A 121,896-nucleotide genomic window follows, 5' to 3' on the forward strand; every position below is an offset into this window, starting at 1 on the left:
AATGAAAAATTATAAAACATTACAAATGTTTTGTAATGCTAAGAAACAACACAAATATTTCTAAATCTAGAAATATTATATTTTAATTAAATGCTGGTCGTAGTCCACTGAGATTGCCCTGTAACAAAATAATACAGGCTGGGTAGCTTATTCGCAACACCAATTTATTTCTCATGGTTCTAGAAGCTGAGAAGTTCAAGATCAAGATACCAGCATGCTCACGTCGTGCTGGGACTCTTGCTGGTTCATAGCCAGTACCTTCTGGCTGTGTCCTCACATGGTAGAAGGGACTGGGGAACTCTGTGGGGTCTCTTTTAGAAGAACACTGATCCATTCATGACAGCTCCACCTTCATAACCTAACCACCTCCCAAAGGCCCTTCTTCTCAATACCATCAATCAGACATTATGATTTCAACATATGAATTTAAGGAGACACAGATATTCAGACCATATCAGAGCTGATATATCTCTTTTTTTTTCTTTCATTTTTCCAACCTGAATACCATTTGATAGTGTCTTTGTATAATGATAATTTCAATATGCTATTATTATGGAAAGAACAGGAATATGATTCAGGATTTCCCCAATGTGATTGATCAATTTTAAAAATTACTATTGACATTTAGATGCATAAAACACATGACCTTACTCACAGGCACAAATGCTGTTTGGAATACTGCTACAGATGCGTGACTGACAAAATTCTAGTTTTTGTGATTTTGATCAGAAAGAGGGATAAAAACTGCAATGACGTCTGCTGCGTTTTCAATTATATTTCTACTTTGACCAGGTGCTTTTGAAAACCAAATCCTTTTCCATAGCCTAGCTTTTGTCTCCATTAATTTCAAGCTTTGTTTCTTTTCTACTATCTGCAGGCTTCTGGTGCTAATGCTGTTACAGGATACGTTCATATCATCATTCTACTTCCTGCCCTGCACCTTTGTGCCAAGATTCCAGGTGAACTGCCTTAATTGTATACATGTTCCTCATACTCTGAGGTGGCTAATTATTACTTACCTGTGGGGAAGGGATCGTCAACCACATAAATAACCCACTAAACACACACCAAACTTGTGTCCACCTTGACTTGCTTTTAGCTGATTCCCCAAAAGTGACCACAACCACTCCAAAAATACCCCACACAATGGGAATTGTGAGAGGAGGAAAGTCTGAATGGAAAGAGACAGCCATATTTACCAATTATAATTAAAATAATTTCTCAAAATGTATATAATCAGATTGTTTTGAACACTTGTTTTTAATGCCAACTTATTTCAGTGATTCATCCCCAGAGACAAACTGATGGTGGAAGCAGAATGGAAATATGAGCTTAAGTTTTATAAGGAACAATGTAAAATTTCTAACTACTGAAGAAAATCTTTTTCATGTATTTTAAATGGATAATGATGGTATTAAATCTATGTGGTATTTTAGTTGTCTTTTAAACTTTTTTCTTAAAGATCATATTTATTTTTTTAAAGATTTTTTAAAAAATATTTTTTATTTATTTATTTGACAGACAGAGATCACAAGTAGGCAGAGAGGCAGGCAGAGAGAAGGGGAGAAGGAAGCAGGCTCCCTGCTGAGCAGAGAGCCCATGCAGGTCCTGGAACCATGACCTGAGCTGAAAGCAGAGGCTTTAACCCACTGAGCCACCCGGGCGCCCCCTTTTTAAAGATTTTATTTATATATTTGTCAGAGAGAGAGAAAAAGCACGAGCAGGGGGAGCAGCAGGCAGAGAGAGAAGCAGACTCCCTGCTGAGCATGGAGCCAGCTGCAGGACTCAATCCCAGGACCCTGGGATCATGACCTGAGCGAAGGCAGAAGCTTAACCACCGAGGCACCCAGGTATCCCAGTCTTTTAAAGTTTTAAAAATATGCTGTATAAGTTTGATTTTAAAATGCCATGGTTAAAGCATATGAAAAGTTTCATCATGGAAACTTTTAGATATAAATTTTAAAACGTTCAAGAAGACATGTGACTTTTTTTTTTTAAAGATAATAGTAGCTTTTCTTTTTTTTAAGATTTTGTTTATTTATTTGACAGATAGAGATCACAAGTAGGCAAAGAGGCAGGCTGAGAGAGGAAGAAGCAGGCTCCCCGCTGAGCAGAGATTCCAGATGCAGGGCTCCATCCCAGGACCCTGAGATCATGACCTGAGTGGAAGGCAGAGACTTTAACCCACTGAGCCACCCAGGCGCCCCGACATGTGACTTTTTGAAATTATTTTAGGATGTATATGAACAAAAATGTCTAAAGATCAATGCACTAAATTGTCTAAGCTCTTTGCCTGTACAAGGCAATTCATCCGTAATCTGTCAGCATGGATGATGGTAGTTGCCCATAGAAATTTCACAGAACCGTGAGTTAAAATTTTATGTTCTTCATTAGTGGTGTTGAAATTTTAGACGGATAAAATTATTCGTCACTTTAAAACTCCTGAATATCGGGGCGCCTGGGTGGCTCAGTGGGTTAAGCCGCTGCCTTCGGCTCAGGTCATGATCTCAGAGTCCTGGGATCGAGTCCCACATCGGGTTCTCTGCTCAGCGGAGATCCTGCTTCCCTCTCTCTCTCTCTGCCTGCCTCTCCATCTACTTGTGATCTCTCTCTGTCAAATAAATAAATAAAATCTTAAAAAAAATAAATAAATAAAAAAATAAAAAACTCCTGCATACCTTTTATTATGCCAATCAGGATCCCTATAGGATATATACTTCCTGAAGTACAAAGTAGGGAAGTTTGTTCGTCTTGATACACAGGTATGGAGAATCTATAACACGTCACAATTTCACTCGCAATTGGCTGTCCCCAAAATGCAGTCAAGTTTAGCTGAATTTAAATAGATTCCCTTAGGCTAGGTTCCCTAGCACCTAATTAATTATACCCTGGCCACCTCATTTGTTACTTGCATTGGACCTACTTTACTTATCTTAATGATTTTATGGTTTTACTGTTTCTATGAGTGAGTGGATTGCTTTCTTTCTTTGACCTTTAACTCACCCACATGTTAAATAATACACAAACTAGCTTGGATAAATTCAGTTGAATTAAGCAAATCATGAACCTGAGAGAAAGAATAAAAATATTCAAGTTAGATGATGGTATTATTGATTAGATACAATTATAAAAGCTCTAAATTAGCCACGTATTTATTAAATAGTCAGAAAGTAAGGGGTGCCTGGGTGACTCAGTCAGTTAAGTGTCGACTCTTGAATTCAGCTTAGGATCTCATGGGTCTTGAGATTGAGCCCTCCACTGGGCTCCGCACTCTGCTGCCCCTTTGCACGGGTGTGCTCGCTCTCTCTCAACCTTTCTCTAAAAAAAAAATAAATAAATCTTTTAGAAATAAATAGAAACTTAAATAACAGAAATTATTACATTTTCTTTTTCTGACTGATAATCCAAAATTATTATTATTTTTTGACCAAAATTTAGGAATTAGAACTAGGGCTCATTGGAACATGCTAGACGTAATCAAAAAGGAAACAGTAGCCCTAGTATGGATCTTAAAAAAATTGTAATAATAATGAGTATTATTATAAGCCAAAATTATAGTTAGCAGCCCAGTGTTAGTAAATGCAAAAAAGAAATCACCAGGAAGTTAAGTATATTATAAAACACTAAATGGGATTAAATTCTAAAATATTTTGCAGGCTACTTAAAATAATTAAATACAGTCAATTTTATAGTTATAAAACATTACAGAGACTTTCAGTTTAAGAAATGAATGCATTTGTGATAACGCTTCTGTAAGGTAATATTATAATGAACCGATTCCCTTTATTTAAGTTGTTCATTTAAATATGTATTTGTAAGAGAAAAAGAATCCACTCATGGACTCTATTGGAAAGTTTGATAAAGGAAGGACATCCGTTGAGGGGCTAGGCCTGTGTCTCTCCAGTGATGATTCCACTTAGAAAGTACAGCCCTCACTTTTAGTTTACTTGAAAACTTCATAAAGTCTTTCTGGTTCTTTAAAACCACAACAATAACAAAAATGACAACAAAACACCACTTTAGCCGCTCTTGTGTACCATCAGTGTACGCTCTTGTGTACACTCGTCAAGTGTAGGTTGAAAATCTTAAATTTTCTTCTAGAAGATTCCATTTTATCTTACATAATTCCCCGTACAGTATATAAGCTATTTTAGGCAGCTCAAAGCATCTGTGACTGCTGTAGTGAATGTCTCTCCCCAGGAATCACACAATGCTCTTGAGGTGGTTCCTCTTCAAGGGTGTAGGTATTTTATTCGCTCTTTTGACCCTGACAAATAATCCGTCATGAAAATTTTCATGCTATCCTTATTCCTTTGCAAAGATAATTTAAAATGTAAATTAAAAGTACCAGGTGCCTGGGTGCCTCAGTCATTAAGCATCAGCCTTCCTCAGGTTCCCAGGATGGAGTCCCTTATCAGGCTTCCTGCTCAGCAGGGAGTCTGCTTCTCCCTCTGACCTTCTCCCCTCTTATGCTCTCTCTCCCTCTCTCTCTTTCAAATAAATAAATAAAATCTTTCAAAAAAAATGTAAATTAAAAGGAGGTTCCCGCGACTTATTTTGGAGTTGTAATTCTTTTAAGTCTTTCTCCTATAATCTAAACATATAATCCATGTCTCTACTGTAGCAAAGATGTGCCTTACTTTATTCATCTTTTGCTGGTGTAGTGTTTTTTTTTGTTTTGTTTTGTTTTTTAAGATTTTATTTATTTATTTGACAGAGAGAGATCACAAGTAGACGGAGAGGCAGGCAGAGAGAGAGAGAGAGGGAAGCAGGCTTCTTGCCGAGCAGAGAGCCCGATGCGGGACTCGATCCCAGGATCCCGAGATCATGACCCGAGCCGAAGGCAGCGGCTTAACCCACCGAGCCACCCAGGCGCCCTGGTGTAGTGTTTTTATACTAAAACTTTATACTCCAAAATTCCCTTCTTCTCTTTGTCCTTTCTCCACCCCCAAACTACTAGAACTCATTAAGCTATTCAGTAATGTGGCAGGATACAAAATCAATGCACAGAAATCAGTTGCTTTCTTATACACTAACAAGGAAAATACAGAAAGGGAAATTAGAGAATCGATTCCATTTACTATAGCACCAAGAACCTTAAGATACCTGGGAATAAACCTAACCAAAGAGGTAAAGGATATGTACTCGAGGAACTACAGAACACTCATGAAAGTAGTTGAAGAAGACACAAAAAGATGGCAGACCATTCCATGCTCATGGATCAGAAGAATAAACATTGTTAAAATGTCTATACTGCCTAGAGCAATCTATACTTTCAGTGCCATTCCGATCAAAATTCCACTGGCATTTTTCACAGAGCTGGAACAAACAATCCTAAAATTTGTATGGAACCAGAAGAGACCCCGAATTACTAAAGAAACATCTTAGGTAGTTTAATGGAAGCTTATTTCAAAATATTCTGCCACTCCTGATGAACTAGACCAGGATATAATTATAGATATTAGGGCTAAAAAATGAACAAAACTTATTTGATATTTTGTAGTTTTGCTCTTCCTGGTATAAATTCTTATTAATGATTGAGAAGTTTAAGGTGTTGGTCTGTTTCCTATTCTTACATTTTTGTGTTCTTTTTTTTTTTTTAAAGATTTTATTTATTTATTTGACAGAGATCACAAGTAGACAGAGAGGCAGGCAGAGAGAGAGAGAGAGAGAGAGGGAAGCAGGCTCCCTGCCGAGCAGAGAGGGACTCCATCCCAGGACCCTGAGATCATGACCTGAGCCGAAGGCAGCGGCTTAACCCACTGAGCCACCCAGGCACCCCACATTTTTGTGTTCTTAAGAAACAAAAACTCGTTACTGGAAAAAAAAAAAAAAGGCCTGATAACGTGTTAAAAGATAAATTGAGGTGTGTTAAATATCTAAGAGTTTAGTTGAGCAAAAACTAATTTGAATTGGGCAGGGCCAGATCGGAAACTGCTAAGAGCACTCTACCAGCCGGGAGCCAGAGGAAAGAATTTTATAAAGAAAAGGCAGAAACAAAACATGGAAACTTTAGTTTAATTGGCTATAGCTTAAGAATTTGCCTTATTTAGGAAAGCTTAGTTGGCTGTTTGTGATTGGTTGTCCTTAGTTTTTTATTTCTTAATCTTGAGGCATTTGCTGGCTTAAGTTTTGATTTGACCATCTCAGTCTAATGGCCTCCTTGTTTAATTACTTTAATGCAGGCATATGATTGAATTTTTAAGGTTCAAATAACCTTTCCTCAATTGAGTTAACCAGTTCCTCCTCCAGCAAGTAGCTATAAGCCCATCACTGCTGAGTTTCAGCAGTCATACCCTACACCCACTAGATCAAGGTAATTGAATAGCAGAAGCTCCATGGAGGCAGGAACCAGGGCAGAGTTTTTCTACAGATTGATGAGGACTGCTGGGTGGATGGCATGTGATAGAGTAATGGCAGCCTCACCACATGGGGAGCATGAGAAGTACTCTGCTCCGTCTGCGGCTGGCTGTGAGACTAAGTTCAGGTCAGGACAGGGTATCATGAGAGGACCTGTAAATCAAAATGGGAAGTATTCATTCATACAACAAAACAGCTTAAGGCCTGGGCGCCTGGGTGGCTCAGTTGGTTGGGCAGCTGCCTTTGGCTCAGGTCATGATCCTGGTGTCCTGGGATTGAGTCCCACGTCGTCGAGGTCCCAGCTCCATGGGGAGTCTGCTTCTCCCTCTGACTTTCTCCCCACTCACACTCTCTTGCTCTCTCTCACTCTCAAATAAATAAATAAAATCTTTAAAAAAAAAACAGCTTAAGGCCTAAATTTTCTACAAACAGTTGCCTTGATTTTTTCTTTATGTACGAAATATATAAAATTGGTAGTTCATGAAAGCAGTTGAAAAGCCAAATTCAAAGGAAGATGTCATCATCAGTTTTCAATGAACCATCCGTAGCTGCCATTTGGTTGTTGCAAGTATTTCAAGTAGCTTAACTCTGATTTCTTCAGAATAAAGTTGAGCATCTTGCTATTAGGAAGATAAATATAAATATTCCAATGACACTTCTTTGAGTAGTATGAATTATGTCAGTTAAAAAATGGTATGTAAATTTGGTAGCTTTGTAGAGATAAACAGTGTTTTCAAATTATGAGAAATTCCGTATTACAAACACCATTTGGGATTATTAATTTTCAATTGTGTATTAGGCAAATCATACTAATATTTATCCTAACAGTTGTAACAATAAATTGGTGACCCTCTTGACATCTTTTGCTTCTTCTTCATGACTTTTGCCACTATGGTCAAAAAATTAAATTTCTTTTTTTTTTTTAATAAAGACGTTTTATTTATTTGAGAAGAGAGAGAGAGAGAGAGAGAGAGCCCACGTGACCATGAAAGTGGGTGAGGGACAGAAGGAGAAGCAGGCTCTCCACTAAGCAGGGAGCCGGATGTGGGGCTCAATCACGGGACTCAGGACTCAGGATCATGACCTGAGCTGAAGGCAGATGCTTAAAAATGACTTGAGTCAACTAGGTGCCCCACAACTTAGATTTCTTTAAAAATTTTTAGTAATAGTAGAAACTAAGTAAGGCTCAAAATATGGTTGTCAGTATTTCATTTGAAGACTGTGAATGTAAACTGATTGTATTATACGTACGTAATTCAATCTTTTCTCATGAAAAATTATCTTTGATTAGGAGCTGTGATATTGTGATCTTTAATAAGAAATATATATTTGATCTACCCTCCCCATTCCTGGCACCAACCTCTTAAAACCTTTAGGGTTTCTTCAATGATTAGAGCAAACAGGGAGCATCTTTTGTTTTGGTCTTTCCTCTTCAAATAGCTCCAGTGATAAGGGTGAAAGTGTCTTTTGTTATTCATAACAAGACCCTTTCAACTACACCTGAGTTTATGTTAATGAGATGATTTTTGGAAATTCCCTAAAGATGAGATCTGGTTGCCAGGGAAACCAACTGGTGATTATAGGATTGCAACTTTCAGCCCCACCCTCTAACCTCTGGGTAGGAGGAAGGGATTGAAATTTGAATTAATCATCAATGAATTAATCGTCAAGATTTAATCAGTTATGCCTCTGTAATGAAGCCTCCATAAGAATGCAAAAGAATGGGATTCAGAGAACTTCTGGATTGTTGATAACAGAGGTGCTGAGAGGGTAGGGTGCTTGGAGAGGCCATGAGAGTTCTCTGTCCTGAGCTGAGAATAGAAGTTAAGTGGTAGAGATAAATTTTATTAAAAAGAAAGAAAGAAAGAAAGAAAGAAAGAAAGAAAGAAAGAAAGAAAGAAAGAAATTGCGATCAAGGAAGAGACATTCCTCAGAACAGAACTCAGCTCTATTCTAAATACAACCAGAACAAGTGGAGAATTATAACCAAGAAATTAGTTGAGGGGAGGAGCCTTGGTGGATGGAAATTACTAAGGGCAGACATTAATTCTGGGGCATTCTGACTGAACTGACCTAATGGGATTCTTGCTGAAGGCAGGCCAGAGTGACCAGATAATGTGTGTGTGTGTGTGTGTGTGTGTGTGTGTATGTTGGCTGGGGGGTTCTAGGGGGATTCAGAATAGTGGGGGATATCAAGAGTGGGGAATTTTCACTAAAATGATTTAACAGGATTCTTGCTGAAACTGGATTCTACAAGGAACTACAGCAAGGGATGGGACTTGTGGAAGAGTAGGTTCAGGCGAGCCTAAAATTTGGTCAAGAAAAGAATCTTTTTTATGCCCTTCGTCCATACTGTGCCCTACACATCTCTTCCATTGGGATATTTATTGGTATCCTTTCAAATATCCTTTATGTTAAAAAACAAAAATTCAACTGTGTAAATTTGATGATTTAATTGACCATTCAATTATTCATAAATCATGCATCGTCCCATGTGGGAAGTGGAAAGTTGCTCCTAGGAACCATACAAAAGGGGGCAGAAACAGGGTGGGACAAGGAAGTTTTTAGTAAAAGAAGGGAAAGGATCAGTTCAGGCAAGGTCACCTTCCTTTGGAGGAAGAGCAGATGACCTCACTAGTGCTGATCAGGAAATTCCACATTGACTGGTTCAAGGTCACATTCATTCAATTAAGTCTTAGTTTACTGTCTTGGAGCAAGTGATGCCACTGGGGGCCTGATCTTTCTTTCTTTTTTTCTTTTCTTTTCTTTTCTTTTCTTTTCTTTTCTTTTCTTTTCTTTTCTTTTCCTTTCTTTTCTTTTCTCTTTTCTTTTCTTTCTCTCTCTCTTTTTAACATCTGTAGTAAATCATTTATAGTAAGTTACATGTTCCACTGAGTTCTGTGAGCCATTCTAGTAAATAAATTAACCCGAGGAGGGGGTCATGTTCATAGGCAGTTGATAGGTCAGAAGCCCAGATGACAATCTGGACTTGTGTTTGGCATCTGAAGGGAGGTAAGGAGCAGTCTTGTGGGACTGAACTCATAATGTGTGGTATGTGATGCTAACTCAGGGTAGCATAGTGTAGTGTCAGAATTGAGTTAAATTGTAGGACACTGAGCTGGTGTTTGGAGAATCAGAGACTTGCTTGGTGTGGGGAAATATCCCCACACATTTGGTGACTAGAAGGGTCAGAGATGAAGTATTCTGTGAGTAGAGTGTAGTATCAAGACTAGAGGAGAAACACAGGAGTTTTTTCCCCCCTCTACGGTAATTAATTTCAGGATCTATGTAGTCAGGAATTCTTAACAATGACAGAAACCCAGCTTAACTAGCTTACTTAAAATAGAAATATATTGGCTCAAGTAATCCATAACGACAAGGGTATTTCTGTTCCCAGAAATGATTTCTGTTTCCAGGCATGACTTAATCCAGGTTCAAATAATATCATCAAGTTCTCTTGGGTCTGGCCACCTCCATGGTACACAGATAATGGTTAATGAAGGCCCCAGAGTTATACCTTTCCACATTAGGAGTCCGTAAGACAAACTTGCCCCGCTAATTTTTACTTGGGGTGGTTGTACTCCAACTCCAAACATGTCCAAGGAAATTGCCCAAGTATTCGTTATATACCAACCTCTGTGGGCAGAAAAAAACAGAACGCCTAGTGAAGAAGAGGAAAGGAATAAAAACTTGTTAGCCAAAAAATGTAATATGAGTGGCATCAGGAAGCAAATTATAATCATAAAACCCACTGAAAATGGCTGTAAATTTAGGAATGTATATAACACACCTGTAATATCACAAGGGGATAATTTCACAGGGGTAGGAAGCTAAAAGCCAGCTGTAGGATCTCCTCTGCAATGGAGAACAAGTCAAAACAAATTCAACTGGACCAAGCACATTATTAGTGAGGCTGAAGACTAACTCTGTGGTCTGGACTCAGGTGTCAGCAGATTCTCCAAGGCCTGATGCTTTTCTAGAAATTTAAAATGTGCTATTCCTCAAATTTTAAAAATGTTCCTAACTTAATCTAGAAGTCCCAAAGAATTTATGAGATGTCTGGGGTTCCATGGATCCTCTCGGGAGCTCTAATAGATTGGTTGGTGTCAAGAAGACCAATGGAATTCTATGGATACTGGCCAAATTAGAAATGTAGTAGACCAGATATTCCTAATGTGTGTCAACTATGTGCTAGGGTAGTGGTTTCCAAAGTCTGGGCTCTGATAAGCAGGGATCAGGAACATCTGGGACTTGTTAGAAATGCAGATTCTCAGACCCTTACCTGGGATTATTGAAGCAAAAACTCTGGGGAGGAGGCCTGGCCTTTGTGTTTTAACAGAATTTCAATTAAAAAAAAAAAAAGATTTACTTACTCATTTTAGAGAGAGAGACCACAAGCAGGGGAGGGGCAAAGGAAGAGGGACAGAATCCTGAAGCAGACTCCATGTTGAGTGGGGAGCCTGACTTGGGGCTCTATCCCAGGACCCTGAGATCCTGACCTGAACAGAAATCACCAGTTGGACACTTAACCAACTGAGCTGCACAGGTGCCCGTCATCCAGCTGATTCTAATGCAACTGAAGTTTGAGAACCACTGATCCAGACCAGATTGGAAATGAACTTTATTAGCTGGGCATTTTTTTTTTTAAAGATTTTATTTATTTATTTATTTGACAGACAGAGATCACAAGCAGGCAGAGAGGCAGGCAGAGAGAGAGGAGGAAGCAGCCTCCCTGCTGAGCAGAGAGCCCGATGCGGGGCTCGATCCCAGGACCCCGAGATCATGACCTGAGCCGAAGGCAGCGGCTCAACCCACTGAGCCACCCAGGCGCCCCAATTAGCTGGGCATTTTTAAGATTTTTTTTTTCTTTTGATTCCAGAGAGAGAGAGCACACAAGACTGGGGGTGGAGGGGAAGAGAGGTACAAGTAGACTCCACACTGAATGAAGAGTACAATGTGGGGATCCCAGGACCCTAACATCATGACCTGGGCCAAAAACAAGAGTTATACGCTTAACTGACTGAGCCACCTAGGCACCTCCTTTATTTATTACTGGCTGGACTCTTAAAACACACTTTGTTATGGTTCACATTATTGATCTGTCAGAAGAAAATGGAGTTGTAACTCTGAATAACTCCCCACCAAGTTCATGAAGAATTATCATGTCTTCAGTGTAGATTATACTGTTAGCTGGTCATTTATTCCATAAGTAAGTGTACTGTATAATTATGTGGAAACCAAATGTTTTGGTGGATTTTTTCTTTTTCATTCTGTATAAATAGGCTGTTGTTATTATCCAAATTAATAGCTGTATTACATTCAGATTTATATAATACAATATAAAATTGCCATAATTACATTTCATGAAAAACACAGCTTGTATGGCAATGCTAAAATGATCAATATAATGTGACATCCTGCATAACACAAACACAGGAATGCACCCAAAAGTTAGATCTTGGAAAGTATTAATCATAGTTTTAGATAATAGAATGCACATTAAACAGTATGACTGTGATTATATAGTCTTAGCAATAAATAACTTGAAAGCCGATTGCAGACTGGTTCTGATATGAAAGTGAAAGGAAAACAGAGACGTTTATGAGGCAGGTGAGCAAATACTGAGAAGCTACAGTTGGTGGTCATTAACGGCTGACACAGAGCACTTACATGCACCAGACACTGTGTTAGGAGCTCTAACAAATACAGACTTGGTGGAGCCTGAAAACTTTCCCAGGAAGTACATCGCTTGCCTTCATTCACTCTGCTTCAGAGAAGAGGTTTGAAACAAGGCTTAGAAAAGTTCAGTATGCTTTGCCTTAGGTGAAAGAGCTGATAAAGGGGGAGGCACAGCTCAAACCCAGTCTTTCCTTCCTTTGAAGTAGGTGCTCCTAACTACCAAAATATTAGAGTAAAACAACACATCACAGAACAAAAGATTAATCTTTAGGACCTTGAATTAGGTAATGATGTCTTAAATATGACACCAAAAGTATAAGCAACAAAAGAAATAAAATAAATGGGACTTCATAAAAATTAAGAACTTTTGGGCTTCAAGGAACATCAAGAAAGTGAAAAAAAACAACCCAATATTAAAAATGGCATCTGATGGGGGCACCTGGGTGGCTCAGTCAGTTAAGTATCTGACTCTTGATCTCAGCTCAGGTCTTGATCTCAGGGTCATGAGTTTAAGCCCCACATTGGGGTCTGCAATGGGCAGGGAGCCTACTTAAAAAAAGAAAAAAAAATCTTATCTGATAAGGGCTGTATCTAGAATATATAAAGAACTCTTATAATTTATTATAAGCTGAAAGTTTCTGACCCTGCAAATTCCTGTATTGAAGGCCTAATGCCTGGTGTGGCTATATTTGGAGAAGGAACATTTAGGAATGTAAGTAAGGTTAAATGAGATCATAAGGGGTGTGGCCCTGGACCAATAGGATTAGCATCCTTATAAGAAGAGACAGCAGAAAACTCCCTCACTCTCTCTTTTTCCTCAGAGAAAAGGCCATGTGACTAGAAAGTATTCATTTGCAAGGCTGGAAGGGAGCTCTTACCAGAACCCAAAACCTGTCAGAACTTGATCTTGTATTTTTCAGGCTCCATAACTGTGAGAAAAGACATTTATGTTGTTTAAGCCACACATCCTATTGGTTCAATCTGTGGTATTTTGTTATGACATCCCAAGCAGATTAATACACAACTCAATAATAAAAAAAAAAATCCAATTAACAATGAGCAAAGGATCTGAATAAACGTTTCTCAGAGGAAGATATACAAATGGCCAATAAACATGAAAATTTGTTCAGTGTCTCTAGTGATGAGAGATATCAGACCCATAATAAGACACCACTTCACATGTGGCTTTAATGGCTTTAAGAAAAAAATGGCTTAATGGCCATTTAATGACTTTAAGAAAAGAAAAAGTTTGGGCTGGCCGAGATAGCTCAGTTGGGAGAGCGTTAGACTGAAGAAAAGAAAAAGTTTGGCAAAGATATAGAGAAATTGGGACCTTCATAGCACTACACTGTTGGTGGGAATTTAAGATGGGCAAGTCACTTTGGAAAATAGTCTGACAGTTGCTCAAATGATTAAACATAGAGTTACCATATAACCTAGCAGTTCCACTCTTAAGTATATACTCAGGAGAAATAAAACATGTGTCCACACAAAAATTTGCACACAAATGTTTATAGCAGCATTATTCACAATAGCCAAAGGTAGAAACCCCCAAATACCTGTGGACTGATGAATGGATAAAGAAAATGTAGTATATTCACACATTGGAATCTTATTCAGGTGTATGTGCTCCTAAAAAGGACTCATGTTTTGATTTATGCTACAACATGGATGAACCTTGAAAACATCATGCTAAGTGAAAGCATCCACTTACAAAAGGCCACATGATTCCATTTATATAAAATTTCCAGAACAGGCAAGTCTATGGAGACAGAAAATAGACTGACGGTTGCTTAGGGCTGGAGGGATGGAGGATAGGGTTTGTGAGGTGATTGCAAAAGGGTATGGGATTTCTTTTTGGAGTGAGAAAATGCTCTGATTCTGGTGATAGTCACACAGCTTTGTGAGTATACTTTTTAAAAGTTGAATTATACATTTTGAGTGCCTTCAGTGGTTATATCTCAACAAAGCTATTACTGAAAAAAAGAGTGAGAGTAGAGAATGATTAGTGTCCTTGGGATAGTGAGGGTTTAAGATAGCTGTTGGGGTAAGTGTAGTTAAGAATTAGCCAAAGATAAACTATTTCTGTCCATTGGTGAGAAACTGATTAAAACTAGATTGTGTGCCTGTCCAGGAATACCAAGCATGCGAAGTCAGAATTCTTTAACTCAGAGACTGGAGGACAGGAAGAGAGAACAGACTGAGAGATTTTGTTCAAAGGGGCCAAAGGTCAGGGTGCGGACCTTGGTTAGCATATGTCCTTCCTGGGGTTCTTTCTTTTTTTCTGAGCATGGTCTCCTTTCTCTTGCCATCCTTCAAATGTCTGTGTCCTTTGGGACACACACGGGCTGCCCTCCAGTCTTCTTGCTCTTTTGGTGAGCACAGACTCTCTCATGTTTCAACTGCTGTGTATGTTTTGCTGGGTCCAAAGTATATGTCCCTAGCTCAGACCCTCCCTGAGCATAACCCCTGTTATTCACCTGCCCACTAGACATTCCACCTGATTGTCCCACACATGTCCCAAAATCAAATGTCCCACATTGCTTCTTCTCTATCCAGCTTATCAGCCTCTACTCGGTATCTTGAAAAATGGGAAAGACTTTTTTTTTTTTTTTTAATTTTATTTGACAGAAAGAGGGAGGGAGAGAGTATAAGCAGGGGGAGCAGCAGGCAGAGGGAGGGAGAGGCAGTCTCTCACCGAGCAAGGACCCTGATGTGGGGCTCAATCCCAACGCTCTGGGATCGTGACCTGGGCCAAAGGGAGTTACTTAAACGATGAGCCACCCAAAATGGGAAAGACTTTGAGAGTCAGCTCAGTTTTGCACACAGTAGAGTACTGGTTTCATAGGGCCCCAAAAATGTGGTTTTTAGGTTTATAGACCCAAAGAGAACAGGGAAATGAAAAAGAGATTCAATAAATTATCCCTTTGATCAAGTCACACCTTTGGAGGACAATTCTCAATTATTCTTTAATGTGAAGAGATGAAAACCCAAATTCTATATGTTGTTACTCATAATTCAAGTTTCTCTGTAAATTTAATTCAAAAGAGCATGTATTCACTATATGAGAAATTGTGATATAGGTAGAGACCTTGACTTCAACTAGTTTATGGTCTAGCAAGGGAAGCCCACAGGTAAATAAGAAATTTCCATACAATGTGATGAATGTGAATAAAGACCAAGCATAAGATGCTATGGCAACACATAGGGCATCTTAGCCAGTAATTTGGGATAGGAGGTAGAGGGTAGAGGGTGTCTGAAAAGGCTTTTCTGAGGCTGGAATAGTTTCTGAAACCAACATCAAGAGTAAAAGTGTAGTAGAAGGAAGAATATTCCAGGCATGAGTCTCAGTCTCACCTGCCCCTGGGCCCCTTCAGTAAGACTGAGCACAGAGAGCTGAGGCTTGGAGAGAGAATCTGGTTAAAGTAGAAGGAGAAGTTCCAGTGAATAATGTCACTGTCAATGAGAACTGACAAGTGGACATGAAAGGGGATTTAGCATTTTTCCAATAAGCTTGGCTGTGAAAGGGAGAGAAAGATAAGTAAGGCAAGAGGCAAAAGAGGGTGTGTGTTCAGGGGAGTGTTTGGGGTCATTTCCTGCGTGTGTTTCTAAGATAAGAGAGATGTTAGCAAGTTCCAATGCCGAAGGGAAGAAGAGAGAGTCAGGAGAGGCTGGGGGGAGGAGCTCTGGGGCAAGATGTCTACTGTGAGAGAGACTAGAAGATGAAGCCTTCAGACACATTCTGTGGGGTTTGAAGGAAGGGCAAAGAGGGATGTGGCGAATAGAACCACAGGGATTTGATAGATTTCGTTTGTAAAGTCAGTGATGGGGGCAAATGAGGTAGATGGTTTGTGGAGTGTGGAGAATGTTTGAAGTAGTTATAATGACTGCAGAAGGACTGAGTAGGAATGACTGAGTGAATAGCAAACAAACTGGTGTTTTCCATGAAGTTGGAGACCAGCTAACCTAGGAGTAAATAAGTAAGAAAACTGCAAAGATGAGAGATTGGCATTTGAGAGTGGAATGTGCTGTTTTATACCTTCAGGAGCAGATCAAACCCGGGTGATGCTAAAATCTTGACCTAGCCGTGGGACTGAGTGGCTAATAGGGATAACCATGTGAACGTAATTGGAATCAAGGAAGTCGATGAACCGAGAAGCCAGTGAGTCGAATGAAGCATCCAAGTGTGTGGTAAATTCCCCTGGTTGATGGCAAGTCTTAGAAGAAGACTGGGAAAGAAAGGCTAAAGGCCTCAGGAATGATGGGGAGGAAGAAGAGTTATGAAGGTAATGCTCCAGTGAAGAGGATTCTACCAGTGGATCACATGACCCCTAAAGATGCAGAATTTCTACAAAAGGATGGAAGAATGATTCAGGAACTATCTCCCTGCTTTGGTCTATTCCTCACACAGCAGTTGGGTTGAATTTTTTTGATGCACTTCTGATCATGTTGGTCTTCTACTCATGACTTCCCACCTCCCTCTGAGTATCCAGTATCTCCACCTTGGCCCTCACTAGCTAGCCTGTCTCTCTTTCCTCTCTGACTTCATCTCGTACCACTTTTCTACTTGCCCATCCTGCTCCAGCCCCACCAGCTTCTTTGCTGTCTCCAAACATGACAAAACTTGTCCCCACCTCAGAGTCTTTGCCCTTGCTCATGGTATTGTCTGGAAAGTTCTTCCCCAGAGGCCTGCTCATCCCCTCTCTGCTTGACTGTCATTTGCTCAACAAGGCCTTCCAGCTCTCCTCCTGTGCCCACTCTGACAGGAAGGGCCCATTCTACACCTCTACTTCATTTTCCTCCAGAGCGCTCATCACTATCTGATGATAAATACTTTTACTTTTTTTTTTCCCCCTAGCAACACTCTCCCAAGAATAGAAGCTACTTGAAGGCAGGATTTGGGATCGTTCTTTTCACTGCTATATGCTGTAGGAGGTATAAATTAATATTTTTTTGAATGAAGGCAGTGGCAGAGGGTGGTGAGAAGAAAGTATGTGAGAGAATTGCAGGAAAAGGTGCAGAGGGAAGCATGAGAGCATGTCAGGGGTAAGCGATTGTTGCCATGCAATGGCTTTCCAGTGGGAACTCTGGAAAGTGTTGGGGGGGGGCGGGGGTCGTAGGCACAGGTCATTGAGAGGAAGCTTGGAGCAGTTTGTAAACACAAAGACAGCAAGGGTAGATGATTGGAGGGACGTGCCTTCTGGGAAGTCTCCAAAGACAATGACAGGAATGGGTGGTGTGGTGACGTTTGCTGGCTTTAGAGTTCCTGAAAGACTTAGAACCAGCAGCCCTTGGATTATACATCTGGATTGATTTGTACTTCTGAAGAAATCCATGAAAAAGACAACAGCAGTCACTGGGGTGTGGGAGGGAGATTTGTTGGAAGAAGTTGCCCTTCCTGTCCACGGATGTGTTACCAAGGGCTCCCTGGCAGGCAGAGAGCAGGTGAATTGGTTAGTTCCGGGCACTCTACCAAGAGTTCTCCACAGAAGCAGCCCTGAGGTGGGAGGAGTTGGCAGTGAAACCATGTCGAGTACTGTCAGGCTCTGTGTTTCCGGTCCTCACCTCAGAGGTGCACCTCCAGCATTTTCTTGCCTCCACAATTATGGTCACACTGCCCTCTCTGTCTAGAATGTCCTTCTCCTCCCCTAGAACTACTCACATTTTTGGCATCCTTTAAGACCTAACTCAAACCCTATCTCCAGGACTGTTTTCCTTTATAACCCAAGCCTGGAAAATTGCTCCTTGCTTTGAACTCCTGTAGTGCTTATTGACAGACTTCATCGAACATTTAATTACCTACCGCCCTGTGACATCTCTTCAATGATTGCATTGAACTCTTATTTATACCTTCTGGGTTGCCTTTTTTTTTTTTTTTAATTTTTGGTTTTGGGGCGCCTGGGTGGCTCAGTGGGTTAAAGCCTCTGCCTTTGGCTCGGGTCATGATCCCAGGACAGTAGGGTGAAGGTTCTGGTGTCTACCTCAGGAGCCCAGGCCATGGTCTAAACTCTGCCATTTAGTTTGTGTATTATTTTAAGCACTCAACCTCTTTGGGGTATCATAAAGATCGAGGAGTAAACATCTGTGAAAGCCCTTTTTAAGCAGCTTGCTTTACCCAAAGCAAGGAACCGTGGTTGAGAACAGGAAACAAATTTAATTGGTTCTATTTTGAAAATCTTACCCTTAGAAAATTTGCTTCAGGAAAAGAGTAACTCTTTGTCTCACTTTGATTGGATTATCCTGATTATCGGATGTGGCCTTCATTTTTTTTTTTTTTAAACTACTAGTGCTATGGAAGGTTTTTTTGTGCTGGTGATACCCTTCCTTTTCCCTTTTGCAAATCTGGTTGGAACTAAACAAACAATTGCAGTCATACATATCTTTGTGGTTTAAAATCTGTTGGAGGACTTTGACAAAGGAGCTCTGTAGGGAATGGTAATGCAATTAGAACAGTAACTGGCTGGGGCAGTAAGAACACCCAAACCAGGCAGCCCTCCCTCCAGGGTTTCTAAGAAGTGTGTGTCAGAGGCAGGTTAAGAGCAAGGTGTCTGGCTTGTGTTGCCTGGATTTGAATCCCAGCTCTACTATTTTCTGAGTGACCTTGCAAATGGCTTAACCTCTGAGAACCTGATTTCACATCCATAAAATGGAAACTATAGTACATACCTTATAGGGTTACTGTGGGTAAATATATGTAAAATGCTTATATATAATACAAGTGAGTGCTAAATAAATATCAACTATTTTTTAAGGTTTTATTTGTTTATTTGAGAGAAAGCATGAGTGGGGAAGAAAAGAGGGGGAGGGAGAAAGAACCTAAAGCAGACTCTGCACTGAGAGCGGAGCCTGGAGCCCCAAGTGGGATTCTATCCCATGGAGCTGGAGACCATTACTGGGAGACCATGACCTGAGCCGAAACCAGGAGCTGGGAACTTAACCCCCTGAGCCACCCAGATGCCCCAGTATTTACTGGTAATACATGCACACAGTCATTGCCAGCAAAGGCATGTCCTTTGGTACTAGATAAGCCTCCCCAGATAGCAGTGTACCCTTGGGACAGATGGAGGACTCATTTTGTCTAGGCCAGAGGTTTATAAGTAATATAGGCCTAATTGGTTACTCCTCTCTTTCCCCTTTTCTCTAAGGCCATAGCCAAGGCTAAGAAAGGTAGACCCAGAACTTGCCAACTTGATAAAGATACAGACAGTGAGTCTGAGTGCTGCTTGGGTCTGCCACTTGGATCTTCCCAGGGCTGGTGGAGTCATTCCCAAAGAATTTGTTCCCTGGCTTATTTTGCCCAGCTGGTAGAGGAGAGGTGGGGAGTAGATGGTAGGAAGGAGAAGGATGAGAAGGGAGAGGGGGAGAAGTGGTTTAGAGACTCTCTGGTATAGGAGCCAACCCCTTGTCCCATCCTTTCTGTTACACTTCTCAGAAAGAAATGCCGTAGCCAGAGAGAAATGGCTGGGCCTTCTGTCAAGAATAATTTACCATTTCAAGTTTGAACTATTTTGATCTCATAATTTACAGGAAAGGAAGAGAATCCAAAGAATAAAAGGTCAACGAGAAATAGGTGGAGTGGGCTGTCTCCCTAGGAGACTCTTCTCTCTCTCTGCTCTTTCTCACCTCTCTGACCTCAAAAGAGGAGATGTATTCGAGAGCCCAAAGGAGAGGACCTCAACCTTACAGCACTGGGGGAAAGCCAGTTGCCTTGGAGTCTGGATGAGCACTTCTCAAATTTGCTGTGCGTCAGATGACCTGGGGATCTTGGGTAGGCCTGAGATTCTTCATTTCTATCAAGCTCCCAGGTGATGCTATTGCTACTGGTTGAGGACCTCTCTTTGAGTAGCAAGAGTCTTCTGGACAAATGGTGACTTAGAGTTGTGTGATGCATAGAAACTCCTGCTAAGTTACTACCCTCTAGATAATGTGGCCCATCTGTGTACAATTGAACTTGGCCAACCTGCTTCTTGGGGATGGAGTGATAAGAAATGTCCCAGTCCTGGGGCGCCTGGGTGGCTCGATGGGTTAAAGCCTCTTCCTTCAGCTCAGGTCATGATCCCAGGGTCCTGGGATCGAGCCCCACATCGGGCTCTCTGCTTAGCAGGAAGCCTGCTTCCTCCTCCCTCTCTGCCTGCTTGTGATCTCTGTCTATCAAATAAATAAATAAAATCTTTAAAAAAAAAATTCTCTCTCTCCCTTTCCCCTGCTTTCTCTTTAAAAAAAAAAAAAAGAAAAAAAGAAAAAGAAATGTCCCAGTCCTTCACTTTGATCCCAAATTTTGAAAGAGTGAAGAGGAGGTAAGGAGGACAAAGATGTTTATCATGGCCTATCAGTCCTTGATTGGGATCAAGACCCAATCCCATGTGTCTCCTACACTGAGTGAGCACATCACACTCCACTGATAGGCCCTTTCGGAGGGAAGCCAAACAGTGTATTCCCTGCAGGGTTTCAGCTCTGGCACTCTTGTTGCCCTTTCCCCTATTTTCTACCACATTTTTCGGTATCTACCAAAGATTCCTTCCTATCTCTCTCATGCCTTTTATTTTTGTCAAACTCCTCACTGTGTCTTTTAGGTAGAGAAGTTAGAAATTCAGAGGTCAGGGTCTTTTGGACACAAGTAGAGGTGTTTTTTTCCCTATTAAATTTTAATTAAATTGCTCTCTGTAAGTTTCATAGCAGATTGCTTTAAAAATTAAAATAAGGGGCGCCTGGGTGGCTCTGTCGGTTAAGCGGGAAAGCAGTTAAGTACCCAACTCTTGATTTCGGCTCAGGTCATGATCTCAGGATCAGGAGATCCAGCCCAGCTACATGGGCTCTGTGCTCAGCAGGGAGGCTGCTTGAGAGTCTCTCTCTCCCTCTTCCTCTGCCCCTCTCCCCTCACTTCTCTTTCTCCCTCTCTTTTTTGCTCCCTAGAATAAGTAAATCTTCTTAAAAAAATTAAATACATACAGATGCTGACACCTGAAAAGGCCACTGATGACCCTACAAGCTACTATTTGCTCATGGAAAACACTTTTTACTCATTTAGATTGCTTACTATATTTTATAACTAGAAGAATAGCAAAATAAAGAATTAATTTTTGTGGAAGATAATAAAAATACTGTGAACCAGAAAGGAATGAAATCTGAATTAATTATTAAGTGCCAGCCATGGAGATTACCTCATATAATCTTGTTAATAACCTGTATAGTAGGAATGATTATGAAGACTTTACATATAGATGAGGAAACCCAAAGCAGTTAAGTAACCAATGTGAGAGCCAAGATGGAAGCACTTCTCTCCAGGTTCCAAAGCGGGCAGTGCTTATCCTACCTGGCCTGCCTTACTCTGGAATGGCTATTAGCCAAGCTGCAGGAAGTCCATTATTAATGTTCTTAAGAAACCTGCATTTTCATAACTCCAAAAGAATCTGGGTAGTCAGGCAGAGTAGCCGCTTGACAAACTAGAAACCAATCTTGAGCAATTTTTTTAAAGATTTATTTATTTATTTATTTATTTGAGAGAGAAAGAGAGCGAGCATGTGTGCAAGCAGCAAGGGGAAGGAGAGAGAATCTTAAGCAGACACCCCACTGAATGAGGAGCCTGACCAGGGGCTTGATCTCACAACCGAGATCATGACCTGAGCTGAAATCAAGAGTCGGATGCGTCACTGACTTCACTGACTGAGCCACCCAGGGGCCCCAACCCTGAGCAATTTAAAACAAATGCAGGGTTTCACATTCCTCACCTCTTCCTTACACCATACCTTTAAACTTCAAATTCACTCTTAGGTTACCTGGCTATTTGTTCCCCTGAGCCCTATTTGGCTAATATGCTTAGACAAAGGATTTGGTGTTACCACAAAACAAAGTAGCCTCAGTAAGTAACTGCTCCTGATATTGTAGAAAGAAGAACTAAAACTAAAATCTAAAAATTAAAATCTTTGGCATTGACACAATTTCTTAGATATCTGGTTTTGAGCTGATTCGTTTAGTGATCTTAAAAAGTGTGAGTTTTGTTTTTTTTTTTTTGAATGTCCAAGGGAGCTTTTTGGATATCTTGGAACAATAAATTTATAGATTCTTGGGTTTCAAATTAACATTCAATTTATTAAAGTCACAATTTTTTTCTCAAGATTCAAGTCCAATTTTCAGAATTCTTGGTCAATTTTTAAATCTAGAAGTATTTGAATAAAATAAGAGTACTTTTACTTGATCTCTGATTAATGCTCTATTAATTTTAAGCACATAAAATTTGTCTAAATAATCTCATATAGGAAATTAAATTCATTAATATTTCAAACCATATTCTTAAATTTACTATCATTAATCCTCACACGGATTTTATTTTATTTTTCAGATTTTACTTATTTATTTGTTTTTTGTTTGTTTTTAAAGGCTTCGGGCCCAACAGGGAGCCCAACACAGGGCTTAAACTCAAGACTCTGATATCAAGCCCTGAGCGGAGATCAAGAGTTGGATACTTAACCAACTGAACTGTGCAGATACCCCAAGATTTTATTTTTAATTATCTCTACACACAACATGGGGCTTGAACCCAGAACCCCATGATCAAGAGTTATATGCTCCACCAACTGGGCAGCCAGGCACCCCCTTCCAAGCATTTTAAATACTCGAAATTGGCAAATTCACAGCCCTAATATGCAAGTGACATTTATAAAACAGCTATCAATCTTTGGAGCTAAGAAGGGCTTCACTTTCTCTGAGAACCTGGCATTTTTCTCTTTTCTTTTCTTTTTTTTTTTTTATTTTTATTTTTAAAGATTTTATTTATTTATTTGACACAGAGAGAGAAATCACAAGTAGGCAGAGCAGCAGGCAGAGGGGGGGGGGGAAGCAGGCTCCCTGCTGAGCAGAGAGTCCAACGCGGGGCTCGATCCCAGGACCCTGAGATCATGACCTGAGCCGAAGGCAGAGGCTTAACCCACTGAGCCACCCAGGCGCCCCTCTCTTTTCTGATGAGAATTATACAACTAATCATATTTCTCTACATGCTCGAGCTGCCAGGAAGCTCAACATTAAAATTAAAGCTCCGATAAGAGATACTTGTTGACACTGCTGGTTATCATATTTGTTTTCTCTTTTTTATTGACCCTGGTTTTTATTTCAACTTATATTTCACTATTTTATTACATATGACTCAGGTCTTTGTGAAAAGAAAAATGTTATCAATGAAAATAAATAAGGAAATAGAGCTGAATATTATTATTACTAGCTTTTCTTAGGATAGTTGAGAGAATCCATAACCATCATTAAAAATCAATGCTTGCAGCTACCAGGGAGAGTAAATGCTTATAATATTTGGGGTGCCCTCAGAGATGTACATATCTCTAACGCTACTCCTGGTGAATTTGATAGCCTGTTTTAATTCAAACCATTCCAGGTAGCTTCCAAATTTGGTATAAAACAATTGCAGTCATTTTGCTGTGACAGGGTTACTTTATTTTTACAAACCATGTACTGAAACTTTAAAGTTCACTGACTGAATAAATTTGTATTGAATACTTACGAAGATCCAGGCATTATTCTGCACATTTAGGCTTTGTGTGCTGGACAGGAAAGGGGTGGGTTGTGGAGATGTAGAGGGTGGGTGGGGAGATAATAATCCAGTCCTACTCTAGAGGAGAAAACAACTCTACCTAAATAGTACATAAGGTATCTTAACCATGTATAAAGAATATTTTAATGAACTAGGAAAAGCAATGACTTAGGTTAGTATTATCCTTTCTGAAATCGGTTATAAAATAGGTTATACAGACTATATGGCAAAGAACCAAAGACAAATATTAGCAATATAAATGATAAGCAAAGGCTTAAAATTATCATATATATTCAGTTCCTAAAAATTGATAACAGAAAAACAATACCGTAAGAAATTAAAGAGGCAAGGGTAGGAATAGAATATTTGCTGCAGTGGGAAATGCACATGGGCACTAAGCAAATGCAAAGAGGCTCAACCTTTCTAGCAGTCAGGTAAATCCACTCTTCACCCATTAGAGGTGTAGTAATTTACAAGGCCGGGAATAATCAGTGCTGACGAAATTATAGGGAAATGAGTACTCACACTTACCAGGGGCATTTGTGAAATGAAATAACTTTCTGTACAATAATCTTACTGTATGTGTTTTAAATATGCATGAACCTAGCAATAGCATTCCCACTGCTGGAAATCTTTCTGCTAAAATGAAAATACTAACCTAAAAGACAATCTTTGCAAGTACCAGTACAAGTAAGTTTATTGCAAATTGTTTTATGGTGGGGTGAAAATAGGAAACAACTTGAGAAGTTATCAGTAGGGATATTTTTATTGGATATAATATACTCCTACCATAGAGCAGTAAGTTCTTATGAAAATAGTGATTTTGATTTCTGTATTTTGAACTGAAGATATGATCATTATATATTAAGGTTAAAAACAAGTTTGCATTATATATATCTATATGTCACATCCATACATGAAATTTTACATTAAAAAACACACATTATATATATGTATAATATATGTGTTTAATATAGAAAACTCGTGTAAGCCAGATAAAAGTGAGGAAGCGTTTGCCAATTTGTTATTACTGCTTAGTGTTTGGAATGGAGGTAAATGGAAAGAGGGTTTTGCTCTGTGTTTGGCTTACTGCAAATAATATCTCTTAGGAATGATATTAATAATGATTATAAAAATATAGCAAACATTTAATGAGAGTTTAAGATGTGGCAGAGACTGTCCTAAGAGCTTTTAATCTCTTAAGATGGTAATATTACCATCTTCACCATTTTCTAGACAAAGGAATGAGGCTCTGAGGGTTTGGTCACTTGTCCAAGGCTGCACTTTTAGGAACAGGCAGACCAGAATTTAAATCCAAGTCGTTTTTTCCCAGTGCTTATCTCCTTAAGCCAAAATCCAATGAAAGATTTTTTTATTAATAAAAAATATAAGGAGCACCTGGCTGGCTCAGTTGGTGGACCATGTGACTCTTGATCTTGGGGTTGTGAGTTCAAGCCCTATGTTGGATGTGGAACCTACTTAAAGTAAGTAAATAAATAACAATAAAAATATAAGTTGAATATATGAAATTGGCATGCTTTGGAAAGTTACACTTGCAAACACACTGGGCATCTATGTTTCCATGATGTTTAATCACTAAGTTTATACACAGTCTGAGGAAAATTATCTATGTCTTAACTACCACACTTACCAAATATCTTTCATGTTGTGGCAACAATGAGCCTCATTATACTCCTTTACACATACAAATTAATATAAAAATTAGATACATGTTTATACTATATCCATTAACTACTAATAGCTATAAGAGAATTATGTTATAGCTATAGGGGAATTATACTATACCCATTAACTACTAATAGCTATAGGGGAATTAATTATGTTCTCATATAAATTAACAATAATTGTAACTGGGTTAAAATCACAAATATCACATGAGCAATCCATGAAACAGCTATAAGTGTATATGAGGAACAGCAATGCCATCAACTCTTGCTAGAGAAAACACAATCAGTCTGAAGATCTATCTTTATTCACTATTTGACAATGTTAGTTACAAACACTCTTCATGGCTTTAAAAGGCCTACACATGTATAGTCATCTCTTCTACCCATTCCCCTATAAATGTTCTATATCCAGGTCCCCAGTTACTGCTTCCTGAAAACAATTATTATTGGTACTTAAGATACCAATATAAAGGTTTTTTGGTACACTACCAGGGTTTTATCATGGTCTCCTAGATGTACTAATGAAGCTACTTGTTCTCTACAAAATATGCTCATTGCTTCTATGTCTGTTTCATAATTGGCTACACTCTCAGTTAATACACTTTGAAGCAGAGGTGCATGTTAAACTTTGACCTTTCTCTGATTTGGGGCCTCTCCCGACTTCTGCTTTCTGCTTCAAAAATGAAGAAGTTTAACAATTATTTCAGTAAGAAGCAGGACATTTGGAGTTGGTCTCTTTCATTCAAGTCACCTCTTATGTCTGGCCCTTGGTTTCTTTTCTGGTAAGTATCCTCTGGAGCTGCTTCTATCACATTCATCTATAAGTATATTTATTGAAATTTTACTAAATGTATCCTCTGCGTTGTAGGGGATTAAAGCCTTGGCCTTTGCCCTCAACGAGCTAAGGGCCACACTAGGGGCAGTGAGGGAGGGGGCACAGAGGAGGGTGGTGGTTTCATTGTGATGGTATGAGCATTCGAGGATTATTGATTGAATGGTCAGTTGAGAAGCTAGTCCTAGAAAGTGAGGACCAGGAGATATTTTGTATCTTCTTTGTATATTCTTCCATATATAGACCAAGAGTTGATTTAGGAATGCAGAGCGATGCACAGGATAGTTACCTAGATTCTAGACTTGTTCTGCAGTATAATTGGAAATATGAACTTTCTGCTCCACAAAGGTGATAGGGAGGGGGAAAAGAAAGTCCAAAGGACACTGTTCTTTCAAATTCTGAAATGTTACTAGAATTTTTTTTAAGGGGCCAGAGTAGGAAGAACTAAGTATTTTTTTTTCTTGAAGCTGTTTCAGTTAATGTAATTAATTGATATTCAACTAATACATATTAATATGGCTCTAAAAGCTGTTGCCCCTGGACAAATGAAAAGTGTCTAAGGTGTCTAAGTCACCTCCCCATGCCCAACCTTGTTTCTCCACTCTCTGGAGCACTCTACCCAGCAACTATAGGGGTAAGACCTGGCAGGGGGCCTTGAAGATACTAGTTAGATCATGGAGGCAGTGTTTTATCTCAGTAGTCAGTGCTCAGTGTTGTTAAACACTTTTAATAAAAATGTTCATTTTTCTCTGTGTATGTGTGTGTATGTGTGTGTGTGTACACATTGGGTCATGATAAAAAAAAAAAAGTGTGAAAGCCACTGTTCTATAGGCAATATGAATGTAGGAAGGAACCTTTTTAAACCAACTACTTCCTCCAAAGAAAAGACTACTCTGACCGGCCTGAGGTGGAGATTTTTGTTGAATTTATATTTATCTTACCTACATAGAGAATGATACTGGCTTTCCATCTACCACGTTGATATCAACTTCTTTAATTACATTAAGACTAAAAGTAAAATGATTTAAAAGAAAATTTAAGTATATCATCATATAGGTGTTTCATAGCTTAAAATAGAAAGGTGGTATAAGAATAAACTGTATATAAAAAAAAAGAATAAACTGTATATCTAGCTAAACCTTCAATTAGATAAAATGATGGTACCTGAGAAGTAATAAATTTCACTCCCTGCCCTAATGGCTCAGCATGGTCTTATGGCTCAGCCATGGATGAGAAGCTTTGGGTTAACTATTGAAGGGTAGCAGAATATGACATATTGATTATTTTGAGCTGTACGCACTTGAAAAACAGCAAAAGCAGAGAGAGGTTCTCTCAACCCACCTTATCTGCCTAAAGACAGATCTCCTAAAAGGAACTCAGTTATCATAAATCTCCCAGGGAATTTCATCAACCATGGAAGACTGACTCATAGGTGAGGAGACTACAAGTTAAAGCATACCCAGAAAACTTTTTCACAAATTATCATGCCTTCCAACTAACTGGCTACTGGCCAGTTTGTCTTCCCTAAAAGTTATTTGCCTTCCCCCAAAAGGCCTACATCCCCTTTCCCTAGTGAGATATTTAACACTGAAAAAAAAGATTTAACCTTGAATTTTAAGCCATTTTGGGGAGTTGATAATCATTTTTTCCTGGGTTTCTCCCATGCATACATGAGGTATACGTGTTAATAAAATTCTGGTTTTGTTTTTGTTGTTGTTGTTGCTGTCAGTTGTTACATAAGTCTCTACTAAGAAACCGGAGGGGTTTTCCTCCTCTATGGTGTGTTTCATGAATACCAGCAATACCACTAATCCATAGGGTACAGAATATTTAAAACACTTTGTAGATCTATACTAAATGGATAAGCATTCTTTTTAAAATTGGTGGTTCAGAGCCAGGGATACTGTCCCTCTGAAGCAGGTTTTGTAAGGTAAGAAAACTGCCAAGGAATGCCCCAATTCATAAGACTGCAAAATGTCTTCCTTCATTTATCATAGTGAATAGAAAAAAAAAAAAAAAAAGACTCAAGAATAGACGGTTTATCTGTAAACGCAAGAAGCACTTTTGAGCTTCTATATTGCACATACTGTTGGGGGGGCAGGTTATTTAAGGATCTTAGTCTCATTTTTTAAAGAAGGGGGTAGACAATACTATGTAATTCTTTATTTGAAATGCTTTGTCTTTCTGCACTGCTGGCTTTGTCATCAGCCAATGTTGAAATTACTTTAACAAGCAAAGGAAATGCCAGTCAAGTGCAGCACCTGGGACCTCCTCACCCTTGCAACATATTAAGCCTCACGCGGGAGACAGAAACCACTCAAGGCTGTGCGTGGAGGAGCCCAGGTGAAAAAGGGAGTGGGTGACTGTGAGCCTGGGTGTGTAAGAGCGCCTTGTCCCCAGGGCCAATGTTTATATTAGCAATTCACTTGCACCTTTGGTACACTTAATCAGGCGCTTATTGTATTCCATGGTGTTATCCTGACTTCAGGACTTTGAAGGACAGCTTTGAAGACTCCTCAAGTGCATTTGACATGAAAATGCTTTGTGCAGCCAGATGTCAATTCCACCTGTCCAGAAGCTTTTCCTGAACTGTGACCGGGGCGGGCGCAGACGGAGCTGGGTTTTACTTCGCCTCCAGAACCTTGTGAGACCGACCGGTAAGAGCCAGAGGTCCGCCAATCACAGGGGCTGTTGGGCAAAACACGGTGAACCTTAGAAGGTGGGTCATTGCTCTGTTCCAGCAGCGAGGCCAGAGACAACAAATAAAATGGAAGATTCTTCTCTGTGGCAAAGCAGGCCTCTTATTTGAAACGGAAGGCCTGAAGGAGGGAGGTGAGCAAAGAAAGGAAAGGCATAGGCACTGCTACTGGAAACCGGGTTCATTCAAACCCGGAGGACAGCAAACCCCGCCTCCCCACGCCGCCGCCCGCTCAATCGCCAAGCGCTCCGGGTGTGAGCTCGCCCCGCGGGGAGCGGCTTGGAGCCGAGGAGGCGGTGGCAGAGGTGGTTTGGGCAGCCCCGCGCGGCGGATAGGCCCAGACAAACAACACCCATTCCCCCTCCTCCTCGCTTAGTTCAACTCCCACTCGGCCCCGGCCACGCCCTGCCGCCACCGCCCCCTCGGGCAGCTTTCCGCTCCGCAGCCAGGCCTCGGTCGGGGGCGGGAGAGAAGGCGGTGCCTCGAAGGGGCCGCCGCGGCCGGCGGAAACTACAAGGGCCGAGAGGCTTTGCGGCAGCGAGCCGCCCCCTTTCTCCCACCACTCAGCGCGCGTCACCAGGGGCTCAGCCAATGGGGACCAAGCCAGGGAAAAAGGGCGCCCGGGTCCGGATGCGCCTCAGGAAAGCCATGCTCCCTGCGCAGGGGCAGCAGGCAGTTCACCCGGCGCGGCAAGTCGTCGGTGGTCCGCACGCCCCCTCATCCGACCCACTCGCTTCCCTTGAGCGACAGCCCTCCTTTTTTCTTTAGTCGCAATTCCGAGGGATGCTGGAGCAGGTTTTTGAGGGGAGGGCGCTGGGAAATGAGTAAGGGGCGGGATATCCTGAGACAACAAGTTTGGCTGTATGGAGGGCCTACCGGCAGCGAGCCGGAGCTAGAACGCCGAGAGAAGGAGCACCAGAGAATCCAAGGGAGGAAAAGAAAAGCGGCTGAAAGGATAACCCCGAGAAAGGGGGTGGAGAGAAGGCGGCCCCAGCGCCCCGGCCCCCGGCAGGTCGGCGGCCAATCCGCTGGGGGAAGGGGTGGAGAGTCGGCGGCTCCGGCGGAGAGAGGCCGAGGGGGGTGGGGAGTCGGCCGGGCTCGCACCGCCCTGGCCCCGCCCCCGGCCCGCGCCGCCGCCCGCGCCGCGCGCCGCCGCTGTCAATCAAGGGCGAGTCAGCCGGGCTCGGGCGGAGAGAGGAGCTGCTACGCCACAGCCCAGCGGCGGCCATTCGCGGAAAAAGAGGCAGAGCCTGTGCCAGCTACAGCCTCCTCCGAGCCACCGCGGGCGGGCGGGACCGGCCTCTCCTCCCGCCTCGCCCCCACCCCCACCCACCTCTATCCCTGTGTCTCCGTCTGAGGGTTTGTCCTGTTAATGCGGGATGAGCGGTACGTATTCTCCACCCCCCTCGGTCTCCTTCACCGCCTCCCTCCCTCCCTCCTTCCCCAGACCCTGCTCGGTTCTCCCCCCTCCCCCGGGGCCGCTGAGATGCTTTAAGGGGAGGAGGAGAGGAAGGGAGGGTATCAGGGGGTGGGAAGGAGGGTTGTGTTTTGTCTTAATGTCTGAGAGAGAACAACCTTCTGGGTGTTGCTCTGGAGCGGATGGGTCGGGTTTCAAACCACGTTTTGTGATATCCCCCTCCTCCCTTCCCTCCTTCTCCCCCACCCCCTGCCGGTGTGCGTGGATCGCGGGTTTATGGAGATTAATGTTTAGGGGGAGGGGGAGAGGAGGAGGGGGGGTAGACGAATAATAATAATCCTAATAACCTGTTGTCGTTGGCCGCGGGGGGGGGCGGTTTGTTGCAGATCAGAAGAAGGAGGAGGAGGAGGAGGCGGCGGCGGCAGCGGCAGCAGCAGCGGCGATGGCTACAGAAGGAGGGAAAACCTCTGAGCCAGAGAATAACAATAAAAAACCCAAAACCTCAGGCTCCCAGGTAAAAGCAAACATATAAAAAAAAATTCATCACGAAACGTTAGGGGAGAGAGGGAGTTATGTCCTTTAATTGCCCAGAACTGAAGAACAGAATACAAATGTTCATCCACTCAAAGCATCTTTCTGAGAGGGAGGAAGTTAAATTGTAAATTCATAAAGATTTCACATGTTTGAGGGATAGCGTTGATTAAAATTACATCAGGAACTCAGACTAGTAGAAAACGGTGTGTATTTTCCCAAGGGCATTTTGAATTTATGAGAATATACTTGAAGAAAGTTTGTTAGAAATTTCCTTTTATTTGAACTTTATATTACAGTATCTGCGTCCTTATTCTTGTCTTACTGCTTTTGTTACTATTTCTTTTTGATTCCTGTCACTTCCTAAGTTCTGAAACATAGAGCTGTCAAAATAAATAAATAAATAAATCCCCTTCCAACTACTAGTTCCACTAAATCCGCCCACTTTTTTTCCCCCCTCTCCTTTACCATCTCATTTTTGGGTAGGACTCTCAGCCCTCTCCTCTGGCTTTACTGGCAGCTACTTGCAGCAAAATAGGGACTCCTGGTGAAAATCAAGCAACTGGACAACAACAAATAATTATAGATCCAAGCCAAGGATTGGTGCAACTTCAAAATCAACCACAACAGCTAGAACTGGTAACAACACAACTTGCTGGAAACACTTGGCAACTTGTTGCCTCCACTCCTCCTGCTTCAAAGGAAAATAACGTTTCTCAACCAGCTTCTAGTTCATCTAGTTCTTCCAGCAGTAATAACGGGAGTGCATCTCCTACAAAAACTAAATCAGGTAATTCTTCCACCCCTGGTCAATTTCAAGTAATACAAGTACAAAATCCAAGTGGTAGTGTGCAGTACCAAGTGATTCCACAACTTCAGACTGTGGAAGGCCAGCAAATTCAAATCAATCCAACTAGTAGTTCATCTCTACAGGATTTGCAGGGTCAAATTCAGCTCATTTCTGCAGGTAATAATCAAGCTATACTCACAGCTGCTAACAGGACAGCTTCTGGGAATATTCTTGCTCAAAACCTGGCAAATCAGACCGTTCCAGTCCAAATTAGACCTGGTGTTTCAATACCACTGCAATTACAGACCCTTCCTGGTACTCAGGCTCAAGTTGTAACAACCCTACCAATTAACATTGGAGGCGTGACGTTAGCTTTGCCAGTGATAAACAACGTGACTGCTGGAGGAGGGACTGGACAGGTTGGCCAGCCTGCTACTACTACTGATAGTGGGACTTCCAATGGGAATCAGTTAGTTTCCACACCCACCACCACCACTGCTTCTGCCAGTACTATGCCGGAATCTCCCTCCTCCTCCACTACCTGCACAACCACTGCTTCAACATCTCTGACGAGCAGTGACACGTTAGTAAGCTCAGCAGACACGGGCCAGTATGCAAGCACATCAGCCAGTAGTTCTGAACGCACCATTGAAGAATCTCAAACACCTGCTGCTACTGAGTCTGAAGCACAGAGCTCCAGTCAGCTTCAGTCTAATGGAATACAGAATACACAGGATCAATCAAATTCTCTTCAGCAGGTGCAAATTGTAGGCCAGCCTATCTTACAGCAGATCCAGATCCAGCAGCCTCAGCAGCAGATCATTCAGACTATTCCACCGCAGTCATTTCAACTTCAGTCAGGGCAGACAATTCAGACCATCCAGCAGCAGCCTTTGCAGAATGTTCAACTTCAAGCAGTAAATCCGACTCAGGTGCTTATCAGGGCTCCAACTTTAACACCTTCAGGGCAAATCAGTTGGCAAACTGTACAGGTTCAGAATATTCAGAGTCTTTCAAATTTGCAAGTTCAGAATGCTGGGTTATCCCAACAATTAACCATCACCCCAGTGTCTTCAAGTGGTGGCACAACTCTTGCTCAGATTGCTCCTGTGGCTGTTGCTGGTGCCCCAATAACTTTGAATACTGCCCAGCTTGCATCAGTGCCTAACCTTCAGACAGTGAGTGTTGCCAACCTGGGTGCTGCAGGTGTTCAAGTGCAAGGAGTTCCAGTTACAATCACTAGTGTTGCAGGTAAGTTACTGCTGTCTTTTCTCTATAACATTCTTTCGTGCAGTTTTTAATAATAATTAGTTAAACTGGTTTTCTTTGCTAACTCTTAGGTTTGATATAGACCTCTGAAGTAAACATTGTAAGAAATCGAAAATCACTGAAATGTTAATTGCCATAACTTTTGCCATCAGTGTGACCCATTCACATCTGTACGTTTTAATACTAGGTTTTATGTGTGAAATTTGCTAGACACTTTTTTATAAATTTATTCCTCCATGGATCAAAACTTCCTAATTAGAGTCATAATTGTCTTGTATAATTTAGAGATCGTATTTGAATACACTTGAACTCTTCAGAAAGAACTCTAATAAAAATGACGTTTATATCTTCTTCAAAGGAAAGTAGGTTTAAAGCTGAATTAGTATACAGTTGTAAATCTGTTGAAGTTTTAATTCTACTTGGTAAAAAGGCTAACTTTTTCTTAAATTGGAAGTTCTGCTTCAGTATCTTGTTGCTCATGCTTTTGGGTTTTATTATACAGTGTTGTTTAAAAGTAGATGTTGATGCAGTTTTGAGATAAAATTGTTAAATTACAAATTGATTAATTTTTATGTCTGCTTTTCTGCTAAAACCAGGATTTTCCCAGGATTTTTTTAATAAATAATTATTCACTTATAAAATTATACTTAAATCTTATGGTTGTTTATATTATTTATCGGTATTTTTAGTGTGAAGCTGTTGAAAGCAATTAAAAATGAAAGTAGTAGAATGTGGCTAATTCGAATTAATTGTAGTAAGGTCATTTTAAAAACCAATTATAAAGGAGTTGTTATGCATATGAAGTCATTTCTGAAGGATTTGGAAAAGTAGTCTTACTAAGTATTTTAAATTTTCTTGATTTGTCTTATTTTACCTAATAATACCTTTTGTTTTCAGTAATTAAACATTTTTTTACTGATTTTGATTCGGTGAAAACCTAGCTGTGGTTTTAGCGCCTTTGATACTGTCAGATATGTTTAATCAAATATTTTTATTTTGATAATCTGAAATGAATAAGCATATCACTTTTAATGACCTTTCTTGAAACAAGTTTCAGAAAAATTATGCAAGGGCTTTTGGTTTGTAGTTAATACCTAAAGTAGATGTATATATTTATAATTGGATGTTGCCAGATAGAGTTCTCTGATAATGAAGAGCAGAGATTATGTGTTTTATTTAGATGCTCATTGCCTCTAAACTAGATCTATCCAGTAGACTTTTCTGTGATGTTGAAGTGTTGTATATCTTATCCAGTGTGTTAGCCACTAGCCACGTGCAGCTACTGAGCATTTAAAATGTGGCTCCTGGAACTAAGGAACTGACTTTTAAATTTATTTAATTTTAATTTAAATAGCTGCATGTGATTAGTGGCTTCTGTGTTGATAAAACAGTAACCTAATCAAAGTATTTTGTGTGTGGTACTTTTCCCCCTAAAGCTATTGCAGCACAATTTTATAAGTATTTCTCTGGATTACAATCCATAGCTTGTTTTGTTCATTCTCTTTTCCTAAAAATTGACAATATATTAATTATTAATGAAAAATGTCTGTTTTTGTTTGGTTGGATGACAGTTTGCATTACCAAAAGTTATTTCACTTATATTTTGATTTGCTCTTTAAGCATTTGTGAATTATGATTAAGAGAATTGAATAATTTGTAATTTAGGTTAGGAATAGTTAATATTTCTGTGCTGTAGTTGGTATCAGTTACAACCCAGAGTTTCCCCCTTAACTATTGTGAGGGTAAGTCATTGATAGGAATGTGGTTTTCTGACTACCTAACTCAGATTTACTTGAATGATGCATTGTTAGGAAGGCAGGATCCACTTTCTGGACCTGTAACTTTTGGGGGTGTGGTCAGGGAATTTGCTTTTCAGACAAACTTTCCAGGTCATTCTAAATCTCACTGAAATTTGAGAACCAAGGATCTGGACATCACTAGTGAACCATAAAGCAAAATATGGCAGCAGATGGGTGTTGGAGCTAGTTCATGTGTGCCTCATAGAATGGATTTTTTATGGCAAAACGAGCTTAAGAGTTATTATTTCACAAGCATATATTGACTAGCCACATGCTGTGCACTCCCAATAGGTATGTTTAGTCTTAATTTTCAGAGCTAATACATATATATTTTTTTAATTTAAGGAGGTTAAATTATTTGGGTGTTACTGAGGTATATCAGGAGATTTAAACTTTACCTAGTTGGTTTTTTTTTTCTCCTGAAACCAAAGATTTTAAATTTCGTTGATGTTAAAGAGTTTATGTTCTAATAGGTATGCTCAGTCATTTTAAGAAGATAGCCATGTTATAAAGACCAGAATTGTACTAACTTCTACAAGTCAGTGCAATTAATCTGGTCCTAGTTGCTCATAGATTTTTACCTTACTGTTTAGTATAGTAGGTGTTTGACAAATGTTTGCTGAATAAGTTGTAGAAGGTGATGGAGAAGATAGCAGTTTGGAATTGGGAGCAGTGCCCTTGGAATGGTTTTAATGAAGCTGATGAAATGGCTCTATTTTCATTAATTTCTTTTGGCTTCGAGTTTTTCAGACATTAAGAGTGGGATACCAGGTACTTTACTCTCTCTAGAAGAGGGAGAATGAGCAATAAATGTCCATATATCTCTTTTATAAATGAGCCCTGGAAGTTCTGATCTTTTACTTTATGTCCCCACCTTTTGGTACTTTTTGATTATTTTATGTGTCTATTCCTTTCCCGTAAATGATATTATTTAATTTTGTTTAATGGAAGATTTTTGCTTTAAATAGTTATGACAACCATTAACCAGACTTGAAAAAAAGTTATTAATAGCTGACTTTGAGAGAATGTAATGACTAGCTCAGTAACAGTGGGCTGTAAGTTATCATGCATCCTCATGTCACTCTTCAAGAGATATGGGAAGGGTCTGGATGATATGGACAGGAAAAAAAAATTTTATATGATAATCAAATGAAATCAGTTCCTGAAGCTAAGGAGCTTCATACTTGATTTTATGAAATGAGAATGTTAGTGACAACCTAGGGGGAGTCTCTTTCCTTGATAATGAATTCCACATAATGTGTTTCTGTGATTTGGTCTCCTCTCAGAATTCTGACTTCCAGGCTGAGTATCTAGCAGTTAATTAGTTGGAATTGTAGTAGGAACTAAATACATGTTCCCCCTACATACTTAGGGTTTATTCCTTACTGGGATTGAGTTTGACTATGACTGAAGGAAAAGCAGAATTTCCTTTTTAAGGACAAAGGTAACATCGTACTGCTGGTTTAAGAACATCCTTTGTAGGGGCGCCTGGGTGGCTCAGTGGGTTAAGCCGCTGCCTTCGGCTCAGGTCATGATCTCAGGGTCCTGGGATCGAGTCCCGCATCGGGCTCTCTGCTCCTCAGGGAGCCTGCTTCCCTCTCTCTCTCTGCCTGCCTCTCTGTCTACTTGTGATCTCTCTCTGTCAAATAAATAAATAAAATCTTAAAAAAAAAAAAAAAAAAAAAAAAAAAAAAAAAAAAAAGAACATCCTTTGTATTAATTGATGTTTAATTAAGAACATCCTTTGTTTTAATTGCTCTAAAAGAACTACCTGTTTGCACAGTGTACTCAGGTAGCTAATGAGCCCTAAATAAAATGAATTTAAGGAGTTATATCTCCTTAGTTAAAGAATTAGAACATGTAGGGACCATTGATACCTAAATCTGTAATTAACTTGCATTGACTGAGGATTTGATTTGGTTTTGGCTTTAATTGTCATCTGTCTTAACAGATCATGTTTTTGGTTGATGGCTGGATATTTCTTTCTTTTTTTTTCTTTTTTTTTCATTTCAGTGGCAATTCACATTTTTAGGCTAATTCCTACGCAGAGGAAGTTCAAACTCAGATATGTTGCTGGCCCTTCACGAACTTGACTAACCTTCATTTTGGGGGGATTTAAAGTATGAAACCTGGGGGGGGTGCCTGGGTGGCTCAGTGGGTTAAAGCCTCTGCCTTAGGCTCAGGTCATGATCCCAGAGTCCTGGGAACGAGCCCCGCATCGGGTTCTCTGCTCAGCAGGGAGCCTGCCTCACCCTCTCTGTGCCTGCCTCTCTGCCTACTTGTGATTTCTGTCTGTCAAATAAATAAATAAAATCTTAAAAAAAAAAAAAAGTATGAAACCTGGGGATGTAGCACAATCAGGAAAGGAAAGCCAATTCTTCATAATTAGGGAAAATGGGGGCCAAACAAAAGAAAATGGGGGCCAAAGAAAATAATTGACATTTGTTTTTAATTTAGAAACCTAACAATTTAGTAGAATCAACTTCTTACACCAGACTTTTTTACAGAGCTACTAAAAGTAGAAATTGGCCAGAATTTTAGTACTAATATGATTTTTCTTAGCTATATATGTTAATTTGGGTTTTCTTAGTAGGCATCTTAAAATAATATACATGTGTTGTACATATATACAGGTACATAACCATATACGTGTGTTTGTGTTTGTAACGATACAAATACCTCCTGTGTTTGGTTGTTATTTCTGTTTTAAAAAAAGTCAGGTGTGCTCTTGTAATTTTATTTCTTTAAAATCTTATAGTACTGTTTGTTATATATGGAATTTGTTATGGAGAACTTATATCTTATACCCTAAGTAGTTTAGATTCTGAATTAACAAGTTGGTTTTACCCATTAGATGATGTATGGCACGACCTTTAACATTTGTTGATGATGACATAACAATATCATTACCAATTTTTAAATTTTTCACAGAAGATGAAAACATATCCATTGTAAAGCCACATTAATTTTTAGAAGGGCATCTTTGAGAAGGATTTCAGGATAGAGAGAGGTGCAAAGGAAAATAAGAGTTTTATTTATGTTTTTTGAATCTGAATCAGGGAACAATATAATAAGTAATACTTAAGGATATTGGAGCGGACGTAAAAGCAGTTGAAGAGGAAAAAGAAGGAAGCTTGATTAAGAAGGAAGATGGGGGGGAAAAAAAGGAAGATGGGGGAAAGCGCTGTACATTCTTATGTACATTCTTAAATAACACAGATTTACAGGGTGATAGAATTTTAGTTTTTTTTTTTTTTTTTTTTTTTTTTTTTAAGAGAGAGAGAGAGAGAGAGATCACAAGTAGGCAGAGAGAGGAGGAAGCAGGCTCACTGCTGAGCAGAGAGCCCGATGCGGGGCTCGATCCCAGAACCCTGAGATCATGACCTGAGCCGAAGGCAGAGGCTTAACCCACTGAGCCACCCAGGTGCCCCAGAATTTTAGTTTGAAAGGATCTTTGGGGTTACTGCTCGCCAGTTGTAGCCTTTTGGTATCGCTGCTAAAGTCTCTTTATAAAGGAATTTTGTATTTTATTTTTCTCTTATTAAGTGAGAGCAGAAATACGGATCAGAGGTTCTACAGCACTACATGAAGTACTTGGGGATGACATAGTAATAATTGAGGGGGGATGGATGGGCTCTTCTCTACTCTTAGTTTTAAGATTGGCTGTTCATAATGCCTGTCAGTTTGCTACCTAATGAATGAGCAGATTGTGGCAAAGGGAAACCTGTTGAACCACAGATTGTTTATGTATGTATGTGGTGAGATAAGAACTTAATGAAATTGTAGTTAACTAATGTAATTTAAAGATAATTGAGTGTCTCTTCCCCTCCCTCATTCCTTAATGGTATTTTAGAAATGAAGAAACTGAAGCCCAGAAAAGTTCAATTTCTTGTACTTTTTGGCACAGTGAGGACTAGAATCTTGACTGCTGCTCCAGTTATCTTTCTGCTATATTGCTGGCTTTGTTAACCAGTCTTTTGCTAGTAAACGAGTAAATGTAGTTGAAGTTTAGGGACCAGAGAGTATCTTGACTTTGTCTTTTCCAGATGGACTGTGTCTATTGTCACTGGATATTCAGCTTTAGTAATTTGAATATAGTATTGGTAAAGGCACAATCCCCTAGGTCTACTTGTTACTGAGCTTAATGGTGGAATCTTAGTGGTATTATTTTGTCCTTTCTTTGAAAGAGCAAATTCAGAACTAATGAGATTAGTAAATTCTATATGTAGGTAAGCACATCCTCAGGCTCTCCAGATACTGAATCTTGTCCCAAACTATATTTGGAAATGGCTTTTTTTTTTTTAAACGAGACTTGTGGAGGAAGAAAACAAACATTTATTATTTACCCTAGAGTGTGTTAGGTGCTAAGATAGGTATTTTATATTATCTCATTAAAACCCACAATATCTTTGTAAGATGGTCTTACTGTGCCTATTTTACAGATAGCCTCATGAGCTTTAATTTCTTTGAGAAAATTTGCCCTCCAGTAAGTGGTAGAACCATGATTTAAGGTCATCTGTGATCCTGAGGTTTTTGTTCAGGAGACATAAGGTAGAAGGATGAGTTCACAGGTAAAGGCTATTTTTTATCCTTTTGTGTCTGATATGTCCTTATATCCCATAAAGGTTGGAAATAGAAATGTTGACTATGTAAAGTTTGTTCTAGTCCTAACATTCTGTGGCACTGACAGACAATTATGACTAAAAGTAGTTAAATGGTGAATAGAAACTGTTGTGGCTGCATGGAGAGCTCTGTGTTAGACTCACATTTTAAAATACTATACGTGGAAGGTAGAAGGAAGGACATAGGATTAAGAATGAAAACAAAGAGCAGCTTGACATTTTAAGAATAATGTCAGGAAAGCAGAAACTATAATAAAGTAGGTTTTTAAAATAAGTAAGGTTTCAGATCACAGCAAAAGACACTGCGTCAGCAAAATGGTGCAATATGAAGAAAAGACGGAGATGCTCCTCTGTGCTTCTGTTAACCAGTAAGGAAAATGCACTTCCAGCTGAAATGACTAGACTTGTAACTCACTGAGATTATTTGTCCAAGGTAAGTAAGGACATAAGGGACATTTAGTTGCTTTTTGGATGTCAGAATGATCCAGATAGATGACATCCTTGGGTCAGAAGGAACTTTCAAATTCAGTTTCAGGCTGGTATACATAACTTAAAAGTTATGCAGCATGGAAAAAATGAGCATGAATTAAATACCTCACTTTTTGAAAACAATCTGTATTGCAGGCAGATGAATTTGATAACATCTTTAACAAAGTCCCTGAGTGGATTATCCAGTAGTTGGCTTCTGAGCATTTAAAAAAGATTTCAGGGATCACTGGGAACCCTTATGGGTTCACTAAGAAAGTATGTTTATGTATTCTTCCTCTAGGGTGTCCAGAGGTGTATAGAAAAGAAAAAATGGCGCCACAATGTATTTTGATTCCAGCGTTGATAGTTATGATTTCCTTAAAGGCTCATTCATACCTGGTTGCTCAATTACGTGAAAAATGACTGTCTACTTTAGTAGAAGTCATTGGTATTGCATAAGGTTCTATCCTTGATACAGTCCTATTGAATATTTTTTTACAAATACTATAGTGAAAACGGCCTATTTAATGAATTTAAAGATGAGGCAAAGCTGGGAGACTTTGCTAATAATTATGATGGGGATAGACTTGAGATTTGAAGTGATCCTAATACTCTGGAATGCTGGGTCAGAATTAGCAAGATAAATATAATAGATCCTCTGTTTAAAGGGGTAGGGAAAATCGTATACCCACAAGATGAAAAACCTCGGTTGGCCGCAGGACATGTGAAGGTGATTTAGGATTTATTGGCTTAATATGAACTAAGTAGAGTAAAGCTCCTCCTTTACTTTGTGTTTGTGAGACCATTTCTGCAATATTGTGTTCATTGCTAGGTGTGGCACATTTTAAGTGAGACACTGACAAACTGGCAAACATATCAAGAGGGATTCCTGGAATGCAGAATGTGGAAAACATTTCATTAGCAATAACTTAAGAGTGAGGGGTTTAATTGTTAAAACAAGAGAAAGTGTGACCACTGTCTGCCTTTTTTTAAAAATCTGTTTTGCTTGGCCTGGGAAACCAATAGAATATATTACACACAGGGACTAGTGCTGTAAAATAATGAAAGGGTTTGTTTCAGAGAATAGTGCTTTCCCTCTTTTAGAGGCTGGATGCCCATCTATCAGAGACACTGCAGAATATAGAAGAATTTCTTGTATAGAAAGTTTGATTAGGTAAACTGTAAGTCTTCTAATCTGAAACTGAAGATTCTGTGAATATTTGATTATATGGTCCTATTCTGGGTATTTCCATCCAGCATATGGTGAGGTCTCTGTCTTAGTTAAACTTACATGACTGCCCAAATATTTAGGGATTGGGGATGGTGTTAAGGGGCACATTTACAATTTTTCTTACTATAGAGGGAGTATAATTAAGGTGAATCCTATTAAATAATAAGTATAATTTAATTCATAAGAGTAGATTTCTGTTCTTCACTGTTTGTTAGACTTAATTGCATTCTTAGATGCTATTTTTTTATGTTACTTGCACTTTTATTTGGTGATGCCAGAGTATTAGTATTTTTAAACATACTTTTCATTGTCCAACATTGATTTGTAATTAAGATATTTTATCTCAGTAGGTCTTGTAACCGTGTTATGTTTCTGATACTGTCAGTTTAGTATGAACGATGTGATTACTTTTTCTTTAGTGAAATTGGAGAGCATTTGGAAAATCTAGGATCCTTAACAGCGTTCAAACTCTGGAAGCACTCACAGCTTTGAATTTGTTAATTTACCCTATGAAGTGAACAGATCCAATATCTCTTACTTTTTCGCCCAGAATATCCAGGACGTAGGTGTTTCTTCCATCCAAGTACTAACCAGGCCCGACTCTGCTTAGCTTCCGAGATCAGACGAGATCGGGCGTGTTCAGGGTGGTATGGCCGTAGACTACATAGGTGTTTCTTAAAAAATTATTCAGATAAGGGGCACCTGGGTGGCTCAGTGGGTTAAGCCTCTGCCTTTGACTCAGGTCATGATCTCCGAGTCCTGGGATCGAGTCCCACATCGGGCTCTGCTTTGCGGAGAGCCTGTTTCCTCCTCTCTCTCTCTACCTGCCTCTCTGACTACTTGTGATCTCTCTGTCAACTAAATAAATAAATTCTTTAAAAAAAAAAAAAAAAAAAAAATTATTCAGATAATACTAAACCCATCAGGCAAGATCACTGTGTGTTGAATATTTTCATATCAAAATAAAATCACAGCATTCTACAATCCATTGCTAAAATAAAAAGGAGAAAGCTTAAAAACAGTCATTTGAGACTTGAGACCTGTTTAAATAGAAAACGTATCTAGCTGAGATGCATGGAGGTTCTCCTTTCCTTAGGTATGGTAATAAAGTTAGGAATAGGGATTATCTGTTTTATCGGAGAGGTGTGGTTCAAGTAGTAGGTTTATTCCTACTGCAGGCATCTGTACTGAGAGGCTTCCTAGAGGACCGGTATTTTGTGATAGTTAGGTGTGGCTGAAAGAGGAAACAGGAGAGGCAGAGGATAAAGAAAGTTTATTATACTCACATGTGCTAGAGAGACTGTCACTGTATACTGAGAGGGGATCGCATCAGAGGGAGTGCCAAGGGAGCTGGCTCAGCTAAGCAGGTGGGGAGCAGAGAGAGAGGACCCATGGGCATATGCTTTTTTGAGCGGGGGGGGGGGGGGGGGGGGGGGGGCGTCAGGATGGAGTACACAAGAAAAGGCATGAGGGGATTTCATTTAAATCTTACAAGGTCACAGTCAGGGGAAGGTAAGAAGGGAAACCATGCCGCAGGAGGCCCCCTTCCCATGCTGGTGCACGTGATTGCCTGGGCTGGGTGCTTGCAGCTTGCTTGAGAAGATGTAAATGCTGCAGTAAAACACTTTAAAATTTATAATACAACAGGACTAGGACTTAGAACGCCTACATTTTTGCTCAGGTGCTGCTCCCCGTAAGCTTATCCATCCTGGGCAAACATGTTAAAATTGGAGTTTTGCCCTTTTCTCATTTGTAAATTAGTGGTACTAATTCCCTTTTTACCTCATAGAGTTGCAAAGATCATTTGACATAGTATGTACAAAAAAGGTTTGAATATTCTAAAGAAAATTGTACAGTTGACCCTTGAGCAGCGTGGAGATTAAGGGTGATGACCATCACATAGTTGAAAATTAGCATGTAACTTTTGACTCCCCCCAAACTTAACTACTAATAGCCTATTGTTGCCTGGAAGCCTTAGCTATAACATACAGAGTCACTTAACACTGTTTTTTATGTTGTATGTATTATGTATACTGTATTCTTAAAGTAAATAGAAAAGTAAACAAAGAAAATTCTTAAAAAAGAAAAAATCATAAGGAAGAGAAAATACAATGGGAGAATGAGTAGTTTTAGATGTGGATATTAGCTTGAGTTAAATATCAGACACAAAAGAGAAGGTGGTATAAACGGACTATCAGAAACCTTTGAAGTTTAGCTAAGGATGGAGAGAAGTGTATCTACAGGTGAAAAAATGTGATTCATTGTAGAAGAGCTAAGTGCTGCATGCTCTGTGTTAGACTCTGAAAGTACTCACTTGTCTTAAAAAGGTGGTGGTGGGGAGGTGAGGGTTACATGTGTGAAACAATTACAGAGCAGCTACAATTGCATGTGAAAGTTTACACTTAAATACTGGGCTTTGAGATATGGAAAACAAGTTACGAGAATTCTGAGACAGCTGAGATCAGTGGATTGGAGTGTGTAACAAGGAAGGTTTTCTGTGGTGAAGACTTGAAACATGCCTTGAAAATTGTTGTGGAAAGTGGACATTTGAGACTGACTACTGAGAGGTGAAGAGAGAGGATGTCTTGAGCCAAGCACCTGAATTTGAAATAAAAAGCTTGAAGTCCTCAGGTGGAAGCAGGTAGCTAATACAGTAAGTGGCGTTCTCTCATCTGTGCTCCTAGTGTAGGTCTCACAGAGTAGCTCAGAGTACCCCAAGTGAGGAGCCTGCTACCTCTGCTTCAGAGAAGTTGTGTGTTTATTGGACTGCTTCCTAACGTTTTGTTTGAAGAAATAAAAATAAGTTTGAAAAATAGTCTAGTGGATGGAAGGGTTTGAATGGAAAGATTGGCAAAGCAAATGATACTATTAAAGTGTTTCTCTATAGATAAAAGTGTAGAACAGTTAAAATCAGGAGGTCAGTAAAAAAACCACATTTTTGGAGTAATTTAGTTGTTGAATTCACAATGGCCTTTAGAAACACTGGCAGTGAACTTGCTTAATACAGAAAACAGGTTGTCAAACTTCCCTTTAGTACCGAGAATGTTGATCTGAAAGAAGTGGTAAGGGATTAGGTAAAAACATCAGGTTTGCTGGTTCTCTTCCTCTACTCCGTACCAAGTATAGTAACAGGCATTCAGGAATTGAAGATGAAGTGAGACATGTTTGCTGCTCTCACAGAATATATTATCTGTTGCAGAGACATACTGTATTTTATTTCTCTGCTTCTTAGACGTACTTTTTTTTTTTTTTAACATTTTAACATCTTTGAAATTGAAATGCATCTTATAGTCAAAGACATGTCATAATTTAATTAGCAGAATTTTTTTGTCCTTACAGTCACTTGCATCTTGGACTCAGTGGGATGTGATGAATATATAGTTAATTACAACATGGCATTTGGTTTATAAAGGCTATGAGTGAGATGTTCTAGAAGCCCACAGGAAAAAAAAATGGTCCTGCTTCTAGGGTTCCAGAAATGTTTTCATGGAGAGGATTTTAACTGAGCAGGGCTTTAATGGGTTATTGAAGTTTTGCCAGGTCAGGATGAGGAAGGCCATTTTAAATGGTTATGTTGGATTTTACATGAAGTTTGGAGGTCTGTTTAAGAAGTTTTCTACAAATGTTACAAAATTCAGACTGGGATCAAGAAATATTAACGCACATTAAAGGTGAATTGTAAACCGATGGCAGGGGCTGTGTCTTTTAACAGTATTTTTCAACTCTCACATTGATGAATATTGCTTGGTACCTTATAATCCTGATAATTGAACTAGGGAAAAGGACACAGGTAGAGCACTTTGATTTCCTATGAGAATGAGATCAATAGGTCCTTGGAATAGATTCAAGATACATATTTAAAAAAGGAATGAGAGGGTTTATATTCGTAAAAGGAAAATTGATTAGTAAAATGAAATAGAAGGAACTTATATCTGACTGTTCCATATGTTGTGATAGATAGTTACAGGTGAGAATCTGAGCAGTGAAGGGAGTTTTGAGGAGAATCCAAAGGTATTTAAAATTTACAGGTTGTTTCTGTCCCTCTGAATTTATTATGTAGGTGCCTCAAAATGTAGCCAGAGAGGTTTTAGAATAGTTCTGTAAATAATGAGTCAAGTCACCATAGCTTTTTGTTCACAGAAGCGGAGCTGCTTTTGCACAGAAGTATAGGAACCAGATAGTGATCTGTGCTGTGGTAAGTGGGTACCTGTCACTGGTGCGGGGGTGGAGAGGGGGTTGAAACATCCTTGTTTGGTTGTAGTTGAGGGTGCCTAGGCCAGGGAGCTGAGAAAGAAGAGGGAAGAAGAAAAGAGTAGGTGCATATGGTGACAAGTACAAACTGAATTTCTATAGGAGAAATGATTATACTTAAAGTGGTTTGTAAGTCCTATACGATTTCCCATACATTTAAATCTATATGTGAACCTATTTGAGATGTTAACATTTGACGGATATTTTTCAGAAGTGCCACAAATTATGATAATATGCTTGTTGAAGCAGTAATTTGATTATTTTAATTTTATCACAGTTGTGATTTTATTAATACAGTTTTATAAAATTAAAACACATTGTATTTTTATTTCTAGAATTTCTCTCGTCCTTTGTTCTCATTGGCAGGATATCAGTACCTAAATTGATTCTTATGGTAGGGCAGATACATGGTTTTTGTAATACCTTGATAAACTTTTATCCATTTCATGAACTCTCAGCTAGGAGACTACATTCATAAATTCAGTAACTGGGTACTCAGCATCTGTATCGTGAGGCTTGATGTGTTCCTTATATGATCAAATAACGTGGGACTGAACTCCCTTTTCCATAATGTTCTAATGGGGAAAGAAATTAGTTCATTTTTCTTTTATGAATGAAACAAGTAAAAGGGTTCTTTAACTCTTACATTTGGCTCACATTTACTGCATATTTGTAGTGTGCCAGATACTCTATGCAGCACTTGATTTAATAACTCATTTACTCTTCAGAACACTGTATAAAGTTAAGCATTATGGTCATATCCAAAAACTAAGGCCTAGAATGGTAAATAACTAGGTCACATAATCTAAACACTTTTTGTCTCTTTATGCACAATGTACTTTGTCCATTACCGCTTAAATTGTCTCTCACTATACACTCCCCATGTTCCACAGTGTGTGTTTCCTGTGATCATTTGTGGAATTAATTCATTGTTTCTTATGTGTCAAACACTGTGCTTAAACATTTTATGTATATTAACCCGTTTAATTTTTGCAATTCTATGAAGAAGGTAATGATGGTGACTTCAGTTTATATAACAGGAAACCAAGGGTATCAGAGGTTAATACCTTGGCCAAGGTTATGCACCCCGTATGTTAGACGGCTACTAAGTGAAAGTACTTTTGATAAGGCTGGTCTGGGTGAACAGCACCATCACCTACCTTTACAGAGAAGCAATACTGTTTTAAGTAATTTACTGTAATTCGTGTAGTATTTTCAGTAAGGCATTGATTCCTGTATCTTTAGCTGAGCACTCTACTCTTTATCTCTCTTTAGGGGCACAGGGCATAAATGCCACACAGAGGATTAGGGGAAAAAAAAGATTTTATCACTCTGTGTATCCTATGTTGACTGGGAATTTGAGGTTAGCAAGAACATTTCCTTTATTAACTATATGTGTACCATAAATCAATTTTGAATGAGTTTTTTTTTAAGACATTCTAAGAATATAAACCATAGAGGAGTCTTATATTTTGTTTTCACTAATACTTATGATACAGTAATACTAATATTCACTGCAATGTATTAACAATATTTAATATGTAACATCACTATATTAAGCCTTACTAAATACAATTAATAAAGAGTAATTATATATATTAATTTTATGTTATTATACTGATAGAAAATTTAATAAAATTATCAGGTATGTAAAAAAGTGTATGCTTTATGAGGCCTAGATTTTATGACTTGCTTCCTGATCAGCATGTGACATGTAAGTAGATAGGAATTTAATTTCTGAAGGTAATATTAAGAAATGACATTAGGAGACCAAAAGACAATAAAAATTTTATGTGTTGAATTTATGTTCTTCACATAATTCTTTTGTCATTTTTTGTGTACCATTAGTTCAATTGACAGGTGCTTTAACTTTATTATTGTTGTCTAGTGGATAAATAATAATAAATAGTTGATTATCTGCCATTGTATACCAATTATGTACCAGACATGCTGGTAAAACAAAACAAAATGCTGTTTTGCTGGGGAAGCAAAACAGACATGTTCTGTAATCATGGGTCCTATTCTTAGGTGAATTTTGTTTTATCTCAGTGTTAGATTATTGCTGTTTTTTAATAGATGAGGAAATCACAGCTCAGAAAGGTTAAATGATTTGCCCAGTGTTAGAGAATTAGTGCATGGGCATATTGGGAAAAGAACCCAGATTCCATCTGGCTTCAAAACTCTTACTCCAGTTTAATCCTAAATCTTTGCAGCTAGGAAAATTAGTTTTTAGGAAAAGTTTAAAAAAAATTTTTTTTTTCTTTTTTTTGAAGTAACTACCTGGATGGCTTAGTTGGTTAAGCTTCTGCTTTCAGCTCAGGTCATGATCCCATGGTCCTGGGATCAAGCCCCACTCTGGGCCCCCTGCTCAGTGGGGAGTCTTGCTTGTCCCTTTCCATCTGTTCCCCCCACCTCCCACTCATGCTGCTCTCTCTGTCTCTCTTGCAAATAAATGAAATCTTTTTTAAAAACTAAAATGAAGGTGCACCTGGGTGGCTCAGTTGTTAAGTGTCTGCCTTCAGCTCAAGTCATGATCCCAGGGTCCTGGGATTGAGCCCCGCATCGGGCTCCCTGCTTGGCGGGAAGGCTGCTTCTTCCTCTCCTACTCCCCCTGCTTGTGTTCCCTCTCTCACTGTGTCGCTCTTAAATAAAATCTTAAAAAAAACAAAACTAAACTAAAAGTAACTGGCAGTGAAAATTGAAGACCAGTTTACGTTTTACAAGAGATGGATAGATTTGAGTGAACTTATAGTCAGTGAGAATGGAGTAAATTTAGTTTAGTCTCTTTATTTTGAAAAGATATGATTGAGTTCATTTTGCTTATCTCTAAGTTTGTGTGTGTCTACAATTTACATACATACATTTACTCGTAAATATTGAGTAAAAACTTCAGGAGATTATATTCTATATTTGTGGGCCTATTCATCACCTTCCTTGTTCTCCCAACACTGTCTTTTAATTAAAGATACCAACTCATTTTGGGGTAGCTCTAAAAAATTAATGTGTACTTCTTCACGCTCCCACCCCTACCCCAAATCACAAAGAAAACTTGATTGTTGAGATCAAATTATTCACAGCTTTCATGTGCTTTTAAAAAGATTCTCTGGTAGTTCTCTGAACACGTAGTGATAACTATGTATAATTTTCAAACTGGAAGACAAACATGTTTCATTCCATAAGCAGTTTGATGAGCAGAGGTAACCATGATATATTTAAGAAAAGAGTTCTGTTGCTGGGTAGCAGATTAACTCTGCCACTATATAGTTGTGTTACCTTTGGTAATGGAGGTCTTAGTTTTTTTGTTTTGTTACAATGAGATGTTTGTTTATCTATGTATTTTGTGAAATAAGATATTTGAGATATTTTTTAGTGTTAAAATTTAAAAATTTTAAGCACAAGCATGTGAAAACCAAATTGAACTTAGATTTTATTTTATTTCTGTGAGCCAAGAGGAAAACAGGAAAAATATCATTTTACTGTGTTTCTAGTTTTTAAGTCAAGTGATTAGTTTTGGGAGTAAAACTGTGAATGAGATAGGTCTATATTTCTAAATATGTAAGGTTTTGTTTTTGTTGTGGCAGATTTTTGAAGCCACATCTAATATTGAGTCCAATGTTGTTGTCCTTTAAAAAAAGGTCAGTCATTTAAGTTTGAGTCATTATTAAGGATTTGCAGAATTTTTAGAAAATGGTAAGTTACCATCCTTTTAAACTAAGCACATGCCTGGCCTTCAGCAACAGCAAAAATGAGGGCCAGGGCTCTATACCCTTGGGCATTCAGATTGCCATCTGGGAGCTCATCTGACTCCTCAAAATGCCCTTGCCAGTGGATATAGACATTAAAGATGCCTGGTAAGAGACCAGCTGCCCTTTAAGCCAAGGAGTATGCTTGCTTAGGACTGAGCTCTTCTGGCCAACAAGCAGCATAGATAGCCCTGTGAGAATAAATGTTGTAGCCACAGTTAACTTCACAGAGAGCTCCCTTGCCCAGTATTACCTCCTAACTTTTCCAAAAGCTAGATCCTTATCTTCAGACCAACGATTTTACTGCAGTCCTTGTCACCTCATGACTTAGACTTTTAGTCAGCCTGCCCCAGGGATAATAGAGTCCAATCTAGAAATATAGAAGTAGAATAGTTAGGTGGATCTTTATATCTTAGTTTCAAAGGAGAAAACTTTTTACTGCCTGTTCTGGAAGGTGGAGGATATGACAGCGGATTTCTAGTCCAAAGATGTCTCATAAGAGCAGAAGTATCTTCATCTGCTGGAACATTAGAATTTTAAGCTTAAAAGTATTAGAGTAGGAAGAACACCATTCTCAGCCTCATTTTCAGCGCAGTTGGCATTTAATAACAGATTCCAGTTGTTACCTTCTGAAGAAAGTACTTTAAATGCTGGATCATGCTAATGTCAAAACGTATTTGTAGGATGTCTCCTGTGGAGGTTTTTTTTTTTTTTTTAAGGGTGGAGGGGCAGAGGCAGAAGGAGAGAGAATCTCAAGCATACTCTCTGCTGAGCTCAGAGGCTGATGTGGGGCTCTATCTATTGACCCTGAGACCATGACCTGAGCTGAAATCACGAGTCAGACAGTTAACTGAGTGAGCTACCCAATGCTTTTTTTTTTTTAATTAAATAGTGACAAGATGGATTTTTCTTAAAATTAGTTTCAAAGGCACTTATAATATATGCTTGATTTCATTTGTTAAGTTCGTTTAAATTTTATGGAAACACTCAAAAGTATTTAGTTACTCCTGATTACCAAGAAATAAAAGGTACTTTGGAAATTATATCTTAGGTTACATGGGGTTGAGCACTCTACTATCGTACAGAAGTTTAAAACACACACATACACACTGTATCCTCAAATACTGTTAAAAGTACCCCAATAAGTTATTTATGTTTCTTTAGTTATTAAGAATCCTGCATGCTTTTCTGTGTGTTAGAGGCCATTGAGCAGTCAGTTCTCGGTGGTTAGGTTAGCATTTTTTTCTACATGATAATATGGCAGCTTTAACTTAAAGTTAAGGAGACGTTGTGAGTGCTGGTGAAAATAGCAGTGGACAAGAATCAAGTCCCGGCTCCAGTCCCCTGGTCTGCCAGTTATTGTCTGTGAGATGGTGATGTCCTTTAGCTCTCTGAGCAATTAGTAAGCACCTATAAAATGAAGACTGTGCCTATTCCACAGGGTTTTTCTGAGGATTAAATGGAATAATATATGAAAATGTTTTTATAAATACCAAGGCACGAAATAGATGTAAAGTATTATTATTATTATAAATTTGCCCTTATTCTTTTCTTCTAAATTAATAGTGTGTGTATTTAGCATTTTGCAGTCTCATTTTCTATTACAAGGTCATTTTTATATCTGTAGCATATAGTACAGTGCTAGTATATACGAGTGTTCAATAAATACCCAGAAGAAATGAGACTTCTCTGTTACCCAGCTTAATTGGATATGTTAACTGTGGTTTTATTTTCTGTATTCTCATGTTTTGACATCTGGGGCCTTGCTGCCTCTGGAAAGGACTGCCCCTTCCAGGATTAATCATTTCATAGAGATAGTAAACAGCTGCCCCTTGTATGTGCTTTTCAAATACAAACCAACCAATCCCTGATTTATCCTTTTTCGGCTCTCACATTTCAGGCTACCCCCTACCTGCCCAGACCACCAGGGACAGACAGCCTCAGTGCCCCAGGGCCCTCTGAAATTATTCAAACTAGCCAATTCTAAACCTGTTTTCCTCTGTCTTATCTTGTTCTTCTTGTGGGAATCACAGTTAAGGCTCTTGTCCAAAGTTCCCCCACCCCCTGCCTTCTAACTAATTCTGGTGTTTCCCTATGTGCCCCCCTGTGGCATGGCTTGCCCCCTCCTCTTGGGAATTGAACAACCACTTTTCAAGGCCGCCTTCTCATCTACCAGCCTTACTATACCCACATTTTCTATTAACACATTATATTTTAAAACCGTGGGCTGCTGATTTCTTTTATAATGCTTATAGCAAAGAATCTTATTAAGAAAATAGTATTGGGGTTCCTGGGTGGCTCAGTGGGTTAAGCGTCCGACTCTTCAGCTCAGGTCACAATCTCAGGATCATGAGATCTAGCCCTCTGTCAGACTTCTTGCTCAGTGTGGAGCCTGCTTAAGATTCCCTCTCTCCCCTTCTCCCCCACTTAAAAAGAAAGAAAGAAGTAAATAGTATTAAAATGGGAAGTTTTCTTTAGAAGTAACTTGAATATTCAGGATGATACTAAACTATGTATGTGTGTGTAGGGAATGTGTGCCTGTATATGTGTGTGTATACATACACACACACACAAATATGTATGTATATGTATACAACTGTTTTTAACCTCATTGGATGGTGACAGATTCTCATTTCCAAGCTACCTTTACAGATCATCTTTGGTTCAGTTCTTATTTGTAAGTGAAAAAAAAACCAAGGTCCAAAACAGATACATAATTTACCCAAATCATACCTTTAGTTGTTGGCAAACCCCAGGTAACTTAGATCTAACTCTTTAAGGCTTAAATAGACATGCAAGTTTTTTTATTAAAAAGAAAATTCTAGGCAAATTTTTTTCCCTTTCTCAGAGGAATAACGCCTTAAAGTTAATTTCGTTTTCTCCTGTCCCAAATGGCAATGGTTTGGTTGCTAAGTAATTGTTCCTATTGATACAATTTTTTTAATCTAGCAAAAGTAAAACAATATATTTATTTAAATTTTATTTCATAAACTATTTTAATAGATATTTTATGTCCAGATCCAGACATTTTATGTCCAAAATTCACCCATTTTTGTATCTCTGCTCTTTTCTCTTTTCTCCCCCCCTTAATTTTACTTTTGGTATTAGAGTCACAAACTTAGAAATTGTAATGGCCTTTACACTAGTAGCTACTTACTTTCTTTCTTTTTTTTTTTTTTAAGATTTTATTTATTTATTTATTTGTCAGAGAGAGAGAGAGAGAGAGAGCGAGCGAGCGAGTGCTTGTGCGTGCACAAGCAGGCAGAGCGGCAGAGGCGGAGAGAGAAGCAGGCTCTCTGCCGAGCAAGGAGCCGGATGCCGGACTTGATTCTAAGACCTTGGGATCATGACCTGAGCCGAAGACAGCAGCTTAACCAACTGAGCCATCCAGGCATCCCTAGTAGCTACTTTTCTGTAAACATTTTCCCATTTTCCAGTAACTTGTACTTTTATGAGACATTTGATTGGGTCAAATGATCATACTGTGAATGAGATAATATCGGGAAGAATTGTTGAGAGTGGTGACTTACAGTTAACAAAGAATGGGTTAGGACTTTTCATGGGTTTTTCTCTTAGCAAGGGGTTTTTGTTTGTTTGTTTCTTTTTTGCTTTTTGGTAAACATAATATTATGAGGTAAATCAACAAGATTTGGGATGAAATAGTTTTCTGCTGTGTTCGTTTTGCTGGATCTTTATATAAATACTGTATCAACTTTGGGTTTCCACATCAAAGAAACAGAAAGGAAGGAAAGCGTGAAAGGTGGCTTTAAATTGGTTCTCCATACAGATACTAGTGATAGTTCTCCATATTCTTAGAAAACTGAACAAAACGTAATTATATTGGAAGGTGAAATTGAGGTTAAATTAAGGAAGTATATTAAATAATTGAATAAGATATAACTTACTGAGGAAGGTTGTTGAATCTGCCCATGGAAATCTCATATTCTTACTGCCTTCTAGCTTGTTCTAGAATTGGATGTCACCTGCTCCACAGGGATCTTCTAATTTTCTGAATAAGAGAAATTATACTTTTTATCCTAGAGTAAAGCACTTAGCAACTTTTTATAGTATGACCTTAAATCGTGGAGGAGTGATCTAGAATAATCTGGTTCATTTGGATTTTCAAAAAAATGTTCCATTTCTTGTCAGATTTCCTATCTACCCTTTTCTTGCCAATCCTTGTACCTGATCTAGAGACCCTGAGATGCTCTTATTGCCATAGCTTTCGGTTTTTGTAATGGCAAACAGTTTGGGATGGAAGGTAACTAAGTTATGGTCTACTATGCTACTTCTGATAGTACTGTGATCATCTTGGCTTCCTCCAGTGTGCATGGATAATGCCTTGCATATAGCTGGTACTTGGTAAATATTTATAATTCTTTTAAAAAATTGCTTTAATGATTTGATTTCATTTTCCCTAAGTATATGGGCATTCTTTAAAATTTTGTCAGTTATCTCAAGGACTGATATTTATTTTTATTTCACTTGTAGTGTACAGCAACTTTGAATTTCACCATTTGGAATGCTTTGCCTTTTTTGTTAGTTGAATAAAAGATAATTATTTGGGGGCGCCTGGGTGGCTTAGTTGTTAAGCGTGTCTGCCTTCAGTTTGGGTCATGGTCCCAGGGTTCTGGGATCTAGCCCTGTATCAGGCTCCCTCCTCAGTGGGAAGCCTGCTTTTCCCTCTCCTACTCCCCCTGCTTGTGTTCCCTCTCTTGCTGTGTCTCTCTCTCTGTCAAATAAATAAATAAAATCTTTTAAAAAGTAATTATTTTATTAATCCTTTGATAGTATTAAAAAATATCAATATTCTGTTACTGTAAAATCTTCTGAATTTATATAATATGTATCACTTTTAAATTGACCTTGTGTTTTATAACTGCTAATAAAAGTTAATGTTAAATAAGTTTTTTCTTGTGTTTTAGCATTATAGTTCCTTTTTGTACTAAGGCATTAGATCCTCAGCTGGACAGCTATACTCCAGATATTGAAATCTAGTCAAAATTTACATTTTCTTATTGAGGATTTTAAAATCATTCACAATTTTTTGTATATTAATTGAAATAAAAAATTTTAATATGGTACAATTCTGGTAGCCTTTGAAAGAACCTAACTTAAGAACTTTTTAGGCTAAGAAATAATTAAATGTAGTTTTTTTTTCCCAAGTTGTTCTCTTAGTTTATATGGTATTTACTAGGTCTAGAAATGTATGTGTTCCTTTCCTTTTCAGAATCATCAAGGATATTCTTTTTTTTTTTTTTTTTAAGATTTTATTTATTTGTTAGAGAGATAGCAAGAAAGGGAATACAAACAGGGGGAGTGGGGGAGGGAGAAGCAGGTTTCCTGCAAAGCAGGGCTCAATCCCAGGACCCTGGGATCATGACCTGAGCCAAAGGTAGATGATTATGACTGAGCCACCCAGGCACCCCATCAAGAGTATTCTTTGATAATGACTAGATTATTACCTGCCCAGGCTGTGTTAGAGCACACTGAATTCTTCCGGGACAGCCAAATAGAAATATAAAATAATAAACTCCCTAATGTGATAAAGGGGAAAAGGATACAAATGTGATGCAATGTTTCTTCTTTTCAATAGTTCTTTTACTTTATATAGTTTGTCTGTTGCCGTATAGCATGATTAAGTAAGCATGTATGTGGATATAATCTTGAGATCTAATAATCTTAACTATGAGCAATTACTGAAATAAACCACTCATTTGTCTTCTGAGCTTTATTGTGATAAAGAAACTGAAAGGACAAAGTAGTTAAACTGAAGAGTTCTTATAACTTTTAAAGATTTATTTATTTATTTATTATAAGAGTGACGTGGGGGCGTTGCGGTGAAGAGCAGAGAGAGAGGGAGAGGGAGAGGGACAAGCAGAGCCTATTGTGAGGCTCAGTCTCAGGTCTCTGAGACCATGACCTGAGTCAAAACCAAGAATCAGGCCCTTAACTGACTGAGCCACCCAAGCACCCCTGGGTGTATAAGAGTTCTTATACCTTTTGAAGAGAAAATATAAAGAATATTTATTAAAAGTATTAGGCTTTGACTATAATTTTACAGTGAAATGTATTTTTTCCTTGTCATACATCTTTATTTAAGTTAGTGTCTTCTATCAAATGCACAGTTGTCTTAAGGTTTATTTCTATAAATGAGGTTTCTTTTAAATCAGATTGTGAATTTATGTAAGTAAATAAAACTTTTTCTTTGTGTTCTACCCTCCCCCCAAATGTGCCAAAATTTATACCCAAGAAAGTCAGTGTAATTTTAAAAAATCTTTTCCCTTTAAAAAAAAAAAAAAAAAAAAAAAAACTTTTCCCTACAAAGATGAACTTATACTTTTCTCATCTACATGGAAAGTGAAAAGAGATGACTAGAACTGAATTCCCCACAACCTTAGATGGGTCTGGATTGCACGGCAGACAATGTATGGTTCTTACATGGTTGGAATGATCTGTCCACGTTTTTAGAGATCTTTGGCTTGTTCATCTGCATTTGAAAGTAGAAAACTAGTATTTCCTGGTTGCTCAGTTTGCTGTTTAGAGATGTAGCTTAAAATAAACATCTGTGGGGTTAGACTGATCCATGACAGTCTAACAGTATTGGCCCAGTCTCTGTTGGCCCTGAATTGCATAACTATTTTAAGCTGTGACCTTAAGAACTGACAGGGCATACTATACCCTCATAGCGCTGAGTGCCAGTTCTGTATTTCCAGGGCTGGACAGATCAGCTATAAATTTCTATGCAATTAAGGCTATCATTCTAATATCTTGGGAATTCTCATACCCACCTATATATACAAACTGCTAACCTGCCTTGAATATGATTTCATTAAAATAAATACCATTGTAGGAAGAAAAAATAAAACACAAATCCAGTGTTTTACCTATTTATTTTGAGCATTGCTTGTTTGAGTGAACTGCCTATAAAACAGGAAAACCTGAGTCATTAGATGATGACCATTATAAGATTTTGCTATTTTTAGGTGGTTATTGCAACTGTTGCCTCATTCTCTGATTGTCTTTGCCCGTGTTCTCGGCTCTTGTGTTAGGTTACTTATTTTCCCTCTTATTTCCCATTTTAGCCATTTAGTAGTTAGTGTCCTTGGTTGCTAATTTTCTTTTTGTCTTATTACTTTACAACCTCTCAACATCATATCTGTTTTTTCTGATTATTCCTTAATTCCTATTAAGTGTAGGCACAAGGTTAAGTTCCTAGAACAGAAAGGTGGTATAAGACACAGTATTTGCTTCCTAAAAGCCTCTATTCTAATTGAGGAGAGAATATTCATTAAAATTAAAGATAGTCGCGATTCACAGGCCTGTACCCCTGGGGATAAAAATACATTATATGTTTATAAAAAAATTCTTAAAAATTAAAAAAAAATTAAAGATAGTGCATAGAAGTAATATGCAGTGGTATATGCTAAAAGCAGACTGAATGGTAAAAGGTAGCAGTGTTGAAATTAGGAGCAGGAAAAATGAGAACCAGGGCAGAAATGAAAGACTTTGTGATGCTTAGGAGGCATGAATTGATTCTTGAGGGAAACGAAAACACCCCACCCCCCCAAAAAACATGAATAAAGGAGGAAGGTATTATAGGCTTAAGAAACAACAGGTACAAAAGAGGAAGCTGGAATATGCTTTATGTATTTATGAAAGAGTTGGTAAGCCATTTGAGTTAGTGGAGACTTTGAGGAAAATGATAGAAAATGAAGTTGGCAAGGTTGGTAAAAGTCTGATTTTAGAATGACAGTGTCAGACCAAAGACAGGTGACAAAGCATTGAAGGTGTGTGTGACTGTGTATTTGTGGAGGGTTAGGGGAAGGGAAGTTTCATGTATAAAGTGGTGTTTTCGTTTTATTACTTAGCAGACATAGGAGATACAGGAAAGCCAGTTTTGGGGCCATAGAGTTACTTCAGATATGAGCGATAGGAAATCTGAACTTGGCTGTAAAGCATGTGACTCAAGACTTTACGAAAACAGTCGACAAGATTTAATTCGTGAATATAGAGAGGAAAAACAACTTAAAGGTAATTCTTAAGAGTTTGAGCTGTGAGCGTGATTCCACCATTAAAAGAAATGACATTGAGAAAAAGAAGGTGATAAACCTGAATTTTTGTTTGTTAAGTTTGACATCCATTAGAGAAGTCCAGTTTGTGTTTGGAGTGTGAATCTGAGAAGAGGACCCAGACTCAGCATCTGGATTTGGAAGTCTTGTACATACGGGTGGTGTTAGAAATTATGGCAGTATATGAAATTGATGAGGGAGTTAGTTTTGGGTTTGAAGTGCAGAAGGATGCGACCTAGCCTTAGGGTTACATTAAGTCATTTAGGGACAAAAGGAAAATGTTGAGTCAAGAAAAGTGAAAATAGAGATAGGAGGAGTACAGGATGGTATGTCAACAGCTAACAGGAGTCTCCGAGAGTGTTGAATGCTGGAAAAATGACTTGGAGAGTGAGCATTGGGAAAAGTTCATGGATTTTGTTTGGATCATTTGATGACACCCAAGAACAGTGCTGTTCATTATGAAAGCGATCAGCCACTATGTGACTAAAGTAAAATTAATCATAATTAAAAATTCCTTTCCTCAGTGGCACTGAGCATCTTTCTTTCTTTATTTCTTTCTATTCTTTCAACATTTTGCTTAACTTCAAGTTAGTTAACATAGCGTGAGTATTCATTTCAGGGGTAGAATTTAGTGTTTCATCACTTGCATGTGACCACTTGCAGTGGTCATTACAGCAAGTGTCCTTATTAATGCCCATCACCCATTTACCCCATCACCCATCCCCGGCCCCTCCAGCAACCTTTAGTTTGTTTCTTATGGTTAAGGGTCTCTTACAGTTTACCTCCCTCACTGTTTTTTTTTTTTTTTTATCTTATTTTATTTTTCCTTCCCTTCCCCTATATTCATCTGTTTTGTTTCTTAAATTCCACATATGAGGGATGCCTGAAAGGCTTGGTTGGTTAGGAATCTGCCTTTGGCTCAGGTCCTGATCCCAGGATCCTGCGATTGAGTCCTGTTATCAGGCTCCTTGCTCAGTAGGGAGCCTGCTTTTCCCTCTACCTGCTTCTCCCTTTTCTCCACTCATGCTCTCTTTCTCTCTCTCTGCCTCTCTCAAATGATAAAATCTTTTTAAAAAAATTCCATGTATGAGTGAGATCATATGGTATTTGTCTTTCTCTGACTGACTTACGTATAACACATCTTGATATATTCTTCAGTCAATGTACATTTGTGCTCTCTCCATATTTTAGCTATAGTGGATAATGCTGCTACAAACATTGGGGTGCATGTGCCCACTGTTTTTGTATCCTTTGGATAAATACCTAGTAGCATAATTACTGCTGGTTCATAGGGTAGCTCTGTATTTAACTTTTTGAGGAACCTTCATACTGTTTCCCAGAGTGGCTGCACCAGTTTGCATTCCCACCAAAAGTGTGAGAGGGTTTCCCAGCACAGACCACATTTCAATAGCTAATAGCCACATGTGGCTAGCGGCCACAATATTGGACAGTCCTGATGCAGAATATTTTCATTCTTTTTTTTTTTTTTTAAAGATTTTATTTATTTATTTGAGAGAGAGACAGTGAGAGAGAGCATGAGCGAGGAGAAGGTCAGAGAGAGAAGCGGACTCCCTGCGGAGCCGGGAGCCCGATGCGGGACTCGATCCCAGGACTCCAGGATCATGACCTGAGCCGAAGGCAGTCCCGAATATTTTCATTCTTGTAGAAAGTTTTATAGGTTAGAACTACTTTATAAAATTTAGGGAATACTACAGCAAAACTGAAAGCATTTATGTGAATGAATGGTGAAAATACTGGCCTAGCAAGTATAGGATACATTTGGAAAAGATTGATGAAAACAGGAAAAGGATAACTATCATCTTGGGAGCAAATAAAAGCTTTTTAAGACTATGATTTATGTTTATTCATATAATAAGTATTTATTGAGGGCCTATTATTTACCAAGTACTTTGTTAGGTATAGATATCACAAGCTTAAGTTAACTAAGGAGTATATGCTCATATAATTGGAGCAGGAATTTGGGGGGTTAGTAATCAGATGAGTTATGATATACTGTGATAATGCTTTAAATGCAGGACCCATCTTCTGTGAAAATCAAGTGTTCTGTTTAATCAGATGAGGGAACTTGTGAGGAAGGTTTCCTCGAGGAGTTGATTGATGCAGGATAGCTTAGGTAAAATGACTAGAAATTAGCCTGGTTGGCAGAGAAAGGATATTCCAGACAAAAGGTCAGAGTCATGTAATAGCAAGATGTGATCAGGGAAGGGAACACAGTTTTATGTGTTCAGACCAAGACTTCATGTGTGGTAGTCATGGTGGCAAGCACCACATGGTAGGAGATTCTTCCCTTGCCATGATGAGGAATTCAGATGGTATTCTGAAAGCAATGGGAAACCTTCAAAGGACCTTAAGAAGTAGAATATCATGGTCAGATCTACATTTTGGATTGCACAGTTTGGACATGGGTGAGAGGAGGCTAATCTAGTTTCAAGGAGGTTGATTGGTTCAGTAGGAACACAGAAGAGAGGGAAGGACTAGAGAGAGAGTGGAGACTCAGAGAACAACTGAGTATGTTTTCTGAGGCAGTGAGCAATAGGAGATGAAATTGTATTGTTTCCTAAGGCATTTCTGAGGAGAATTGCTACTTGATACGACAAAAGTTCAGAGAGGCAAGGGATTAGCAAAGGATATCAAATGAAGTCAGGAGGGTTCCTGGATTGAGTGTGTGTCCAGTCAAGTGACAGTGGAATGAAGTGAGGATGAAGTTCAAGAGTATTGGAAGAGAAGATGGCAGAAGGTTAAATGATAGTGGTCAGAGAAGAGGCAGTGCTGAACTTGAGTTCTTGGAGGTGGAGTCTAACTGGTGACGAAGTTTGGTTGGGGTTCTGCTCGTTGGGAGACATCTTGAGCATAGAACTGATTTTCCTTCCCAACCTGCTTTCGCTCCTTAGTTCTTTTTCTCAGTGGAAGTTTTCATCTTCTTTCTTGTGATCCAGATCAGAATTCTTACAGAGCGATTTGATCTTCATAAGAGTGATTTTAAATGAAGTTTTTAGTTTTAGGTCTGAATCCTGCAGTTAGTGTTAGACCTTGATTCAAGTCTTGGTTTTGCCACTTAAATCTTGATCAAGTGTTTTCTCTAGGTATGAGTGTCATCTGTAAAATGGCAATAATCAGTGTTGCTTTAGTGGGATAATGTATGTAAACATAGTGCTTAGAACAGAGAAAAGTTTTCACTGAGTGTTAGCTATTTATTATTATTATTATTATTATTATTATTTTATCTAGGTCTTTCTCTTGTCAGTGTTCTTTTTCAGGGCCCCATTATCTAGAAGGTAGAATAGCTTCTTAACTGGCTTCTCGGCCTCTAGCTTTTCTGTCACATACTTGACGTCCCAAAGTTTTCCTAAAACCCAGATACGATCATGTACTCCTTTTCCCTTCCTCAGAACCTTCCTAGGTTTCCAGTTGTAGACTTTACAAGGTATTAAACTTTTATACATTTCATTTTCAAGAAGTGGAAGAGCTAATGTGGAATAGAGTTTGTGACAGAGGCTATTATATCAGTTCAGGATGATCTATGGTAACTCAGTTTACCGCTGAAGAACTGAAAAAAAGCTTCAGATCTTTAGAAAGTATGAAAGTTCCATGTAGAAGTAGTCAGATTTTCCTTTGATTTTTTTTTTTTCTTTCACTTTCTTAAGTGGGTATGGTTCAATAAAGAATGAATGGGATGCTAGGAAGTTGGATTTTTTCCTTAATTTTGCAGTTTTAAAGGAAATCTTCAGATCCTTCTGGATTGTTTGCCTCTTGGGAAGGGTTTCTGTAACTAAACTTTTCCCTGTGTAGACAAAGAGTTGACCTTTAATTTGGATTAAGACCAGAATAAATAGAAATAAGTAGGAGTTGAAGTCAAGTGTCTTTGTTTTGACTGAGCTTTTCTCCCCAACTCTTGTGTTACTCATCTATGTATTCCTCACCTATGGGAGGCACTCAGTAAACAGTTACTATAGTAAATTGAACTGAATACATGGAGTGGAGCTGCTTTTTATGTTGGATTATTTGTGTGTCAACCTTCTAAATTATGAAGAGGGAAAATACAAATTGAGTCCTTTTGTTTGTGTGCCAGTTATTAATTTGTAACCCTAAGAACTCCCTAATATTCTATAATCAAGTAGTTTTAGAGGAAACTTTTATTTGAAAACGTGAATTTTTATTACAAAGTACATCAGATTTTTTTTTAAAGGAAGGATTTTTTTTTTTAAGATTTTATTTATTTATTTGACAGAGATCACAAAGGCAGACAGAGAGGGCGGGGTGTGGGATGAGGGGGTGAGCAGGCTCCCTGCCCAGCAGAGAGCCCAATGCAAGGCTTGATCCCAGGACTCTGGGATCATGACCTGAGCTGAAGGCAGAGGCTTTAGCCCACTGAGCCACCCAGGTGCCCCACATCAGATATTTTTTTTTAAAATATTTTATTTATTTATTTATTTGAGAGAGAGAGAGAGAGAGAGAGAGACAGTGAGAGAGAGCATGAGCGAGGAGAAGGTCAGAGGGAGAAACAGACTCCCCGTGGAGCCGGGAGCCCGATGCGGGACTCGATCCCATGACTCCAGGATCATGACCTGAGCTGAAGGCAGTCGCTCAACCAACTGAGCCACCCAGGCGCCCCTCAGATATTTTTATCATTAAAAAATCATTATCAGTGGTAGATTGTAGGAACAGTACTGCTACAAGTTAAATATAAGAAAATACATAAGGGTTCTGTGGAACATGGGCTTTAGGAAATGAGTGGGACACACTTAAATTTATTTAAAAACCGGTGTCATATTTTTAAAATTAGGCATTTAGGGAGGTCTGTTAACTTTCTCATGACACTAGGGTATTGGTAGTTGCTGTGGCATTAATTAGGGAGTCCCTACAATTGTTTTCCCAGAGTTCTTATATAGGTGCATTGAATCCTTATGACTCAAAACATATTTTGTATGTCTCTGCGTAATTTGAAAACTATTTATACTTGGTCATATAAACTTTTTAAAGTTGTCAGCCTGCTTTTAAACTACTTTATTATTATTGCATTATTGAAGAGTGTATGTATGTGTGTGTGTGCATACGCATGTAATTGTTGGTAGTTAAGATGATTAGGTACTTTTCCTCTTTTAGATTATGGCTTCCTAAAGTGTTCTGTGATAGAGTCAAAATAATCTATGACTTAGTTTTTGCTAAAACTAAAAATTTCAAATTTGAAATTTCAAGACTGGTTTTCAGGTTTAGATCCTAGAGAAATCGTTTTATAAAATCAAGATTGACAAGAGGCTGACTTATAAAGTAGAATACTGTTTTTTCTTCCTAATACAAGCTAAGAGATAAATCTCTCTAATTACCGGAATGCTCTTAATCTAGTCCTGGTGTCAAGGCACCTGAGAGACCAAGTAATAATCAGAATTAATTGGTGAGCATGGAATCAGAGCATTAGGGGGTAGATAGTCTTTTGGAGTAATAACCTGTCTCAGCAGGTTATGTGTGAAATAGTGGAAGCGCTTAACACAGTGCCTGATATGGTTATGATTTTCCTTGGAATTGAGGCGTATCCATCTTTCTACATCTAGTAACTAGGGTATTGTTTCCTTCCAGTTAGTGTTTTTCCTTAATATGATTGTTCACAATAAATAGTGATAAATTCTTCTTACTGGTTTTTCCCATATTCTAAACCAGACATTAAAAATGTCATTAGATTCCCTCAAGAAGAACATCTTAAAATTAAACTTTTTAGTAGGGGCGCCTAGGTGGCTCAGTGGGTTAAAGCCTCTGCCTTTGGCTTGGGTCATGATCTCAGGGTCTTGGGATTGAGCCCATCAGGCTCTCTGCTCAGCGGGAGCCCGCTTCCCCCTCCCTCTTTCTGCCTACTTGTGATCTCTGTCTGTCAAATAAATAAATAAAATCTTTTTTAAAAAGTAAAATAATAAAACATCATAGGGTAATAAAAAGTAACTGGGAGAAGGGACCCCCCCTAATTAAAACTTACCATTTATAACCCAGTTATAAGGATCCTTCTTGATCTGTTCCTCCAGTTCTGTCTTTAGCTCCTCACTTCTTTGAACTTTAACTCTGTGGGCATGTTGTCTCAGAGTTAGGCCTTTAAATATACTCTTCCTGTGGCCTTCCTACTTGCTTTTACTTTCCATCAGTTAGTGGTTTCTTATCTTCCATGAAGCCTTCATGTTTCTTCTTGACAGTGAATTGCTTTCTTCTGTACTACTTAATTAAGCATCTTATGCTTTTTGTTGTTGTTGTATGTATCATAATTACTTGCTTGTCTCCCTTACAGGTGAGAGTTTCAGGTCACACCTTATTTACCCAGCAGTGTTAAGCACACAGCAGGTACTCAGGAAATGTTTGTTGAATGAATCAATCTTACTTGTACCCTAAGTTCTCTTTCAAAGATCTAAGACTTATAAAAATCTGAATGGCTCTTATAGTTTTTGTACTTAATAAATTATGTAATTTCAAATGTATTGGAGTTAACGTTTCTCTTTGAGTGTTCATCTTATTGCAGGTATCACGCTAAGTGTGTTACATACATTATCTCAGTTAATTCCCACTACTCTGAGGTCCTCAAAAAAAGAAACTGTAGAAAGAATTAGAACTCAAAGACAGGCCTTCCTGGCTCCAAAGCTTTGTTAAATTTATATGCTTTGCTAAACTGTCTGTTGCGCCTACTCAGAAACTCGATATTGGTTTAAAAACTGTACATGTTCCAGGGTGCCTGGGTGGCTCAGTGGGTTAAAGCCTCTGCCTTCGGCTCAGGTCATGATCCCAGGGTCCTGGGATCGAGCCCCGCATTGAGCCCCGCATCGGGCTCTCTGCTCAGCAGGGAGCCTGCTTCCTCCTCTCTCTCTCTGCCTGCCTCTCTGCCTACTTCTAATCTCTGTCTGTCAAATAAAATAAATACAATCTTAAAAAAAAATTGTACATGTTCCATGTTGTGTAAATAGTCTCGGAATTCATTGGGTGATATGGTTCATCTTCATTTAAAGAATGCGGACAGCACTGAGTTACTTCTTAATGTTCTCAAGTTATAGTTCTTCTGTAGGAAACACTTGTTACAGCTTTTTGAATAAAGAAGTATTTTGTAACTAATGAGCATAATTTCCAAACTTAGGATATTATTTTTTGTATTGCCACTGTAATATGGAATCTATCCAAGTCATTTGTCAAAGCTGTCAAAGCCCATTCCCAAATTTATATTACTCTCTTTGTAAAGGCTTTAATTCAGTCATGTAGTTTCTGGGTTTTTTTTAGTGGACACTCATATAGTTTTTTATAGTTTTTATGGGTATCGTACAAATGTGCCATATTTTAATTTTTTGTAATTTCAATTTTGGTTATAGTTGTTTATAAAGATATGAATATATGAGAGCCACAAACGTTAGCTCTTTGGGAGCTTAGTTTAATTAGAGTTTTTTAATCTCAGCACTGTTGACATTTTAGGCCAGATATTCTTTGATTTGGGGGTTTGTCCTGCATATGGTAAAATGTTTAGCGGCATCCCTGGCCTCTACTCACTAAATACCAGTAATGATCCACCAAGTTGCAACAACCAAATATGTCTCCAGACATTCCCAAATATCCCCTGGAAGACAAAATTATCTCCCGTTGAAAACCATTATTTTGAAAAGATTTAGAACCAAAAAAATTACTTTTTTTTTTCTAGCTACCCCTGTTTAGAACAATTTTATTGAGGTATGATTCTTATAGAGGACAGCCAGTTAAAGATTACATTCACTGGTTTTTAGTATATTTACAGAGTTGTGCAGCCATCACTACAGTCTAATTTTAGGACATTTTCCTAGCCTCATAAAGAAACCCCAGTCATATTAGCAGTCACTTCCCATTTCTCCCGTCATATTAGCAGCTACTTCCCATTTCTCCCCCATTTCTCCCTCTACCCCTAGACATACCTGATTTTCTTTATATGTTTAGGAATATACACTCTCCTTGTCTTATAAAGCAAACCAGCTTCTTCTTCTTCTTCTTTTTTTTTTTTAAGATTTTATTTATTTATTTGACAGATAGAGACCAGAAGTGGGCAGAGAGGCAGGCAGGGAGAGAGAGGGGGAAGCAGGCTGCGTGAGAGCAGAGAGCCCAATGCGGGGCTTGATCCCAGGACTCTGAGATATGACCTGAGCCGAAGGCAGAGGCTTTAACCCACTGAGCCACCCAGGTGCCCCCTTATAGAGACTTTTGTTCTTTCCTGTGTATACCTTTAAAGACCCTTAGATTTATTTCGGCAGACACCAAATTTAATCTCTAGAGGAAATAAACCTAAATAGGCTGAGTTGAGAATCATTTTAGTATTCTTCAGAAAAGTAAGAAGTCTGGGGTGCCTGGGTGGCTCAGTGGGTTAAGCCTCTGCCTTTGGCTTGGGTCATGGTCTCAGGGTCCTGGGATCGAGCCCCACATCGGGCTCTCTGCTCAGCAGAGAGCCTGCTTCCCCCTCTCTCTCTGCCTCTCTGCTACTTGTGATCTCTGCCAAATAAATAAAAAATATTTAAAAAAAAAAAAAGTAAGAAGTCTCCCTGGCCCTCTGTGGCAAGTTTTATATTATAGAAATAAACAATTTTGTTTTTTTCTGATCAGTTCTAGTAGATAAACATGATTTCTAGTCTATATGTAAAAAACACAACTATGAAACACGTATACCTAAAGTAGCATCATGAACCTGTTGCTTCACTATTATTAAGTAGATTATTTTCAGAATAATTTAGAATTATTAGTTGAATAATTTAGAATTATTAGTTGAATTATTGGTAGTTGGCTTAATTTTTTAAAAAGATAGATCTTTTTGTTTTTCAAATTTGTGGGTCTATTTTACCTACAGAGAAATGTTACCTGATGCTCACTCTGAGAAAAAAATATGTAAAACTTTTTTTTTTCTCATAAGAAGTAAGGGCCAGTTGGATTATTTTGAGTCTGTTTCTTATCAGTAGTGTGGAAAAATTAATAACTGCCCTGTTTACCTCAAAGGGTTGGTAGGAAATGCTAAAAGAATCAAATCTGTAATAGTTGAAGGAAGTGGATAGTAAGATTGTACCTTCATTTTGTTATTTCTACTTGCTCCTCATGTTTCTGTTACTTTTAAATGTTATTATGGGGTCATAATTTCTTTAAATGTCATTTATAGCCTACTTCATAGGGGTTGAACAAGCCCTATTTCCTTTGGTTTTCATGTCTGTGGTTACAAATTATATAAAATATTTTCAACAAATAAGACAAAGTTTCCTTAATAAGTAGAGCTATTCAAAAGGAGAATCCAAGGGGCGCCTGGGTGGCTCAGTGGGTTAAGCCGCTGCCTTCGGCTCAGGTCATGATCCCGGGGTCCTGGGATGGAGTCCCGCATCGGGCTCTCTGCTCAGCAGGGAGCCTGCTTCCCTTCCTCTCTCTCTGCCTGCCTCTCTGCCTACTTGTGATCTCTCTCTGTCAAATAAATAAATAAAATCTTTAAAAAAAAAAAAAAAAAAGGAGAATCCAAGTAGACAAATGGCAAAGGACATGAACACTTAATTCAGAAAGAGTATTCAAATAGCAAGTAAACATTTCAACTCCATTAGGAATTTTTTAAAAATGCAGATAAAAGCAATAATGAAATGCCATATTGAATTACCAACTTTTTTTTTCTTTTAAGATAAATCTTTAATTATGTTACTAACACATGGAAACATTGTCTTTATTTTTTAAAAATGTACCTAGGGTAAGTAAAGCCAAAAAAGCTCCTGCTGATTTCATTCCATTCTTCAGATCCCCTTTTTGAAGTAAGCACTCTTAATCAGTTTGTTACATGTCCTTTCAGAACTTTTCCCATTTATTTATTACATGTGACTATCATTGTAGGATATCTGTAATGCTTGTAATGTAATCATCAGGAACTTTGATTGTTTAACTCAATCATATGTTTTAGAGATCTCTTAGGTTTGTATGTAAAGATTTTTCACATTCTTTTTAACTACTACACAACATTGCTGTAGTGTTAACTATTTTACAGTTCCTCAAGTATTCCCCAATTCATAACTATTTAGGTAGTTTCTGATTTTTTACTGTCCTAAATACTGATACAATGTATTCATATTTTCATAGTCTTTGGAAAAAGTAAAGCTAAGCAGAACAGGATTGCTGGAGAGGGAAGGCCATCCATAACTGTTATAAATAGAGCACTCTGGGTATAGGACACATGGAGAAGGTGATATTAGAATAAGGACTTGAAAGAAGTAAGAAGGTTGAACATACATGTGCTGAGGCAAAACCGTTCTAGGCCGAAAGAACAGAGTTCAAGGGCCATAAATTGGGATTATGCCTAGTGTGTTCAAGGAACGGTAAGGAGGAGCCAGAGCATGAGATTGAAGAGGTGATGGGTGGCCAGTTTATGTATAGGACTTTGTAGGTGATTATAAGCCCTTCAGTATTTGCTCTGAATACAGTAGGATGCGCTGTAGGATTTTAGGTAGAGAAGCAACACTATCTTTCTGGGAACTATGTTAAGAATGAATTTATGGAGTAGGACAGTGGTGGCAGTTAACAATTACAGTAGTCAAGCAGAAGAAAATCTTTGATTAACTTTAGCTTAGAATAGGGTGCAATTAGTGGAGTTGGGTGGAGAAGTGGTTGGATCCTGGATTTGTTTTGAAGGAGCACTCAGCAGGGTAGAGAATAAAGTATGAGAGAAAGACAGGAATCAAGAATAAGGATTATTGGGCGCCTGGGTGGCTCAGTGGGTTAAGCCGCTGCCTTCGGCTCAGGTCATGATCTCGGGGTCCTGGGATCGAGTCCCGCATCGGGCTCTCTGCTCAGCGAGAAGCCTGCTTCCCCCTCTCTCTCTGCCTGCCTCTCTGTCTACTTGTGATCTCTCTCTGTCAAATAAATAAATAAAATCTTAAAAAAAATAAAAATAAAAAAAATAAAAAAAGTAAAAAATAAGGATTATTTGGGGCACCTGGGTGGCTCAGTGGTTAAAGCCTCTGCCTTCAGCTCAGATCATGATTCCAGTGTCCTGGGATCGAGCCCTGCATGGGGCTCTCTGCTCGGCGGGGAGCCTGCTTCCTCCACTGTCTCTGCCTTCCTCTCTGCCTACTTGTGATCTCTGTCAAATAAATAAATAAAATCTTAAAAAAAAAAGAATAAGGATTATTCAACAGGTTTTGATCTAAGCAAAGGTGAAGATACATAGGTAAAGTTGTATCTTTGTCTTAAAAATTACAAAATTTTAATAATGATCAAGTTTATCAATATTTTCCTTTGTTTTGGAATCTTGCTTAAGAAAACCCTGTAGTTTGGGGCACCTGGATGGCTCAGTTGGCTAAGTGACTGACATTGGCTCAGGTCATGATCCCAGAGTCCTGGAATTGAGTCCCGCATCAGGCTCCCTGCTGGACAGGGAGTCTGCTTCTCCCTCTAACCTTCCCCTTTCTCATGTGCGTGTGCGTGCTCTCTCTCTCTCTCTCATCCTTTCTCTCTCTTATTCTCAGATAAATAAAATCTTAAAAAAAGAAAGAAAGAAAGAAAGTAAACCCTGTAGTTCTTCTGTATTTTTTTCTAATATTTTTTGTTTGTAGTTTTATTTTGCTTCTACTTTCAGTTGTTTTTTCTAAATACCTGTTTGCAGTTTACTTTTGTGAATGGTGTCAGATTGAGATCTGAACTTTCTCACCCCACTCCCATCCTCACAGCACACCAGATAGCCAGTAGTCCCAAGCCAAAATAAATCATTTTCTTCTTTTTCCTCTGATTTAAGATGTCATTTTTATCATAAATTGAAATCTCATATGGACATGAATCTATTTTAGAACCTGTATTCTAGTTGCTAATTCTCTTTCTAAGCCATTATTACATTGTTTTTAATTACTATAGCTTTGTAATACGTTTTTATTCTACTATTTTACTTTTGAGAATTTTCTTGCCTGATCTTTCACATGTTGAATCAGCTAGTAGTGTTTCTTGGAAAATTTATTATCTTAATTTATTATTGTGTTCGTATGAGTTGATTTTAGAAAAATGAACACATTTTTAAAATTTTTTTTTATTGAGAATTTTTTTTTTTTTTTTAAGATTTTGTCTATTTATTTGTTAGAGAGAGAGAGCACGAGCGAGCACAGGCAGAGAGGCAGGCAGAGGCAGAGGGAGAAGCAGGCTCCCCGCTGAGCAAGGAGCCCAATGCGGGACTCGATCCCAGAACACTGGGATCATGACCTGAGCCGAAGGCAGCTGCCCAACCAACTGAGCCAGCCAGGCGTCCCAAATTAACACATTTATAAAAGGAATCTTCCCTGTAAGAACATACATGTTTTTTATGTTTTCTTCCCCAAGACTTGCACATTTCTTTTTTTAAATTTATTTAAATTCAGTTAATTAACATAGGGTATATTATTAGTTTCAGAGACAGAGTTCAGTGATTCATCAGTCACATATAACACCCAGTGCTCATTACATCCCATGCCCTCCTGTAATATCCATCACCCAGTTACCTCATCCCACTAAACCCTCCCCTCCAGCAACCCTCATTTTGTTTCCTATGGCTAAGAGTCTCTTATGGTTCGCCTCCGTTATTTTCATCTTATTTTATTTTTCCTTCCTTTTCCTTGTGTTCATCTGTTTTGTTTCTTAAATTCCACATATGAGTGAAGTCATATGGTATTTGTCTTTCTCTTACTTACTTCACTTTAGCATAATACCCTCTAGTTCCATCCTGTTCATTGCAAATGACAAGATTCATTCATTTTAATGACTGAGTAGTATTCCGTTACACACACACACACACACACACACACACACACACACACACACACTCTTTATCCATTCATCTGTCGATGAACATCTGGACTCTCTATAAATAGTTCGGCTGTTATGGACATTGCTGCTATAAACATTGGGGTGCAGGTGCCCCTTTGGATTGCTACATTTTTATCTTTGGGGTAAATACCCAGTAGAACAGTTGCTGGGTAGTACAATTGTTGGGTCATAGGGTAGCTCTATTTTTAGCTTTTTGAGGAACCTCCATTCTGTTTTCGAGAGTGGCTGCATCAGCTTGCATTCCCACCAACAGTGTAAGAATGTTCCCCTTTCTCTGCATGAGACTTGCACATTTCTAATTAGATTGATTCTTGGGTATTCATGGTTATTGTTGCTATTACAAATGGAATTTTTTCTTTTTTTTTTAATTGAAAATTGCTGTTATAGAGGAAAGCTGTTGATTTTTTATGTTTATCTTGTATTTGGCAGTCTTGCTGAAATGTCTTATGTGTTCTAATAATTTGTCAATTTTCTAGAGTTCCCTTCCTCATTTATTTATTTTATCTTATTGCATTGACTTGCACCTTCATGATATATAGAATATTAAAGGCAGGAATAGGAATCACTTCTGTTAAAAACTATAGTGAGATATCAATTTTTTGTCTATTAAAGGTTTTTTTTTTGTTTTCATCTTACTGAATTTCTCTTGTGCATGAGATGCAAAAGTACTCTTATATACTTCTAGTGGGAAGTCAAATGAATGCAGCTCTTTTTATATGCTCCTGTGTTTTTTTTAATGGGTATGTAAAGTCTTCTAAGAGTGTTTCCATATCCTTTGACCTAGTAATCTCACTTCCAGGGCTCCATCTCTTGGAAGTAATAAGAACGAATATTTTTGTTCAAGTTGTTTATTATTTATATAGCTCTGGGTTACTTGTGTGTTTCAAAATAACCTTAATGTTTAATACCAGGGTAATGGTTTTGTAAGTTCTGGTATATGTGTATGATGGACTATTATACAATCATTATACTATTTCAAAAGGATTTGTAATAACATGGAAGCATTTACACTATTAAATAAGTAAAAAAGAACAGAATACGACAGATTGTTTACGTAGTAGTGTTGCATCATTATCAAAATGCAGAATAGATTAGAAGCAGATACACCAAAATGGTGATAGTAATAATCTCTGGGTAATAAATATATGCATGATTTTATTTTCTCTTTAATATTTTTCTCTAGTAAGTATGCATTGTTAAAATCAGAAGAAAAAACTTTAAGTGTATGTATCTGTAATACTAAACTGTATTTACCCTCTTCGAAATATGTGGAAAGGAAGAAATCTTGGCCCATTTCATTAAATGTCAAGATTGGTTATAATTATTTTTTAAAGTATATTCTGTTATACAGCAGGTTTTGCTGAATGTCCTAACACCTGTCACAGGCTAAAGCATGAATGTGAGAGAAAAGAAACACAGTAGTTTCAGTGGCAGGTTCTGACTTACACTTTGGGATGTACACTTAAATGATCTAAGTTCCGTATCGATGAAGCAGGAGATAATTATGGTATATGTCCACCTAACTCTTTTTCTTACTGTCTTGCCACCCATGTTAATGGGTCTTTTGCAAGCTAGGTATCATCTAGTAGCTTTGTGACCTGCTGCTGGCCTACTTTAGTAAGAAAGCTTGCTATGTTTATATGGATTTTAGTCCAGTGTGCCACGAAGTTTGCTAGCCATAGGACATAAAACCACACAGAGGCCCTCTGTCCTGAGCAGCTTTGGTTAGAAATATCTTGTGATTAATATTGTGATGGCATGAGAGGGTATCTAATAAGAGAAACCAGGAATACTCAGATTCTAATTCAATCCCCAAGGTCTCTTAGGGAGCTAAATATACTGAAACTCAAGTTAGAGTAGTACATTTATGGCTTAGGTGTAGGCCCCCTGTCTCAAAATTCAGAGAACTAGGTTACAGTTTATGGAACATGCTGTTTTTCTTCACTAGTTAGATCTACATTCCTTTCTTCCTTTAAGCTTAAATTCAAGTATCTTAGTACTGTTTTGAGGCAAAAGACCACTCCTGCTGTTGCTCAAGGAAAATGTGCAAGAAACAGAGTTTCTCCTAAATAACCATTCTAGATGTTCCTGAGTATCTAGTGACCTAATATCATGTCACCTACTAAACAACTGGTGCCCGTTACCCTTGGCCCAGTTTTTGTACTTGGGGAAAAAAAGCAGAACAAATAAGGAAAGGAATAGGAAAGATGGCCTGGTTGTTCCAAGCAGCCTTGGAATTTTTTGTTTGTTTGTTTGTTTTTACCTCTGATATCATGTAAGGAAAAGAAAAGAAGGGTCACTCTACGTTCCATCATGATGCGTAGTTACAGTACCAAGAAATCTTGAGTTATGTGTAAGATTATGTGGTAACAGAAACTTTACAGATTAGAGTTTCAAAAGGGCATTAATTTTTTCCTTCAGACATTTTAATAACTATTGTAGTTTGTTTCTGTAATTACTTGTCTTTCCCATTTTCACCAGCACTATCATTGGCACAGCTTCTTATATTTTTAAAATCTTTATTATTATTATTAATTTTTCCTTGACAAATTGAACACAAAGTCATTGCAGCAAACCAACTGCTTTTCCTATCTAACAGCTTTTTTGTGTGCTTATTTTTTTTATAGTCCTAATTTTACAGATTGAATTATAAGTAAAATAGTGGTCTTAATTGATACAGATTTCATTGTCTAATTTATAAGTCATCCCGTACCCAACTTACCCTATAAAAAAGGTGACATTTGAGGGGAAATTTCTGTACTCATAATTTCAACTCAATACAGTGGCAACATCCACTAGCACATGGACCAGTCATTTGTTCTTAAGTTTTAACATTCTCAGGCAATCCATTTTTAGGAATGGAAAAAACAGGAGGTGTATTTTGCTCCTCAGAAACAAGAGTATATGATCTCTTGGGAAGACAAAACAAATAAACATTTACAGTATATGTTCACCATGTAGTTTGCCCATTGATATAATGAAATTTATGCACAGGATGTTATAGAAAAAGAAAGAAGAGGTTTCTGACCTAGATTCAGAAGGACACCTGTCAGGAAAACTTCCCAAAGGGAATGACACATTAAATGAGTTCTGTAAGATGAATTGAGCTTTTGTCAGACCAACAGAGATGGAAATTCGGCATGGGAAAATATGTTGGATACTGGCTGCATAAGTCAAAGGCCCAGAGACAATTAAGCTTGGAACATTAGAGGAAGTAGGAGTTCAGTGTAGCTGGTGTTGAGAGTGGGGACGGTGGAGGATTCCTGAGATGAAGCTATAAAAGTGAGCAAAAGCTAGATTATGAAGAGCTTTTTTACATCCTGTGCCAAGAAATGTTGACTTTACTGTGAATGTATTGAAGAATCATTGGGGAACTAGATTTGCATCTGCATTATGAAATTGGAAAGGACAGAACTGGCATAATGGTGATAAGAACCTGTTCTAATGTATTGGCAATAAGGATGGAGAAAATGGACAAATCTGAGGTACCTTGAAGAGGTATACTCAACAAGGACTGCTTTTATTGTAAGTAATACATGCAGGGGAAAGAATAGCTTTTGGAGTTACTAGACCTGGATTCAAATCCCAGCTCTGTCGCTTACCTGTTTTGTGACCTTGGGTGTTTTATGTACCTCTCAGTACTTTAGTTTTCCTTTTTATTTTCTTTTTTAAATTTTGTTTATTTGAGAGAGAAAGTACAAGTAGGGGAAGAGGGAAAGGGCGAAGCAGGCTCCCCCACTAAGCAGGGAGCCTGTTGGGCTTGATCCCAGGACTTCGGGATCATGACCTGAGCCGAAGGCAGACACCCAACCAACTAAGCCACCCAGGTGCCCTCAGAACTTTAGTTTTCTTAACTTAAAATAGGGACAGCAGTACTCAATCTACAGGGATGTGAGGAGCAGGTAAAATAGCAGATGTCAGACATCCAGTAACTAATTATAAAATGATAGCTCCTGTTGTGGGGGTAGAAGGAGATGGAGGAGAGTTAAGAATGGCTTCAAGTTTTCAGTTTGGGCAGTGAGAAGGAACTAGTTTACAAGAGTAGGATAATTGGTCTGATTCCTAGACACATTGCATGTGAGAAATCTGTTGGACATATTCCCTGCCAGATGACAGTAAGAGTATGACACTTGAGAGAGATTTAAGCAGAAGATACAGATTTGAGAGCCATCAGCTCACACATAGTAGTAAAATTTATGAAAGTACATGAGATAACCCAAGGAGAGAGTGAGAATGAGAAGAAAATTCAGAAAACTGGAAAAATGGCCTAGGAAAGACATCAGTGTGGGGATGGTTAGAGAAATAGGAGGAACACCAGTGGTGAGTAGTTACCAGTGAAGGACAAGGAAAGCATTTCAAGGAGAGTGTAGCATAAACAGCTTCACATGCTCCAGAGAGCTGAAACAAGATCAAAGAGTATCTTTGGGTTTACAAATTATAAATTGTTAATTCTGATTGTCATGATTTTAGTAGAGTGCTTGGTTGGCCATACAGTTTTTTGTTTTTTTTTTTAAAGATTTTATTTATTTATTTGACAGAGAGAAATCACAAGTAGGCAGAGAGGCAGGCAGAGAGAGAGGAGGAAGCAGGCTCCCCGCCGAGCAGAAAGCCTGATGTGGGGCTCGAACCCAGGACCTGGGATCATGACCCGAGCTGAAAGCAGCGGCTTAACCCACTGAGCCACCCAGGCGCCCCTGGCCATACAGTTTTAAGTAGTTTGAGGAGAGAATGGGAAATGAGGAGTAAAGGCAACAAGTGTGGATAAATCTTTTTAAATATATGACACAGGTGCCTGGCAAGCTCAGTCAGTGGAGCATGTGACTCTTGATCTGCAGGTTGTGAGTTTGAGTTCCATGTTAGGTATAGAGATTACTTTAAAATCTTTTAAAAAATTAAAAATGTGATAAAAGCTTAGATTTAAATGCTTATAATGGCTAACAGAGAGAAAGGGGTTTCTCGGAATGTAAGGAGTTAATAACTCATTCAGTCAAATTTTAAGGAGAACAGAATGGTTGATTGTGTCAAATGCAGCAGTGAGAAAATACACATTGGATTTGACCGTTAAGGAGGAAGTCTGCGAACCAGGAGTTAGGTCTTTGTGGTGGAGTCCTTTGAATGCCAGACTTTGTCTGATGGGGAATGACTGAAAGTTAGTGAGCATGGAAGTGATATGATCAGAACGGCATTTTAAGATTTTTCTGGAAACAGTTTGAAGGATGAGATAGGAGATGTGAGTCCCATGTAGGCTAGTAGAGGCATAAAGTAATACCAACCTGGACCAGGGTGATGGTTCTGGGGACAGAAAGATAAGACGAATGTAAGAGCTATTATTATGCTTTTATGTGCCTTTTAACTTGGCTATCATATGGATATAATTAATAGGTAAAGGAGAACTTTAGTTAAAAGTTGATGTTTTAATGTTTCAAGTGTAGGTAATAAGGAGAGTGGTAGTTAACATTTAGCAAAACAGAATTATTAGTAGGAGCAAGTTTTGAAGATGAATTAATTTTTAAACATTCCTTTAGTAAGCTTATGTATTGAGTGGGTACTGTGTGTTGAGTAGTGTTCCATATGCTGGAGACAGCAGTGAACATGATAGGCAAGATCTGTGCTCTCATGGAACTTAACATTCAGAAGTGAGGTGAAGACAAAAAAGTTTAAACAAGGACAAGATAATCTAATCCAAGTAAGATGAAACTTGGTGATGATACAGAAATGGTAGTCCATTTTAGATGATGTGATCAGGAACTTAGAATATTACTAAGGAGTCAGTGGTGCAGAGATTTGGGTGCCAAGGCATTCCCACCCAGACTGGAGAGGATGTGCAGAGGCCCCAAGAAGGGAATGAGCTTGATTTGTTTGAGGGCTAGAAAAAAAGGCCAGTTTGTCAGGAGCAGAGTGAACAGGGGAGAGACTGATAATATGTGATGAGGTTTGAGGGTGTGTAGCATTAAACTTGAGTAACCTAGAAGCTTTGGTAAAGAATTTGATGATTTAGGGTCACCTAGGTGGCTCAGTCGGTTAAGTGTCTACCTTTGGCTCAGGTCATGATCTCGGGGTTCTGGGATTGAGCCCCACGTTGGGCTTCCTGCTCAGCCGAGGGCCTGCTTCTCCCTTTCTCTGCCGCTCTGTCTACTTGTGCTGTATCTCTCTGTCAAATAAATAAAGTCTTAAAAATAATAAAATAAAATGAAAGAGTTTGGTGATTTATACTTGACTGGTAGCAGTGGAAATGAAAGAAAACTAACACTGAGCTATGTTGAACTGTCTAGGACAGCTAGGTGAAGAAGTCAAGAGAGTTGTCAGGCTTAAATATATAAATTCAAATATGATTGGCTTAGTACTATTCATTTCAATAACTTGCCACGTTGTTTAGGCGTTGAACAAATAAATGCTCATAATATGAAGGGTTGAGAAATCTATCACAGAAATGGTCTAAGGAATGGGATCTAAGGGATCTAAAGATCTAAGGAAGGATCTAAGAATGACCAGGCAGTGATCGGGGATTCCTAGCACTTCTTTGACGTAGTAAAGGACATTTTAAATACCACTGCAGCCTGAAAGGAATGACCTAGTGTTGTATGAACAACAGCAGGAAAAATTAAGTATTCAGAAGATACATAGAGGTATAAAAATTAAACTTTACACGTGTGTATTGTTTTAAAGTTTACAAAGTCTTTACCCTTTAGGAAATCAACTTGATCTTCATAAAGAACTCTCTGAAGTAGATAGGAGACAGAAATTTTAGAGAGGTCAGCATTATTAAGAGGTGAGGAGGCTTGAGGATATTCAAGTGCATGATCTTTGAATGGCACATGAATTTATGACATCTGACTTTACTTGCGTTGCTTTACCTATCACAGTATGTTAATTCAAAAATGATCAGAAATTTAAATTTAGTAGAAAAACAAAAATGTATCCTTACTAAAACAGTACAAAAGACATATATTTTTTATTTGTATTATAGTTATTGGTGCTATTCCAAAGGTTTCAGAGTGTTTCGAATACACAGGAGAATGAGACTGACTTTGGCTGAGACAATCAGAGGTTTAATTTTGTTTAGAAAGTGTGTACTCTTTCCTCATGCACTAATTTTTCTTTTCCTGGGTGCTCTGTGTGTTTCAAGTATTACATATGCAGCTTTGAAATAAGCCCTTTTATTTTACACTCAATTCTCACGTGTTTATTTCTGCTACCATATTTTATTCTTGTGTTGCCACCCAATTCAGTGGAAACTCAGCAGTAATGGTTAACAAATGAACAGTTATGTGCCAGGCACTGTGGTAAGGGGTTTGTAAAAATTAACTTGTTCAATTCTTACATCAGCTCTCAGAGGTGGGAGCATTAGTTTACAAATTGGTGTTTTCTGCTATTCCAAACCTAATACAGAGAAAGAACCATGATGAAAGAAAGGATCATTATAAGGCATACTCACTTGCGCTTCAGGGTCAGTTTAAACCATAAAGTAGATGGGGCTTTTTTGGTTATATTATATATTATTTATCATAGTTTGTTTTAAGTGAAAAAGCCAAGTTGGTATATGTACTAACCTGAGAAGAAAAGTTAAGTCCTAAGATACATGAGTGAATAAAGTAGTAATACCCAAAGTGTCTGTTTTATGATTATAGCGATAGTATGTAATAATCATGGATGGTTTTACATTTTAAAAAACTACTTAACTCACTGTGCATAATAAAAAAGATTCCTCAATAAAGATATGTTTGCTTATTTTTAAATTATGGAGGAATGAGAAATATCTATAAAACTTAATCATTTGTTTAGTTACTTCTCATTCCTATATTTTCTTGGAGTGAATGGGTATGTTGCTTACTGTGGAAATGGCTACAGCATCTTTCATCTGAGGATCTCAGAGTGCTTTTCAAATAATAACTCATGAATTCCCAGAGCACTTTGGTGAGGTAGGTAGGTAGGTGGCAAATATTATTATCTTCATTTTACAGATGGAGAAATTAAAGCCACCAGGGGGTTAAATGATTTATGTATAGTCCCACCAGCCTGATACAGAGGCAGCCTGAGCTACTTAAATGAGAATATTATAATTTAGGAGGATTTGCGTAGTAAAAATCAACCCCTTTGCTGTTGTATTTTACACAGATTAACTATTAAAACAAATATGTTAGCTTTAAAATGTCCACATGGAATTTTTTTTAATCCTTTCTTTAGAAATAGAAAACATTATAATACTCTTTCCCCCTCCCCCCCAATTTTTAGGTCAGCAGCAAGGACAAGATGGAGTAAAGGTCCAACAAGCCACCATAGCTCCTGTAACTGTAGCAGTTGGAGGAATTGCTAACGCAACGATAGGTGCTGTTAGTCCTGACCAACTCACACAAGTGCATTTGCAGCAAGGCCAGCAAGCTTCTGATCAAGAGGTGCAGCCTGGCAAGAGGCTTCGAAGAGTTGCCTGTTCCTGTCCTAATTGTAGGGAAGGAGAAGGAAGGTAAATGCTCTATTACCAACTTTATCTCTCTGGAAGGCATAAAATAGTTAAAACCAAGCCATTGGCTGGGTACTTTGATCACTAGGATATCACTAATTTTGTACCACGAAGTTGAGATACAGTGTTGTTATGACAGGGATTAAATTGAGCTAGTCTAGGAGTGGAGTTTTAGTCATCTTCTGCCATGCACCTTGTACTTTTTAAAATGGTCTTCTTGTTTCATTTATTATGTAAAAATTTTAATTTTATTGATAGAAAATTCACATACCATACAATTCCCTCAGTCTACATTTCATTAGTTTTTAGTATGTTCACATGGCTGTGCATCCATCCTCACAATTTAAAACATTTTCATTACCTCAGAAAGAAACCCCTGTATTCCTAAGACCTCACCCCCTCATCCTCCAATCCTCCCAGCTCTAGGCAACCATTGAACAAATTTCTGTCATTATACATTTGCCATTTTGGACATGCATATAAATGGAATCATATAGTATGTGATTTTTTCGTGACTGGTTTCATTTACATAGCATAATATTTTTTAAGGTTTATCCATATTATAGCATGTATTAGATACTGGTACTTCATTCTTTTAAATGAACAAATAACAACCCATTGTATGGATACACAGTATTTTACTTATCTATTAGTTGATAGACACTTGGAATTTTTCCACCTTTTGGCTGCTGTGCTGCTGTAAACACTACAAATTTTGGTGTGGACATAGGCTTTCATTTCTCTTGGGCGTATACCTACGAATGGAATTAATGATCCATATAGTAACTCTAAGTCTAACCATTTGAGGAACTGCCAGGTGGTTTCCCAAAGTAGGTATACTGTTTTTACATTCCCACCAGCAGTGTATGAGAGTTCCAGTTGTTGCCAACACTTGTTTTAATTTGGCTTTTTGATTACAGCTTTCCTAGAGTGTATGAAATGGTATCTCAGTATGGTTTTAGTTTGCATTTTTTTGATGACGTCCTTTAGTCAAGTATGTTTTCATGTGCTTTGCTTATTGGCCATTTGCATATCTTTGGAGAAATGTCTCTTAAGATCTTTTGCCCATTTTAAGAAAAAAAAAGCGAGACGCCTGCATGGTTCAGTTGGTTGAGTGTCCAACTCTTGTTTCAGCTCGGATCATGATTTCAGGGTCCTGGGATTGAGCCCAGTGTGGAGCTCCACGCTCAGTGGGGAGTCTGCCTGAGGATTTCTCTCCCACTCCCCCTCCCCCTGCTTGGGTGCTATCTCTTTCTCACTAAAATGAATGAATGAATCTTTATTAGATTTTTAAAATTAAATTGTAATAGCTCTTTATATATTTTAGATACAAGTCCCTTATCAGTTATATGATTTGCTGATAGTTTCTCCCATTCTGAGAGTTGTCTTTTTACTTTCTTGATATCACTATCAAAGAGACAGTTGTCATTCCCTGTGAATTTTAGAATCAGCTTGTTAGTTTCTACCTAAGGCAGATGGAATTCTGATGGGGGGTGGTATGGAATTTTTAGATCAACTTGAGGAATATTGCCAACTCAGCAGTATTGTCCTCTGATACTTTCCATGGTATGTGTTTTTCTGTTTATTTAGATCTCTGATTTCCTTTGACACTGTTTTGTAGTTTTCAGAGTGTAAGTTCTGTACTTATTTTGTTAAATTCATTCCTAAGTATTTTATTCTTTTTGAGGCTATTGTAAATGGAACTTTTTTCTTTATTGTTCATTGCAAGTGTATAGAAATACAGTTAATTTTTGTTTACTGATTTGTATCTTATGACCTTACTGAACTTAGTTTTTTAGTGGACTCATTAGGGATTTTCTGTATGTAAGATCATGTCGTCTGCAAATAGAGATAGTTTTACCTAATCCTCTCCACTTTGGATGATATTTATTTCTTTTTCTTACCTAATTGTTCTGTCCAGACCTATAGTATAATGTTGAAAAGAAGTGGCAAAAATGGACATCTTTGTTTTGTTCCTAATCTCAGGGGGAAAGGGTCCAGTCTTTCACCATTAAGTATGATGTTAACTCTGAGCTTTTCATATATGCCTTTAATTAAGAAAGTTCCCTTCTATTCTTACTTCATTGTGTTTTTGTCATGAAAGGTTGTTGGATTTTGCCAGATGCTTTTCTGCATCAGTTGAGATGATTGTGTAGTTTCTGTGTTTTATTCTGTCAGTATGGTGTGTTATATTGGTTGTCAGATGTTAAAGTACTTTGGCATTTGTGAAATAAATCCAACTTAGTCGTGGTACATAATTTATATATTGCTATTTTCAGTGTGCTAGTATTTTCTTAAGGATTTTTGTGTTCATGTGTTCATGAGAGATAATCGGTTTGTTGTTTTCTTAAAATGTCTTTGTTTGCTTTTGGTAAGGGTAATACGGGCTTCATAGAATGAGTTGGGAAGTGTTCCCTCCATTTTTTTTTTTTTTTTTAATTTTGGGAAGAACTGGTAGTAATTCTTTAAATATTTTGCAGAATTCACCAGTGAAACTGTCTAGGTCCTGGGCTTTTCTTATGGGTATTTATTTGACTACTAATTCAGTCTCTTCACTCTTAAGGGTTTTTTCCTGATTGATTGATTTTTCTTGAGTCAGTCTTGGTACTTGGTGTCTTTTTGGGAATTTAATCTATCTCATCTAAGTTATTTAAGTAATTGCTATATGGTTATTGGTTATTCTTGGTATTCTTTTATAACTTTTTATTTCTATAAGGTTGATGATGAGTCTTCTTTGATTTTAGATTCTGATTGTGTCTTCTCTTTTTTTCTTGGCCAGTCTACCTGAAGGGTTGTTAAGTTTTGACCTTTTCAAAAAGTCACATCGGCTTTTGGTTTCATTGATTTTTCTCTGTTGTTTCTGCATTCTCGGTTTCATTAGTTCCTGCTCTATTCTTTATTATTTCCTTCCTTCCGTTTGCTTTATTTTAGATTTAATTTGCTTTTTTCCATTTCTTAAGATGGAAGGTTAGTGATTTAAGATCTTTTTTAATGTAGGCATTTACAGCTAAAACTTTCTCTCTAGGTATTGCTTTACATGTATCCCTTGAATTTTGGTATGATGTGTCTTCATTCATCTCAAAGTATTTCCTGCTTTCACTGTGGATTTCTTTTTTGACCATTGGTTATTTAGGAGTGTATTGTTTAATTTCTAGATATCTGGGAATTTTCCAGTTTCCCCCAATAGTTGATTTCTAGTCTCATGGCAAAGTGGTCATACTTTGCGTTATTTCTGTCTTTTATTGAGGTTTCATAGCCTAGTGTATGATTTATCTTGGGAGAACATTTTATGTGCACTTGAAAAGAATGTGTATTTTGTTGCTGTTTGGTGGAGTGCTTTGTGCATGTCTGTTAGGTCAAATTTATCAAGTCTTCTGTTTCCTTACTGCTTTTCTGCCTAATTGATTTACTTTAATCTACCTGTATCTTTCTGTCTTTAAATGTGAACTGTGTCACCTGTAGACAGCATGTAGTTGGATCTTGGTTTTTTGTTGTTGTTGTTGTTGTTGTTTTGTTTTAAGATTGATTTATTAGAGAGCGAGCGAGCAAGAGTGAGGGAAGGGGTAGAGGGAGAGACTCTTCAAGCAGACTCCTGGCTGAGTGTGAAGCTGCATGTAGGCTAAATCCAATGGCCCATGAGACCATGACCTGAGCCAAAACCAAGAATCCGATGGGCTCTTAAATGACTGAGCCACTCAGATGCCCCTGTTGGTTTTTTGGTTTTTTTGTTAATCCAATCTGACCAAATGTGTTTTTTGATTGGATTGTATAATCCATTAGATGTTGTTGATATGGTTGAATTTATGTCTTTCATTTTGCTTTTTGTTTTTTGTGTCTCATGTCTTTTTCTCTCTTCCTCCTTTACTGCTCTCTTTTGCATTAAGTGAATATAATATAGCACTTTAATTTGTAAAATAGTATTTTAATTTTGTTAATAATTTTTTCACTGTATTATTTTAGTTATTTCCACAGTAGTTGCTCTTGACCTCACCATATATGTCTTGTCATAATCAATTTAAGGTTAATAGTAATTTACTTCCAGTGAATTATAGAAGTTATTTCTTTATAGGTCTATTCCCTTTTGCTTCTTCTTGCGATGTTATTTTTATATGTTATGTACTATTATGTATATTGTTACAGTATACATTATGTCTATAAGTGTTACCAATTCAATAATACATTGTTATAAATTGTTACTTTATATAATGTTATGTCTTTAAAAGAAGTTGAGAGGCCAGAGGGTTATCAGGATCACCAAGAATAATTTGGAGGTTGCTAAGGACTTTTTTTCAAGTGTTTTCACATCTGACCAAGAACTCTGACATTTGGGTTGGGGGGCAAGAAGTTGAGAGAAGATGAGCAAATATATATAACTTTTGCTATGTTAATTTTATCACTAAAATTTTATCACTTTTTATTTTTTCCTGATACTTGAGTTCCTTTCTGGCATCATTTTCTTAGCCCACTGCATCTTTGCTCCCACCTCCCTGCCTTGTGCTGTTACTGGAAAAATATTTAATATATACATTTCTATAATGTTATGGGTTTGACAATACATTTTACACATATTATTTTATAAAATTTACTTTTTAAATCTGCTAAAACAAATAATGCGCCTATGCTGTCCTCTGTAATTACATAATTACCACTGCTGGTGCTCTTTTGTTTCTTTGTGTACATTTGAATTACTCTCTGGGTTCAGTTGCTACAACCTGAAGAACTTCAGTTTCTTGCAAAGCAGGTCTGCTCAATATCTTTATTTCTGCTTCATTTTTTAAAGGTAGTTTTTGCTGGATAGAGTCTTCTTGTTTCAGTTTTTTTTTTTTTTTTTTCCTCTTGAGTACTTTGCACATGTTTTCACCCTGCTTTTTGACCTCCATTGTTCTGCTGAGAAGTCAGTTCTTTCTTTTACTGCGGTTCCCTTGTAAGTGAGGAGTTATTTTTCCCTTGCTGCTTTCAAGATTTTAGCTTTGGGTTTCAGGATTTTTAGCATATAAAGTATCTATTTGTGGATCTGTGCAGTTACACTACTTGGAGTTTGTTGAGCTTCCTGCATGTGTACATCCATGTTTTCAGTAAGTTTATTAAGTTTTCAGCCATTATTTCTTTGAATATTTTTTTTTGCTGCATTCTCTCTCCCCCGCTCTCCCCGCTCCCTCCTCTCTTCTCTGCTTCCCTCACTCATTACTTTGGTGTCCCACATTTCTTAGGTACCCTGTTCATTTTCCTTTGTTCTTTTTCTTGTCTGTTTTTGGATTGCATAATCTCTATTGATCTATGTTGATTTTTGTTATTTTTTCTTCTGAGTCCCTCTAGTAAATTTTTTATTTCACTTGTACTTCTCATCACCACAGTTTCCCATTTTTTTAATCATTTGTAACTATTCATTGATATTCCCCATTTGATGTGACATTGTTATTTTTTTTTTTTTTAAGATTTTATCCATTTATTTGCCAGAGAGATCACAAGTAGGCAGAGAGGCAGGCAGAGAGAGAGGGGGAAGCAGGCTCCCTGCTAAACAGAGAGCCCGATGTGGGGCTCGATCCCAGGACCCTGAGATCATGACCTGAGCTGAAGGCAGAGGCCCTAACCCACTGAGCCACCCAGGTGCCCCTCATGTGACATTGTTATTATTCTTTGCTTCTTTAATCATGGTGTCCTTTAGTTCATTATAGCAACTTAGTACTGCCTCCCCTGCCTTTCCCCATCTCTGGCTTATTATTATTGTTCGCTTGCTTATTTAGTGACTGGCTGGGTTATTCTGGTGAAGACCCCCCCCCCCCCCCCCCCAATGAAGCGTGTTGCTCCTCAGTGGATGCAGAATCAGGTTTGCTTAGTGACCCTTGATGACAGTGGTTTGGGCAAGAATCTTTGACAGTCCTTTCCCTGACCACACCCAGCTATTAAACTCCGCTAATTGTCAACTGATTGCTCTATTGTTTTCAACAGTGCCCTGTAACATAGATTACTCTACAGACTGATCTGTTCAGATTCTTTTTTTTAATTTATTAACATAATTACATATAATATATTATTTGTTCTGGAGTACAGGTCTGTGAATCATCAGTCTCACACAATTCACAGCACTCACCATAGCACATACCCTTCCCAGTGTCCGTAACACAGTTACCCCCTCACTCCTTCCCTCCCCATCCCCCAGGAACCCTCAGTTTGTTTCCTGAGATTAAGAGTCTCTTATGGTTTCACTCCCATGGTTAAGTCTCTTATGGTTTGTCTCCCTCCCTAGTCCCATCTTGTTTCATTTGTTCCCCCCTACCCCCCATGACCTCCTGCCCTGCCTCTCAAATTCCTCATATCAGAGAGATCATAGTAATTGTCTTTCTCTGATTGATTTATTTCACTTAGCATAATGCCCTTTAGTTCCATCTACCTCATTGCGCGTACGGCAAGATTTCATTTTTTTGATGGCTGCCTCGTATTCCATTGTGTGTGTGTGTGTGTGTGTGTGTGTGTGTGTGTGTGTGTGTGTGTGTGTTTGTATGTACACCACATCATCTTTATCCATTCATCTGTTGATGGACATCTAGGTTCTTTGCATAGTTTGGCTATTGTGAAATTGCTACTGTAAACATTCGGGTATATGTGCCCCTTCAGATCCCTACATTTGTATCTTTAGGGTAAATACCCAGTAGTATGATTGTTGGGTCATAGGGTAGCTCTATTTTCAACTTTTTGAGGAACCTCCATACTGATCAACAGGTCTGTGTTTGAGATTTATTCTGACTCTAGAGGACTACTCCCAGCTGCCTCTTTTCTCCTTTCTGACAACCTAGCCAGCCAATAGTTTTGCCTGTTTCTCCAGTGTGTCTATCAGTCTCCTCCCGTTTGTGTTTTGCAACAGTCTGCACTATTTTTAAGAGTGCCCTTAGGCTCAAATGTTTTCACACTTTGTTTGCAAATTAATTCAATTCCTTGGGAAGAAATTTAGAGTTCTGTTTTATGCTGTGTTCTCTCTCTGGCTAGGATCTCTTTGTTAAGGCTCCTGAACTTGGGGTTGGGATAGTGGCACATTTCTATCTTGAGTGGAGTCCCTGCTCTAGGAGCTGAGTGTTTGGTGGCAAGGGAGAAGCAGTAGCTTCAGGTTTTCTTGGCTTGCTTCTGTTGACTTCACAGTTCTAATGTATGCACTAAATGTGACCTCGGTCAAGGATGATCTGTACTGCACTACTCTCATTGTGCCCTATCCAAGGCAGAGCCAAGGTCTCAGGAGTTGGGTTTGGGCGGGAGAGGAGAGTTCTCTGTTCCCTACCTGTCAGCCATACTTGCCCGGAACTTAGCCTCAGCAACAGATAACTGGGAGTAGAATGAGAAATTCTGACATCCTCCCCCTTCCTGGGGAGATAACCCTCCAACTGGGAGGCGAGAAGAGGAAACCCTGCTCTTGGTTGTACCAGTCTAGAGTGTTTTATGTCAAAGGAGGTGACAGGGCAGAGGGAGAGAGGGTTGGGTTTTGGTTCAAATACCACAGACCATCACTGTTCTTACTCTTTTTTTCTTGAATATTTATTTGTTTATGTGCTGTATGCTCATGAAACCATTTCCAGAGACTGTACATAGTATTTGTTTTATTTTTTATAATTTTCACTGGGGAGTAAGCCCATGGAGCTCTTCATGCTCTCTTGCAGGAAGTGAAACTCTGAACCTTACTTTTTTAAATGGGGATTACCATTCTTTTTGGTATTTAGACAAGAATTTTCAAGTGTCTTGAAAAGCTTACAAATTTTCTCCCCCGCAAGGGAAGAGCCTATTAGGGAAGGAACATGAAGTCCATGGTGAACATGAACTCTGTGGGATAAACATGTTTTCACAGCAGTTTTGGGTTTAGTACATAACTCTTTTTTTAACTGAAAATTTTCTGATTTTTAACTACAGTTGCAGCATCATGATTTTAAAAACACATTCAGATATGCATCATTTAAAAACCTTGATTCCCTTTTATTTTTCCATAATTACAAGCTTGGTGTTTGGGAGTGTAATTAATGTTTGGGTTTTGTTTTTGTTAGAGGCAGTAATGAACCAGGAAAAAAGAAACAGCATATCTGTCACATTGAAGGATGTGGAAAAGTTTATGGCAAAACATCTCACCTACGAGCACATCTTCGCTGGCATACTGGAGAAAGACCTTTTGTATGCAATTGGATGTTTTGTGGCAAAAGATTCACAAGGAGCGATGAGCTTCAGAGACATAGAAGAACCCATACAGGTTAGTTGGTTTATTTTAGGGCATGTACATTTTACTTATTTTTTAGTGTTTAGATGAAAATTGTAGGATAGTTTAGCTGTCAGTTTGTAAATACACAAATTAAAGAATTCACTTTAGTGATTTTATGAAAGATGTCTAAAATCAAATTTTTTACCTTTAGATAAAATATATCTCAGAAAAAATTTCTGAGATATATTTTATCCTGCGTTTTTAGATTTATCAACATAATGACATAACGAAGTATATTCATTTCCATTTGCTTATCTTGTTGTATTAGCAGGTTGAATTCACATATATTAGTTTTTATGAGTATTTAAATAAGTGAAGAGAATTAAATTATGATGTTATTGGTGACCTTTATTAGTTTTGGGTTTGTTTTTTGTTTTTGTTTTTTTTTTACAATTTAGAAAAATGAAGTGTCAAGGATAATATGACAACAAATATATACCTCTCACTTAGAACTGACAGCTGTTAATATATTATTTTTTAATAAGACAAATTATACAAAGTTGACATTTTCTTTGTCCCCTCAAAGACAATAGCTACTATGAATTTAAAGTATAAGTTTTTAGTACAGTTTTAATACTCTTACATATATTATTGATGGATATATATGTAGAATATTATTTTATGTGTTAAGAAAGTTTACCTAAGTGTTACAGTATCATAATTTCATTTATCATTATGTTTTAAGATCTGAGTTCATATATGTGTTCATATAAATGTATTATACATGTTTATAGTACTTTCTTTTTTTTTTTTTTAAAGATTTTTATTTATTTGACAGAGAGAGATCACAAGTAGACGGAGAGGCAGGCAGAGAGAGAGAGAGAGGGAAGCAGGCTCCCTGCTGAGCAGAGAGCCTGATGCGGGACTCGATCCCAGGACCCTGAGATCATGACCTGAGCCGAAGGCAGCGGCTTAACCCACTGAGCCACCCAGGCGCCCTGTTTATAGTACTTTCTAACTGCTATATAGTATGCTGTTACGTAACTGTACCATACTGTATTAATCCATTCCTTCTACTGCTTAAATTGTCATTAGGCTTTTTGCTACCACTTTATTATGTGAACATACAGTGAACATGTATGTGAAGTAGAATTATTGAATCACGGAGAATTTATGTGTTTTGCTATGTAACTGCTAAAGAATCTCTGAAATGGCTGTTAACACCTCTGCCTCACTAGCAGTGACTGAGAGTTTCCCCTTTGCCATGTGTTCATCAATACTCAGTAGTGTTAGCCTTTGAAAATTGTCAGTCTGGGGCACCAGGCTGGCTCACTTGGTAGAGTATGCAACTCTTGGTAGTGAGTTCAAGCCTCATGTTGGGTGTGGAACCTTCTTTAAAAAATAAATAAAACATGCTTACTGCTTAAAAAAAGAAGGAGAAGAAGAAAAGAAAGTTTTTGTATATCTAAAATGATTTCTGGGATGCCTGGGTGGCTCAGTGGGTTAAGCCGCTTCCTTCAGCTCAGGTCGTGATCCCAGGGTCCTGGGATCGAGTCCCGCATCGGGCTCCTTGCTCAGCAGGAACCTGCTTCTCTCGCTGTCTCTGCCTGCCTCTCTGCCTTTCTCTCTGCCTGCTTGTGTGTACTTGCTTGCTCTCTCTCTCTCTGGCAAATAAATAAAACCTTAAAAAAAATAAAATGATTTCTCATTTTTTAAAGTAGCAGCTTTCTTGGTTATCTATGAGAGTAAGCATCTTTTCATGTTTGTTGGTCATTTACATATATGTTTTTGTTGATTATTTCTTGCTCACTTTGGGGGGGTGGTTTCATTTTTCTTTCTGATTTATATATTGTCATTTCCCCCTGTATTGCTAGTCTTTTATCTTTTTGCTATTTTTTGTTACATGGAAGCTTTACATTTTTGTTTAGTCAAATACATGTTTTCTTTTTTCCTTTGTTTTCCTTATTTTTAGTGAAATCTTCTCTTATCCCAAGATCATAAAGGTTTTTTTTTAGTATTTTATTTATGTATTCGAGAGAGAGAGGGAGCGTTCAAGTGCACGCAAGATGCAAAATTCTAAGTCTTACATAGAACAACTACCCTCTCTACTTAGAACGGGTCTGATAGACATTCGAGTTTCAGTATTTAATTGTTGAATAAATTAATGCTTTGGGTAAATTTTCTAATTAGACCTTAACCTTTAACTAATACCAGCATACATGTGGGATAGAAGAGGAAACAGATTTGTTATGTATTGATCAGCTACTAGGCATCACATGTTTCAAATAAATTATCTCCTTTGATTTTAACAGTAACACTGAGATAGATATTAGCTCCATTTTACAGATTAGAAAATGGTCTCAGAGAACAAAAAATAGTTGTTAAATTTATTAAAAGTTTAGTTTGATATGTACATAGATTAGAGGCAGATGAGTCTTAGTATACTGGCTGAATCCCTGAGTTTGCATAATACCAAAACTAAGAATTTTAGTTTAAAAAAAAAAAAGTTTTGGGACACCTGGGTGGCTCAGTTGGTTGGGCAGCTGCCTTCGGCTCGGGTCATGATCCCAAGTCCTGGGATCGAGTCCCGCGTCGGGCTCCTTGCTCAGCAGGGAGCCTGCTTCTCCCTCTGCCTGCCATTCTGTCTGCCTGCACTCGCTCTCTCTCCCTCTCTCTGACAAATAAATAAAATCTTAAAAAAAAAAAAAAGACAAAAGAACATTCTTTTTTTTTTTTTTTTAAAGATTTTATTTATTTATTTGACAGAGAGAAATCACAAGTAGGCAGAGAGGCAGGCAGAGAGAGAGGAGGAAGCAGGCTCCCCGCTGAGCAGAAAGCCCGACGCGGGGCTTGAACCCAGGACCTGGGATCATGACCTGAGCCAAAGGCAGCGGCTTAACCCACTGAGCCACCCAGGCGCCCCTAAAAGAACATTCTTAAAAAAAAAAAAAAAGTTTTAATAGGTTTCTTATGGCATTGCATTGGGCCTTCTAATAATGCCACCTCACCATTGATATTGGCAGATATGGTGTGATTAATCCCATAACAGTGTTGATGTCTGTTTTTAAAAAAAAATAGTCTGCTGTTTATGTCGGTATGATAGGATGCAGTATTTCCACTCTGGATTAGCAGCGGGTCAAGTTAGGGAAGACAAGAAAAATTGCCACTTTCTTTGGTTTAGAACCTTACATTGTGATTTCATCATTTTATTTGAGAAATAAGTGTCTCTAAAGTCTCTCTTATCGCCTATGCACACTCATAGATATACACAAAACAAATTTATCCAAGGATTTATATACACATATACTTAACCAAATTATTAATGATTTGAAAGCATATTTTCTTTTTTTAATGATTCACACCATTATAATCTTCTGCAAGCCTAAACAATTCAGAATTGAATGTATTTTAAGCTTACTTTCAGTGTTTCAAACATCTTGAATACATTATACACAAAATTGTGTAAGTAAACATGTTACATTGAAAACAGTTAAGCTTAATATCAGTATACTTAAATTACTTTTAGTGACTAGAATACAGTAACTTCTAAGTATTAAAGTTTTTGAAGAGAATATGAAACAGTATCTTTTGAAACAAATAAGTATTGATTAAGCATATAGTACGTTAGTTGAAAGCCTTGGTCGTTCATTGCAAGAACGATGTTTTATTTAAAGGCCAACCACTACACTAAGTAGAAACTCAGTACATACTGTGAATGTATATATGAGTTATTTTTATTCACTGCTGAAAATAATGCCAATTTTTTGCTTTTTAGAAATAAGTTTTTAAATTTCCAAATGATACATGTATATGGTACTTAAAAATTCAAATCATAAGGACACCTGGGTGGCTCACTTAGTAGAGCACATAACTCTTAATCTCAGGGTCGTGAATTCAAGCCCTACATTAAGCTTACTTAAAAAAAAAAAAAAGTACAAAAAAAATTAAATCATAAGGAGGTTATAGTGTTAAGGGTCTTTTTAAAATTAATTTTTATTTGAAGTATAGTGGATATTGTATGTTAGTTTTGGGTGTTGTACAACACAGTGATTTGACATTTGTGTACATTATGAAATGCTCACCACGATAAGTAGTTATTGTCTGTCACTGTACAAGGTTATGACTATATTCTCTGTGCTGTACTTCACATCCCTGTGACTTACTTATTTTATAACTTGAGTTTATGCCTTTTAATACCCTTCACCTATTTTGCCCGTTTCTACCCTACTTCCTTCTTGCAAATACCAGTATGTTCTCTGGATTTATGAGTCTGTTTCTGTTTTGTTTTGTTTTTTTGTTTTGTTTTTTTTAAGATTTTTATTTATTTATTTGCGAGAGAGAGAAAGATCACAAGTAGGCAGGGCAGCAGGCAGAGAGAGAGGGGGGAGCAGGCTCCCTGCCGAACAGAGAGCCCGATGCAGGTTTGATCCCAGGTCCCTGAGATCATGACCTGAGCCAAAGGCAGAGGCTTAACCCACTGAGCCACCCAGGTGCCCCTTTTTAACTTGTTCTTTTGTTTTGGTCTTTAGACTGCACCTGCAGGTGAAATCCTATGGTATTCATTTTCTGTCTAACTTAGGACATTGCTCTTCAAATAATGTTCTCTGCTTTCATCCATCTTTTGCAGAAGGCAAGATTTCATTCTTTTTTGGGTTGAGTAATATTCCATTGTCAATCTATACCACATTTTCTTTATTCATTTATCTGTCAGTGAACACTTGGGTTGCTTCCAGATCTTGGCTATTGTAAATAATGCTGTAGTAAATGTAAGGGAGCATATGTCTTTTCAAGTTAGTGTTTCTTTTCGTCCCAGAAGAGGAATTACCAAATTGTATGATATTTCTATTTTTGTTTGTTAAGGAACCTCCATATCATATTCCACTGTGGCTATGACAATTTACATTTCTGCCAGCAGTGCACAAGGATTCCTTTTTTTCTACATCCTCACCAACAATTTTTATTTATTTTTTTGATACCAGTCATTCTGACATTTGTGAGGTGATAGCTCATTCGAGTTTTGATTTGCATTTTCTTGATGATGGGTGTTGTTGAGCATTTTTTCATATATCTGTTGGCCATTTGTATGTTGTCTTTGGAAAAATGTCTATTCTTGTCCTCTGCCCATTTTTTAATCAGATTGTTTGGGGTTTTTTGGTATTAAATTGTATGAATTCTTTATATATTTTGAATATGTCATTTACAAATATTTAAGGGGATGCTTTGCCCTATCCCTTGTTTAATCCGCAAGAGAACCATACTTAATTTTGTAACTGTTTTTGCATTTGTGTTCTTCCTGTGATGATTGTTATATATCTAAATATGCTTATATTGTTATTGATCTATCAATAATAGACACTATCTCTTGACTTCTTGCATTGAGAGTTAAGAATTTACTTCACTTTAAAGACAATTATCGTATGATCTCTCTGATATGAAGAGGCAGGGTGGGGGGGTTGGGAGGTAAGGAAGGAAAAAATGAAACAAGATGGGATTGGGAGGGACACAAACCATAAGAGATTCTTAATCTCACAAAACAAACTAAGGGTTGCTGGGGGTAGTGGGGTGGGGAGAGGATGGTGGGGTTATGGACATTGGGGACGGTATGTGATCTGGTGAGTGCTGTGAAATGTGTAAGCCTGACGATTCACAGACATTACCTCTGGGGCAAATAATACATTTTATGTTAATAAAAATAATTAATTAAAAAAAAAGAATGTACCTCACTTTACACCATCTGTTGGCATTCGGATTTTTTAACTGACTGCAGCCTAACACTGTCTCTTGACTCAGCACTCTGTGGTACAGATATGTGGTACAGATTATTAGCATATATGTCCTTCATTCCTCATTGTTTCACCTCTTAACTTCTCTTACATAAATTTTATTATCTCTCTTCTCTTTCTCTTGATGTTAAAACATTTACTTTCTCTCCAATAAACACTGTTCCTTTTTTTAGTTTTTTTTTTTTTTTTTAAGACTATTTATTTGAGAGCGAGCCTGAGCGGGGTTGGGAGATGGGGTAGGAGGAGAGAAGGGGCAGAGGGAGAGAGAGAAGCAGATTCGCTTGCTGAGCAGGGAGCCCTGTCTTGCTTCAGGGCGGGGGCTTGATCCCAGATTCCCCCAGAGATTATGACCTGAGCCAAAGGCAGACCCTTAACTGACTTGCCACCCAGGCACCCCAGTAGCTTAGTTCTTAAAGTAGAAAACCAATAAACAATAATTACGTTATGACTCTGATGTGATGAATGTGAATACATATCCTTTGGTCGTTTTTCTTGAACTTTCTAATTGCCTGTTCCCCCCTTGCATTGGTTAATTTTATTACTCCTTTTACTGTTTCATGTTTTCAAGAATAATATCAGCTCCGTCCAATTTTTCCTTTTCTTTGGAAGTTCAGCTTTTTAATCAGCCTGATTCTTCTCTAAGGCTGCTACATAGGTATAATCTTGAGACTTTTGTTCCCTGCTGTATTGGTTTTGATCCAGTGTTCTCAAGATTGGCCTTCATTTTTCTTGGTTTATTTGGTTGCTAGAAAACATTCTGAAATGCTTCCTGCAATAAAGTTCTAGGAAATAAATTGGTCTAAAAGTGTCTTTATATTGCTTTCCAACTTAACTTAATAGATGGCTAATACAGAATTTTAGGTTGAAAATGATGCTCAGATATTAGTGGCAGTGCACTATCATTTTCTTGCATCTGTTTTACTAACATGAAGTTCTTCCTTTTTTGTAGGTGACTTAATTTTTCCTTGTCAACTTTTAAGAGCTTATTTACTTATTTATATTTTTACTTTGAAATAATTTTGTATTTACAGAAATTGTGAAGGTAGTATAGGGAGTTCATATATTCCATTCATGCAGTTTCCTCTAATACTACATCTCTTGCATAATCCACATAATTTATGAAAACTAAGAAGCTAATTTTGGTATAATACTAGTAATTAAATTATTGACTTTTCCACAAATAATACTTTTTCTGTTCAAGGATTCAGTCCAAAATACCACATTGCATTTATTTATCATGGCTGTTAGTCTCCTGTAAATCTAAAATTTCCTTACTCTTTTTTTACTTATTCTTTTTGTTATTGTTTTTGTTTGTTTTTTCTTACCCTTGGCTGTTTTGAAAGTTAGGTACTTTGTAGAATATCCCCCAGTTTAGGTTTATTTTCTTATGATTAGACTGAGATTATGTATTATGAATTGTTGGTCGGAAGAATATCACAGATATCATTGCCCTTCTTCCTTTCATCATATCAGCAAGTATGTCAGTGTGTCTTATTGTTGGTGAATTGGTTAAGATAGTGTGTGCCACGTGTCTCTACTGTGAAGTTGTTTTTTTCTTTCCATACACTGTTTTGTAAAAGCAAGTCACTAATGTCCAGTCTACACTTATGGGGCGGTGAAGTAAGCTCTGCTCCTGGAGGGAGAAGCTTACCTCCTGGAGGGAAGAGTGGCAGAGAATTTATGAATGTACTGTAAAACAACAGCTGTAATTAGTAAATGTGTGGGGCGGGGTGGGGAGGGCAAATTCTTTGAGTCTATGCAAATATCCTGTTTCTCTGAAAAGAAAATTCTAACGTTTTCCTTTTAGCATTCCACATTGTTTCTTGCCTATAGCAATTACTTTGTTGTTCTAAAGGTCATCTTCTGTTTCCCTCTTTGCTTGTACAGTTTTAGTTTTGATTCTTGTACAAGGAAGATTTATACCTTTTTCCCCAGTTATTTGTTCATGTAATCATGTATTTATAATCTAGTAAAGACCCATGAGTATTTTATTGGGGGGGGTTATAATTCAATATTGTCATTATTTTCTTACTCAAATTGTTCCATCTTTGGTCATTTGGAAGTTGTTTTATTTTTTTATTTTTTTTTTAAGATTTTATTTATTTATTAGAGAGTGCACAAGCAGGGAGAGTGTCATGCAGAGGGAGAAGCAGGCTACCCACCAAGCAAGGAGCCTGATGTGAGACTCCATCCCAGGACCCCGGGGATCATGACCAGAGCCAAAGGCAGACTCTTAACCTGCTGAGCCCCCTAGGGGCCCTGGAAGTTGTTTTAGATTGCCTCCTCTGTCCTTATGACATACTCCTATTCTGGTTTTTTTTGTTTGTTTTAAGTGAAGAGCTTCTATCAATCTTTATGTTCTGTTAGTTTCATAATTATGTATGTTGCATAGTTTTATTTTTTGTGCAAACTGGTTGGACTCTTCAACTCTGGGTTCTCCCCCATATTATGTCTACCCACCCCCATTTTCCCCTTTTTATTCTCTATTCTTTTTTGCAGTCTTACTTTGTGTAAATTGAACTCCCTATATTGATCTTTTATATTTGACAGCTCTTTTTTTTGTCTTTTTACTTTTTTATTTTCTGTGAGATTTCTTAACTTTACATATTCATATATTTCTTTTGAATTTTCTCTTGATTTCCAAGAGTGCTTTCTGTTGTTTTCTTTTTTATAGCATACTCTTCTCACTGTAGAGATCTGGGAGCTCTCTGAAAAGTCTCTTGAGTTTTCCAGTTAGATTTTTTTTTTTTTTACTGTTTGTGTTTCCTCCAAGGTAATTTTTTCTCTGTACCTTGCTTTTTTCCCAATGTTGTAGGCTTTCCTGAATTATCCAGTGGTCCTTGGCTTTTATTCAAGTTGATGATGATGAGTGATAACTATGTTTAAGTAAAGGAAAAAGCTTCATGAACTGGTGACTTTCATTTAAGGCAACTGGGCAGGAATACTGTGAGTTATACTGCAAGATACCTAATTACCAAAATACAGTAATAAACTGTGGGAACATATTTCTCTGGATACAAATCATCAAATATTCTGACCAAATTTTTTAAAGTAGGATAAATAATCCATGCACGGACTTTAATTTACTATTATATGTTGTACATCTCCCCCTCACCATTTTGAGTCTGAGACTTCTGCATAATTCTACAGAAAACAGATTGGCTCTCTTCTAGATATATCCTCTTTCTTAATAATCTCTACTCTAGTCTGCAGAAATTTGGTACAGTTAAAACTTGTAAAACATTGCATAACATGAGTGAGTTTCACAGGATTTTTTTCCTCCTTTGTCTCAGCATTGACCCTGTTGGCCCTGAGTAGTAAGTGTAAACACCATATATATCCAGCCAGAGGATTGAAAAACAGGCTCCTGTGCTCTAAGGCCAGCTGTCTTTGTATATTCCACTGTAGTAGTGGTAGCAGGGACACCTAAAAACCCAAGAAAATACCCATATCTCTGACCAAAAGAATCCAGAACCTTCTTTTCCATTGAATGTGAGTGAATCACTATTACTTTTCTCTTGGGATTTTACTCTGAAGGTTGTGGCAGTCATATGTACATGTGTAGAATGGCATAAGAAGACTCAAGAATTCTTTCTGGCCATAGGAACCAAAAAGAAGGGACACTTCGGGGTTGAGAAAGCACGAGGGAGATTTTGCAGAGATCTGTAAAAGGTGATCCCAAATTTCATTAATGAAACAAAAATTCAGGGCTCACCCCCATGCTGCGTGTAATAGAACAGACCCTAACAACCATAGCAAAGGCTTCAAGAACTCAACTCTCTTATAAACCATCACCTAATTGCTAGCATGTGCTGAGCAGACCAAAGCATAACAGTTCCTGAAAATGAATTAATATTGGAACTCATGCCCAAAGAAGGCAAGATAGAACTAATCTGAAACTGAATGGGTCAATTGCCTGCTAAAACAAAAACTTAACATTTCCCAGAGGATTCTTTAACAGGACCAGGGTTACCGCAACATAATATCCAGAATGTCTAGGATACAACCCAAAATTTTCAACATAATATGAACCCAAGTAAATCTGACAGTGTCAAGATGATCCACATGTTGAAATTATCAGACAGTGACTATAAAGCAACTGTTAAAACCATCAGCCATGGAGTAAAGGTAAACATATTTGAAATAAAAAGAAAGGCAGAAATTTTCAGAAGCAAAATTGAAACTCTAAAAATGAACTAAATGGTAATTTTGGAACTGAAAAAAATGCATTATACAAAGTTAAAAATTCCTTATATGTGTTCAAGAGCAAATAGAGGTAATAGAAGGGTCACTGAAGTTGGAGACAGATCACTAGAAGTTATACAGTCTGAAGACCAAAGAAGAAAAAGATCAGGGGGAAAACGTTAATTGGGTCTCAGGCAACTGTGGAACTTACAAAATTAGTGACATTTGAGTCCCAGAAGAAAAAGAGGAAAAGATTGATGTAGAAAAATATTTGACAAAATAATGGCTTAGACGTCCTTTATTAGGTGTAAATTACGGATTTAAGAAGCTTACTGAATCCCAAACAGGAATTGACAGGAAGTCATGCCCAGATACATAAAATCAGTCTGCTGAAAATTAAAGAAGAAGAAAATATCTGGGAAGTAGCCTAAGGATAATGACGCATTATGTATAGAGGAATACAAATTTGAATGATGAATCATTTCTCCTCAGAAACTTGGAGAACAGAAAAGGAAAAGGATTGCCGGCTCAGCATTTTAGATCTAGTGCAAGTGTCCTCAGTAAGAAAGGCAAAACAAAGGGTTTTCAGATGAAGAGAAACAGAATTTCTTGTCATCAGAAATGCTAAAAAAGGGGGCGTCAGTTAAGTGGCTACCTTCAGCTCAGGTCATAATCCCAGGATCCTGGGATCAAGCCCCACATTGGGCTCCAGCCCCGCATCAGGCTCCCCGATCAGCAGAGAGCCTGCTTCTCCCTCTCCCTCTGCCTGCTGCTCTGCCTACTTGGGCTCTCTCTCTCTCTCTCTCTGTCAAATAAATAAATAACATCTTAAAAAAAATGCTAAAAAAAGTTTTTTAGGCTGAAGGGAAATGATACCAGAGGGAAATTGGGAATTTAATATGGAAGAACAAAATAAATGGCAACTACCTGTGTAAATACAGCAGGCTATTATTGCTGTGCTTAAATTTTTAAAAAATATATTTAAAGTAGCAGTAGATTTTCAATGTTATGCAAATATAATATATTTGGTAAATATAAAGTAAAGGAGGAAGAGTAATGAAACCTGTATGGTTGAAAAGCTTCTTTGTTTTAGTGTAAAAATACAGAACACTGTATATGTACTGTGAAAAGTTAACTATGTATATTGTAATTCCTTTATCAAGTACCAAAAATACAGGGATTCAGGGGGGAAGGGGGAATAAATTAAAATAGAATGCTAAACAATATTCAAATAATCCAAAAGGAGAGAAGGAAAAAACAAAAATGAAAAATGGGACAGGAATGGAAAATAAAATAATAGACTTAAATCTAATCAAATCAGTAATTATATATAATGTTAGTGGTCTAAACCTAACAATTAGAAGATAGAGGTTGTTGGATTGCATTTGAAAGACCAAATTATATATTGTGTACCAAAAAAACCACTTTAAATATTACCATATGGATAAATTTAAAAGGGTAGGAAAAAAATACATGACATACAAAGGCTAATTGAAAGAAAACTGAAGTTACTATATTACTATAACAGGCAAAATAGACTTCATAAAACAATGAAAAGTACTAGCTATGACAAGTCATTCTATAATGATGGAATGCTCACTTTATATGAAGCTATAACAATTCTAATTATAATAGGTACCTAACAACAGAGCCCTAAAATATATAAAGCAAGAACTGACAGAACTAAAAGGTAAAATAAAGCAATCCACAGTTACTCTTGCAGAGTTTGACGCTCTTTTCTTAGTAATTGATATGACAAGTAGACAGAAAAGTAGAAAGGGTATAGAACATTTTATCGGTTTGCCCTAAGTGACATTCATAGAGTACTCAAGCCAATTGCAACAGAGTACTCCACTTTTTTTTTTATAAGTACATGGAACATTCTCAGAGATAAACCATGTTTATGCCATATGTTACATCTTAACAAAAGAAATCATACAAAGTATATTCTCCGATCATAATAAAATTAAACTAGAAGTCAGTGACAAAAATAACTGAGAGTTCCAAATTTTGGAAATTAACCACCACATTTCTGATTTACCCTGTGGGTCAGAAGAGAATATCTTAAGGGAAATTAGAAAATATTTTCAACTAAATGAAAATATGTGTCAAAATTTGTGGGCTATAGGTATAACAGTGCTTGGAGGGAGTTTATGGCAGTGTTTTTATTAGTAAAAAAGGTTTTAGTCATTAATTTTTTTTAAGATTTTATTTATTTATTTGCCAGGGAAGGGGAGAGAGAGAGTGCACAAGCAGAGGGAGAAGCAGGCTCGCCACTGAGCAAGGAGCCCAGTGCAAGACTCCGGATCATGACCTGAGCCAAAGGCAGACACTTAACCAGCTAAGCCACCCAGGCATCCCTTAGTCAGCAGAAACTTATTCTTAAGTAGAATAAGTTTCTATCTTAAATACTAGAAAACAAATAAATACTAGAAAATGCCAAACAGGAAGTTAGGCAGCAATAAATAAAACAAATAAATGAAATTGAAAATAGAAAAATCTAATAGAGAAAATCAAACCAAAATCTATTTTTCTTAGAAAAGATAGAATTAGTCTTTAACTAGACTGTCCAAGAAAATTTATCAATCACTGCCAGGAATGGAAGAGGGGGATATCACTAGGGTCTTTAGACAATATAATAATATAAGAATGCTATGAATAACTCTACACTCTGAATTAGGGAACTTAGGTGAAATGGACCAACTCCTTAAAAGACCAAATTAGCCAGTAGTACTATATGTATTAAAGAAATTGAATTTTAGTGAAAAACTTTGGACAAAGAAAACCATAGACTCAGAATGGTTTTATTGAAAAATTCTTTATTAAGTAATAAATGATACCCATTTGCACAATCTTTTTTAGAGAATAAATGAAGGAATACTTGTTAACTCTTTTATGAGGCCTCATTACCATGATACCAAAGCCAGACAAAGACATTACTAGGGAAAAAGAAAAAAACAGATCAGTATTCTCATAAATACAAATGTCAAAATCCTCAACAAAATAGCAAACCAGGTCCAGTAATAATAGTAAAAAGTAAATAGTAAAAAAAAAAAAAATAGTAAAAACAAAATAGTAAAAGTAAAATAATAGTAAAATAAAAGTAATAATAGTAAAAGAATAATGTATCATGACTCAGTTATGTTTATTCCAATAATGAAAGGTTGAAGATTCTAAAATCAATCAGTTGATGTAATTTATCATATGAACAAGAGAAGGAAAGAAATCACATGATTACTTAAATATATATACACAAAAAGTATTTGGGAAAATCTGCATTTAGTTTGATAAAAATTCTCATATACTAAGAATCAAAGATAATAACCTTATAACCAAGTAAAGGGTATTTGTTAAAATACTACAGTTAGCATACTTACTGATGAAGGACCTAATACTTATCCATAGGATCAGGAACAAGGTAAAGATGTCTGACTTTTTTTTTTTTTGGCATGGAGCCCAATACAGGGCTTGAACTCACAACCATGAGATCAAGACCTGCATTGAGATCAAGAGTTGGACACTTAACTGGCTGAGCCATCCAGGTGCTCCAAGATGATGGATTTTTATCACTCTCTTCACCCTGGTACTGGAAGTCCTACCTAGTAAAATAAAGCAGAAAAGGGGCACCTGGGTGGCTCAGTGGGTTAAGCCTCTGCCTTCGGCTCGGGTCAGGATCCCAGGGTCCTGGGATCGAGCCCCGCATCGGGCTCTCTGCTCTGCAGGGAGCCTGCTTCCTTAAAAAAAAAAAAAAAAAAAAAAAAAAAAACAGAAAAAAGACACAACCCAGATTATAATGAAAGAAATAAGTGTCTTTATTTGCAGACACCTTGGTTGTCTATTTAGAAACACCCTGGCATCTACAAGAAAGCTGTTCATACTAATCAGTATTTGCAAGAATGCAAAATACAAGGTTATTGTACACAATGAATTGTTTTACTATATACTAGCAATGAACAACTGGATACGAGTAGCTTAATAGTATCATTTTTAATAGGATGAAAAGAATAAAACACTTTGCTGGGACTCTAACAAAATATATGTAAGATGTATACTGAAAACTAAATATTGGTGAGAGAATTAAGGATGACTTACATTCATGTAGACATATACCATGTTAGTGGATTCCATGGCCCAATACTGTTTTGGTATCTCTTCTCCCAGATATATATATACAGATCCAGTATAGTAGTCCTTCTCACAATTATAGCAGTATTTTGCAGAGTTAGCAAGCCGATAGTAAAATTTATATGAAAGGCAAAATAGGGTGTCAAAACAGTTTTGAAGAAATACAAAAAGTTAGCTGATTGACCCTCAATGATTTTAAGATTTCCTATAAAGCTACAGTATTAGAATGCTGTGAGGTTTGGGTGAATAAAAGGACACATAGATAAGACCAAATAGAGAATTCAGAAATTGACCCACATACATATCATGCAAAAGTAATTCTATGGAGAAACAGTAGTCTCTTCAATAAATGGCTTGGAAGGATTGCCACATGCAGGAAAAGAACTTTGAGCTACATACCTTGTATCTTTTACAAAGGCTGACTCAAAATTACTCAGACTAAAACCTGAAAGTATAAAACTTTTTGAATAAAATATAAAAATCTTTGTGACTTTGGGTATGCTAGAATTTTTAATACAAGGCCAAAAGCGCAGTCCAGAAAAGAAAAACTGATAAATTGGACTCGATAAAAACTACAAATATTTGATCTGTTAAAGATCTGTTAAGAAAATGAAAACATAAGACACAGACTGAGAATGAAAAAATATATCTGACAGTGTACTTTCATCCAGAATATATAAAGAACTCTCAAACTCAGCAATTTGTAAACAACCCAATTTTTTAAAATTGGCAGAGGATATGGACATTTCACTGAAGAGAACATATATCCGACTAGCATGTGAAAAGTTACTTTGTATCACCTTGTTTGAGGAATGCAAATTAAAATTGCAATAAAATATCAGTACACATCTATTAAATTAAAAACGACATTAATAAATTAAAAACGACACCAAAATCCTGACAATTATAAGTACTGGCAAGGGGCACCTGGGTGGTTCAATGGGTTAAGCCTCTGCCTTTGGTCATGATCTCAGGGTCCTGGAATCAAGCCCCACATAGGGCTCTCTGCTCAGCAGGGAGCCTGTTTCCCCTCTCTCTGCCTGCTTGTGATCTCTCTCTCTCTTCTGTCAAATAAATAAAATCTTTAGGGAGGGAAAAAAAAAGAAGTAGTACAGGCAAGAATGCCAAGCTGGTGGGAATGCAAAGTAGCGCAGCACTTTTGGAAAACGTTTTAGAATTTTCTTATAAAAGTTGAACATATACTCAGTTTATGACCTAGCAATCCACTCCTGAGTATTCACCCCAAAGAAACAAAAACTATGTTCACACAAAAAGCAATGAATATATATAGCAGATTTTACTTATAATCACCCCAAATTGGAAACAACCCAAATATTCTTCAACTGGTTGAATGGTTAAGAACTGTGGTATATTGCTGAAAGAGGTAATCCAGAAGACTTGACTGCTGGTTGACCTGGAGGTTGGACCTGGATAATCAGAGGCTTTTCACCCCTTCCTCTGTCCCTGGAATATACTTTCTGCCCACTGTTCCCATAATGGGAAGGATGAAACCTTGAGAGAGAAAGATGTTGAAACCGTCTAGACAGTATATGTGACTGAACCCAGTTAAGACCTCTGTGTAAATTTTTATATTTGGCAGGTAGATGTAGAGATATATTCATCTGGTGGCTATTCAAAACAAGCCTCATAAGTAAGTAAGTTTCCTTTCTTTTAAGTTAAAATTTCCTTTCTTATAAGTTAAAATTTCCACCTACTAAAAGGGACATGGTCTGCCTCTTTTGTTTTCTCCTATCCCTTTGTGTACAGGGCCAGTTGGTGAACCAACATATATCTATACAACAGAGTACTGCTCTCCAACATAGAGGAATTAATTATTAGTATATACAGCCACAATGATGAAATTCAGGTGTGTTGGTGAACAGTCCCAGCATCAAAACGTTATTGTATGATTCCATTCATGTATGACAGTTTATGGAAAAATAAAAACCATAGAGACAGAGAATAATTATTTTCTAAGACATAAGGGAAAAAGAATTCAGCCATGAAGAGATATCATGAAGGAATTTTTGGAAGTGATAGCAACTTCCATATTTTTATTTTGGTGATGACTAAATGATTTAATACATTTGTTAAAATTCATAGAGCCATGTCCCAAAAATAATAATTTTACTTTATATAAGTTGTTATTTTAAGTATTAAAACCTGTTTTAAAGTGAGAGATAAATTCATTTTTGAGACATTCTAATGTGAAAAGGGAGAAAGGGGTTATTTTGTTTGTTTTTGTTTTTGTTTTTGTTTTTGTTTTGAGAATCCAAAACCAGTTTCCTTCCAACCTTCTACATATGCCTCAGTATCATACAGCACTTCTCTTAACTCTTCCAAGGGTAATAGTATTTAGAGCCAGAGGAATTCCTAAAAATGATTTTGTGCAACACCATCATTTTATAAATAAAGCCTACACTGAATGAAGTCTTAGGAGGCTGATTGATTTTTTTTTACTAAGGCCCAGACTTAGTTCCTTGAGACAAGTTGAGTTATTAGTGATGAGTAAGAATGAGCCATGGGAGCAGTAGAGTGAACAGATTCAGACAGGCAATAACAGTCACAGCTAACATTTCTGAGTCCTTTCATTGTGTAGGCATTTTTCTAAATGCTTTTTTTTTTCATTTTCTCATTTAATCCTTTGAACAGTAACACAAAATAAGTATCTCTGTTATTCCTAGTTAAAAATGAAGAAACTGAGAATTGGAGAGAGAAGTTGCCCAAAGTTACATGGCTGGTAGGTAGACCAGAGTCAAAACTTTTTTTTTTTTTTAAGATTTTATTTATTTATTTGTCAGAGAGAGAGAGGGAGAGAGAGCGAGCACAGGCAGACAGAATGGCAGGCAGAGGCAGAGGGAGAAGCAGGCTCCCTGATAAGCAAGGAGCCCGATGTGGGACTCGATCCCAGGACGCTGGGATCATGACCTGAGCCGAAGGCAGCTGCTCAACCAACTGAGCCACCCAGGCGTCCCCAGAGTCAAAACTTTTATTCTGAGCTAGAATCCAATTCCTACAAAAAGAAGAAGGTATCATATGTCAGGACATGCAAACAGTTCAGTGTTTGGAACCATAGTATTTATGACAATAGATTAAAAAAAAAAAAAAGTAGGTGGGAGTCAGTTACCATTGCATGTTATAAATTATTTAATTTTGTTTTTTTCCACAGCCTTAAGAAATGGGGAACCACTGACAGTTTTCAGCAGTTAATCAAATTGGTCATCTTTTTATTTTAGACCATTTGGTATTTGTAGGGAGAATAGATTTATAAGGAATAGTTTTGAGACCATTTAGTAAGGACAACAGTGATTGTTGTCAAGATCCTAACTAGAGCAAAAGTTGTAAGAATATGTGCAACCAGATCAAGAAATGATGATGTTAATAAAATTGACAGGATTGGTGATTTTTTTAAACGTGAGAAAAGAAATAGTAGGTACCAGTGATAACTACTATCAGTTGAAATGGAGACTACAGGAGAAGGATAAGTATATTGTAGAATTGTCTACCTTCCTTCAGTTCTCTCAGTTTTGTTTCTTGTGGTGGTTTTTTGGGGGGCTCTTTTGTTAGGTGCATATATGTTTATAATTGCTATGTTTTCATCATGGAGTGAGTCTTTATCATTGTAAAGTGTCTTTGTCTATAGTAACTATTTTTATCATATTGGTCTGTTATTAATATAACTATTTCAGCTCTTTTTTGCATGGTGTTTCTTTTTTCCATCCTGTTAATGCCTATTCTTGATGAGTTTAAAGTGAGCCTCTTTTAGACAATGTATAATTGGATCATATTTTTCTATAATTCATTCTGGTAACCTCTGCCTTTTAATTGGAACATTCAATACATTTACATTTAATGCAATTACTGATGAGGACTTACACTATTTTCATATTTGTTTTCTAGGTGTCTTCTTTTTATTCCTGTATTCCTCTGTTACTAGCATTTGGTGTTAAATATTCCTTGTGTGTTATTTTAATCCCCTTGTTATTTTTCTATATTAATATAATATTTTCTTACTAGTTGCCTGCTTTGGGGATTACAGTTCACACCTTAAAATAATCTAGGTGCAAATCTGCTAGCAATAAATTCTTTCCATTTTTATTAATCTGGGAATGTCTGAATTTCTCATCTTTTTAAAAGATTATTTATTTATGAGAGAGAGAGAGAGAGAGCGAGCAGGCACTGGGTGTAGGGGCAGAAGGAGAGAGAGAATCTCCAGCAGACTCCCTGCCAAGTGAGAAGCCCAATAAATGCTCAAACCCATGACTCTGAGATCACAACCTGAGCCAAATCAAGAGTCAAACATACAACTGACTGAACCACTGAGGTACCCCCTATTCATTTTTGAAAGATAGTTTTGCTGTATGTAGAATTCTTGGTTGACAAGGTTTTCCTTTCATCATGTATCATCCCACTGCTTCTGGCCTCTGTGAGCTCCAGTAAAAAATCAGCTGTTATTATCTGACAGTCCCTTGTAGGTGATGTATCACTTCTCTTGCTGTTTGTAGATTCTCTTTGGTTTTGACTTTAAGCAGTTTATATGTCTCAGTGTTAATCTCATTGCATTTAACCTATTTGGAGTTTACTGAGCTTCTTAGATGTGTACATTGTTTTTCATCAGTTTGGGAGGTATTCAGCTATCCTGTCTGCAAATATTCTTAAATATTCTGCAGATAGTCTTAACTATCTTGAATCGGTAAATCTCTCCCTCTTGCTGAGAGGTTTTGTGTGTATGTTGGAATGCCTGGCAGCACTTGGACGATTGTCGCCTCTGCCTTAGCTTCCACTTCCTGCCCATGCAGACTCTCAACCGTTAAGCACACATGAGAGTTTGAGGCTTCTCAAATCTTTCCTGGGCATGTTCATAGCTTTAAAGCATGTATGTGGTCATCCAGATTCCAGGGAATATGCCAGAACTTTTTAAAGCCACTATGGATATTTTATCTCCCAGTTTTTCCTTTTAAGTTTTAGTCTTTTTATTGTTTGTCCCAAATATTATCCACTGCCCTGGGCATCCATGAAGTTAAAACACTTACTACAGTTGTCTTAGACAAACACATATTCCTTTCTGTCCCTGGAAAAACACCTTTCACATTGGGCTGCTTCCAAGTCAGATTCAGTAAACTAGTCTTTTACGTGAGGTCTTCTGAAGAACCACAAGACAGATCACATAATGACAATTCCTTGGACATGAGGTTTTGAAAGCATTCCAGCTCCATTCTGTTCTGTTTGGTAGCTGCTAGGCTTCTGGAGAATTTAAAAATGGAATTAGGAAAGTTCAAATACCATAAAATTTGCTGTTCTAATCAAGATTCAGCCATTTTCCTTTAATAAACAGTGATGAATTTTGTTTGTAACATGTTGAATGATGTGTATGGCACACCTAAGGAGTGTGGAATTCACAGTTGAATTTAGGAATCTGGATCTTGATGCCATTATCCATTTATAGATCATAGTTAAAACTATTAGAGTAGGTGAGATTGCTTTTTAAAAAGCCTTTGTGATAAAATTGATCAAATGATTTCTATATTCAACTAGATAGTTACTGAAGAAGGAAATGAAAAATTAGTCATTATGCAAATTGATGTCCCTATAAAGTCATAGTCTCAAATCTCAGCCCATCAATCAAAATAGCATTATATTCCTATTTTTTTGATCAAATTCCTCATTACTTTAATAATTATCTAAATCTTGTTGGGACACCTGGCTAGCTCTGTTGGTGGAATATGTGACTCTTGATCTTGGGGTTGTAAGTTTGAGCCTTGTTTTGGGCGGAGATTACTTAAAAATATTCAACTCTTAATTCCATTGCCCTTCCCACTCAGCCTCCCTTTACTCCCAGTTCTTCCACTTAAAGAAAATTTAAGCCGTGTGACTTCTTGGAAATTATCATTGCTCCCCCTTTTAATTTACTTTTATCCACAGGTAAAGATAGAATTGAGGGTACTCATGAAAAGATTCATTTAGATATTCTAGGCTGTGTATGTTAAAACAGGTGTCCAGAATGGACTAATAAGTTGAAAGTGTTGGAGGAGACGGTTTGAGGGACCCAGCAAGTATCCCAGTTTGAATAACTAGGCTTCTCAGAACAAATTAAAAAATTACTCCTTTAATGTGGGTTATGAAATTGTTATTGTTACTAAAAAGTTGTAAATAGTTGACCCTTGAACAGCACAGGTTTGAACTGTGCAGGTCCATTAATACATGGATTTTTTTTTTTAAATACTTAAAGTTCTGTAAATGGATTTTCTCTTCCTTTTTTTCTTAGTGATATTTTCTTTTCTCTAATTTACTTTATTGTCAGAATACTGTATGTAATATATATAACACAAATATTTGTTAGTTGACTGTGCTATCGGTAAGGTTTCCACTCAGCAATAGGCTATTAGTAGTTAAGTTTGGGGACAGTGAAAAGTTACAAATTTTCAACTGTGCAGATACGAGGGTCCGTGCTTCCAACACCTTGTTGTTCCAAGGTCTGCTGTATATGCTACATATGGATATATGGTAAAAGTTATTCGTAAGCCACCGGGTATGTTTTTTACTTAGCTATATCAAATGCTAGACATTTAACAGTGTCCCTGTAGTGAGTTGAATTGTCTCTCTTAAAAAGAGATGTTCAAATGCTAATCACTGGTGAATATGACTTTATTTGGAAATAGGTTTTTTGCAGATTAAATTAAAGATGATGTCGTACCATGCCTACTGCCTAAGATTTAGAACCCACTTAAGATTTAGGACCTACTGGGTTCTAAATCCAATGACTGAATCTTTGTGAGAAGGAAAAAATACACAGAAACATAGGGTGAAAGGCCATGTGAAGACACAGGCAGAGATTGGGGAGATGCAGCTGCAAGCCACTGAATGCCAAGGATTGCTAAAAGTCACCAAAACTAGGATGAGGCATGGAAAGACTCTTCTCTATAGAGTCTTTGGTGGGAGCATCGTCCTACTGACACCTTCATTTTGGACATCTAGCATCCAGAACTGTGAGAGAATAAATATCTATCGTTTGAAGCCATCCAGTTTCTGTTACTTTCATACAAAAGCCCAGGGAAACTAACATAGTCACTTAGTCTGCTCCTGAAATCAATTTTAATTTGTGAGTTTTAATTTATAAATATGTTATCATGACAGAAATAACATTAATTCATAAAGTATGTTTTATGCATTTTATTAGCTTGATTTGAAGGCAGCATGTTGAAAACAGATTGTGACAGCAAGATAGTTGGCTCTTGATGGTACTTCAAAAAATAAAGCTTAAAAGATCTGATTTATTGCATTTACTCAGATCTAAGATTCCACTGAAAATCTCAGCAGCTCTTTCTGAGAGAAATTACTCTTATTCTAGGAAATAATTGAATATAATTTCTTTTTTTTTTTTTAAAGATTTTATTTATTTATTTGTCATAGAGAGAGAAGCGAGAGTGAGCACAGGCAGACAGAGTGGCAGGCAAAGGCAGAGGGAGAAGCAGGCTCGCCGCCAAGCAAGGAGCCCGAAGTGGGACTCGATCCCAGGACGCTGGGATCATGACCCGAGCCGAAGGCAGCTGCTCAACTAACTGAGCCACCCAGGTGTCCCTGAATATAATTTCTAAATATGAATCTTCTATTAGGTCCTTTTAAAAGACCACTATATTTTAACAGTCATGTAATATAACAAGGCATTCTCTTAATAACCTAGGTCAAAGTAGCAATTCTTTTTTTTCTTTTTTAAAAGATAGATTTATTTATTTGTTTGTTTAGTTATTTATTTGAGAGAGAGATTGAGAGCGAGCACATGAGTGGGAAGGTGGAGGGAGAGGGAGAGAGAGAATTTCAAGCAGACTCCACGCTGAGCCTGGAGCCTGGCTTGGGACTCAGTCCCACAACCCTGAGATCACAACTTGAGCTGAAACCAAGAGTCAGATGTTTAACCGACTCTGCTACCCAGGCACCCCAAGCAGTTCTTTTTTCTATACTCATTTTGTTAAATCAGAGTTTGGGTTATGTTCTGGATATTTTCTTTTGCTTTTTTTTTTTTTTTAATTTTATTTTTAATAAACATATATTTTTATCCCCAGGGGTACAGGTCTGCAAATCGCCAGGTTTACACACTTCACAGCACTCACCATAGCACATACCCTCCCCAATATCCATAACCCCACCCCTCCCAACCCCCCTCCCCCCATCAACCCTCAGTTTGTTTTGTGAGATTAAGAGTCACTTATGGTTTGTCTCCCTCCCAATCCCATCTTGTTACATTTATTCTTCTCCTACCCCCTCAACCCCCCATGTTGCATCTCCTCTCCCTCATATCAGGGAGATCATATGATAGTTGTCTTTCTCCGATTGACTTATTTCACTAAGCATGATACCCTCTAGTTCCATCCACGTCGTCGCAAATGGCAAGATTTCATTTCTTTTGATGGCTGCATAGTATTCCATTGTGTATATATACCACATCTTCTTTATCCATTCGTCTGTAGATGGACATCTAGGTTCTTTCCATAGTTTGGCTATTATAGACATTGCTGCTATAAACATTCGGGTGCACGTGTCCCTTCGGATCACTACGTTTGTATCTTTAGGGTAAATACCCAGCAGTGCAATTGCTGGGTCCTAGGGTAGTTCTATTTTCAACATTTTGAGGAACCTCCATGCTGTTTTCCAGAGTGGTTGCACCAGCTTGCATTCCCACCAACCGTGTAGGAGGGTTCCCCTTTCTCCACATCCTCGCCAGCATCTGTCATTTCCTGACTTGTTCATTTTAGCCATTCTGACTGGTGTGAGGTGATATCTCATGGTGGTTTTGATTTGTATTTCCCTGATGCCGAGTGATATGGAGCACTTTTTCATGTGTCTCTTGGCCATCTGGATGTCTTCTTTGCAGAAATGTCTGTTCATGTCCTCTGCCCATTTCTTGATTGGATTATTTGTTCTTTGGGTGTTGAGTTTGCTAAGTTCTTTATAGATTTTGGACACTAGCCCTTTATCTGATACGTCATTTGCAAATATCTTCTCCCATTCTGTCAGTTGTCTTTTGGTTTTGTTAACTGTTTCCATTTCTGTGCAAAAGCTTTTGATCTTGATAAAATCCCAATAGTTCATTTTTGCCCTTGCTTCCCTGGCCTTTGGTGATGTTCCTAGGAAGATGTTGCTGCGGCTGAGGTCGAAGAGGTTGCTGCCTGTGTTCTCCTCAAGGATTTTGATGGATTCCTTTCTCACATTGAGATCCTTCATCCATTTTGAGTCTATTTTCGTGTGTGGTGTAAGGAAATGATCCAATTTCATTTTTCTGCATGTGGCTGTCCAATTTTCCCAACACCATTTATTGAAGAGGCTGTCTTTTTTCCATTGGACATTCTTTCCTGCTTTGTCGAAGATGAGCTGACCATAGAGTTGAGGGTCTATTTCTGGGCTCTCTATTCTGTTCCATTGATCTATGTGTCTGTTTTTGTGCCAGTACCATGCTGTCTTGATGATGACAGCTTTGTAAAAGAGCTTGAAGTCCGGAATTGTGATGCCACCAACTTTGGCTTTCTTTTTCAATATTCCTTTGGCTATTCGAGGTCTTTTCTGGTTCCATATGAATTTTAGGATTATTTGTTCCATTTCTTTGAAAAAAATGGATGGTACTTTGATAGGAATTGCATTAAATGTGTAGATTGCTTTAGGTAGCATAGACATTTTCACAATATTTATTCTTCCAATCCAGGAGCATGGAACATTTTTCCATTTCTTTGTGTCTTCCTCAATTTCTTTCATGAGTACTTTATAGTTTTCTGTGTATAGATTTTTAGTCTCTTTGGTTAGGTTTATTCCTAGGTATCTTATAGTTTTGGGTGCAGTGTAAATGGGATGGACTCCTTAATTTCTCTTTCTTCTGTCTTGTTGTTGGTGTAGAGAAATGCAACTGATTTCTGTGCATTGATTTTATATCCTGACACTTTACTGAATTCCTGTACAAGTTCTAGCAGTTTTGGAGTGGAGTCTTTTGGGTTTTCCACATAGAGTATCATATCATCTGCGAAGAGTGATAGTTTGACTTCTTCTTTGTCGATTTGGATGCCTTTAATTTCCTTTTGTTGTCTGATTGCTGAGGCTAGGACTTCTAGTACTATGTTGAATAGCAGTGGTGATAACGGACATCCCTGCCGTGTTTCTGACCTTAGCAGAAAAGCTTTCAGTTTTTCTCCATTGAGAATGATATTTGCGGTGGGTTTTTCATATATGGCTTTGATAATATTGAGGTATGTGCCGTCTATCCCTACACTTTGAAGAGTTTTGATCAGGAAGGGATGCTGTACTTTGTCAAATGCTTTTTCAGCAACTATGGAGAGTATCATATGATTCTTGTTCTTTCTTTTATTAATGTGTTGTATCACATTGATTGATTTGCGGATGTTGAACCAACCTTGCAGCCCTGGAATAAATCCCACTTGGTCGTGGTGAATAATCCTTTTAATGTACTGTTGAATCCTATTGGCTAGTATTTTGGCGAGAATTTTTGCATCTGTGTTCATCAAGGATATTGGTCTGTAGTTCTCTTTTTTGATGGGATCTTTGTCTGGTTTTGGGATCAAGGTGATGCTGGCCTCATAAAATGAGTTTGGAAGTTTTCCTTCCGTTTCTATTTTTTGGAACAGTTTCAGGAGAATAGGAATTAGTTCTTCTTTAAATGTTTGGTAGAATTTCCCCGGGAAGCCATCTGGCCCTGGGCTTCTGTTTGTTTGGAGATTTTTGATGACTGTTTCAATCTCCTTACTGGTTATAGGTCTGTTCAGGCTTTCCATTTCTTCCTGGTTCAGTTGTGGTAGTTTATTTGTCTCTAGGAATGCATCCATTTCTTCCAGATTGTCAAATTTGTTGGCGTAGAGTTCCTCATAGTATGTTCTTATAATTGTCTGTATTTCTTTGGTGTTCGTTGTGATCTCTCCTCTTTCATTCACGATTTTATTTATTTGGGTCCTTTCTCTTTTCTTTTTGATAAGTCTGGCCAGGGGTTTATCAATCTTATTAATTCTTTCAAAGAACCAGCTCCTAGTTTCGTTGATTTGTTCTATTGTTTTTTTGGTTTCTATTTCATTGATTTCTGCTCTGATCTTTATGATTTCTCTTCTCCTGCTGGGTTTAGGGTTTCTTTCTTGTTCTTTCTCCAGCTCCTTTAGGTGTAGGGTTAGGTTGTGTACCTGAGACCTTTCTTGTTTCTTGAAAAAGGCTTGTACCGCTATATATTTTCCTCTCAGGACTGCCTTTGTTGTGTCCCACAGATTCTGAACCGTTGTGTTTTCATTATCATTTGTTTCCATAAATTTTTTCAATTCTTCTTTAATTTCCTGGTTGACCCATTCATTCTTTAGAAAGATGCTGTTTAGTCTCCATGTATTTGGGTTCTTTCCAAATTTCCTCTTGTTATTGAGTTCTAGCTTCAGAGCATTGTGGTCTGAAAATATGCAGGGAATGATCCCAATCTTTTGATACCGGTTGAGACTTGACTTAGGACCTAGAATGTGATCTATTCTGGAGAATGTTCCATGTGCACTAGAGAAGAATGTGTATTCTGTTGCTTTGGGATGAAATGTTCCGAATAGATCTGTGATGTCCATCTGGTCCAGTGTGTCATTTAAGGCCTTGATTTCCTTGTTGATCTTTTGCTTGGATGATCTGTCCATTTCAGTGAGGGGAGTGTTAAAATCCCTTACTATTATTGTATTCTTGTCGATGTGTTTCTTTGATTTTGTTATTAATTGGTTTATATAGTTGGCTGCTCCCACGTTAGGGGCATAGATATTTAAAATTGTTAGATCTTCTTGTTGGACAGTTCCTTTGAGTATGATATAGTGTCCTTCCTCATCTCTTATTATAGTCTTTGGCTTAAAATCTAATGGATCTGATATAAGGATTGCCACTCCTGCTTTCTTCTTATGTCCATTAGCATGGTAAATTCTTTTCCACCCCCTCACGTTAAACCTGGAGGTGTCTTCGGGTTTAAGATGAGTTTCTTGTAGGCAACATATAGATGGGTTTTGTTTTTTGATCCATTCTGATACCCTGTGTCTTTTGATTGGGGCATTTAGCCCATTAACATTCAGGGTAAGTATTGAGAGAGATGAATTTAGTGCCATTGTATTGCCTGTAAGGTGACTGTTATTGTATATTGTCTCTGTTTCTTTCTGATCTACTACTTTGAGGGTCTCTCTTTGCTTAGAGGACCCCTTTCAATATTTCCTGTAGAGCTGGTTTGGTGTTTGCAAATTCTTTCAGTTTTTGTTTGTCCTGGAAGCTTTTAATCTCTCCGTCTATTTTCAATGATAGCCTAGCTGGATATAGTATTCTTGGCTGCATGTTTTTCTCATTTAGTACTCTGAATATATCATGCCAGCTCTTTCTGGCCTGCCAGGTCTCTGTGGATAAGTCTGCTGCCAATCTAATATTTTTACCATTGTACGTTACAGACTTCTTTTCCCGGGCTGCTTTCAGGATCTTTTCTTTGTCACTAAGACTTGTCAATTTTACTATTAGGTGACGGGGTGTGGACCTATTCTTATTGATTTTGAGGGGGGTTCTCTGAACCTCCTGGATTTTGATGCTTGTTCCCTTTGCCATATTGGGGAAATTCTCTCCAATAATTCTCTCCAATATACCTTCTGCTCCCCTCTCCGTTTCCTCTTCTTCTGGAATCCCAATTATTCTAATGTTGTTTCGTCTTATGGCGTCACTTATCTCTCGAATTTCCCCCTCGTGGTCCAGTAGCTGTTTGTCCCTCTTTTGCTCAGCTTCTTTATTCTCTGTCATTTGGTCTTCTATATCGCTAATTCTTTCTTCTGCCTCATTTATCCTAGCCGTCAGAGCCTCCATTTTTGTTTGCACCTCATTAATAGCTTTTTTGATTTCAACTTGGTTAGATTTTAGTTCTTTTATTTCTCCAGAAAGGGCTTTTATATCTCCCGAGAGGGTTGCTTTAATATCTTCCATGCCTTTTTCAAGCCCAGCTAGAACCTTGAGAATCATCATTCTGAACTCTAGATCTGACATATTACCAATGTCTGTATTGATTAGGTCCCTAGCCTTTGGTACTGCTTCTTGTTCTTTTTTTTGTTGTGAATTTTTCCGCCTTGTCATTTTGTCCAGATAAGAGTATATGAAGGAGCAAGTAAAATACTAAAAGGGTGGCAACAACCCCAGGAAAATATGCTTTAGCCAAATCAGAAGAGATCCCAAATCGTGAGGGGGAGAAAGGGGATAAAAAGGGGTTCAGAAGAAGAAGAAAAAAAAAAGAAACTATTAAAAAAGAAAGCCGATAAAAAATATAAAAAGGAAAAATATATATATATATATATTAGATAAACTATTTAAAAAACGTTAAAAAAAGAAAACGGTAAATGTTTAAAAAATTTAGCAGAAGAAGAGAAAAAAAAATTGAAAAAGAGAAAAAAAAATTAAATTAACTGCAAGGCTAAAGAATCATGGGGAGAAAGCCATGAGTTCCATGCTTTGCTTTCTTCTCCTCTGGAATTCTGCCGCTCTCCTTGGTATTGAAACTGCACTCCTTGGTAGGTGAACTTGGTCTTGGCTGGGTTTCTCGTTGATCTTCTGGGGGAGGGGCCTGTTGTAGTGATTCTCAAGCATCTTTGCCCCAGGCGGAGTTGCGCCGCCCTTACCCGGGCCGGGCTGAGTAATCCGCTCGGGTTTGCTGGGTTTGCTTTCGGGAGCTTTTGTTCCCTGAGCGCTTTCCGTCGAGTTCCGGAGGACGGGAGTGAAGATGGCGGCCTCCCGGTCTCCGGCCCGGAGGAGCCGAGAGCCCGGGGCCCCACTCCTCAGTGCGCCCTCAGAGAACAGCGCCCAATTACTCCCGTCACCCTGGCCTCTGGCCGCGCTCCGAGCTGACCCAGCCTGCGACCGGTTCAAGGTAACCCCGAGTTTAGAGCTCACTCCTCAGCTCTGTCTCTGTAGCCGGCTTCCCTGTTCTAATACCGGTAAGCTCTGCGACACTCAGACTCCCCCGATCCTTCTGTGACCCTGTGGGACCTGAGGCCGCGCTGACCCCGCCTGGGCTTCACCCCAGTTAAGCCTCTGGAGCAATGTCCCTCAACGGAACAGACTTTTAAAAGTCCTGATTTGTGCTCCGTTGCTCTGCCGCTCGCCGGCCCCTCCCCCCGCGGTCTATCTTCCCGTCGCTTTGGATTCACTTCTCCGCCAGTCCTACCTTGCAGAAAGTGGTTGATTTTCTGTTTCTGGAATTGCTGTTCTTCTTCTCTTCAATCTCCCGTTGGATTTATAGGTGTTTGCAATCTTTAGATAAGCTATTTAGCTGATCTCCCGCTACCTGAAGTAGTCTCAGCCTGCTACTTCTCCGCCATCTTGACTCCTCCCCCCTGTTCTGGATATTTTCTAATAGAAGTAAAATTTGGTATTTTGCTTTGGATACTTGTAATGAAGATACTTCATAGATTTTGGATCATGTAATAAAATCAGTTATCACTTATTATCTTATTAGGCCTTAATTTTTTCAGGATTATAGCTCATATAACTCTTAGTTTTCTATTGCTGCCAAAACGAACTATCTCAGATTTAACAACCTAAAAGAGCATACATTTATTATATCACAGTTTCTTTAAGTCAGAAGTCTGAGTAGGCTAGCCCTGGGTCCTCCACTTAGCATCTCACAAAGTCAAAATCAAGGTGTCAACTGGCTATTCCTTATCAAAGGCTTTAGGGGAGAATCTTCTTCCAAACTCATCGACTCTGTCAACCAAATTGTTTTTGCTGTTGTAGGACACAGGTCCCTATTTCTGTGCTGGCTTTCTTCTGGGGGCTACTGTTTGTTCCTGGAAACTGTCCGTATTTTTTGTCATATTCTCCATGGACGCCTCTCCCAGCAATAGCAGATAAAGTCCCTTCTGATTCTAATCTCTCTGATTTTTCCTGCTGCAACTCTGACTGACTACAGCTGAAGAAAACTCAGCTGTTCGGAGCTCCTGTGATTAGATTGTGCCCACTCAGATAAATCAGAGTAATCTCTGTGTTAACATCTGTAATCTTCATTACATCCCTTTTGCCATGTAATAAAACATATTCATAAATTCCAAGGATTAGGGCATAAACATCTTTGGGGGCCATTCCTGCTTATCATAAGTAACTAACACCAAGTTTCAATAATTAGTTATACTAATTACAGAAGTATTAACCTCTTGAGATTATAAAATAATTAAGATAATTATACAAGGAAGATACTATAGTCTATTAGCGTAAGAATTCTGACCAGTTTGCTAACAGTAAGAAATTTAGATATTGTCTGACACTACAGAAAACACACTTCAATGTGGAAAAGGGCAGCAAATTGAAATGTCATTTCCCTAATGTTAGTTTAATTGTGCAATGTAATTTACTTAATTTAAGATTCTAGCCAACTTTTATTGCTTAAAATTAATTGACACCCATAGCAGTTAGGAGTAGGCAGATTAAAGGTCCACATACAAACCATGTCACAATGGTATCCCATACAGTTTGTCATTAGATTGGCTGGGACTTGAATTTTTTTTAATTTAATTTAATTTTGTGTGTGTGTGTGTGTGTGTGTGTTCCAGAATTCATTGTTTATGCACCACACTCAGTGCTCCATGCAATGTGTGCCCACCTCCCTAACCCCTCCCCCAAAACCCTCAGTTTGTTTCTCAGAGTCCATAGTCTCTCATGGATTTGAATTTTTTAATTGGTACTGGTAGCTCCACATGATTGCCAATGACTATCTCAAGATAATAGAATCTTCTTAAAGTGTCAGACTCTCACTTTTTCATTTTTTAATCACTAGTGACTGGTACATTGTAGATGTTGCAGAAGTATTTGTTCAAAATGATTGAGCTCGTGAACATTACAGCTAACGAAGACTTACTAAGCAGTTGCTATGTACAGGTTGATCACCCAGTTGATTTCAGTGCTTACTAAATGATCTGGTGTCTTCCAGCCATCGCCATCTGAGTTTTTTCTGATTATTCTTGGCTGTTGCTGTTATGAAAGAAAAGAGGTCTCTAATTGCACTTTGGTGATTAGCATAAAAAGCCTAAACCAAAAGTACAGTGCCTTGAATCCTGCTGTGACATTAATAAGTTGCATGATTCCCAAGAAGATTAATTGATTTCTAAGCCTCAGCTTACTCATTTATAAAATAAAAAATGTAAAATAAGATCTTGAAGATTTCTTTTAGCTTTAAAATTTGTAATCTGTGAATTTTTCTTTGGAAATAAAATGGGAGACTTGAAAGGTCAGAGGACTTCAAGATCAGTCTTAGCCTTAAACCAACATTTAATCGTTTTTTTGCCCTTGTCTAAGTATCAGCATTCAGAAAATGCAAACATTTTTGAGAATTTTGCCTAAACCATGTATTTATCCTTTCATTTAATTTTTCAAGACTGAAAGAAGTTTAATCAAATACTGTCTGTAATTTTTTAAAAAATAAGAGCAAACAAAGAAGACGGTGGGTTATCTGATATTGACAGAGTTGAGCCTACAGATTTTCTGCTGATAAGTCGAAAGCAGGGCGAAGTAAAGAAGTCAGCCAAACTGAATTTTCTTATGATTGGAATTCTAGTGTCAGACTTGGAAAACATTTCTTTCCCTTAAATAACAAGTTTTAGAGGAAGTACTAAAACTAATAGTCGATCTGTTGTGCACATGATGGTATACCACTTAACCAAATTTTTGTGCACTCGACCCGTTAAACACAGAAGTGAAATGCATTTTTTTTTATAGTTAACATTTAGTTTTTATTCCAGAATAGAGAAGTAGTTCCAGTGGAACTATCTTACATCTTAAGGAGAGCATATTTAAGGATCACCTTGTATACAAGAACCTAACAGCCTTGTTCTGTGAGACCTCAAAACTCTATTAAATCTGAAATAGAGTATTTGCCTTCTAAAGAAACTCAGTACACTATTAAATTATTAACTGATTTATTTTAAGTAGTTCTAAGGTAGTTTATGCCTCTAGGCATTATAATTAAAATGAAGACAGTAGTTTTTAAGGAAAAGTGGACTTAAGCCTTGAACATTATATATTGTTACAGCGGGGATCGTCTATTAGAAATCCTCTTATTTCAGGGGCGCCTGGGTGGCTCAGTTGGTTAAGCCGCTGCCTTCGGCTCAGGTCGTGATCTCGGGGGTCCTGGGATCGAGCCCCGCATTGGGCTCTCGGCTCAGCAGGGAGCCTGCCTCCTCCTCTCTCTCTGCCTACTTGTGATCTCTCTCTCTGTCAAATAAATAAAATATTAAAAAAAAAATTTAGAAATCCTCTTATTTCATAGATGGGGAAACTGAGTGGTTACTTAACTTGCTCCAGCTTTTACTTGTAGGCCTTAGCAGAATCAGGACTTTAACTCAGGTCATTTATTCCCAATCGCATGCTCGTTCTCCTGTTCCACACTGCTTGTTCGATAGCATTTTATTTATTTATTTTTTTGAAGACTTATTTATTAGAGAGAGAGCGAACAGGGAGCAGGGTGGGGAGAGGGAGAGAGAAACTTAAACAGACTCTACACTGAGCTCAGAACCAGATCAGGTGCTTGATCTCAAAACCTGAGCCAAAACCAAGAGTGGATGCTTAACTGACTGTGCCACCCAAGCGCCCTTTCTTTGATGGCATTTTAAAATAAAAACAGAAGTTATTTTGCAATAGTCAAAAGTTAAAAGTATAGTATGCTCTGAAGAGAAATTACTTAAAATTTTTTCATTTAAGTAAAATGTGTATGACTTCATTTACTATTTTGTTGTTGTTGTTTAGGTGAAAAGAGATTTGAATGCCCAGAATGTTCCAAAAGGTTTATGCGGAGTGATCATCTCTCCAAACATGTCAAAACGCACCAGAATAAGAAAGGTGGTGGGACAGCTCTTGCCATTGTTACCTCGGGAGAACTGGACTCATCTGTTACAGAGGTGCTTGGCTCCCCAAGAATTGTCACAGTTGCAGCCATTTCTCAAGATTCAAACCCAGCAACTCCCAATGTTTCAACCAACATGGAAGAATTCTAAAAAGTTATTTATAACAGAGACCTCTAGTGCTGCACTTAAGTTTACACACCTTTGAAAATCTGGAAATGGGCTGGTCAAGTGGATTACAGAGTAGGAAATCATGTTTTCATTCTTGGCTTCTTTAAGTATTCCAAGATTCTGGGTCAACATGTGAAGTGTTGAATTTTTAAAAATACAAAAAGCAAACTGATGTACTGGAAACAGATAGAAAAGTATTTCCTCCATACTATAAGTTGTAGTTACTTGGAAATAGATCACATAATCCTTAAACTGAATCTTCCCCCTCTTTTAACATCATGTGTTAACATGTTTAAAAAAAAACAGACCTCAGTAGTTTGCAGGCTGGACCTTAATTGGACTTGTTTTCTTTGGAAGTACTTTGTTACAAATTCGGTCAGTAATAATTTTATGTATTTTTTTTTCCTATAGCACAGAAAACAGATAGCTAACTGATGATAGGGATAATACTTTATTTCCTTAGCTTGTTTTTGGAAAATTAACTGAAAATAGTTTTGGCCGTCTTTTCTAAATGTTAGAAATTTTTCAACAGTTGAATTAGGTAAGTTCCAAAAAAGTAATCTGAGATGCAGCTCAGATCTTTATTACCACTACATTATAGTAGTGTGTATGCAGACAATCAGTGAAGTCCAAGTACTTTCTCCATTTGGAGACACAAGAAGAACATAGAGCTAAACTTTAGGTTAAATTTTAGATTGAAACCTTAGGAAAATACTGGGGTGGGGAGGGTGGTTAAAACAAAACTCATAATAGCTTCAGAAAAATAAAATGAGGCAACTTAACATGTAAGGTTTTGAAGTTAGGATTGGTTATATTCCTAACCCTAGGTTGAACCACAAAATTCATTTTAAATGTTTATATTGGAAATATTTGCATAGAGTATAAATCATTCTGTAGTTTCATATTCTGTAAATATGAGTTGTGTTGACAATGTGCAGAATTCTTTATGCTTTGACTTGGTAGCCAAAGAAGGAATTATCACACCTTTTTTTTAAGGCCAGCAGAAAATTATCTTTTAACTACATTACAATTTCCATTTTCCTCTCTTCTAAAATTTAGCCAACCTCATTTATTTCTAGAACTGTGTTAGAAGGCTGGTTACTAATTTATAACATAGAAATGTATTTATGTTATGCCGATAACTGAGTTCTCCCTAAAAAGACAGCCTAACAAATACATAACAATGTGATAATATGAAGCAAGTTATTTTTTAAAAATCAGAATAATGTTCCAATAAGTGACTAAAGGAAAAAAAATGTATTGTTTATGCAAGGGTTTTATAGGAAAGATGGCCAAAAGTCTTGTGAAAAAAATTTGGATTATACCAACAGCTTAAGTATTAGTAAGATATCTCTGACTTTAAAAATGTATTTACGTGGAAGCATAATGGAATTGGAATTGACCATTTGAAAAGTAAAATTTTTAACTGCCTGGTTTATTAACATTATTAGTTTGGGGACCGTTTGAATAAAGGTACGTGTTTTCTTGTGCATTCTCTATTATTTCAGGAAAAGTACTACTCATGCGAATTCTCTTCCAAAATTGTGATGTTTCTTGTATTTTTGATGAAGGAGAAATACTGTAATGATCACTGTTTACACTATGTACACTTTAGGCCAGCCCTTTGTAGCGTTATATAAAACTGAAGGTCTTTTGTGCTTTCAGTTTGTATAAAAAGCTTTGAGATTAAAGGAAAAAAAAATTTTTACACTGTGGTTATAAATTTCAAGTTTCTTAAAGCTTTTGTAGACTTGTAACAAAGTCTTTAAATTTTAGTTGGATTTTGTAAATTGTTTTGTATATTTTATTTAATGTACTCTTAACAACTGATGTATCTGGCTTTAAAACATCAGAATCAGTTTGTTTTGTTTGGTACAGAGGAGCATTTGGTAGTGTTAATTTTAATTTTATTATATAGGAGCTGAAACATCAAATATATATTTTATCTATCATTATGCTACACAATCAGTGCTATAAATTTTTTTATGCAAAGAAACTTTCCTAATGTTTGAATCATGTTTCCTCAAAGTGACACTTTCTGTTGTTGTTAATACCAAGTATGAGCTCTCTGCACCATTATTCCAAGAACCAGTTTTAATGCATACCTGTGTATGCTCATCAAAAATAGAAGTTATTTTTTAATCAACAATGAGGCCTATTATAAATTTAACAAACTGAATCTGGATAGCTTTATAGCATATAAAATATATTAATTTGTGTTAGCAGGTGCACATTTCACCACTGAAATTAGAAATATTTTGACAGTCTGTTCTGCATACCATTCTGAATCCACTTTTCTGTCTTATAAGAATCGTAAATTTCAGTGTCCTTTATTTGACTCAGTGGGATATAGCTGTTATAAGTAATAGGGCACAGATGTGCAGTAGAGTCATATTTAATGGCATTTCACTGTTCATTCCCTTTGCCACCATTATAAAACTTTTCTTTATTGTAATTATCAGTGCAAAGCTATGTATTTATCATGGTAGAACTCCAGTGTTAGAATAGTTTTTTCTTACAGTATACTTTCTTTGGTTAGGTTTGTGTATGTGTTGCTGATTACATTAGAACTTGATGTTAAGTCATTATTTATCACACTCTCATGAGAGCAGTAATAAAAGTGTGTAATCTAGGAGAAAAAGTTAATTTGTCAAACTTAGATAAGCATGATGTTTAGGTCCTATTTTTCAATTTTATAACTGTTTTATTGCAACAATATTTGTATTTAAGTCTTCATTTTAATGCCTTGTGGTGTTTTTTTTATGCATGTCACTAAGTTGTCATCCCACATAAATTGATGTGCAGCATAGGGTATTAAATCTACATAATGATTTTAAAACAGAAATAGTTGATGGTAAAATGTAAATGTTTTACAAAAATTCCTTATAAAAAGTTTTGTAGTAACATTTCACTTGTAAATTTTTTTTGTAAAAAAAAAAAAAAGGAAAAAAAAAGAAAAAGAAAAAGATGAATCCAGAAAAAACCTGTTTCCCATATCCTAGAATTTAGACAATTATTCTGCCAGCAAAGCCTCTGGGGCTGTAATTGACATTTTTACAGTGCTGATTTGTATAAAATTTGTTTTTTGTGGATTTGGAAATAAAATCATGTACACGTTGTTGCCTGCAATAACAATTGCAAGTAACTATTAAAAATTCCCTTGAGTTTAACATGTTTCTTCATTTAATTATGTATACTATAAAGCAGCAATAAATTATTTGAAGTATCAATCTTCTTATCACGATGAACACTAGGAAGTAAATGCTTCTCACTAGAAAACGTATTGGCAACTCCTCATAATTCCTGGTATTAAGATCTGGTCACCATTTCTCTGAACATACTGCCAAAGAACACCAATGCAG

General features: G+C 37.7%; 1 protein-coding gene across 2 annotated transcripts; it reads left to right on the forward strand.

The window, feature by feature from the left end:
• Positions 1–29,966: 29,966 nt before the first annotated feature.
• On the forward strand, positions 29,967–121,691 carry SP4 (Sp4 transcription factor). Of its 2 annotated transcripts, none has more exons than XM_047695299.1 (6): positions 29,967–30,182; positions 30,605–30,727; positions 31,231–32,785; positions 78,023–78,251; positions 86,273–86,472; positions 118,269–121,691. In XM_047695299.1, the coding sequence occupies exons 2-6, from the start codon at positions 30,656–30,658 to the stop codon at positions 118,514–118,516; spliced, it is 2,304 nt and encodes a 767-aa protein (XP_047551255.1). In that variant the 5' UTR covers positions 29,967–30,182; positions 30,605–30,655; the 3' UTR covers positions 118,517–121,691. The 2 variants fall into 2 exon arrangements, with proteins under 2 accessions (XP_047551255.1, XP_047551254.1); XM_047695298.1 differs by having other exon boundaries at positions 29,968–30,182; positions 30,600–30,727.
• The last annotated feature ends 205 nt before the right edge of the window (positions 121,692–121,896 follow it).

Source organism: Lutra lutra, chromosome 11, assembly GCF_902655055.1.
Source record: "Lutra lutra chromosome 11, mLutLut1.2, whole genome shotgun sequence".
NCBI classification, from domain to species: Eukaryota; Metazoa; Chordata; class Mammalia; order Carnivora; family Mustelidae; genus Lutra; species Lutra lutra.

Bases quoted from the DNA above. Each gene is read 5' to 3' on its own strand.
- SP4 (XM_047695298.1), top strand. The intron at 30,728-31,230 runs GTAAAAGCAAAC...ATTTTTGGGTAG, and splicing joins CCAAAACCTCAGGCTCCCAG to GACTCTCAGCCCTCTCCTCT. The intron at 78,252-86,272 runs GTAAATGCTCTA...TGTTTTTGTTAG, and splicing joins TGTAGGGAAGGAGAAGGAAG to AGGCAGTAATGAACCAGGAA.